General features: G+C 43.1%; 7 protein-coding genes and 2 long non-coding RNA genes across 21 annotated transcripts in view; 7 read left to right on the top strand and 2 right to left on the bottom strand.

Annotated features, from left to right (window-relative positions):
• Positions 1-21206, top strand: part of maml3 (mastermind-like transcriptional coactivator 3) — a 114664-nt gene extending 93458 nt beyond the window's left edge. Inside the window, exons 3-5 of the mRNA XM_042085987.1 lie at positions 12009-12308; positions 15920-16004; positions 17369-21206. Of these exons, the coding sequence (XP_041941921.1) occupies positions 12009-12308; positions 15920-16004; positions 17369-18366 (1383 nt within the window). The 3' untranslated portion in view covers positions 18367-21206. The remainder of the gene's footprint in view (positions 1-12008; positions 12309-15919; positions 16005-17368) is intronic.
• A 4659-nt stretch (positions 21207-25865) lies between these two features.
• naa15b (N-alpha-acetyltransferase 15, NatA auxiliary subunit b) lies at positions 25866-45542 on the top strand. Of its 2 annotated transcripts, none has more exons than XM_042085998.1 (20): positions 25866-26225; positions 29188-29272; positions 30293-30397; positions 32191-32348; positions 33092-33226; positions 33958-34111; positions 34611-34730; positions 34839-34934; positions 35198-35304; positions 35521-35593; positions 36125-36294; positions 36596-36748; positions 37396-37524; positions 37929-38142; positions 38661-38854; positions 39000-39108; positions 39274-39372; positions 43270-43413; positions 43620-43717; positions 44228-45542. In XM_042085998.1, exons 1-20 carry the CDS (start codon positions 26172-26174, stop codon positions 44429-44431), a joined length of 2601 nt encoding a protein of 866 aa, XP_041941932.1. In that variant the 5' UTR covers positions 25866-26171; the 3' UTR covers positions 44432-45542. The 2 variants fall into 2 exon arrangements, with proteins under 2 accessions (XP_041941932.1, XP_041941941.1); XM_042086007.1 differs by lacking the exon at positions 25866-26225 and adding an exon at positions 28836-28881.
• Positions 45543-46513: 971 nt separating this feature from the next.
• Positions 46514-49140, top strand: LOC121711735 (ras-related protein Rab-33B-like). The gene is made up of 2 exons (XM_042095568.1): positions 46514-46948; positions 47971-49140. The coding sequence occupies exons 1-2, from the start codon at positions 46733-46735 to the stop codon at positions 48436-48438; spliced, it is 684 nt and encodes a 227-aa protein (XP_041951502.1). The 5' UTR covers positions 46514-46732; the 3' UTR covers positions 48439-49140.
• A 5295-nt stretch (positions 49141-54435) lies between these two features.
• Positions 54436-61157, top strand: LOC121720778 (fibrous sheath CABYR-binding protein-like). 4 transcript variants are annotated; one of them, XM_042107222.1, is made up of 6 exons: positions 54439-54637; positions 57203-57303; positions 57406-57478; positions 58073-58084; positions 59333-59706; positions 59743-61157. In XM_042107222.1, exons 1-6 carry the CDS (start codon positions 54562-54564, stop codon positions 59869-59871), a joined length of 765 nt encoding a protein of 254 aa, XP_041963156.1. In that variant the 5' UTR covers positions 54439-54561; the 3' UTR covers positions 59872-61157. The 4 variants fall into 4 exon arrangements, with proteins under 4 accessions (XP_041963148.1, XP_041963156.1, XP_041963163.1 ...); XM_042107229.1 differs by having other exon boundaries at positions 54440-54637; positions 59333-59440; positions 59483-61157; XM_042107206.1 differs by having other exon boundaries at positions 54440-54637; positions 59333-61157.
• A 4427-nt stretch (positions 61158-65584) lies between these two features.
• elf2b (E74-like factor 2b (ets domain transcription factor)) lies at positions 65585-91351 on the top strand. Of its 7 annotated transcripts, XM_042087993.1 has the most exons (10): positions 70228-70726; positions 71049-71124; positions 72484-72648; positions 73383-73611; positions 81352-81456; positions 82333-82518; positions 83219-83305; positions 84841-85033; positions 89062-89481; positions 89772-91351. In XM_042087993.1, the coding sequence occupies exons 3-10, from the start codon at positions 72574-72576 to the stop codon at positions 90568-90570; spliced, it is 2094 nt and encodes a 697-aa protein (XP_041943927.1). In that variant the 5' UTR covers positions 70228-70726; positions 71049-71124; positions 72484-72573; the 3' UTR covers positions 90571-91351. The 7 variants fall into 7 exon arrangements, with proteins under 7 accessions (XP_041943938.1, XP_041943921.1, XP_041943927.1 ...); XM_042088004.1 differs by lacking the exons at positions 70228-70726; positions 71049-71124 and adding an exon at positions 65585-65982 and having other exon boundaries at positions 73389-73611; XM_042087987.1 differs by lacking the exons at positions 70228-70726; positions 71049-71124 and adding an exon at positions 65585-65982.
• Positions 71140-91899, bottom strand: LOC121706386. The gene is made up of 4 exons (XR_006031037.1): positions 91737-91899; positions 74287-74300; positions 72758-72761; positions 71140-71150 (listed from the first exon to the last, which is right to left on the bottom strand). It is a non-coding gene; the product is annotated as an uncharacterized LOC121706386 (long non-coding RNA).
• A 235-nt stretch (positions 91900-92134) lies between these two features.
• noctb (nocturnin b) lies at positions 92135-103796 on the bottom strand. 3 transcript variants are annotated; one of them, XM_042088029.1, is made up of 4 exons: positions 103598-103796; positions 101698-101791; positions 99631-99906; positions 92135-94281 (listed from the first exon to the last, which is right to left on the bottom strand). In XM_042088029.1, exons 2-4 carry the CDS (start codon positions 101708-101710, stop codon positions 93416-93418), a joined length of 1155 nt encoding a protein of 384 aa, XP_041943963.1. In that variant the 5' UTR covers positions 101711-101791; positions 103598-103796; the 3' UTR covers positions 92135-93415. The 3 variants fall into 3 exon arrangements, with proteins under 3 accessions (XP_041943963.1, XP_041943983.1, XP_041943973.1); XM_042088049.1 differs by lacking the exon at positions 103598-103796 and adding an exon at positions 101034-101340 and having other exon boundaries at positions 101698-101789; XM_042088039.1 differs by lacking the exon at positions 101698-101791.
• Positions 96846-97546, top strand: LOC121706382. Its single transcript, XR_006031036.1, has 3 exons — positions 96846-97134; positions 97236-97298; positions 97418-97546. It is a non-coding gene; the product is annotated as an uncharacterized LOC121706382 (long non-coding RNA).
• Positions 103797-124136: 20340 nt separating the features above from the next.
• LOC121682416 (zinc finger protein 554-like) lies at positions 124137-137824 on the top strand. The gene is made up of 7 exons (XM_042062588.1): positions 124137-124550; positions 127434-127712; positions 127842-127953; positions 129175-129264; positions 129451-129511; positions 133949-134192; positions 135776-137824. Exons 1-7 carry the CDS (start codon positions 124170-124172, stop codon positions 137315-137317), a joined length of 2709 nt encoding a protein of 902 aa, XP_041918522.1. The 5' UTR covers positions 124137-124169; the 3' UTR covers positions 137318-137824.
• The last annotated feature ends 4566 nt before the right edge of the window (positions 137825-142390 follow it).

The following is a 142390-nucleotide window of genomic DNA, read 5'->3' as shown; positions in this document are numbered from 1 at the left end:
TTAGCAAGACAGAGACAGAGAGAGAGAGATGGAATAAAAGAAAGAAAGAGAGAGAGAAGAGAGTTAAACACATGGAAATGGTGGAATATAGAAAGAGAGAGATGGACAAACACAGAGAGATGGAAGAAACAAGAAAATAGAGATAAAGAGAGAGATGGTAGAAGAAAAAAGGAAAGAGAGAGAGAAAGAGAGAGAGAGACAGATGGTCATGAACATACACACACTTGTGCTGTTGTGCTTAACCCACCTCGGTGAATTGATTGAAACCCCACTCGGAGTTGAAGACATTTTCTTGAAAGAATCCTTTCAGGGAGTGTTTCATCTGTGTGTGTGCGTGTATGTGTGTGTGTGTGTGTGTTGGTGCAGGGTTAGTGCGGGTGGGTGCTGCTTAGTTTATTGCTATTTAGTGTGTGTGTGTGTGTGTGTGTGTGTGTGTGTGTGTGTGTGTGTGTGTGTGTTCAGCTCAGGCAAGACCCTTGTGAATATAAACAACCCAGCCCACCTCTCCCTCCCTCGCCGTCTCTCATCTTCCCTCCCTCCATCCCTCACTTTCTTCTTCTCTTTCTCTCTCTCTCTCCTACTCCTCTTGCCCCCTCCCTCTCTCTCTCCTTCCCTCTCTCTTTCTCTCCCTCTCTCTCTTTTTTCTTTCTCTCTCTCCCTGTTTGTCTCTAGACATCAAGGCTCAATTGTACATGCTAAAGCACTGCTTAGGATTTGTGTGTGTGTGTTTGTGTGTGTGTATGTGTGTGTGTGTGTGTGCGTGTGCGTGTTAGCGTGTGTGTGTGTGTGCGTGTGTTTGTGTGTGTGTGTGTTTGTGTGTGTGTGTGTTTGTGTGTGTGTGCGCGCGCGCGCCTCTGGGGTGGCAGCATTGGTTGGCTGATGCACAGGGCTGCACCTTTCAGTGAAAAAAAGCAACGCAAAGGAGAGAGGGAAGGAGAGGGAGGGAGGGAGGGAGAGAGAGAGGGAGGGAGGAAGGGAGAGAGGGAGAGGGAGGGAGAGAGAGAGGGAGGGAGGAAGGGAGGGAGAGAGAGAGGGAGAGGGTTCTTCTGACTGGACACATAAATCAAGTGCTCTGTAATTGCTGCTCAGGAGAAAAGGTGCCATCGAGAGAGGAGCAGAGGCACCGTGCACCACACACACACACACACACACACACACACTCGGACATAAAGATACAACAACACACTGCACACATTCAGACATACACACACACACACACACACATAAACACAGATTGTTAAACACACACTCAGGGACACGCACAAGGAGGGACAAAATAACACACACAGGCCATAAAACTGACAGGAAGAGAAGCCTCACCTTGTGTGTGGGTGTGTGTGTGTGTGTGTGTGTGTGTGTGTGTGTGTGTGTGTGTGTGTGTGTGTGTGTGTGTGTGTGTAAGAATGGGGATGATTAGTCGTTATGTGTCCGATCCCTTGACACTCTTGTGATTGGCTCACCGGCTCTGTGTGTGTGTACCCACAAACACACCCACAGGCGTCCATACACTCACTCATACTTGCGCTTCCACACATGCGCGCGCCCGCACACACACACACACACACACACACACACACACACACACACACACACACACACACACACTGGTTTGGCTATCAGTGGGATGAATTGGTTTAAACTGACTCCCTCTAGTCTCATTGGCTGAAATGAAAGTGGCAGAGGAGAGTGAAGTGGTCCCTGCCCATTATCACAGCAGCCCTACACACACACACACACACACACACACACACACACAAACAGACACCTTACCCTCTCCATCAAATATATATATATAACGATTAAAGACACCCACAAACCCTTGATACAGCTCTTTATTTCCTGAGTGTAGGTACTCCTGATGATCAGATCATCACATCTGCTGGATGTTTACAATGGTGCAACTATTCATTCAAATATATTTACAAATATGTTTCTCAGATTTGTCATCGGAGAGCAAAGAGGTCGAAGATCTTTGCGAGGAATTTTAAACCGCATGGATTATTTACCATGTGGGGCCAGCTTTGACAGTGAAAGTGTTCCAGGCTTTCAGTGTTAAATCATTGAGGAGATTGCCCATGAATTAGCACACAAGGACAACACAAGGTGCTTATATGGTATTTCTTCCCAATCAGTGTTTAACAGTAATTATAATTTCTAGAAAATAAATCACAAATACAAACCTGAAACATATTGCTTGTGTAAGTATTCCACTCTAAACACTAATATATCTATATACACGAATATTTTGTAGTGAATTTGTTGGCATCAAAATTGTCGAAATTGAAACAGATCTTCAGAGTGGGTGGAATGTTACTTCTGGATCTAATAATTCCTCAGTGATTTAAATGTTTATGATATTTAGCAATATTTTTATGATATTTAGCCATATTTATTTCCAAATCAGGGCTTTGACTGGGTAATTCTATAACTTGACTGTTTGTGATTCAACTCTCGTGAAGGTCCATCTACTTTCCCCTCACAACTCTAAAATGTTCCCTCGTCTGCAGATGAGAAGCATTCCCACAGCATGCTGTTAACGCCACCATGTTTGATGATAGGGATGATGTTTGTGGAAGCACAGATGGTGTTAATAGGACTCCACACTTACCACTTTGAGGAGTGGTCCACTAGCCCTATTTTGGCCTCACATCTATGAAATACTCCTCCCACATCTTCAGCAATCGGGAACTTTATTGATTTTAGACTTCGGAAATACGCTACTGTATGTAATAATAAAAAAAATGTATTAACTTCTGTAATCGCAAAAGTAGTGATGACTTTAAAGGAGAATTCCGGTGTGATATTGACCTAAAGTGTATTGAAACATGATACCGAGTGGGAACGTATGTCTCATAGCCCATCTCGGCTTGTCCCCTGCACTCCAAAATCTGGCGCTAGTTAGCCGATGCTACCAACAGCTTTTTCAATAGTGGTGCTTCGGCATCGGGCTAGCCATGCAAATAAATCACTGTGTTACACCCATTTACGAGGCTCAATGTATTTCCACACTTCATTGGTAGACTTCCGAGGGCCCTGACATTTAAAACGAGACATTGAGAACTTTGAAAAAGCACTGGTAGTTTACTTACAAGACGATTTATACAGACAGTATCTTCACGAAGTTTAGCGTTTGCAGCCATCTTGAATTTAGTCACGATAAGTCGAGCGACGAGTAAGAATGAACAGTTATGATAAGGGATCAGATTCCTAAGTAGCAGCAACTGGAATCCATGCATTTCCACTGAATTATTTTTTAAATCTGATCCCTTATCATACCTGTTCATTCTTACTCGTCCCTCGACTTATCGTGACTAAATTCAAGATGGCTGCAAACGTTAAACTTCGTGAAGATACTGTCTGTATAAATCATCTTGTAAGTAAACTACCAGTGCTTTTTCAAAGTTCTCAATGTCTCGTTTTAAATGTCAGGGCCCTCGGAAGTCTACCAATGAAGTGTGGAGATACATTGAGCCTCGTAAATGGGTGTAAAACAGTGATTTATTTGCATGGCTAGCCCGATGCTGAAGCACCACTATTGAAAAAGCTGTTGGTAGCATCGGCTAACTAGCGCCAGATTTTGGAGTGCAGGGGACAAGACGAGATGGGCTATGAGACATACGTTCACACTCGGTATCATGTTTCAATACACTTTAGGTCAATATCACACCGGAATTCTCCTTTAAGGGAAGTTGCTTGCTGATATACCTGACTAATGTATCCTGAATCTAAGCTGAAGAAAGTCTCCTTTCCTGTCTCCTCTTAGCTTTGTTTGTGTCTCGCTTAATGTTCCTCCTTTCTCCCAAAAGCACACCGCTCTTCAGAGCTTTCAGGTAACAATTGTGATCATCATCAAGAAGACACAGCTGTACCAGAAACAAAGGCAGACAAGAGAAGAAGAGAATAGGAGGGGCACGTCTCTCTCCCTCTCCCTCTTTCTCCCACTCTCCATCTCTCTCTCTTCATTTCTCTCTCTCTCCCTCTTTCCCTTCACTCCCTGTTTTCCTCCATTTCCCTCAAGTGTTCTGTGGCAAGTGAAGCGTGTGCATATGCTCAGGTGTTGGTCTGAGACAGATAGATTCCTTCATTGTCATTGCACAGAGTGCAACATAGCCATCCCTAGTTGAGTAACACAACGATAGAAAATAGTTCAAAGTGTGAAAAAGGAGCTCAAATATTTAAAGTGCTAAAACATAACATACATACATACATATGCAATAACCTGTAAAGAATTAAGAAATAAAACAATGAAATATGATTATTAGCAGCGGAGATATTGTGCATTGCATTGCAATGCAGTGACCCAAAGTAATAGAAGTTCAAGTAGGAATATGCACATACGAAGCTGCAGTAAGAATTTAAACATCTGTGCAGTATTTGATAAATGTAGCTCAAAGAACTGATAGTCACACAGGTCCCAGTTGGTCAGCGGCAGTGTTCAGCTTGTGTATGTCCTTGGAGTAGAGGCCGATCTTAAGACAGTGTTCAGCTTGTGTGGTAAAGGCCGATCTTAAGACAGTGTTTAGCTTGTGTAGTAGAGGCCGATCTTAAGACAGTGTTTAGCTTGTGTAGTAGAGGCCGATCTTAAGACAGTGTTCAGCTTGTGTATGTCCCTGGAGTAGAGGCCGATCTTAAGACTGTTTGTCCGTGATATGATGAGGCCTGACCCATCTACCAGAGGGCAGCTGCTCCAGCAGATAATGTCCAGGGTGAGATTGGGTCTTTCAAGATGTCTGCTGCCCTACTGAGGCAGTGAGAAAGCTGAGTAAGTTGTCCAAAGAGGGCAGCGAGCAGCCAGTGGTCTTCTGGGCGGTATGGGTGGGTGGGAGTCATCTTAGCTGGCAGGCTACAGCAGGTACGTTACTGAAGCGTTCTGTTCGCTAAGCGTCTGCTGCAACAATTAGCTTCCACTATAATCAATGGAATTGGCTACACCAGACGAAATAGCGGCGCGTACATTGGAAAATAAATAGACCAGTTTTCTCAAACAATTTTTTCGTTTGTTTTTACGAACGGAGCGTTTCAGTTACGGACCAGGTGTAGCTAGGCTGTGAGTCCACCAGATGAGCTGTGTGTGGTGTGTTAGCGGACCCTTTTGGTAGGGTCTGGCCAGCAGAGAGATGATGTAGGAAGCATGCAGGTGTGGGCCGTCAGGGACGCCAGGGCATCCTCTCCTTCTTTAAACACAATCTCCATCACATGAAAAAGGTCACTAAGAATCGGTCTCAAACTCATGATACCTGGAATTAGGTGTGTGTATGTGTGTGTGTGTGTTCGTGTGTTTGTGTGCTGTTTGTGTGTTTCATCTCCCTGCTCTAATATTTAATAACGTCACGAGGCAGCACTCTGTCTTCTTTGATTGCTCCGACTGTGTCTTTGAGGCGGGCAGGGCTGGCCAGCTATGTGAGCGCAGTAGTCGGTGAGGGACTCATGCCCAGCGGCGTCCCTACCTGTGCCTGGGCCAGGCTCTTTGTCCTCTCCGCTGCAGCAGAGGAGGGCAGAGAGTGGACAGACAGGGTCATTTACAGCACACATCCACACTCCTTCATGGCAGAGAGAAGCGAACCTCTGGATCGGAGCATGAAGGGCCTGTTGGACTGTCTGTAGCTCAACATAACTAGCTAGTTTCAGACCATTTGGATGTAGTGGTGGGGAGGGTGCTGTGCTCCACTCTAAAAGGGGGAGATAGAGATATCTTTCCTTTTATATCGGCTCTAAAATTAGACCTGAAAGTAGACCAGTCCCTCACCAAATTCACTTTAATTCAAGGATTTCCTGCAATTGCAGATTGCAATTTTCTCTTGCTGTAGTATTTTGAGATAATCATAGTTATTGACTTTATTTAAAATTTTAAAGAATTTCTGCAGTACCATCAAGCCCTCGCAAGATCCTGGAGGGACTGGTATTAGTGCCGTGACCATGGGATCTCTAGGTTGGGTTTATTATACTCTGTTATACAAAATGTGATACTATAGCTGTCTCCATTCATGGATATTGTTTTGAAGGATGTATTTCTTTAAGTGGGTTCACTCCTCTGAGCATTGTTCTCTCATTGGTAATTGACATGCGTAGTGATACTTTTGGTTGCTTCTGAAGTAAACTGAGTGGTGTTAATGTGATGGGAGTAGTTAACCTTGCCTCCGAGTAGGACTGTTTAATTCACTAATACGTAGTTGCAAAGACACAACAAATATGTGTCTCATTGTGTATCACTGTCTACCTGTCTCCTTTGAGTAAAAACAGGAAATAGTTTGAAACAATTTGAAATCATTTGAGTGACGGTGGTTTGAATGTTCCTGTCTGTATGGTCCCATTGTGCGTGGGCTTTGTTTGCGCGAGTGTAGGCGAGTGTTTGCATGTGTCTACGCGTGTATACAGATTTGACCCTAATGCATGTACCTCCAACACGAATGCACATTTTGTTAAATGGCATCTCCATTTTCTATGGCTAAGAGTTCCATTAGCTGGGAAGACACTGCACAGGCTCATAGCATGCTCTAACACTGCTGAGATAGCAGCACATAATTACTCTCTCTCTCTCTCTCTCTCGCTCTCTCTCTCTCTCTCTCTCTCTCTCTCTCTCTCTCTCTCTCTCTCTCTCTCTCTCTCTTTCTCTCCTTTCCTCTCTTCCCCTGTCCTCTCTCTCCCTCTATCACATTCTCTCAACTACGTTTTCCATTCATTTGGATGCTTTTACAGCAGTCTCCCCAGTATTTCATCATGTTGTTTAAGAGTTTCTACCTGAAGCCCTTTGTGTTGACCTGTGTGTGTGTGTGTGTGTGTGTGTGTGTGTGTGTGTGTGTGTGTGTTTGTGTGTGTGTGTGAGTTTGTGGTGCTTGACAAGAGATTGTTTGGAGGGAGAACCATTCCTCCTCTTTGTGAACCGTGGCTGAACCTGTGTGTGTGTGTGTGTGTGTGTGTGTGTGTGTGTGTGTGTGTGTGTGTGTGTGTGCACGCGCAGGCGGGCGTGCTTGTGCGTCTAATTGAGCTGTGGACAGAAATATGGCTCAATGGCAGCCTGTAATGGCCTGAGAGAGGGAGAGAAAAAGAGAGGGGGAGGAGGAGGAGGAGAGAGATAAATAGGGAAAAAAGCAGATGAATAGAGAGAAGCAATAGGAGCCGCAGAGATACAAAGACAGGGGCTTGGGGGGGGTAGGAAGAAGAAGTGGAGGCGATAGCAGAGGCAGAGAGACTGAGAACTGGACAAAAAGACAGACAATAACTATGGACACCAGTATGTCGAAGAGAGAGGGGGGAGAGAGAGAGAGAGGGAGCAGAGAGAAGGAGGAGAAAAGACGCAGGTGGAGATGAGAGGAGAGCTGCCACTCCCATCCTGTAACGGACACAAAGGAGAGTCGAAATAGAAATGATCTCCTGAGTGAATTATTGAAAAAGAAAGAGAGGGTGAGGAAGAGATGAGGGAGGCGAAGATTATGAGAGGCATAAAGGACGCGATTTAGAGAGAGAGAGGGAAGAAGATGGAGAACGAGGAACAGGAGAGAGCTGGGGTAATCAGAGAGGGAGGAGACTAATCAAGCATATGACATGTTGGAAATCTAATAGCTGCATTAAATACTCAACTCTCTCCCTCTCTCCCCCTGTACTACGCAACACATGCAGATACACGCAGATGCACACTGGCACGAATGCATAAATAACCGTGTGTGTGTGTGTGTGTGTGTGTGTGTGTGTATGTGTGTGTGATTGATGCACTGCTGCGTAATCTGATCAGGGTGGCAGAGCTCGGGAGCTCTGACAGACAGCCCGGGGCCCAGACAGGTGGATACAAACACACACACACACACACACACGAACACACTTCCTCACTCGTTATCTAACTCTTTTCTGTAGAGCTGTCAGAAAGCCAGACTCTTTCTGCGGCTTCGAGCATGCTCTCATTCTCTGCTCATAAACTTAGCAGGTAGTTTACTGTAGACCTGAGTGTGTCTCTCCTGTGCCACTTCACAACACACTAAACTCATCTGCATGCGTAGACCTGTGTGTGTGTGCGTGCGTGCATGCGCGCGTGTGTGTGTGTGTGTGTGTGTGTGTGTGTGTGTGTGTGTGTGTGTGTGCCAAAGACCACTACAGTAAGCATATAGTTACTCTGAGGGAATGCGGTGTGTTGTACCCTGTGTGTTTGTACCTTTGCCACTCACTTGCAGTAGCCTCTCACCTGGAAATCTCTCCCATGTAATGGCCCTGAAGTGAGCTCAAGAGAAGGCGCAGCGCTAACAGTATGCTAGCAGTCATGTGGAGTGCTCCAGGAGTGTGGTGGTGGGTGGGCCAATGGGCTGGTGTGAGTCACGCCATTACACTGTAGCCCACAGAACTCGGCATCAGTGACACATGCTTCTGCGTGGAAAGATATCACCTGACCTCATCCCTGTTCCCATATCAACCCTTCCAGTATGTTTTTTATTAATTTAATCTTCATTGGAGTTCTTCAGGTTTGGCGTGCTCATCATGCATTAGTTACCTGCAATATTTGTGTGTTTAAAGCCCTAACCATGCAGCGTAGGCAACTGCATAGTGTGATTGTGTGTGTGTGTGTGTGTGTGTGTGTGTGTGTGTGTGTGTGTGAATGCACAAGTGTGTCAGAAGTGTGTCGGCACGTGGTCCCTTATTAGGGGAGATGTTCAGAGCAAGCCTCCTAGATTAGCATAGCGATCAGAGCCAGGGCTAAGATACTGCTAATCAATGCAATTGTGTGTGTGTGTGTGTGGGAGAGAGAGAAACAGTGAGCTAGAGATAGATAAAGGGAGTGTGTGAGAGAGGGGGTAATGCTAATCAATGTTGCAGTATCCATGTGTGAGTTGAGAGAGAGTGCGGTTTGCGGGTGTGAAACTGTTGATCAATGAAAGCGATCAGCCCAGCTAGCACAGCACGGCCTGAATTACTGCATATGCAGCGACGCCTCTGATGTCTCTTTGTTTCTTTCCCTCACTCACCTCTTTCTACTCCTCTCGCTCTCCCTCTCTCTCTCTCTCTCTCTCCCTCTCTCTCTTCCTCTGCTTATCACTATTATATCATTGTCTTTCCTCATTTCGGTCTTTGTCTCCACATATGCGTTCTCTAGTGTGCCGTCCTTCCCCTTGTTCTTGTATTGTTTTCTTTTATTCCTAGTAGTGACACTTGAGCCAGTCGAGTCAGCCTCAAGAAAAAAGTGCAGACTCACATCATTCTTTCACAGCCTTGTGCATACAGGTCTGTTTAAATGGCCTCTTAATATGGATGGCTTAATATTGATGGCTTAGTGTACAGTATGGCTCTGATGAAGGGGCATTGTGGTTGAAGTGTTCTGACCTTGTGTACACCAAGGTGTCTGTATATCTCATGTATTCTATAATAGGTAGGCACTAAGCACAAGTTATTCTCTCTACTCTCCTTCTCTCTCTCTCTTTGTGAAAGACTTTGGTGTGTAGTGGCATTCTCTGTGCTGCACAAATGTACAGTAATGAAATGGTGCAATACAATACCCATGGTCAGTAATGAACTGGGCGCATAATCACAAGTATTTATATTCATTAGAGTAATGGCATAATTACAGCTATTTGCAAGTATCCACTGGTGAAAACATTAAAGGGTTTTGTAAAAGAAAGTTGCTGTCTCTTTAGTAAACCAGGATTCCTGCAGGAACAGGAACACAGTTTTATGATTCTTTCTGTCTGGGATGTCGTATTATTATTATTGGGATGCAGCACCTCTCACACTTTGCACCATCTACTGGGGTTATGAAGTTTTCCCTGTATGGTGAACTCAAAAAAGGGGGGTTGTTTGTTTGTGGTGTCCAATGAGTTTGACAAATGGAACTGTGGTGCAAGTGAAGACACTGGGATGTGTTCAGCGCTGGGAGGGATGGCATGGGAGACTATGTGGAGACCATGGAGGGATGGCATGGGAGACTATGTGGAGACCATGGAGGGATGGCATGGGAGACCATGTGGAGACCATGGAGGGATGGGAGTGGAGACGATGTGGAGACCATGGAGGGATGGGAGTGGAGGATGGATGACAGGCGAGTCAAGTGAGGAGGAATGTGGAGCCGAGTGAAGAGGAGAGGAGGAAGAGGGCGGGAGGAAAGAAAAGGGGGCTTCTTTGATTCCCCAGGGGCAGGCTGGGTAATCTCGGGCAGCGGCTTGGCACAGTCCATCAGACTTCCTCAGAGCGCCATCTGCTCCGCACCAAAGGCCCAGTTGTTTGGCTACCTGCTCCATTCCCCTCCCTTTTTTCATCCTTTCTAGAATGTCTTTCCTTCATCGTGTATAAGCCCTTCTTTGCTTTTTGCTTTCCTTCCTCTACCTTCTGTTCCCTTGCAGTCAGGAAGCCTCTTTGACTTACTCTCTCCATCTACTGCTCTCCGACTGCCTTTATTTCTCTTCCATCATCTCCCCCACTTTTTCCTTATTCTGTTCATTGCTTCACCTCTCACTCTCTCTCTCTCTCCCCGGGTTCTGTCTCCAGTTCTCTTTCAATCTCCCTCTCCATCTCTGTCCCTTTTCTCCCCTGTGCATCTATTTTTCTCCGCCATCTCTTTCCTCCCTCTCTCTCTTCCTCCCTCTTCCTCCCTCTCTCCCTGGTCACACTCCAGTGCGGAGTTTCTGGACTCAGACACATTATCCGGCAGGAGGAGGGAGTCGTATATTACCAGTCATGATTAAGCCATCTGCTGGGAACAGGCCAGAGAGGAGCGGAGAAGGGGGGGGGGGGGAGATGGGGTGGTGGTGGGGGGTTACTGAGGTAAAGAAGGAAAAGAAAGATTTCAAGATGTATAAAGAGTGTATGTGAGAGAGAGAAAGAGAGAGAGCAATATGGAGGGTGGGGGAAGTCAGATGAAAGGGAGAGAGATATATTGCAATAGAGGGAGGGAGGAGGGTGAAACTGCAGAAAGAGAGAGAGAGAGAGCAAACAGAGGGACAGAGGGCTAGAAAAGAGAGAGGGAGAGAGAGAGTTAGAGATGGAGAGAGGAGAAAAGAGAGCGAAGGTGAGGGGGAAAAGGAGAGAGAAAGGGTGAGATTAGATGAGGGAACAACACAGAGCAATGCTGCCCCCTATGGGCAGAAGGCTGCCACCATCTCTCTCCTCGCCTCCTGCCGTCCTCTCTGGCCTCGCTTCGTCAGCCTGGCGTGGCTTGCCAGCGGCACCCAGAGAGATCTGCTGCTTATCGACCTGTCGGGTCTGGTCTGTCTGTGCTGTCTGATGCAGAGGCAAACGTGTGTTCAGCCAGTTCAAGTTATTTTATTGATATCACCATTGCTCTGTTGAGACACCATCCCTGGTGCGAGTGCAGTCTGGATTGTTAACGGCCTAAATCACCAAACAACATCATCTGCCAACTGGAGAGGACAGGAACGTATTCACAAAGATGAACTAGACAGCATGCAGTCATCCTATTTAATTCCAAAAGTATTATGCACAGCTGGCTTATGGCAATTATTTACATGCAGAATTTGCACTTTGATAAATTTGTCATTGGAGCTTTTTGTTTAATTCAGCACGCTCCTGGCTCTCTAAATGGGAAGATAATGTGCAGCGTCATTCTGAGCCATAGAGATAAACCATAAACTGCATCTTTAATTGATGCAAGAGATATCACTCAATCGGTGATCTATAGAATTATATAAAAAGAGTTATGGTTCTTTCAAATGTGTCAGGGGCATGGTTGTGAAATGAATCAGTCGCTAGTATCAGCTGCACCAATGTAAATCTTGTCACATTTTGGACGCATTTGAGGTAATTTAAGACTCATCATGCTCTCATTGACAGCTGCAGTCATGGTCATCTTCATGACCACTACTTGAGTACCACAAGATAACTCTGGGAAACATTTTTTTAGGTTCCACCACAAAATGTAGATTTTTAGAATCTTATTTGTATTATTTGTTTTGTCTATGCAATTTGGCAACATTTTTGGCCATGATCTAGCCAAAAATGATTTTGGCTGATTACGAAAACTACTCATGACCACTGCTGACCATGCTGGACATCTCTTGTCCTCTGTGCCCTTGCAGGACCCAGGCATGGTGGCCATGTCGCGGCAGCCAGGCGGAGTCCAGCCCGCTCATGGGGCGCCTGGAGGAGTAGCCCCAGGAGGGCCCAGCGCGGTGGGACCCGGGCCAGGACCGGGGCCAGGCGGTTACCTGGGCAACCCTCAGCAGCAACAGCAGCAGCAGCAGCAGCAGGCGGCCATGATGAAGCAGATGATGGCCATGGAGCAGGAGAAGAGGGTGCAGCTGCACCTGATGGAGCAGCAGAAACAGCAGCTGCTCCGCGAGAGGCAGCAGCAGCAGCAGCACATCATGGCAGAGCAGGTAGACGCTCATGCAAGCACGCACGCGCACACACACAGGTTGAACTTTGGCACTCACACACATAAAGTAGCAGACAGATAGACACACAGGAAGGCACTCAGCAGTGGCGGAACAAGTCAGAGCCGGGCCGGGGGCGGGGCACATGACCGGGCCCTTTATTAAACTCATCATAACATAATTTTACAACATAGGCTACACATGCCCGCAACAGCAGGTCTTACAAGCGTCAGCGCCACGGAGAGCAACTATGTAATTTAGAAGTCCATCGAACGTACATGAAGTGTAACCAAGAGAACAACAAAAACATTAGGCTACATGACCCCTAATAATAAAACAATAATAATACGCAGCACTATTTGAAGGGCATACGACGAGCCTTGCGCTCCGCGAACTCGTCCACGATGCTCTGTGTAGGCCTATGTCCATTTTCTTTGCTCTCTCATTCTCTATGGACAACATGGCACGTCCACTCAGTCTCTCCTGTCCCACTGTGCTCCTCAAGTGGTTTTTAATGGTCTTTAACTTGGAGAATGAGCGCTCAGAGGTTGCAACGGTGACGGGAAGAGTCAAAAATAAAATTAGGGCGGTGCAAATCTCACTGAATGCAGAAGTTACTGCTGGGTGGTTGCATTGGCGGAGCGAGGGGTGGCTTCGGGGGCTCAAGCCCCGAATCTCTTTTTAAGAGCCCCGAATCTTTTTTTGTAGGTATGTTTTCAATTTCCAACGATTTCTAATTTAACTTCCCCTCGGTTTCTCTATAAATGTTACAAAATGTAGGCCTAGCCTAGGCCTACTATTACTGAGCAAATATCCCTTACTTTCAAAGCCCAATATTGACAGATAATCTGATTTCCCACACGATGAGTTTAGGCAATGCCAGAGCCGAGATGTAGCGGTTTAAGTCATAAACCTGGCAGGAAAGTTCAGAGCGGCGCAGTCAGTTTAAACAGCAAGCCGGTAAGAAAAACTGTTGTCAGGACATTAGGCAATTAGGCTACTGTACCCCAGAATACAAAAATAAACTTCAGAAAGACAGAAAGTTTGTTGTACTGTATTCTGTAGTCTGTATTCTGTAGTCTCAATGACCGAATCAGTAGATATACCTGTTGTCAGTTGAGTTCGTTCAATTGATTTGTTGTAGGCTAGTAGCCTAGGCAAATATAAAACGGAGATGTAACATACCGGCGGGATTTTGAACTTGCATGTTTCATGCATTTTAGGGCAAAAAATACCATGGGATTGATGTGTTCTCCATTTGAGGAACGTAATCAATTGCGGATGTGCTCAGACACAGAGCGCATAGGCCTAGGCCTAGGTTAGGCTACTTTCACTTTCTAGAGCGCATTCATTAGGCTACGTAAAAGATGCTTCATACCAAAACAACGATCAAACATTATCAAATGTATCATGACGTGTTGTCACAAAGACTTACTCCAATTAGAAAATTGAAAACCAAAATCATGTAAGTGTAAGTGTTCTCTCATTGACGCCTGTAGGAGACAATATCGTTGATCCAATTTTGTAAATTTGCCCGTCGTAGAGTTCAATATGAGAGTTCAAATAAAGCCAGTCATACAGCAGAACATTTTATTCAATATTTTACACCTACTAAATCATCAAAGTAAATTTCAAAACTTTTCAGCAACCGTGAGTCATAACTCGTCCTGACTGGGGCAACTTATAAGCCTAATACGTCCCACTCTGATGAAAATGATTGAAAAGAAACCGTTTGCATGATCTTAGCTCCTCCGGCTTTGTGCCGTGGGAGAGGCCCGTCCCACCTTACCCGGAGGTGGGGGAGGGGCGCCCTCGCACCGGGCCCCTACGGGTCCCAGGCCGCACCTCCCGCACCCTCTCAAGCTCCGCCCCTGGCACTCAGATACACAGAGTAGCAGAAGTAAGCAGTTTTATCAGCGGCAGCACATCACAGCAGACCACAAAGACACACACACACATAAAGACACTCAAGCATGCATGGTTAAACTGTGGCACAGCAGTTGGTCAGTCACACAAACAGAGGTTTGGATCTATACTCAGGGTCATTTGGTAGTGCAGGTCAGCAGTTGCCATGGAATACAGAACAGAGTTGTTACACCAGAAAAAACACAAGGAGACCTAATAGCACCAGTCATGAATACTATTTGAGCCACCTATATATTTACCAGCACATACTATAAGCATACTATATACTGCATGTGGAGCAAGCCTAGCAAGGATGGTCTGATCCCCACCATTGTGACTGTTTCACAGCTAAGCACAGAATCGTATTTGTGATGTAACACAAGCCCACTTAGCACCTCAGCTAAACCTAGATGTTGCTAATGGTGACACTTGTCAATGAAGTGTTAGCATAACAGACCCAGCAGACTAGGTGCAAGACACTCTAATACTAGCAAACACACCTGCAACAGGACTCTACACACACGCACACACACACACACACATATATCCATTCTACACTCTCTCTCTCTCACTCCCTCCCCCTTTTCTCTCTCTCTCATTCTCTATTACTCACTCCCTCTCTCTCACTCACATTCTCCGATTCTCTCTCTCACTCACACTCTCCCATTCTCTCTCTTTCTCTCACTCTCCCATTCTCTCTTTCTCTCACTCTCCCATTCTCTCTCTTTCTCTCACTCTCCCATCTCTGTCCCTCACTGCCGTGCTCTGCCTCTCCTCACTCCCTGGAAGTCTGTCTGTAGGCTTCCACTACTGTCATGTTGGCATATGCTTGGTCTCGTACTCATAATTACCTTCTGCAGTTGCTTTCCACAAATGCTTTGTACTTCAGGAACTTGCTCTTCTACGTTTGTGTGTGTGTGTGTGTGTGTGTGTGTGTGTGTGTGTGTGTGTGTGTAAAAGAGGGAGAGAGAGAGAGAGCACCACCTGCTGCGATAATTTTGTTGTTTCCCTTTCATTTTTCACTTCTGGGAATAAGGTGCAAAAGAGAGTTTGAACTTGAATTAGGAAAGGACCCCCCCCTCTCTCTCTCACTCTCACTCTCACTCACACACGCTCTCTCTCCCTCTCTCTCTCTCTCTCTCTCTCTCTCTCTCTCTCTCTCTCTCATACACACACACACACAAACTCATGCGTGCATACACACCCACACAGACAACTTAAATGGGTGAATATTTGAGTGGTCTTGAGTAGAAAAACAATAACATTCATAATAATTGTGTATTATCCAAGCAAATGTATTTGCATAATTGCATCTTTACATTCATTACAATTTTACTACAGACTTCTAAATCCATCCCCGTTTCTTTGAATTAATAATGGAACAGGTAGGCTACAGACAGTGTAGTGTATTTCTTGAAGTGATTTTTTTTTTCAATGTGCACTCTCTATAGGCCTATATTATATTATATTATATTATATTATATTATATTATATTATATTATATTATATTATATTACCAGTATATTATATTATATTATATTATATTGTATTTAAATCCTTCTTATGTGTCTTGCACCATTTCACCAAGTCAAATTCCTTGTCTTTTCTTTTTTGTGTGGAAAAGAAAAAAACTTGGCAATAAAATGATTCTGATTCTGATCATTTATATTACTCTCTCTCCCTTTCTCTCTCTCTCTCGCTCTGTTCAGTTACAGCAGCAGCAGCACCTCCCACGGCAAATGGGGCAGCCACAGAGAAACCCATACCCTGTCCAGCAGGTTAACCAGTTCCAAGGTAAGCAGCCGTTAGACCAGATTTCCACCAGCGGAGTGGACTTTGTTTGAGTTGGTGTGTGTGTGTGTGGGTGGGTGGATGAGTGTCGATGCCGGGGGTTGATGGCCGTGGTAAACAAGCTGCAGTAATGGAGCATTACTTCCCCTTTCACTTGCAGCGAATTAAGTTCCTTATCATCTATCTTTCTCCTTTCATAGCAAATCATCGCCCTGGTGACACCCCAAATTATGGGTTAGCCACCAGGGGCACCCGCCAGCTCTCAAACTAATGACACCCACCCTGCGAGTGTGCTCACACACACACACACGCACACACACACTCACTAGCAAGAAGAAGGGGAGTGTTGTGTCTGTTTATTGATTCTTTTGTCAGGTTGCCATGGAGACTATATTAGATTTAATTCCCTGGGGCAACTTGCTTTTTTAGACTGAGCCATTGATGCTTAAATCACTCCGGATCTCTTGCAGAAGAGGACACACACACACACACACACACACAGACACCCATGATGCAACAAAATGTCATTCAACTGCCATCATTAGCTTATCTCCCACCTCAACCACCCCCTACATGTACATCCACATAGACACACAACTCTAAAACACACACAAAAAACATCTGCCTTCACTTTGGCAGTTTTTTTTCCTGGATTTCTTCCCTGTCACATAGATATGTATTTAATGGGGGGGGGGGGGGGGGGGGATCTGCCTGTTGCCATGGCAACTTTCTCAAGATTGGCATGTGTGATGTGTTTGACTTGATTGAGACAAACCCAGCTTCTCCTCCCATATGGATTTGGCACAGCCAAGAACTCATGCATCTGGTCTGAACATTCTTAGTAATATCTTATAATAAGATGTGTTAATAAACCATTTACAAAGGTATTAACAAATGGCTAATTTATATTTACAAACCTTAATTTTTCAAGAGCGTTTGATGGCTGTAAGAGCACAATCATTGGTGTAGCAGGAGCACCTCCTCAGAGACATACACCCCACTGCTGTGTTAATCTCTAAGGGCAGCAGGGGAGACTCTCTCTGCCAAGCTAGAGTAACTCGAAAGCAGACTCTCTCTCTCTCTCCTCTCTCTCTCTCTCTCTTGTCCTCTCTGATGATTCCCTCCAGTGGAGGGCATTAACAAAGACCTGTGCAGGAGGAAGTTTGCGCTGGATAAAACACACTCACATGCACATACATGCACACGCGCTCAGTGGTCTAATGCATGTCAAGCAATAGCAGCACCCTTTGAACAATTATGATGAAATGACTAATGGTCACACTCTCTGTTTGTGTGTGTGTGTGTGTGTGTGTGTATGCGTGTGTGTGTGTGTGTGTGTGTATGTGTGTGTGTGTGTGTGTATGCAGGGTCATCTCAAGAGATGGCGGTGAGGAACCTGCAGAGCATGCGCAATGCGAGACTTCTCCAGCAGCAGCAGATGCAGCAGATGCAGGGTGGCGCCATGCAGGGCGGGATGCCCTCGCAGCCCGACATGGGCATGCCCTACGGGGGCCAGCCAGGCACCGGAGCCAGCCAAGCGGGCCTGTACGCAGCGGGCATGGGCCAGATGCAGCAGCAGCAGCAGCAGCAGCAGCATCCTAACCAAAGCAGCATGGCCATGGGCCACGCGGGTCCCGCGCCTGGGCACCGGCCGCCAGGAGGGGGACCCGCTGGCATGATGCCCGGCGCCGGGGGAGCGGGGGGAGGAGGCTACAGCCAGGGCATGCTCCTCAACTCTGCCCTGAAAGGAGGTGGCCAGCCAATGAGCAAGGCCCAAGCCCAGAGACTGCAAAGCATGATGGGAGCTGGAGGTGCAGGCTGGCAGCAGCAGCAGCAGCAGCAGCAGAGCATGCAGCCAATGGGCGGCAGGACTACAAACGAAATGGTGGGCTTCGGGGGTATGCCAGCCGGGTATGGAATGCCACCGGGTCAGGGCCCGCCACGCATGCCCAAGCAGCACTACGGCCAGGGGGGTATGGTGGACCCACGTGCCATGAACCCCGCGGGCATAGGCCCTGGTGGTGCCCAAATGATGCCTCCGCACATGGCAGCCCAGGGCAGGACCAACCAGCCCCGTGGCATGATGATGCCCGGCATGAACCAGGGCGTGCCCGCCAGCATGGCATCGGCGTTTGGACAGGCTGGGGGACAGCCAGGGGGGATGGGAGGACCGGGCGCTGGAGGGGGTGGGGGGTATCCAGGTGGGGCCCAGCCGCAAGGCTACCAGCGGACATCCAGTCAGGACCTAGCGTACGGCTATGCCAGTCAGTCAGCAGGGGGCAGTGGAGGTCAGTTTGGCCTATCGGACGGAACAGACTTGGACTCAACAGACGGTTGGATGGAGGAGTTTTTTCCCAGCCAATAGCAAACGTAGAAGAGCAGAGTGTTTTTTTTAATGGGTTGGGCTGAGGGGAACAGAGAGGAGTGAAGAGATTTTTAATCAAAAGATACATTTTAAAGGACAAGTGTGATTTTGTTCACCTTTCATGAAAGTGAAAGAGAATTGCCATGTCACGTACTGAGTGTAAATGTGTATGTGTACTGTCTAAATACTCCACGGGTGAGGTGGAAGTTCTTATTTGAGGAAGTAGTCTGTTTTCCATGCTGTTTAATGGGATTTGTTTTACAACTTTGTGTTTCAGTGGTCTGTCAAATCCCAAACTTCAGAATAGTTTCCTAAGGGTATGTAGTAGGGAAAGTAGAAAATAACTATTTTTGTTACTACTATCATTATTAACTGCCTCCCTCTTCTATCTTATATGTTACATGAGTCTGTGTGTGTGTGTGTGTGTGTGTGTGTTCACGGGCCATCTGTTTTCATAACATGTGGTTTATCTTTTCCTTTGCAATAGCCTCACTCCATCTATTTAAAAACTTGCATATGTTAACACCCCTCATTTTCTGGCTTCCCCAGAATGCCCATTTGGTCCTCTATATTTCACCAGAGTGAGTGTGTACATGCCTCTGCAAGCTTGTGTGTGTGTGTGTGTGTACTGTGTGTGTGTGTGTGTGTGTGTGTGTGTGTGTGTGTGTACTGTATGTGTGTGTGTGTATGTTTATGTGAACAGAGCAACCAAAACAAACTGCATTTCTCTTTGTTTAGTTTTGAGCGCATGCGTGATGAGTGCTCTTGCTGTCGCTAGGCAACTGCTCCGCCAACAAGAGGATTGGGGAGAGAGAGAGAATATGTGTGTGTGTCTGTGTGTGTTAGAGGTGCATTCTGTATTGAGAGACCTGGCAGCTAGAGACCCTACAGTCTCCAAGAAATAAAATAAAACAAAATAAAATAAAATAATAATAAAAATAGCTTAATGACAAAATGAGAGGTAAAGCATGCCAAAAATCATCCATGTATAGATGTCAGAAAGGCAGCTATGACAAAGACGGGCCAGCCATCTAATGTTAACTATGGTATTAATAATGGGATGTGTGTGGAACAGGATGGAACAACAGCAATGGAAAAGAAACAAAATGACAAATTGTACCTGTGCTGAATGTACGTCAGCACAAATGGCCTTGTCTAACACAATGACCTGTCTTAAAGACTGGTCATAAGCATTTGGGAAGACACTGGGCTTGAGGTTGAGCCTTCAGTTTGGATCATTTGTGTCTGTGCTTGTATGTGTGTGAGTGTGTGCATCATCACTGATGGAAATACTTGCAGGTCATTGATCTCACCACTGCTCGGAATATCGCTGTTTGTTTCTCGTTCCGATTCTCACACTCTTCTAATCTGTTTGTCTTTAAATGCATGTTTACATGTATAACTATTGGCCAACTTTTGAACAGACTGTGAAATGACAAGGGGCTGTGCAGAGCTTCAGTTGCAATTGGTCTCATCAACCTGTTTGGCCCATCAATGTGATTTCTGTTCCTAGTGTCTCAGTGAGGAGGAAAGAGGCTAGTAAAGAGTAGCTGTCTAGAGTTCTTCCAGATGGGCCTGGAGTGAACACTTCCCTGGTCACCTCAGGAAATCTCTCGAAAATGACGAGGATTTAGGCCCCTGCTTCCCAAGACACCATCAGAGTGCCCCACAATCAGACATCGTTGCCTCCTTCTTCGCCTCTTTAGATTACTTTACTCATTCCCATTTGCTTTAGGTCACTGGTGACCAGAAGACATTTTGAGAGTAAGATTTAAAAAGACATTTTTATGACATCAGGCAGTTCAGAGATTATATCCCGTGTGATCGCTTCCCCCTCAGAGACACCCATGTTTGTTGTCATTATATCATTCATGGAGTATGTTATACTTTGAGTTCAGTCGAAAGCTGTCAAGGAAACAGATGGAGATGTATGCTTCATAATATACTTTGTAACTACAGAACTAGTTAGCACCCCCACCCTCCCACAAAAATACACAAGAATGCCTTTGATCACCTCTTCATCTTCAACAACCCATGCAAAGTAATCTCTCCTTTTGGCCATTGTTCTAATGATCTTAATATGTACAGGTGTTCTCAGTCTTGGTTTCTCAATTGCCTCACATCCTATCTGAATCTTAATTGAGTACTGTTCATGTTCTCAGCAGAAAATGGCTGTCTGGTTATGGTGTTTAGTTGTGTTTGAATGTTTTTTGTTTTAATGAAAGGGATAGGCACTCCCGTGTCTCATATACAGTGTTTGAAATGGCCAGCTGACAGTGTTGTCCTTTAACAGCGGCAGATGGGAGACCTTTTTTTTTCTAAGCTTCCTCCAAATATCATGAATCCTGGGACCAAGTCAAATGTAGAACTTTTCTCTGCTTTTTTGTACTTGCTATTTTTTTGTCATCATTGTCACTGTTTTTTCCCCTGTTCACTTTCTGTACTGGTGCTGACATGTATGTGATCAAAAAAGATATATAAAAGAAAATTGATATTTGTAAATATGTTTTTACAAGTTTAAATACAACAGATAAAACTGTCTCTACTCTCTGTAAAGAAATTACTTGTTTGTTTAAAAATAGAGAAGTATTTTAATTTCATTTTTCCACTCATCTTGGCTATGCCATTGCACTTCAGACAATGTCTTACTACTAATTTGTATTGTAAACCCCCTCTAATGTTTATTTTGAGCATTTTTCTAGTTTGAAGGTTTTGCTCTGTACCTGAAGCAGTGCTTTTTTTTTTATCCTGTACAGATTATAAAATGTTGATGCAAGGCAGATGAGCAGAAAAAAACTTTTTGATTTCAGAAAAACAATTACAATAAAGAGAGAATGTTCTCACCGATCTTATTAAATGACTCCGAGAACGCTTTGTGTGGGTGGAGAGAAATAACTACCAGGTGCCATCATGTATCTTTCAAAACCGTGAAAAGTTCACATCTGTGGAAGATTACTCAATCTTAAGTATTTTATTTAGTCTTTTATGAATAACACTATATATAAGTAAGTAAGTATATATACTCTTTTGATCCCGTGAGGGAAATTTGGTCTCTGCATTTATCCCAATCCGTGAATTAGTGAAACACACTCAGCACACAGTGAAGTGAAGCACACACTAATCCCGCCATTTTTTTTTATTATTATTTAATAATTTAATCCACAGTTTGGACATGCGGACAGAATATGGGAGGATTTGGAGGCATGTACATCATGGAGCAGTGGGGCCAAGGAGAAAAGCAAAGGGCCTTCCCACTTCCTTAAGAGCAGGGCTGCTCGTCGCCTCATCTTTAAGGCTGACAAGAATGGGATAAATTGGAGGGGGAAAGCGGTGACACGCAAAACTGTAGAAGTGGATTTAGGGAGATTGTTTTATATGTTATCTTCTTTTTTCTCTCAAAACATTTAGACACGTTTAGACAAATCAGCCTTCCCCCTAAAATGCCTTTAATTACCGTGCCATCACTTTCATATTCCCTCTCACTTTCACAGATCCAGACACTGTAGTATGGTGGCCCTAATCATTATGCATGATTAAGGTTATTGGCACAGGACTTTAACTCAGCTATAGCACTTAGGATGATGTGCTTTGTGGCTGACAGTCTTTTCAATGATTTCCATTTATGTAAATGTTGAGAAAATTAAGCTATTTTTCTTTACTATAGTCTTTCTCATGTTTCATCTTGCCTTTTACCCATTTCATCCAGTTACCAATTCTTCAAACAAAAATGGCTAGAAAAAAGTCAGCAGTTCAGAAAAACAGAACAAATGGGTTTTCAGAATGGGACACTAACTTATATATATATATATATATATATATATATATATATATATATATATATATATATATATATATATAATATATGTTGGTACATACTGTATCTTATTCTGTTCAATTCACATCAAGTCTTCTCTGTCAAAGCTAAACACTCTTCCCTTTTTTATTAGTTTTCTTGTTTTTCCAACTCACCAACTCACCATAACACCACTTTTTAAGCTTCAGATTTGTTATTTAGCTTCTTGTCTAACAGTTATTAATTATTAAAATGATATTATCTGTTTGATCAACAGCATTACAATACTCAGTGATGGGGCCATGGAAATGGCACTGGAAGTCTGCATCAAGCCAGAAAGACAAATAAACAGCTGTAGAGTCGAGCAGAGTTTGTGTTTCAGATGTCTTAGCAACATCTCGTGCCAGAGCCCTGAAATGCCTTGAAGGGGTCATACAAGAGTTGACTGCACTAGTAGTAGCTGCCTAGTCATTGGTTAGTAAATAGTAATCAATATAGTAGTGATCAAACTTGAGAATTGAGAATCCTATCCCTGGCCATGAAGCTACAACACTGTGACGTTCAGACGTTGTTGCCTGGCAGCCATATACTGTAGTAGTGATGGAAAGGGACTCAAAACAGTGCTGATGGTTTGAAAATGTCAGTAAAATTCAACTAGAACATATATGCCATCCATCATAAAAGGCAATGGCGATGACAAAAACCGAATGACACTTAATAACAGAAGCATTACAAACGTTTATGACTTGTTTATTACACGTTCATGACAGTGTCATGTCACTCTTATATCGATACTGTCAAGTAAAGTGTAACCAAACACCAAAAAAAAAAAAATCCAAAAAATGCAAATCCAAATCAATAACTAAACTTCAAAGAGCAACACAATCAAACTGCTCAATTCTGGAACTGCAACACTTTTTTTGTGTGTGTGCAAAAGTCTAACACAGTGTACACTCAATGTCTGGTTTAAGCCCATGTGCGGATAGGCTACTCTGTACTGGTAACAGACTCTGGTTACTTGACCTACTGTTCAGAAAGACAAAAGTTCATACAAAATGACAAAGGGGGTTTCTGTCATCTAGGAAAAATATACTGAAAAGCAAAGCTTTTTATCCTGAAAAGTAGAAGTAAAAATAAGAGTACAGTTATTACTTGGCCCTCAACCTGAGATTAGACTAATTTTTGTTAACCCCAACCCTAGAATCATTCATAATAAAAAGGGAGATTCTGTTGCCTGGCAACTGAGGAGAGCTGTAATTATGTATGTTTTAAGGCATTACTTCCCACGGAGGTTGGGGTGGCATGTCACTGTCACGGGTGCCCTTTACTGTATATTCGACACGAACTGTTTAATAGGGCCTTCACCGTTGGTCTTCCATCATGGCTCCCCTTTTACATTCAAAAGGAAAAAAGGTGGGTTGTCCGCACACTTGCTCCCATCAGGAATTTTTATTGTAACAATCCGGACAATCCACCTTTTTTCCTTTTGATAGTCACCACTTTGCAGATAGCATTATAGACATTGCCTAAATAGCTACACAATTCTGGTGCTAATGTCTTAAGAAGGTGTGTTTCTTCCTTATGGGCTGCATTAATCATTAGCTTATAATGAGAATGCACTGTGTGCTTGTGTGAAGTTGAGGATGTATGAGGAATTGACTTGGGAGTTCTCTCTCTCTGTGTGTGTGTGTGTGTGTGTGTGTGTGGCTTAGTATCCATGTGAGCCAAAGTTGATTAATGCCTGAGAGCGCCAGTGCTGCAGGGGCAGGGGAAGACAGCCGATAAAGTGGCATCAGAAGGGAGCTGTGCCCCTCCCTGCCACATGCTCGTTAAATAACTTCACACTAACGTGCCCGTTAAGTAACTCACACACACACGCACACGCACACGCACACGCACACGCACACGCACACGCACACACGCACACGCACACACATATGGTGGGCAGCCGTGGCTTAATGGTTAGCGCTTCGGACATGTAACCGGAGGGTTGCCGGTTCGAGCCCCGACCAGTAGGCACGGCTGAAGTGCCCTTGAGCAAGGCACCTAACCCCTCACTGCTCCCCGAGCGCCGCTGTTGTTGCAGGCAGCTCACTGCGCCGGGATTAGTGTGTGCTTCACTTCACTGTGTGCTGAGTGTGTTTCACCAATTCACGGATTGGGATAAATGCAGAGACCAAATTTCCCTCACGGGATCAAAAGAGTATATATACTTATACTTATACTTATATACATACACACTCTTGAGAGAAAGAGAAGAGAGCAAGAGAACGTGTTCATTAAACCTTCTGCCTCAACAGATTTTCTTCAGTCACTGTCTTTTAAATATCTCTTTCAAACAAACATTGTAAAGTAGAATGCAAACAGGCAATACTCTTACATGGACACAAACTGTGCATGGGTGAATAGACTAATCCAGCTAAGGAAGAAACAATACCTCCCACATTTAACTTACTTTCTTTTCATTTTGTGATTGTGTTTATATTTCAGTTAGGCTGCAACTTGGTACTGTATGTTGTATGACCTTGCCTGACGTATGACCTTGCCTGACATTCCTCTTTGACACCCTTACTACTGTGGCCTGGAGGATCCTCTCTTAGAACATTCCTGTTCTAATATAAAGAGCAATGGCCATGCTCCACTAAACTATTCTCTCTCTCTCTCTCTCTCTCTCTCTCTCCTATTGTAGTGAGCTATTGTCTGTAATCCTAGTGTTTCAAAAAATGTGAGATAAATATCGGTGGACATTTGCCATATTTGTTTTTTTTAAAGGCCAGTTTAGTGTAGGCCTACTCACCAAATAGCTACAAGTCCAAATGCACCTCAGAGGAGCGTTCTTTTTCACTGACCTTTTTTCTTTGGGAAGAAGGCATTAGCATACCTCCTCTATTCAAGAACAGCCTACTGAACAAGTTTTTATTACCCTTCTCAAAAATATACAGTTGGAACCTATCATATATATTGCGTTTTCTGACAATAAGTTTACCGTTCCCTTGGAGCCGGCAAAGGGACATGGTGGGATTTTTTTCTTACTCAGGTGGGACTTTTTTTTTTTTAGCTAAACTATTGCGAGGGTACTCAAAATTATTCTTAGGGAATGCAATACATATTGTGAAGGAATGCAAAAGGAAAAAAAAAACATTTCTACCTCTAAAAAATAATTCCCACCATAGCCCTTTGCAGGCTCCATATAGTTTGTAGCGTATGGTTATTATATGGTTATTATTCTATTAATTTATCTAGTCTGTTAATATTTTTTATTATTATTTAAGCCATATGACTTTACTATAAACTGTTCATTTTAATGTTAATGTAATGTTTATAGATTGGTTGATCGCTTTGGATAAATGTTTCTGGTAAGAACCATAGGGCCTATCAGCTCTCTGAATCATATGTTACTAGTTCGCCCTCTCCTGGTCAGTAGTCAACATTACATAGACGTCCCTTGTAAGAGATTTTCATGTTGGGCTTATACAATTCTTTTTTCTTTATTTCCTTCTGTTTTTCTTTCTTTCAACCCTCTAAAATGTCGGTCCCAGGTTAGTAGCCTATACCCTCGCCCTTTTAGTTTGATTATGATCAGTCAACTGTATTCAGAGACAAAACATGCACGTATGAACATTGCATAAATATTGGTATTATAACTACTATTACATTTTGCCCAGGTCAGGTAGCCTACTTTTGCCAGTTTACTCAGGCTCCGTTCCCAGTCACTGTGCGTGCAACAACCTTTGCTGTCTATGGCAACAACCAGAGTGCTGGTGCAACGCAGGGCCGCGGGTACGCAGACTCAGCGCAGCTTGACCCGGAGGAGAAGCTAATCGGCCATTTTGGGCTAAAGGGAGCTTTTCTGGCACCACGTGAGAGTGGAGAGCCCGAAAAGGGAGCAATCGAGAGTGAGTGAAGAGTCGGAGAACAAGGGGGCGAATCGGGAGACGCATTTAATCTCTCACATTCATTCACATGCGCTGAGTCTTAGGAAAATAGCGTTATTAGCTAGCGACCTTGCACGATGCCGACAGTTACTCTACCACCGAAAGAAAACGCTCTCTTCAAAAGGATTTTGGTAAGTTCGCGGTCGCTGCCATGCATTTTTGAGAGGATTGATTCACCGGTACTCTGTTCACTGCCTGCTTTACCCCTAACTGTTACAAGCATCAACACAATTGGCTGAAGTGTCGTCGGCCTCGCCTTGCTAGGCTGCTAGCTAGCTAATATTACCTTAGTGCTAGCTAGCTAACAATTGCTGACAGTAAGATAACTTGAAAAGAACTAAGCACTGTCAAATGTTTGCTTGCTAGCACACTGTCAGATACATTGACTAATAACAGGACCCACTTTCCCGATAGGAGAGGTGATTCTTTATAACGTTACCATTATGCTCCGCACAGTATATTACAATACTGGTGATTTAATGTTATGTGCCAGTTGCAAGCATGCATGCTAGCCTGTCAAGTAAGGAAGCCACAACCCCGTAACATCAGTTAGCTAGATGACACTTTTGAATGCTAGTTTAAGCTAATCACACCACTGGTGAATGGAGCCCCTCTAAAGGCCCATTTTTATTTAATATATTGTAATTGGGCAAAAAATTGTGAATGAAACGTTAGCCCAAGAAGATTGTAAGCTAACTTTAAACGTAAGCTAGTGCTACGCTAGCTAGACTTATTATATACTTACTAGCCGAGAACGGTTTTGGTGTGAAATGGGGAACATTAACATTAGCTAGCAGCTATCCTAACCGTTGACATTACTCAGCTATCTAATGTTAGCTATACCATCACGTTACATGCCGTTTTTTCTGTTATTCGTTGATCTGTTTACGTTGCGTTTTCGCTGTGAGACATGGCTTGCGAAGTTAACATTGCTCAGACTTCTTTTGGCCTTTACCTACTTCATGTGATAACGTTACATATTCATGTAATTCCTGTTTAGCTATGGCATTTGGTACAGTGTGGTTAGGTTTGCTGGCTAACCTACAAACGTAGAGAAGCAGACCAGTTTAACAGCTAACGTTAGCTGTTATAAGTCATACAGTTTGTTGGTCAACAGTGTGTAGAAATCCATAATAATATTGGGGTAGCTTCTAGCTAACTTACCCTGGCACTGGAGTCATGGTTTGCCTACTTTTACCAGCTGAGATGGAATCATAAAATAACCAAGTAATTTGAAATAACATTGCTAGTTACTTGGGCACTAGCGTTTGCTAGCTTCCCAGCGTTAGCTAAACGATTGGGTTTTGGCCGGTCAGCTTTTTGCTAACCTAATACTGGAGGTTCAATAATTGCAGCAAGCAGGAAAAGTAGCATGACTGTGTCGTGTTTTTGGTGATTGTGCTTGAAACGTGAAGTAAAGGTAGTGATGCCATGCAATGATGCATGATGCATGTTTTTAACGGTAACTTAGTATTGCGAAGCCACTGAAGTCGCGAAGAAGTGTTAAGTTGGCTAAACCTACTTAATTCTAGCCTGTCTTAAGTCCTCTGCAAGCGAGAGGTCCACTGCCATAGTTTCCTCTTAAAAAGGGTACAAATTGTTCCTCAACCACTGTTTTCAAGCTGATCTCAGCTTTGTAGGGGTGTCTGAAGAAGTCGTGTTTGAATAATCTACCTGTGGGTGACATTTGATGCAGTCGCCCTAATTTGTGTGTTAGCCTTAACGTCAATGGTCGGTGTTTCGGTCTTCACAGTCAGTGGTGTTCTTGTATGAATAGGAATGCACAGAGGAATAGATTGATATATTTCTACCCTGCATCCTGCACAATGGTGTTCGATATAATTGCATTTGGCACAACAGTGTTAATCTAGGAACTTTGGGTTCAGAAAGTCATGGTGCTTCTTAGTTCATTTGACATTTTCTGGTTCTTGTCAGTGGATAACTAGTTGAGTGATTTGTTTATTATATCTGGTGAGACCAAGAGGAGCGTTGGTTGTAAGCCAGTGTGCACACAACTTTTTTTACTTGACTTGGCGTAAACATTTCCCAAACTGGCAACCATTGTAACGGGTATTATCATTTGAGTAATGCATAGTTTGTTGACTTGGATTTTGAGCAGTATGAAGCTACTGATTTTACAGTATACTGAGGTTGCAACCATTCAGCAGATGTAGTAGATCCAGTGGATGCTGCCATGATGAGTTTCAGCTGTCAGCCCCTAGGCTATGGAAAAAGGGAGGGAAGGAGACAGTATGTTATCCATTAGGCATATGCCTTAAAAGCTGGTCGTTGTGAGATGCCAATTGCAATTTGTTGCCATTTTTCCTCTTAACCATAAGACCAAAGGCCACTCTGACTATCGAGCTGTTTTTTAAATGTAAAATAGTACTGAGGTGAAAGCATCACCTAGCGTTGATCGCCCTCATGCTTTTACAGCGGTTTTGTTGTCCCCATCTTGATTGTGTGCACGGTTTCATATATATTTTCAGCTTCAGATCAATGCTAGCTTGATCCAAAATGACCCAGAAGCATTGCAGGAGGGTTTAGAGTTGGGAGTCCCATGTGCATCTTTACCCACATTCATTCATTCATTCATTCACTCAAACAATCAAAAGTATTTAAGTTCCTGTGAAGAGCTCCCTGTTCTAGGGTCAGTGGGCACTGACAGGGTGCTGATTTGGAAATTGCTTTTATTAAAGACACCTCTGTCTTCATGCTGTAGTGGTGGTGCTCACAGATGTGCCATCTGCTTGAACCTCAGCGCCCAGTTGTCTTACAGCAGACAGCGTAAGTGACTAGAGCTCTTGTGCAACACTGCTCCAAATATAACCACAGAGAGAAAATGATGGTAATTTAGAGCTGTTTGTAGCGACAGGCATACACAGACACACACACACACACACACACACACACACACACTGGCAGACACACACTCACTTACGAGGCCTCTCACTTAGTTAAGCCTGCTCAGCTCTTTAAACCCAGCAAGATTGGGGTGACGGGGTTGTGCGCCTGCACAGTATAAGCCAGCGTGTGTGCTGTGTGCCATTGACCTGTAGTTCACACCTTGCATGTTTTCCCTCAACCCCACAGAGATGCTACGAGCACAAGCAGTACAGAAATGGGCTGAAATTCTGCAAACAGATCCTGTCCAATCCCAAGTTTGCAGAGCATGGAGGTAAGAAATGCTGACGTGCTGCGAGTCAGGAGTAGGGCTGTCACTTTACGTTTGAAAATCGATTGCACAATCGATTGGACCAAACAACACAAGTTTCGAAAACTAATATAGGGAATCGATTTTAACCAAATATGTACACTATTAATTTTAAACGAATAAAAAAGATAGATGTAACAAAATTCACAAACAAGAATATAAGAATATAAAAGAATTCCGAAGTGCAGTAAGCATTGCAAAAGCTAAAAAGAAAATTCTCACCAATTTTACGCACCGGAAACAGCTGTTTCAATCAGCTGCCATGCTGCTCGTGTTTTGCCAAAAAATGGAGGACAACGCGATCAACCTGTGCGACATGTAGAGAGACGAGTGATAGGCCCTAATAACTTGAGGAGTTCGATGTGGAAGTACTTCGGATTTTTGGTATATCAAACTATGGAGAAGAACAAAGCGGTAGACTATGCAAACTGTGCAATCGAGTTCTACGTAGGCGAAATTTGTTTGACATTTCTAATCGTAAACACAGACACAGCTACGTTGAAGCCTGCAGTCATGTTTGTCACTGATGTAATGGCAGTCCACTCGGCTTATTGTTTTTCGAGAATGTTGCACTCCTGTTTGTCATTGTGCACGAAACTTTACGCCAATAAATCATCAGAAATATTGCAGGCTTGCGTCTACAAGTGCCCTATTTACGTTCGTCCTAATGCCTGTTAGTTGTTTGTGGATTGGCCTATATTTGGCGTTGAAAATGGAAACGTCTTTAGACATAATAAAAATCGATTTCACAATCGATTCAATGAACACTTATGTCTCAAAAATCTAACAGGATTTTTTCACAAAAGTGACAGCCCTAGTCAGGAGGTACATTCTTCATTTCTTGAATTTCCCCTGGGGATCAATAAAGTATCTATCTATCTATCTATCTATCTATCTATCTATCTACATTGGTGGTATAAACATGAAGGAGAAGGAGTCACAACCTGCTTAACTTTTTTTTCTTTCCTTGTTTTCCTCTTGCAGAGACATTGGCAATGAAGGGGCTCACCCTCAACTGCCTGGGCAAGAAGGAAGAGGCATACGAGTTAGTCAGAAGAGGCCTACGCAATGATCTGAAGAGCCACGTCTGTATCCTTTCTCGCATATGTGCCCCCCCACCACCGCCCTCTGAGTTTAAACTGTGTGAACACAAGCAGACTCTGAGCAAGGCAGTGCTTGTCCTATTTTCTTAGTGTACAATCACTGTGTTGATGCGTCTGTGTTTTGTCTGCATTGTGAATCTGTGTGTGTGTGTGTGTGAATGTGCAGTATGTTGGTGTTTGTCTGTTAGAGTAGGTGTGTTTACTTGTCAGGGTGTATGAACCCATTGCTCCCTTCAGCACTGCCACTCCCTTTTGCACTGCTCTCTGCTGTCTGTGTCTGTACACACACACACACTTTTCAGCTCCCAGACGCCACAGCTAACACGGCCAGCCCTGGCAGTGGCAGGAGCAGTGGTGGCGGTAGTGTGCAGCGGTGGTGGCAGCGACAGTGTAGAGACAGTCGCTGTGGCAGTGATGGAGGCGGGCCAGGTCTGCCGCTCCGCTCGCTCTGCGCTTGAGTGTGATTGGTGCTGACGTCTGCAGCCCGTAAGCCCATGATCGTGTAGCCGTGGTACAGCACTAGCCTCCAGCAGCCCCGGCCTGACCCCCCACACCACCCCCCCAGCCCAGCCCACCCCACCCTGCACCCCTGCTGCTGCACCACCGCCCCTACCACCATAGGGAGCTGTGCTCTGCAGATTTGGGTCATTCCGTGTCAAATCAGATAAGGTTGTTGCTGCACCGTCTCTGATTTTGTACAGACCTTGTCTATATCATGCATTGGCCCCCCAAAACTAATGCCTGTAAAATTGCTCTTGAAACAATATTGTGTTAATAGCCTGTAATTGTGTTAAAAGCCTGTAAAATCTTACAGCTCTTGATACAATATTGTGTTAATGTTGTGCGCTTATTTGAGATCTCCACAAATAATGGGCATTAATGTATTAAGGATAAAAAAGGGGAGATTGCATTTTTCAGTCTTTTTCAAAGGATGCTAGTAAGAGCATGAACATCTGTGTGGAAGTAGTTTATTGTATGGCCATTTAGTGACAAAGTGCCAATGTTGTACCATAGATAAATATTATGCACTGATATAACAATGTAATTATAACTGTTTTTATCTGTAAAAGTACAACATTAGCACTTTGTACACTAAATGATCATACATTCAGCTATAGATTTTCATGTTCCTACCCCATATATTTTTTTTAGCACTTTATTCTGAATCTAAGGCCTTATAATAAATCAAGGGGTAAGCAGTACAGACTTTTAATAATCAAGTCATACTAAGGACCTGTGCGTATTCCATCCTAAAAAGTTTGTTCAGGCTTGGAATACTAGCTTTAAAGAGGTATTTTTGAGATTGTAATAACTAAAAAAAATATGAAAGCATTGTAATTGAACAAAAATATTTTCAGGTATTAGTTTTGGAATCTGAACATTATAGACAAACTCTGAGGAAAGTGTGAGATGCTGTAACCATTTTTCTGGATTCTGTGTGATTTGACATAGAATGACCCGTTTATAGCCATAAGCGTGCCCCACACGGCAGGTGTATGCCAACTTGCTGTGGCAGTGCGACTGAAACTCCTGTTGATGTGAATGTAGGGTGGCAGCAGTTTGGGTTTGTTGTTGGGCCATGCCTGAGTTGAGGCAGAGTTAAACGCATCGCTCTGTTTGTGCAGTGTGTTGATGTGAGAGTGGAAAGGAGTTGTTCATTTTAAGATGATGGCGGTCTGTTTTAACCCATCATGCGTGTGTATCATTGTTCTTTGTGGCAGCCATAGAGAAAGCAGAAGGAAGAGGCGTCGGTCCTTTCCTTAACCGTCTGATTCACAGGCTGGCACGTGTACGGCTTGCTGCAGCGCTCTGACAAGAAATATGACGAGGCAATCAAATGTTACAGGAATGCACTGAAATGGGACAAGGACAACCTGCAGATCTTAAGAGACCTCTCCCTGCTACAGATCCAAATGAGGGACCTGGAGGGTTACAGGGTAAGTGTGTTTGTGTGTGTGAGAGAGAGACACAGCCAGCTCTGGCTTATCAGCCTTAGTGTCATGAATCAGCAGTAATAACCTCTCTTTTCCTTTGCCAATAACACAACAATCCAACTTGCACCCCACCCCCACTTTTTCTTTCTCTCTTACACACACACTTACACACACACACACTTTGTGTCCCCCTGCCCTGTTTTATGTGCTGCATGGTGTAAAGGGGGTCTCAGACCTCCTGTTCACTGCTCCCATAACCTGTTCCTGCTGCTGTGCTTGTTTCCCAGAAGCCCTGGGCTGGCACGGCCTGTCCTGCCTTATTCCCTGGCTTCATTAAGTAGTCAGTATCACTATCTTCCTGGTCTAACGCTGCTCCTCATTAACCCCTGATAGCCAACTTTTTGGGCTAATCTAATGAGAAATGTTGGTCCGTTTAACCCCCACAAATTGAGATGCGCTCAACTAAATGAAACCGCAAGGGTGACGTACCAATGGGGAAAGGAGAGTAGTTCTGGACCAGACTCGACCCACGCCATTACACCCCCCCCCATGGGAAACTAGACCCATACATGTTTAGCGTGTTCTGTATTGTTGATGGAGTGACATAATTTAATACATTTCAAAAAAGTCATGTTTATATACATTTTTGCAGTTGTGTTGTTGTTTACTGGCCCAACTATGTTTGCTTTCTGCAGTGGAGATGCAGCATTTGATTGATTCTTCTTCCCCAATCTTCTGACATCCAGGAGACCCGGTACCAGCTTCTGCAGCTGCGACCAGCTCAGAGGGCTTCGTGGATCGGTTACGCCATTGCATATCACCTCCTCGAGGACTACGAGATGGCCGCCAAAATTATTGAAGAGTTCAGAAAAACACAACAGGTAAACCCTTAACCATCAGGCTACATAGAATACTTTATTCTCCAGGTCTGCAGTGTTGCCCCTTTGCCACACCTTATTCAATACCTTTTTAATTACCAACATGGAGTCTTAACTCTACAACTTTGCAGGTCTAGTGCCATGCATATTGATTTATGTAGAGGTAATGGAGCACATGTTCAGAGCGAGCTGTGTGTGGGTGTCCTGTTGAACAAGGTTAAGAATGGTGTTGCCATGACTACTCACCTCTGAGGACTTGTAACCCGTCGTGCCACTGTGGCAGGTTGCTTTGCAGCACAATAACGCTCACTGCCGTACGCGATAACGACCAACCCGCTTCCTGCCTTTGTCCCATCATACACTCTTTCACCTGATGCATGACAGGAAGGCGACAGGTTGGCACCCGTTTAAGCGAGACGTCACCCTCAGCCCTTGTTATAGACCTCGCATAGGGCTTACAAACTCATATGTTTGTTGGAGTTGGGGGATAATATAACCAACTAATTCCTTGCTGTTGTGGTTGTTACTCCGCCACTGATTGCTCCATCTGCAATCCCACATAATTTTCTTGTCAACAGCTTTATTTATATAGCCCCCTTTTAAGATGGCATCAAAACAGCCTCACAAGCAAAAACAGAGCATGTATATCTAAAGAGAAATAAAAGAAAAGTCATGCAGCCTTCTGTAGATGTGTCACAGTGTGTGTGTGTCTGTGTGTGTGTTTGTGTTTTCAGACTTCTCCAGACAAAGTGGACTACGAGTACAGTGAGCTGCTGCTATACCAGAACCAGGTCCTGAGAGAGGCAGGCCTCTTCAAAGAAGCACTGGAGCACCTCCTCACCTACGAGAAACAGATCTGTGACAAACTGGCTGTGGAGGAGACCCGAGGTGTGCGCCTACTGCAGCCTTCTCCGTTCTGTCTGGCTGTGTCTTTCTTTTCTTTTCTTTCTTTCTTTCTTTCTTTCTTTCTTTCTGAGCTGTTGTCTGTATATCCCTTATGCTGCTTGCTTACTTTCCTATTCACTTATTTGAGGTTAATTAGGGCTGGAACTAATTATTATTTCCATAATTGATTATTCATTCAGTTGTTTCTCAATTGATTGATCTGATAAAATCAGAAAATGCTAAAAAAAAAAAAAAAAAAATCGCACATCAAAGATTTCACTTTCAATTTACTGTGGTAGACAATGAAATATTCAAGTTTAAAAAGCTGGGATCATATAACTTTAATTGATTTGATAAATTGTAAGGAAAAAACTCTTTATGAATTACTAGAATAGATTGCGATTAAATTAATAGTTGACAAGTAATCAAATACATTTTTGCATTGCTACTTGTTGTCTGATGTTCTTGTCAGGCCCTCTAACTCACCTTGTGTGTCGTGCAGGTGAGCTGCTCCTGAAACTAGAGCGGTACGAGGAGGCCTTGGAGGTTTACCACCGTCTTCAGGAGCGCAACCCCGAGAACTGGTCTTACTACCACGGCCTCGAAAACGCACTCAAGCCAGGTAGGACTGGAGCCCTACAGCCACAGCTTCATCTCAGAGCCTCACGTCAGTCTGGTTGACGTCTGACCCTGGGCAGCAGCTGACCCTGCGTGTTCTTTTGTGTTCCAGCAAGCGTGGAGGAGAAGCTGAAGATCTATGAGGAGGCATGGGTCAAGTACCCCAAGGGACTGGTGCCAAGGAGGCTGCCCCTTAACTTCTTATCTGGTGAGAGAGTGGGGAGTCAGTAGGCAGCAGTGTTTCTCTGTCATCCAGACTAGATTATTACCTTTGCTCTGGATAGGGGGCCTTGGGTATTAGTGTAATCGGGTCTGTCTGTCTGCTGACATGGGGGTGATGGTAGCCCGACTTCTCTTGTTTGGATTGTTTTTTTACAGGAACCTGTGTGTGTGTGTGTGTGTGTGTGTGTGTGTGTGAAGAGACTGTTTGCAAACAGATAAGTAGCATTTGACTGTTTCTTTGTTCTTCAGGGGAGAAGTTCCGTGAGTGTCTGGATAAATATTTAAGAATGAACTTCAGCAAAGGCTGCCCTCCTGTCTTCACCACCCTCAGGTCCCTATACCATGATAAAGAAAAGGTAAAGGCTTATACTATGCTGCCACATACATCACCTTTGTGTTGATCATACCATAAATAGCAGTCAACCAGCATTATAAGCGTGAAGTTCTTAGTACCATTTTCCAATTCCAGATTGAACACTATTAATTTCCTTTGTACATTTATTAACAAAACTGCTTGAAAGGGTAGAAGCCTAGTCCATCCTGGTCAAACTGAATATTTTTCTTCCTTGCAGGTGTCAATAATCGAAGAATTAGTAGTTGGTTTTGAAACCTGTTTAAATAGCTGCCGAATGTTCAATCAAAATGGTAAGTGAGGTTTAAATATAAGTTAAGATGGACATTACATAGGGATAATGTATTGTCCACCATTCATTTTCAGAAAATAAATCTCGACAGGGCAAACAGGTATTGCTTTGTCCTAAAGGGACTTATTTTCCAATAATGACTGGCGGACAATACATTGCTTATTGTACGGCTATTTGCCAAAACGACAAAACAATATTCATACAATGTCTTTCAATTTGTGTTACAGTTTTGTGGCTCCCATCAAACAAACAAACAAACAAATAGTTTGACACACAAATGGTGTGTCTATTGCGGTCATTGATTTTTGGCAGTGGTCATTATACAGAATTACGGGACTTTTGAACGTTGAGAAGGACCGTTCATGTTAATGGAACTTTCTGCAGCATTCTGACGAGCCGTATAATAATGCCATTTAGCTGCCTTTAGTGTTGCCTTTATGCTTTATCATACACCCGGGCTAGTAAGAGATGCACTGCTCTGACTGGTCGTGATGGAGTCTGCTCTGTGCTAACTGCTGCCTTTGATTCTCAGATGATGGTAAAGAGGAGCCCCCCACCACGTTACTGTGGGTCCAGTACTTCCTGGCCCAGCATTACGACCAGATTGGTCAGCAGAGCCTGGCCTTGGAGTACATCAATGCTGCCATCGAGAGCACACCCACACTGATCGAGCTGTTCCTCGTTAAGGCCAAGATATACAAGGTAACACTCATGCAGGAAGATCCGCACACTCATTTAACTCCTCTGAAGCATTCACACTGGATGATCACACCATTTGAATGTCTTATTCTTAACACTGCACTGCGCTGCCAATTTGCCATTGAACAACTGACATCACAACCTTTGTTATGAAATCTGTGTGAAAGTTGTTAACTCACTTCGTCACACATGGATGGCATTGTGACTTTTTTTACTGGCTGTAGTCCAGTAATTATCCATAACCTTGTTGGGAAGACGTTCCTCACTTTAGGCTGACTGTTGGGTATTGTGTTTTCTCCTACAGCATGCTGGGAACATCCGGGAGGCGGCCCGCTGGATGGATGAGGCTCAGGCTCTGGACACAGCCGATCGCTTCATCAACTCCAAATGCGCCAAATACTTACTCAAGGCTGGCCTCGTCAAAGAGGCCGAGGATATGTGCTCCAAATTCACACGGGTGTGTGTGTGTGAGCGAGAGATGCTCTAAGCTCTCAGTTTTACTATGCTTACAGGGAGATCAAAAATATTCTGCACCTATTGTAGCTATCTCTAGAGAATATAACACTTTATTGTACTGTTATTGTGTACTATTCAACCAAATGGTGCATGGTGGCTCTCTTAGAAAAGCAGGAATTTGAAAAGAAATTTGAAACTACAAAGTGTAGATAACAGAAGTGCACTGATAGGGTGAAATATTTCCAAACTGCGTGAAGCTGTGAAATGCCTCCAAACTGCTGACACTTTGTTTTTTTAGCTCCCTCCCCCATTGTCGCTGATAACCTCCGGCCCCATTATCACGATACCCAATCCTGCTATTTGAGCTCGTTTTTGAATGATATCCAATGCCAGTATCCGATCGATGTATCCTCTAGTGCATTAGTAAACGTATGTAGTATGAGGCTGGATGAAGATTTGGGTGAATGCTAACTAATAGCTTGTACAGGCTACAAGACTTCAGTTGTTGTAGGATCGCTTTACTGTTCAAATGACACGACTTGCTGTCTAATGATCATGAGTCTGCAGGACTTGCTGTCTAATGATCATGAGTCTGAACCCTGTTGTGTGCTCAGATTAAGCGTGCTGATCCTTGTTCTCTGATCACAGGAGGGGGCCTCTGCCGTGGAGAACCTGAACGAGATGCAGTGCATGTGGTTCCAAACAGAGTGCGCTCTGGCCTATAAGTTCATGAAGAAATATGGCGACGCTCTGAAAAAGTGCCACGAGATCGAGAGGGTGAGTGCCAACCTCGTTCACCCAAGTTCTTCTTTAGACAGTGCTTTGTGTTTTTCTCACATCACAGTATTCGCTGAGGGTAGGTAGAAGAGGGTAGGGATAGGGATTCAGTAATTGCTTTGACTGTCACAGGAAGTTCATGACAACAACAGATTCCACAGATGGTGAGCACATGTAGTGACACAGTGATTGATGAGCATTCATCACCCCCACATGTGGCCGAAGCTTTTCCACAAAGAGCTGCAGAATCGAATATCTAAAAATACTGTTCCCCCCTCAGTTGAGAAAATATACAGAACTAAGACCACAAGGTCATAAGTTTTCCTTCTATTGTGTCCGTCCAAGATTGAGTTCAGTGTTGTGATTTAAGTATGTATCCGTGCTCTGATCTCCTCCTGGTACAGCACTTTGTGGAAATCACGGACGACCAATTTGACTTCCACACGTACTGCATGCGAAAGATGACTCTGCGCTCGTACGTGGAGCTGCTCAAGCTGGAGGACGTGCTCCGCATGCACCCGTTCTATTTCAAGGCCGCCCGCACCGCCATCCACATCTACCTCGGTCTCCACGACAACCCGCTCGCCGACGACAACAAGGAACTACAGGCTGATACAGGTAAATGGCAGTGAAACTGTCGTCAAACACACACTGACGTGGATGCATCACCGTTGCCCACTTGGCTATGGAGGGTGAACATTTTGGTTTTGAAAAAATTTACTGATAAAATAAAGTTTTTGGAAGTTTGTCAACTTGTATAAAGGCAGATGTATATGTCAGACAACAGGAATGATATAGTATATATACTCTTTTGATCCCATGAGGGAAATTTGGTCTCTGCATTTATCCCAATCCGTGAATTAGTGAAACCCACTCAGCACACAGTGAACACACAGTGAGGTGTAGCACACACTAATCACGGCGCAGTGAGCTGCCTGCTACAACAGTGGCGCTCGGGGAGCAGTGAGGGGTTAGGTGCCTTGTCCAAGTGTGTTGAGCATTGGGCAAGCACACCTCTCCACAGAGCACTCCTAGTGGCTGTCCAAGTGTGTTGAGCATTGGGCAAGCACACCTCTCCACAGAGCACTCCTAGTGGCTATTGAATGCTGAATGTTTTGTTTTTGCTGCTTGTGTAGCCAACCTGTCGGACAAAGAGCTGAAGAAGCTGCGGAACAAGCAGAGGCGAGCCCAGAAGAAGGCCCAGCTGGAGGAGGAGAAGAAGAACGCAGAGAAGGAGAAGCAGCTCAAGAACCAGAAGAAGAAGAAGGAAGATGATGATGAAGAGATCGGAGGGCCCAAGGAGGAGCTTATACCAGAGAAACTGGCTAAGGTGTGTGTGTGTGTGTGTGTGTGTGTGTGTGTGTGGCAAACCATAACAGACAAATTTAGTAGATCAGAAATGAACAGAAAGTGGTCTGCAGTTTGTGTCACTTCATTCATGCCATCTTCCTCTATCTCTCTCTGGCATTGTGCAGGTGGAAAACCCCCTAGACGAGGCTGTGAAGTTCCTGACACCATTAAAACATCTGGTGAAAAATAAGATAGACACTCACTTGTTGGCATTTGAGATCTACTTTAGAAAAGGTAAGGGACGCTTTATAAAGTACCATGTGACATTTAAGTTTTTACTTTTATGTTAAGTGTATCAGTTACAAATAAAATGAAACGTGTACGCTAAAATGAAACATTGACTAAGACTTGACACAACAGTGCTTGAGTTTCCTGAAAATTATTCTTTTGTCTTTCCAGAGAAGTTCTTGTTAATGTTGCAGTCGGTAAAGAGGGCCTATGCCATAGACCCAGATCACCCCTGGCTCCACCAGTGTTTAGTGCGCTTCTTTAAAGCAGGTGAGTTAACCACTGATGGGCTATACGCTACAGAGAGCATGCTAACTTCTCCTCTGTCCACTCCTGGGGCTCGTTTCCCAAAACCATAGTTGCTAACTAAGTTAACAAACTGCAATTTCCCATTGCCAACCAAGTTGCTAACAGGTTAGCAAATTGCCAACAGGTTAGCAACTATGGTTTTGGGAAACGCACCCCTGGGCGGTATAGTATGAAGCAAGATAAGTGGTTTGTGGAGCCCGAAGCCTAAAAGTGTGTTCACATTTGACATCTCTGTTTGCTGAATGGGAATGGCTCTAGGCTCAGCATGCACTGATTTCTGAATGGCTCTAGGCTCAGCATGCACTGACTTCTGAATGGCTCGAGGCTCAGCATACACTGATTTTATTTTATAGTATACCACCCTGGTAGCTGGGAAGGAATATGTGAAAAATCATAAAGATTGGGCACTTCTGGATAAGTTTTTGATTTTTGGCAGGGTGTTAGGTATAGGCCTTAGGATTACAAGGCTACAGGATACAAGTTGGGGTGGCCCCCCTAGTGGCAGTTATCCATAAAATCCAAAATGGCCCCCGCCGAAAAGAAAAAAGGTTATATCTCAGCTTCCTTTAGTCTTAAATTGTTGTATAATGTATTTTCTCTACTTTGTTTGATGCAAGGAATCCAATTTTGACATATTCTTCTTATTTTAAGTCCATTTCCATGTTAAATCTAGTATTATAGTCATATTTAGCTCATAAACTGTCAATATCTCTGAAAAAGTCACATTGAAATATTACTCGGGTCCCTAGACTCATATTTTACCTCCAAGGTATGCTTTTTCTTTGTTGATTGGACAGGTCACTATCACTATAGTGTAAAAAATCACATGTGACCAAAAGGACCATTGTTGAGGCCTTAAATAAACACAAATTCAGAATTATGCCACAGTGAAAAGTTACAGTACATTTTTTTTCATCATGTTAAGGATCAATATTACATTTTAGTCAAATAACACAAAATAAAAATCATACTTAAACCAGAGACTTTCTAATGAGGAGACACAGTACTCAAAAAATCCTCAATAGAAATGCATGAGCTTAGTTTGTAACGGCAATATGGCAGTTGTCTACGCAAATCACACCCCTTCCGCGGCAAAATGTTGACATGTGAATCCATTGAGCCAATCGTGCTGTGTTGTGAATACATTGAGCCAATAATGTAGTGTGTTGTGAAGACATCGTGCCAATCATGTGTTGTGAGCTCACTGCTGGAGCAAGATTGGTGTCGTGAAGCCTTGCGCACGTAGCCTGGCGGGCCATCCTATATCATTGAAATGTATAGTCTGGAATCGAACCATTCACCTCGCTTAATCCAAGGGGCGGGCAGAGAATTGTCTTTCAAACTGCCTAGGCATGCAATAGGCCAGCGCTACGACCATATCCGTATCCGGTCGGCAAAACGGCAAATACATCCTTCTTCGAAAGGAATGACTTAAGTGCATTGTGTTGCTCAACTTTCAAAGAAAAGCTCAAGTCCAACTCCTCCAAAGTTGACGCCAACGCCGATTCAAACAACCGCTCTTCGTTCGCCATAGCCACCTTCCTTGTTGTTCACCGTCGCAGGACTGTCGTTATCCTGTTAAGCCCGCCTTAAGACTCTCTAACAAAACAGAGCGCTGTGATTGGATGAAGTCCACGGCGTCAGCCAATAGAAATCCCTATGGTTTGATACTAGACGTACAGGCTGAGCAAATTAATTTGCCGCCGCTAGGGTGCGTCTAGATTTCTAGGCTATTGCGCACGCGCATTTCTTTCTAAATGGATGTCTGATGAGTGCCCAAAAAGCGTTGCAATATGGCCACCGAGTGGAGGGACTTGCCTAAAAGGACTTTGCAAAAAAAAGCATGGAATGCGTGGGCAGCTTACCCAGAAGTCACCGGCACCCTCATTCTGATCACCCAAGACCCAACCAGCCTCACACTGGAATCAGTGCACATGCAAGTTCTCAAACGCTGGACTGTACTCATGTATAGTAAGAACTGCGGTGTCGAGTGAGTCAATGAAACCCGGAAGCTTCTTTTCACTCATGGCCTCAAATCCCTGGATTCAATCCCCCCCGACCCATCATGCCTTATTACAGCATGGAAAGCGTGCCCTGCACACTGCAGCTTTTGTCTGGAAGCAGTCCCTCTCCAAAACTCCAGAGATTCCAGACCCCAGCGAGTGGGGTTGGGAATGAAATGACAGAACCAAAGTCTGGGTGCCATATTGGACAGATCTGGAAGATGCCAGCAAGTGATGCTCACTCCTCCTCAACTGTGGCTGTGTGGTTGCCTGTATGGGCAACTGTAAGTGCCACCGAGCTGGACTTTGCTGTACCACATTGTGCAAGTGTGAGGGAGGCTGTACTAATAGTGAGTGAAAGCAAAAATCTTTGAATAAATACATGATCAGTGTTTCCCACAGAATTGGATTCAATTTGTGGCGGTAGCTGACTTTGACGGGGGTGGGGGGGGGGCTTGTAGCACAGTCTGCTGATGTGTGGATGCAATTCATAACGTTTTCTACATAGTTAAAATAAAGGTTCGTACTTCTCCTTGGGACAAGCACTTTTGAATTTTGGAAATCTCACTTCCATTTACATCGGGATTTTGCAAACATTCAGTGTCAGAGTCAATAAAATGAGCCCTTCAACGAAATTGACAAGCAGCTTAGAAGTAGGCTAAGCATACTAAATTCGACATCCAAACAGTATTCTAACTTTAGCTTTGAGATACTGCTTGATTTCATAACTTAACTTAGTTTAGTCTCTTCAATGTAGCCTACTATGCCGTGATAAGACCTTAGCAGAGTTCACTTCAATGCAGCAGTTTTGAACAAATTTGCGCAGCATGGTCACGATCCTAAGCGGATTTAATAGCAATTTAGCCAGACGTCTTCTATGCAATGCTTCTATGTGGCAACAACAATCCTTCAACAATCGTGAATATTTTGTTAAATGCACATGCAGAGGAGTGGGGCAGCGGGCTATGAGAGAGAGCGGGGCGGGGCAAGGAAAGGCTGCTTGCGTAAAAAGCGCAGCTCAATGGCAATGCAAGGATTTGACCTTATATTTAATTTAAATTAAACATAGAAAATTCATCTGTGGCAGCCGATTTTTATTTTGTGGCGCCCCGCCACAGATTAGTCAATGTATGGGAAACACTGATGATGTTTGAGTATGAATTGTTTTTTTGTGTTTGACTAAAATGTAATATTGATCCTTAACATGGTGAAAAGCCTAATAACTTTTCACTGTGGCATAGTTCTGAAGTTGTGTTTATTTAAGGCCTCAACAATGGTCCTTTTGGTCACAACATGTGATTTGACACTATAGTGATAGTGACCTGTCCAATCAACAAAGAAAATCATACCTTGGAGGTAAAAATATGGGTCTAGGGACCTGAGTATTTCAATGTGACTTTTTCAGAGATATTGACATTTTATGAGCTAAATATGACTATGATACTACATGGAAATGGACTTAAAATAAGAAGAACATATCAAAATTGGATTCCTTCTATCAAACAAAGTAGAGAAAATACATTATACAACAATTTAAGACTAAAGGAAGCTGAGATATAACCTTTTCTCTTTTCGGCGGGGGCCATTTTGGATTTTATGGATAACTGCCACTAGGGGGGCCACCCCAACTTGTATCCATGGAGTTTTGAAAACCTTAGGCCTGTACCTAACACCCTGCCAAAAATCAAAAACCTATCCAGAAGTGCCCAATTTTCATGAATTGCATCCTAGCTATGGTCAATGTTCTGGATTTTACCGTATGTATTTGTGGGTCCGTATGGGCCTGAGTGGCTCTGATTGAGAGGTTGATCGTATGGTGCATGATCACACGTTCGTCGTGGGTTTGCTTCTGTAGTGTCGGAAAGCAAGGACCTACCGGATGCCGTGCACACCGTGCTGAAGCAGGAGATCTCCCGGCTCTTTGGAGACAGCAACGCAAAGAGCTACAACCAGACCTTCCTCACAAAGCACTCCGACTCCATCCCTCACAGATTAGCGGGTATGCTTAACCAAATACACACACACACACACACACACACACACACACACACACACACTTCCCGCACTCCCTCAGTCTGATACACATGCAAAATGTTCTGCTATCCAGAGGCAGCATCCATCACAGAACTTTATTATCACTTGTCACTGTTGAATTTCTCTCCCTCATTGTTTCTTTCTCTTCCTCTCTCTGGCTTTTGGCTTCAGCTGCCAAAATGATGGCCTACTTGGACTCGTCCACTGAGAGGAAAGCCTTGGAGCTGGCCACAGCACTGGATGAGTCGCTCACCAACAGAAGCATTCAGGTAATAATAATCATCATAATAATAATAATAATAATACATTTACTTTTTATAACGCTTTTCAGACACTTGGACGCTTTCACACACCAGCACTGTTTCCTTGCCACAAACGCCCTTTCATCTGCAAGTGGTACTAATAAAACGTGTGGTTCTATATTTGAATGTAGGGATTGACATCGCATCTGTCACTTCTGGTGTTCGACACGTTTGATATTTGATTTGATACTAGGTAGGGTAGTAGTATGACCCCTAGCATCACCTGGACCTGGTTGGATTATCTAATTAAAGTCTTTGTGTGTGTGTGTGTGTGTGTGTACGTGTGGATGCACAGTATGAATGACTTGACCTGATTAAAATAGGGGAGATACAGTTTCCTTTTCTTCACACACATACAGTCTTGAAATCAGTTCCACAAAACGGTATCCAGACATTCCTTTAAGTGCGCGGCCGAGCAGGCTCCTCTGTTGGGGTTAAGGATAAGGGGTTGACATTCTTGCTTCTCTGTGTCCTCAGATCTGCACAGATGTCCTGGAATGCCTGCAGGATGGTAGCTTCGGCGATGCTAAAGAAACGGCAGCAGAGAGTTACCGGGCGGAATGCCACAAGCTGTTCCCTTACACACTGGCCTTCATGCCACCTGGCTACGAGGAGAACACAAAGATTGCAATCAACGGCGACGTCTCCACGGAAACCGAGGAGCTGGCCAACGATATGTGAGGAGGAGGGAGGGGGGCAGCCGAGGTAGGAGAGGGAGTGTTCTGTTCAAGAGCATGGAGGGAACTGATTGCTGTGGACAAGCGATCGCTTCTCGTCCACATCTCTCTCTCTCTCTCCCTCTCCCCCCTTTTCCTCGTCACCTCTGTCTCCAGTCTTAGGGGACACTCACAGCGGGACTGAGATGATTATTGATTTACTTTTTTTTTTTTCCTGGAGAGGAGGGAGGGGTAAAGCGGGGGAGAAAAAAAAGAGAAGAGAAATGGCCATTTTACCTTTTTTTAAAGTCAAAAGCAACCTTGCTGATAACTACTCTAACTGAAAAAAAACGGACAGAAAAGACCATGTCAAACTTAACCACCACAGCACATAGCTGAATGGAGACCATGACCTGCGGACTACTACACAGAGGAGCAAATTGAAGCCAACCCCAGCCCCCACCCCCCCACCCCCCCTCCACCGGCGCCACAACATCTACACTTCCAACGTCTTTCTTTTTTTTTCTTTTTTTTTAAGTAATTTATATGGGGAAATGTGTAATGGAATTGTCCCCTGTGGACACACTGCCCAGGCGTAGTCTGTGACTTTTTAAAAGCACTGAGCTGAATTTCAAAAAGGTTTCTGTGAATGGGTGGACGGGAGGCAAGGGGGATAGAGGTGGGAGGGAGGGAGGGAGGAAGAGGCGGACGTAGAGAGCTCGGAGTTGGTCCTCTTTGTCAAGCACTTGCCCACTCTTCTGAGGCTCAAGTCGTCGAGGTGACGGGCTCCATGGATGGCGGTTAATCGTGTAGAGACAGGAGGTCAGAGGCGTACTGGGGTGATTGTCTGAATGGCAAAATGCCATAAATGGTTTGCATTTTTTTCCCCTTTTGTTTCAATTGGGTTACAGTGTGCGGATTTGAGTTTGTTGTAGATATCTGGATTTTGTACTGCTCTTAAAGACTCTATGACATCAACACTCTTTTGGTAGCCAAGCATCGTGGTTCACTTGCCTTTTGTTTGTCATCAAACTTGGACTGGACAAGATGTGGATCCCCTTGGTGATGTTTGAAATGGACATATACAAACCTCTACAATTGGATGTATTTTGATCAATAAATCAGGCATTTGTCAATCATGCTTTATTTTGACACTTAGACCTTTCACACAAACACCCATTCAGCAGATATCACTGGTACCAGTGTGGACAAGATGGAGGAGCTGTTGTGCTCTGTTATGTCATTGTTAACCGGTGGGAGAGTAGCATTAACAGTTCCAGTGGGAGTGCTGATTAACCGATACTTTGACAACTTGTGACGTTAACCACATCCTCCTGAGCAATTTTTACTGTTCCTTTTTAAAAGAAATGTTTCAATTTCTTTACTTTGTAGAGAAATGGACAAAATCGTAATGTACATTTCACATTCAGCAGTTGGAACATGCCCCTGACTCTGTACAGTTTGAAAGGAAAGATGGTCAGGGGCCACCCAGGTAACTGTTATCCTCTCTTTCCTTCCCAGTGCAACCTCTTCCTTTTTCAGTTGTAAAGTTCTACCCTTGTCAAACACATAAGAGGTACCAAATATACAATGCAATAAAATTATTTTAAAAAAAAGTTCAGTACGCGTTTTTTTCTGGATCCTTTTCACAGGTTTGCTAACGGTAAGTTGGCAGCTGCGGTTGGCACTGTCTAGATTTCCCCACAGGGTGGTGGTGTAGGGGATTTTCGCTTGTGTAGGGCTTTCTTTGAAATCATGCAGGATCCCGCATTAATATTTTAATAAATGGACCTTAATTCGCAAATAAAATATACTTATTTTCTTCTATACTCTGTCAACTGTCTGTTATCCCCAAGTATTAATTGAAGCCCCGATGTGGGTATCATGCAGGTCTTGGTTAATTCTTTGAGAATGGGTTATTTTAATTCTTAGTAAAACGTTAAAATCTGGTTCTTGTTTTCCCCCCCTCTTTTTGGTGTGAGGTTTTTCCACTCTGTATAGCACCTAGAGTTACCCATGTTGGATGTGCGTGCCTCTGTTGATTTTCACTTCTGATTGCTCATATAGTCATATTTAAGGAAACGTGGGCGTGTCCCTTGGACAAAATAGAGAACATGCTGTGAGAGACAAAAAAAAGTGTCATTCGCATACGTCTCACAATGCCATCCACAGGGCACTGCCAGTGGTGAACAGATAACACATCAGCTTTGTGGAGGAAGGTCACCGTGATTTGCCAGAAAAAAAGTGAGGCTCGCAGACTGCGCGGTATTCTCCACTGCTTACAGACTCTCTGGCACTCTTAATCGTGAAACATTACAGCTTCAGGATGGAATCATCAACTGAGTTCTCCACATCACTTGCAGGAAGTTCCCAAGCGACGCGTTACAGAATTTTTAAAATTGTTGTAATTGGGGATTCAGGAGTTGGTAAGACTTGCCTTGCTTACCGATTTTGTGCTGGGAAGTTTCCGGACAAAACTGAGGCTACCATTGGTGTCGACTTTCGGGAGAGAATTCTTGATATTGAAGGAGAAAAAATAAAGGTAAGTCCCAATTACTTTTAAGTGGGCTAAATTAATTGTAGTGGTCGTATGTGTCCTATTGCGCATAAGCGATATTTCCATAAAGTCTACTTGGAGAATGTTGAAAAGCCGAGGCTGCTCAGTGATCAAACAGATGGCCTAATTGAATCCCTAAATCAGGCTAGTTTTCGATTAAAGTAGCCTGAACACTTTTAAAACTAATTTGGAAACAATCAACCCTTATTGTGGGCTATGGAAGCATGGTCAGAAAGCGGAAGATGACATTTCCTCTATTTTGGCAGAATTGAGCAAAGGAGAAACTGGAGAATTGTTGACATCACTTTACCTGGTTATTAGGTTAATCTACACTCCTACAACTTTAAATTTACTTTATTAGCATACCGGTTTTCGGGAAACGCGCGCTAAAGTCTGGATCATCGTTTGATTCCCAGATTGCATCAGAAATGTCAGCCTGTTTTACAATTCCACACCAAGCCATAGACATGATAATATTTGTTTTATTAACTGCTTTGGCTGTGGAATCAGGCCAAGGAAACAATGACTCTTTATACACGATGCTTGACTGGTCATGCCGTTTAAAGTTACCCCGCGGTAGCATGTAGGAGGATACCACGGAACACTTGTGATCAGCTGGGATCACGCGAGCAGTCAGTGGATGTTGTATCAGTGTTTGGGTTGTCTAACAGCTTTCCTAAACAGGGAACAAAACACTAATGGGCTACCCGATGACTACTCCATCCATACATTTTTCAGCAAATTCCAGCATTTAAGACACAATGTGATCACTGATCCAATCTAGGGTTGTTTTTTTCATTATTTGTGATAGTCAACCATTTCCCATATTTTTCTCCTTACTTCCAAGCTATGAGTCAGTGCAGTAATGGGAAGTTGCACAATTGTGTCAGTGTGCAGCCAGGTCTCATGCATAGGCTACATGCTTTTCCCACTGATGAACTTCTGCTTTGTGCTCTCTCTCTCTCTCTTTTTTTTTTTCTCTCTCTCTCTCTCTCATTCACACACAGGTCCAGCTCTGGGACACGGCAGGCCAGGAACGGTTCCGAAAGAGCATGGTCCAGCAGTACTACCGCAGTGTGCACGCCGTCGTGCTGGTCTTCGACGTGTCCAACCCTGCCAGCTTCCGCAGCCTGCCCCTGTGGCTGGAGGAGTGCCGGCGGAACGCGCTGGGCCAGCAGGTGCCCCGCATCCTCGTGGGCAACAAGTGCGACCTGGTGCAAGGCTGCAGTGTCTGGGGAGGCGTGACCAGCGAACAGGTGCGCAGGTTCGCCGAGGCCAACGGCATGCCCTTCTACCAGACCTCGGCCAAAGGTCCCGAAGGCCAAGGCGACCATGTGAGTGCCATCTTTGTGTCGCTGGCACACAGCCTGAGGAGGCAGCGGACTTGTCCCTCACCCCAGACTGAGGCACTTGGGAGTTTCAAGCTGCCATCCAAAAAGCATGCAGAGAAGGAGAAATGGGCCTGCAGCTGCTAAGAGTGAAATAAACGGACCCTCACCTACTAGGACATGTGTGTTTGGAGCTTTTACATACAGAGCGAAAAAAATAAACTGGAAGAACAGAGGCTCGTCATGATTTTCTGTTTCCCCCAAAAATGTTTTAAAGCATAGTGCTGAACTGGATAGGTGTAAATGATGAATCATATTGAGTCCATGCCTGTCTGCTCTCAGTTGCCTCAATACAGACCTCAAAGTGGTGTTTAAGCTGAGGCATTGTCTGCAATGAACATGACAGAGACAGGGCCCTACATATTCTTGTTTAAGAGGTCCTTTCTGAGTGGATTAGGTTTTGCTGTCTGCTTCGCCGATATAGAGCAGTACAAGTCTTTGAGACAATAGTAATGATGTGGAGATTGCACAACAGATTGCACAAGAAAAACCAACAGCAACAATCTGGCTTCCATCTAGGTTAGTGATGTGGTGTCATTTGTAGACCATATGTCTCTGGATTGTGGGAGGAAGTGGATGAGAATATGTGTCATATCCATCGAGACTTGTCCCCTGCCTGTTTTCAAACCAAAGACGAAAATGAATATTCTGATTAAATGTGATCTAGAGTAGTTTTTTTCCCATTAGCAGTTGGAATGATGTGCCTTTGGAATATCACTGTTTTCAGTATTTTTGTATATATTTATATAATTGATAGTACTATTCAATAAAGAAACCAATCATCTCTAACATTTTTATTTTTGCATCCAGTCAGAGTGCACTATGTGTTGATTAGTGTTGTAGAGGGTTGCAAATGAAATCAAGATTAAAGGTTGAGAACACAATCGTCACTCAGGTAATTGGGGAAATTGTTTGTTTTTCGTCTTGGTTGTCAAAGGTCATAATTCAGAATAGCACTGCTGCTGAAAATGTTAAAGGGTGTTATCTCCTTATTGGATAGCAGCATGTGTTTAACATGATGTTCGTGGCCTGGCTTTCTGTCATAACATGATCATTTGTACATAAATACATGGAGTACAGTTTAAAAAAAAAAAATTCTGTTAGAGTTCAGCAGTTTGGAATCTTGTGAGCGGTGACTGCATAGTGTACACATACCAGGATTTCAACGTTTGTGTTTAATGGGATGATTTCCACAAAATGCCAGTGGACATTAACTCAGAAAAGAGAATGCTTCCAGTCCCACGAGTGCCCTGGGAACATTTTAATCCTGCCTATGGGAAATGGAGCGGCTTGTGTCAGTGCAGAGGTCTTAAGGGCACAACTTAGTGTTAGTGTTTGGTATGTATTTTTTTTCTATCTAGTCCAGGCAGACAGGCAGACAGCCAGCCTATTTCCTATTGCTATTCACAACTATCAATGCACCCTGTTGATGACATCACCAAAGTCTTACCTTAAGTCTCATTAAGATCCCCTTTTTTTCTCTGGGATAAAACATCTCAACTATATCATAGATGAAAGATAATGACTTTGAGTACATCTTTAAAGACTTTTGTGGAAAGGAACTCATTTCACAACATTTAGTGCATGGGTGTTTTTTTTCCTATAGCAAATGATCAAAAGTAAAACAGTTGGCCTTTTGAGTGTATCCCGCATTCAAACAACAGCCCAGACCATTGAAAAATGTTTCAGCCCAAAAAAAAATGGTTGAAGACCCAAAAGACAGAGCAGCCCTCAACATCACCAACTACACCAAGGACTTGATACATTCAACACCTCTGTGTAAGAGTAGACACTACTGAGTTTTCCATATAGTCTAGGTCCTGGGTAAGATTTGTATGCACTTCATTTAGCGGAGAATATCTCAACTGTTATAGACTAATATGACCCCATTGAACAACGTTGGATGTGTGCCATAATCTCTACCCTGGACGAAAGTTCTGAAAATGACCACAATAGTGACGCTATTATCACACTACAGGTGAATGGGACTTTTTTCACTTTATAGGTATCCTCATATATTTCTACCAGTTTAGTCTTTATATTAAGATAAATACTTTTTGTATTACACTTTGTCTTAAAAATAAAATAAAATATGCATAAAATAAAATCTGCAAATTAGGCAATATCTCATTAAATATGCATACACCTCTTGAAGCTACACATTTTCTGAGGGGATCAAAATGTTTACAATGACCATGTAGTAAGTGCAAGAATTTTGATTTGATATTTTTGATTGTGCTAGTTGTTCAGTGTGGATGTTGTGTGTGTGTGTCGGGGGGGGGGGGGGGGGGGGGTGTATTGAATGGAAAATTATAAATAAAATTGTATACAAACAAGGGACTTTTTTAAAAAGAAAATAAAAAAGCATTTGATTAATATACAGACATTTTATATCAAACCTTGCTATTATCATTGGAATGTTACCTTAAAGTGAAAAATAGAGACAGGTTTATTCCATGTGTTGCAAGGTAAAACTTTCACATATAGTTGTGTTTTCTTGCATTAGTTGATGTGCAAGCAGCCCTCTCAAAGTCCCTCTTAAGGGACTCTAAAGAACGCAGCAATGCGCAGGTCGTCAAATGTCTCCATGTATGTTGATGGTTTGAGACATTTGACCAAGAATGTTTCCGCCATTTGAATTGCACTCTCTGTTAGCTGTGGACAGCTGAAATTGAGAATCAGTGAAGAGTTGTCTGGTTTGTGGACAGTGTTCAGAGCTGCAAGTTTGGTTGATATTTTGCTGGTTGTATGTATCGCACCCAGTCAGCGCATGTAGTGCTGGGAGACACTGTGTGAGCTTGTCTCCCAGCACTACGCAGATATCATGAAGTGGTAATATTGATCTTTTCACTCCTGAGTTGCGGATGAGCCACAGCAATTGTTATGTGGTATATAGGCACACAAAAACATCTGTGTCACCAGCATATTGGGTATTGAAATATTCACAGGAATCCCTAGAAATTGAACATTCGGGTTGTTTTATCCAATATTAGTTGTGCATAAGTGTTACCTTTAATTTGAGACCATAAAGTGTTACCTTTAATTTGAGACCAGGATTATGCTTCTACAAGAGGTTGCCACACAGTAAGCCTTTTATTGTCAGTATGCATTTTGGGTAACCAAAAGTCCTATATGGGGAGTTTCGCATTTTAGAAAACACATGAGCATACGAAGAGTTCAGATGCAAAACCCTCTAAATCCGTCTGACCACTTTTCTTTTAAATGAGCATTTAAATTCAGGCTCCTATAGGTTTTTACCTATAAATCGATATTTCAGACCAGGAAGAGAGTGGTATTTAGTGTGTTTAGAAGTTAAATTATTTGATTAGCGTATACTATGTGTGGAGAGCATCCCCTCACCATCTTTATCTCATTTTTGACATAGGTGGCATTTAGAGGCTTTTGCATCTGAACCCTTCACTTGGCAAATAATGGTCTAAAGTACTCATATTTCATTCTATATTGATATACTTTGAGATACAGATTCACAAGCCCTGGTAGTGGGCCTCAGTTGTGTTTCCAAGACAAAATAAATGACCAAGAGAGCAGAATGTGGTCATTTCCAGAGATGTACAAAACCGATTCTACCTTTAGGCACTCTCAGTTCATCACACAGTCAATTTATTGGTACCAAAATAATCTACAAGGACTCTGCTTTCAAAAGAGGTCAAGCACTTGAATATGAGTCAAAGTATGTGGAAACAGGGCCATTGTTAGTAGGCGGTGTGCAATTTCGAGAAAACTCAAAATAGGGGAGTAAGTGTAAAGATTTAACGATATATTGCCTCATTTGCATGTTTTGTTTTATTTTTTCAGGCAAAGTGTAATACAAAAAGTATTTATCTTAATATGAAGATGAAACTGGTAGAAATGTATGAGGATATCTATAAAGGGGAAAAAAAAGTCCCATTCACCTGTAGTGTGATAATGTCACCCTGTGGTCATTTTCAGGACATTCGTCCTGGTAGAGATTTTGGCACACATCCCACGTTGTTCAATGGGGTCATATTAGTCTATAACAGTTGAGATATTCTCATGAAGTGCATACAAATCTTACCCAGGACCTCTACTAATATGTTCACTGCATTTTTTTACATTAGGTTACAAACCATGAAGTAACTAAATATCACTAAAACTATATCACAAACTATCACTTATCACATTTGACAATATGATAGGTCTACAACACACCAGAAGGAGGCATCTACTGCCATATTAATTTCGAATTGAAAACTCACCCAAGGCTAAATGATAATGCAGGCCACCCCTCTCATTATGACCGCCGCGCAGCGAAGAGAATTATTTTTTTTTATTTTTTTACTGTACGGGACACTGTAAGACCGGGGTACACGAAACTTGGTGGGCATGTAACCCCACATGGATAGCATGGAACCTCCTTTTTTCGTTTTGATCTGTAGCCCCCCCCCCCCCGCTGGACTGGACCCCCCTGAAAGGAGGGTAGGGCAGACACAGTTTTCTGTGAATATCTTGAGAACCGTAGGGCCTAGGATGACCAATTTTTTGCGTATGTTTGCCTCCAGGGGTCATGTAAACCCATTCCATATGCACACATGTGCATAAACAGATACACACGCACACACATACATTCACAGTAATCCTACGTATGACACATACTCACACAGTAGACATATATACGCATGCATGCACATGCACACACACAGGCACATAAACAGGCAAACACACAAGCACATGCACATGCACGCACACACACCCACCCACACACCCACACACACATAAACATAAACATGTACACGCACACATGCACACAATTCAGATAGATAGATAGATACTTTATTGATCCCCGAGGGGAAATTCAGGAATATTCAAGAATTTCCTTAGAATTATGAACAGGCAAGATGGGGGTGGGGTTGTATAAAATGTATATTACATGTAAAATCTATGAACTAATCATGTTTTGGTACTTGTTGTCTAGCAGATACCAGTGAGAATTGAGTGTGCATAATGCAATTCAGTGAGACAGAATCATATATGCCTTTCAGCGTGACTTATTTTTGTGGAAAACATGTGCTGGACTGGGCGGCGGTCACATCTAGTTCATACAAATATTTGTTTGAAAATCCGGCTCTGTCCTACCTTATCAACCAGACCGAATACAAAACGAAACACATGATGGCGCTAATGCAATAAAACAGGATCTATTTCCATCCAGATACGCTCGAAATCTAAACAATATTTTATTGTCTGGCCGTTCCTTTCAGCCAGTCATCGAATTATCACTAGGTTTACAACTTTTATAAGAATAGGTTACCTTTAAAAATGTCAAATAATTTGGCGTTGACCATAGGAGGCTAAGAAACTTCAGCAGTCAATTGGCAGTGTGTGTATGTTATGAGCTGAAAACTGAGCGAGGGTTTATCTGCATATAATTTTATGTGAGATTTTGTTACATCTTGCGTCCCATTCCCAGCCGCCTCTAAAACATGATTCACAGACAGCCTTATCATTCACATTCACTGTCTGGTCTGTGAGTTGGATTAAAATATTCTGCACATTTCTAACTGAATACACTGCAGTGGCAGGTAAAGTCTCTTCCAATCCCCTTCATGAGGCAGGCTTCAATCACGGAGGCCCTATGGTACGACTTATGTAATTAACGTCCATCCACTTTAGACGACCTTCCCAGTCTTGATGGCCTAATCCATTTAAACGTCACGGGGGTATCTTTCTATTTGAGTAAACATAGCATTGTTGTAAAGCTCACAAAATTTACTGAATATCATAACCAAATATTCTGATTTATCTTACAAACAACCTGGCACAGGTCTATGAAAATGAACTCTTTTCTCTTGAATTTCCCCTGGGGATCAATAAAGTATCTATCTATCTATCTAGCCTGCAGATGCGAACGCAAAATGTGCTGTTCACGATCAGCAGACACTATGCATGTTCAAAACTGAAACAACCGTAATCAAATACACGCAGGCGAGCAAGTTGAAACCTAATTGCATTTTTGTAGCTTTTCTGTAGGCCTATGTTGCCTTCTTTGGTTTAGACCACGTGTTATCGTGACCTTTCCCCTGTGTTGCTTGTGACGCTTAAAAAGAGGGAGGCGAGGCAGCAGAGAGAATTCGCAGTCAAGGGAGACGCCAGTTATCCTTTTAGCAGTCATTCATTGAGCCTCCCCTCTCAAGCACCGAGCGCACAGATAGGCAACCGGACTGAGCAACAATGTTGTTCTGCAGAGCAGCGTGGCAGAGACTCGGGCCCCTTGCGCGAAAGACTATCCCACCACTATCCAGAAATGGTAAGATGCGCACATTTTTTAGTCGCCCAGATCCTGGTGCATTGATTTAAGTCATAGTGAAATTGAGATTGTTTTCGTTTGACTCGTGTCACACAGGTCGCCTAGATGGGCTAGGCTAGTTTTTGGGGATTTGCCATGATGCGCTTTTTAATTATTTTAAATGTAGGTTCTGCTCGCTTTGAATAATCAGTGTAACGTACTGACATTGTGCAGAATTAATTTGGTTTTGGCTTGCTCTGTTTCTAGTGGAATTATGTAACGCATCCATCCCGTCGTTAAATCCCTTCTGTCATAGGCTAGGCCACAGTTAAATAGTAGACCAACATTTAAACCATTTAATGTTAAAATAATTTGGAATAAAACTCCCCGACAAGCTATATAGGCTAGTTGTGAAGCAGTCTGCCATTGTGTACTGAACTTGGGGGTGTGTCCGCTTGCTCCTCAACTCCCAGAACATTGAGTTCTTCACTCGGTGTTATAAAACGAGGGGGTATTCACATAATACAAATGCGTCGGAAAAAGTCCCGAATGCCTTACACATCGACAGAACGTTGCGCACATATAAAATAAGACACTTCGACAGAGTGTTTTTATAAAGTGTAACACAAGGCAAATCCCGCACGTGTTGGAGAACGTGTCGTCTTCAGTCACGCAGAAAAATGGTTATTTCTCCCTCTTTGTTGGTGTCTTTCACTCAGAAAGAAAATGGACATGGTGTTCCATGTCATTAAGTGTAGTTCCTATTCCAACATTCATCCGACAACGGTGTATAGATAATTGCAATCGGTAGGCCCAGAGGATGCTCTCCAGCGGTCAAAACCCTTGCCTACGTGACTTACATAATGCCTGTGGATTTTAATCGGGATTTCAGTTTGTTTTTAGAAACCAAAATTTCCAATACAAACAGCTGGCCCATGCTCCCTCTTAATTTGTCCCCCCGAGCTTCGTCCTTGTTTGGGATCAATTTCCTGTGTTTGAAAAAGATAGGGTTGACTGAACAGGGGGAAATCTACATTTCCCGTCATGAAACTGGTAGTGGTTCTCTTCTTTTTATCTTAAAAGGCCATGCCTAACTGGTCGCACAGACACCACTTGGAGATGTCTCACTACAAAATGGCTGACTCGGCATTATCACCATCAGACATGTTGGTAAAATGATCGTGTAATTACAAACAGTGGTTATTATACACAGCCTTAGGTTTTAGAGACTAGCTTTCCTTAATTCTAAGTGAACGGGTCATCCTCTGTTTTGCTGTCAGAATGGGATGCCCTGCAGGTATTGCATAAGATGAGCTGAGCAGGACACGCTCACGTAGGCTGTGCGCTTTTGCATGCTATCTGTGGTCATTACCATGTGTTCACTCCGCCATGGCTCTCCCTAGTCATGCAAGGTAGACGGGCGGACTTTTAAGTGGCTGACGTTAAGCACATGCATGTTCACCCTGACTTCTCTGACCTGTGCTGAAGATGCCTAATTCAGATTACAAACATGACAAAGATAGTCTACCTGTGCCCTCACTGTGGTGTCTTTGTTTGGTACAATAGTTATAATGTTTTCATGGGCCCAAATCAAGCCCAATTAGATTTCCCACTTGTATACAATATTAAATTCAAATGTTCATGCATACTCCTTTTTAAAAGGCTTTTTGTGTCTGATGCTCTTCCTGTATAAATATACTTAGGATAAGTTTAGGTTGGAGCATGCTTTTATGCTCTGGCCTGTAGGTTGCAAAAGAAAGGACATGCATGTTCTTAGCATGGCAACAGGATGAAATGTGAACCTGTGTAACTGGGTTGTGGGAGGAGGGTAGGAGAGGGAGCCTGCACATAGGCCAGAGGGAGGGGTAACTGGAGTGGAGCAACACTGTTGAACATTGTGTTCTTTTTGCCATGCAGTCAATGCAGTAGCCAACGCTGCACCTCCTGTCATGTGAAGGTGTCATGTCAAAGTCATACATGTTTGCACTGTTCAAAATGTCCGGCTGTGACCTTCCTCTTGACCTGTGAAATGAGTGCCATTATTTAACATGCTCTAAAAGCACTCTGCCTTGGATGCTGTATGAAGGGCAAAGGGCACCAGTGAGAAGCAGAGAAAACCGGAGATTATGGCATGAGAAGGCACCAGTCTGTCTCTTATTTTTGGGTGTCTAAAAGAGACACTTAAATCCTATAAACGGAAAGCTTATCAACCAGACTTCCAGTGCCTGACAACGCTGTTGCCCAATATGGGCTCTCTGTCTACTAATCTGGTGTTCTGACTGTCATTTCATGCACTTTTCATGCCGTCATGGCAAGGACTGCCCTTTTTATAATCAACATATCAGCCTTTCAGACCCATGGTGACCTAAGATGCAACTACACCTGAATCACACCTTACATTGGATTTTCCAACATTCTTGACAAACTTGTATTTGAACCCAAAAGCTCAAAGTTTTAAACTTTTATTTACATTACTCTGCTTACCTGTTATTTTCCCCTTCAGGCATTCATTGAATTGATGTGTAAAGTTCTTATTGATATGTAAAGTATTAATCGTGATGGTGCTCCATGTTTTTTACCTTACAGCAGTCCCTGCACGGACAATGTCTGCAGCTTCGGGAGGCTCGGGCATGAACAAAGCTTTGGTCGTCGTGGGGGGAGGCTCTCTTACAGCTGCTATTATTTATGTAAGTGTAACATTGCCTGTTTGCCTGACACTTTCAGTCAGGAACAGTTGCAATAAATATACCTTTCTGTTTCATGTTTGTTTGTGTGCATTCTCTTCCTAGGCTTACAAGACGGTAAACTCAGACAGTGCAAGATACTCTGACAGAATCGCAGAGATTGAAGCCAGGCCAAAGAGTAAGTCCCCTGCAGTGCCTTGTAGGCCTTGCCTCAGTTATTAAAGGTCATTACTTACACATTGTTCCTAATTAAGGAGGTGATGACTAGAGCTGCCCTGAGGTCACAGTTGTAGGCTTATTGCATGTTCAGTGGAATCTGTTGAGTCCCCACGAACATAAAGAGCATGCACTCTATGCGCAGGCAGTTCTGTTGTTGAAATTGGGCAAAGGGAGCTAGTGATTGTGGGTGTTTTGGCTTTGCCCTTAGGAAGCTACCAAGGTGGAATAATCAGAGTGAATGCGATTAATCTGGCCTGTCAGGAGTAATTTTGATCTTTGGCTAACTGATCTGACAAGGGCTCCCTAAACCCATGGCGGAATGCCCAGGGTTTGGGTGACCGGGAGGCTTGCCTATGCTTTACCAATGGACTGCTGTAGAGCTTTCAGTCCGATTCTAAAGAGCCAACAAGCAGAGATACCGGTTTAGTCACACTGAACGTGATCAAACGCATCCGTGTTTAAGACTGTGTTGTCTACATGTTTGTGGTTGTTTGATAAAGACTGGATATAAATATTTTTTAACATGACCATGTTTTTGTATCTCTTTTCTCAGCTGAGGAAGTTGGTGAGTATCTTAAGCTTATGTCAGCATGTCTGTCTTCTCCTATTTCTGTCTCCTAATTAATTGTTAGCATTAAGCTTCTAAACTGTAATGCTGTTTACATCTGGCATGACTTGTTTCCTAACTGGTTACAAATATTGTATGAATAATTACAAACTCACTTGCTGTGCTGAGAATATGTGTGGTTTATCACTAACAGCTAGTGCTTTCCTATTACTGTTAACCCACAAATAGTTTAACCTGATGCAAGCATGTTTTTGCAGACAGAATGTGGGATGTGGTGGGGTGTGTGTGGGGGGGGGGGGGGGGGGGGTTGGGGGTGCAGTTCATTCTCTTCAAACCGTTGACTTTGGAACTTTCTGATTAAGTGTTCCCTGTCTACAGTTTTATCTTGCTGAACCAACTTAACTTTTGTCACTGGTTGGTTCCATAGTACAATTTTGTTATATACCTGTAAAGAATAAATCTCCTAAACTAACTAAATTGAAACTAATTTGCGATAAATAAGGGGAAATTTCTTCATTTTGAAGAGGTTAAGACTTTAATTTCGACCTGTTAGCAAAGCATTCAGCCACTTTGGCTCAAGACTTTGTAGATCGTTCAAAGCACATATTTCCCTCAGGCTTTATTTGTCTAAATCAGACTTGTGAGCTATATTGAGCAATAGCTCTGTAGGCACAGCTTTCCCAGAACTAGTAACCTGTATCTTTCTTCTCGGCATGCATCTCCCTTCCGAGAGCAATCCGAGACCTGTCCTTTTCCCCCACGTGAACTTGCATGTGGCTATGTTTGCACTCTGTGTTGTCTTTATCGTCTGCCATTTTGGGATTGGGATAATCCAGGTTTACAACAAGCAGCCTTGGCTGATGGTAATTGGAATACTGCCAATATTTATATCTTGACTGACTGAAATGGTGTACTTGAAGGGGTTTCTTTTCTTTCTATATGCCAAATTCATTGTGAATGTTGTAATTCATTTATAAGCACTTTCAACTGTGTGCCTGAAGTCCAATAACTGTTGTTTAAAGATGGCATGTGGCTGGCAGTCATCTCCTGCCATGTCAGAACTAATCTATCCAAGCTGTGCGGCGTAAGGATGAGCTTTAGCAAGCCGCCACCACTCGTACCTTTCAATTTCTGCTGTCAGTCATCCTCTTCTTTTTCTTTGCTCTGTTCAGTTTCTTTAGAACCGTTAACACTTTTAATCTTCTCTATCACTGTCCTTTACCCCTCTTGTCTCGCCCCATGTAGGAGTGGTAGCCGCTGCTGAAGAGGCAGCCCCAGTAGAAGCAGCCGCTCCAGTCGTAGAGGAGGTAGCAGCCCCTGCTGCTCCAGAAGAAAGTGCACCTATGGAAGAGGCACCAGCCGCTGCCGAACCCGCGGCGGAGGAGCCGGCAGCCACAGAGCCTGCCGCTGAAGCCGCACCCGAAGAAGCGCCTGCGGCTGAGGCAGAAGTGGCACCGGAGCCTGCCGCTGAAGCGGCACCTGCCGAGGATGCCCCAGCCGCCGAGGCTCCCGCGGCAGCAGAAGAGGTGGCCGTGGCTGAAGCTGCACCTGAGGAGGCACCAGCAGCCGAGGCCGCAGCGGAAGCAGTCGTGGAGGCAGTGGCCGAGGTCTCTGCCGAGGCCACAGTGGAAGCAGTCGTGGAGGCAGTGGCCGAGGTCGCCGCCGAGGCTCCGGTAGAAGCGGCTCCAGAGGCTGCCGCAGAGCCTGCAGAAGAAGCCCCCACAGAGAGCTCTGGTGAGGCGCCAGTGGCCGAGGCCCCCGCAGCAGAGGCTGTCGCTGCCTGAGCTGGTCTGCACTCCGACAGGGAGGGTGGTTAGAGCCATGGTCCTTTCCCCACTCCCTACACCGCCCCCAGCCCCCTCTACATTTTACAATAAGCTGCAGTTGTGGACTTTTGCTTCATTTGAATTTCACATTTGAATGGCAATTTCAGGGCACCTCGTTTCCTTTATATTTCCCATACAAGAGAAATTGGGATGCTCGCTCTTGTCTCAAAATATTCTTTCTATACACCGGTATTTATCTTTGGGTGGGAGAGGCGAAGAGGAGTTTTAGGGAGAAAGGGATGTTTTTATCAGAACAGTACACAGTTAAACAATATCTAGGCAGTTTTGTTTCTCCACTGAAGACTAATTTCTGACTGTGTCAGAATGAATATAATGAATAACTAATGGCTTCTTTGGAGAATCCAAACGGGCTTATTAGGATTGGGATGTGGTACAGCCTAAATGCTAGTCTATATCTATGCACTTCCACTTTCACAGGATTCTCTGCCCTGAACATGCATCTGAAGTAAAGTTTGGGTGTGTAAACATCCTAGACAAGTACTTGATATCAGATGATGAATGTGAAGAATTGATTGTGTGGCTGCACAATCCTCTGCTGCATCTTACTGTAAAAATGTGACCAAATGCTGTTTTCCCTGTTCTGGCTTCCCTGCTCCCTCCTGTCTCCTCTCCTGTTTCCTTGTAGAGTGCTAATTTCCACAATACCTCAAGTCCTTTCTTCACATCTGGACACACAAGCCAATATTACTGTACACCAGACTGATAGTAGTGAACTTTCTTTTGTAAAATCAACTTTCCGCTAGCCTTACCTCTCAGGAGCCAAAATGGTCGCTCTAAGGAGCCAAAATGGCCGCTCCTTACTTCCCACTCCCAGGTGTCCACTACCAGTCAAACGGCACCGCGCCTGCCTAAAGTGGGCTAAACAAACCTTGTCAGGCCTTTGTTTCCAAAGGACAACCTTTTTTTTTCGTTTTCAGTTTTTGAACCGGTGTCCCATGTGTCCTCCACTACAACCTTGAGGGCTGGAGCCATATTTTTCTTGGCGGGTGTGGAACTGTTGGTGTCAGCAATGTCTTTCTTTGTAAATGTGAAGTCTGATGAGATGTCCAACCACACGCCACTTCACATTGCTCAGCATAGGAGATTTTTGTACTGTGCCGTCTTTGGTCCTCACCTCGGCCGACTAACTCTAGATTATGATGGCCTGTTTGAAAGGCCAATGTTAAATCTTTGAGTGATAAGGGAAATTCCATTGATTGTTCAATAAAGTTGTTAATGTCAAATTGTTTTTTGACTATCATTTTTGTTTTAGTCTTTCTACATTCAGTAATATTGACTTTTTTTAAAAACAAATTTAATGGATTTCCACATTTTAAAAGTGTACACTTTTTACCCACTCCTTCCCTCACCTCCTAGGTCCTTAGTAGGATGTAATGCTGTGGTGTGTTAGTAGATTTACCTGCAGCTTTAATCCACTGCTCTGCTTTGCCACATCCTCAGTAGATTTGAGCTACAAAGATAAATGTACTCCATATGAGATGTGATTTAGGGATACACTGTTTTCCTAGTCATGTATCAACTGTGTAGCTTTAAACTAGGGCTGTCAAAATAACTGATTAATTAATTTGAGAAAAAAAAATAACTTATTTTTTTTTAATAACGCAGATTAATCTATTCTGTATGACCTTTGACCCCAAGCCATTCTAGTCAGTAACCATTAGACTGTAAAATGAAGGAGAGAGAAGAAAATGTGCTGCCTAGATCATTGATTGGAACATTTACTTTTAAAAAAACAGCCTGATGTTGATATAAAGTGCTCTGCAATGTCACCAGAGTTTGTCAACTCTAAAGTCGGACATCAATGCAAAGAAATAGTGTTGCTATTCAGGGGAGTGTTAATTTATTTTCATTGTGTCCCCTAGGTTATATCTGGCCTGAAATGCCTTGTATGTGAAAAAAATGTCTTCCCGAAGCACTTTTGAATTGATTTCCTCAGCATATTAGGTCATATTATAGATTATTATGGCCATTATTTGAACGGCGAAAATAATAATAGAAGATTTTTTTTAACTTTAATGTCACTAATGCTGATTATTTAATGATTCATTTGAATTTAAATATTTAATATACTTTCACAGCAAAAATGATCTATGTGATTTAGATTAATTAATCACAGAGTATGTAATTAATTCGATTAATTTTTTGATTGACAGCCCTACTTTAAACGTGATCCTAAAATTTAATACAGTTTTAGACGACAAATATTCAGTCTTCCTCATATACTTTTAGTAGTTTAATATAAAACCGTAAACAAAATGTTAGGCATGTATTGGGAACATTTTAATATTTATAACGACAGTTTTGTTGATACTGATGGTGCCTCCCATATGGGGTTGTTTGCCATCTATTCCTAGGGAATCATATAGATCTATTGAAGTTGTATAATGGCTGATCTCAATCCCCAGAGTTCTTCTAGGAAGCTATTGGGTATATTGGGTGGGATTTAATCCTTTGCACAGTGTAACTGTATTTTACCCTGAACTGCACACAAGTGAACTGCCTATAGATCCAGTTTACAACTTGAGGGAGTCTTTCCTGCTTCTTTAAGCAGATGCTTAAGCAGATGTCTGTATCGTGTAGGTTGACCAATGAGAGGCGTGGTAGAAATTCCTCAGTGATTTGATAGCAGGATGAGCATTTGAGGGGCGATGGGTTGACTAGGTGTGTCTAGGTAGGTTGAGTGAGTGGAAGGTGAGTTCAAGTAAAATAAAGTAATTTATTTTCCAATTTAAATATGAAGTGATAGTCACCTCCCTTAGGTGGTAATTCCACAGTTTTGTTAACTATTTAACCAAGAATCAACCATGTTTTGGAACATCAAAATCTACCTAGATCCACAAAACAAATATAAAACATATGTCCTTTTTATACAAGCTTTAGTGAAATTACCCAAACTGAGCTATTTTTAAAGTTTCCTTCTGCTAAATGTATGTAAGTTCACATATGTCTTGGTGAATCTGGGTCTTCAGGGGTATTTTGGGAAATTGATATCAGTGTACATGATGCCGTGATTTCAGGACTGGTAAAAATTGAAGCTCTGCGACCGTGCTAGTGTTAAACAATAAATACTACACTGTCACCTATTGAAAGATTATATTACAAAAATACACTTTTTAAGTTGCAGTCTTCATTCTCACAGTACGGTGCTTCTGCTGTATATTGATCAGCAAAGCAAATCAGAATATTCTTCAGTACAAGGTTATGGGTACAAATAGTACATTTATTTCTGGGGAGAAATACAATTTTACAAAACATTACAGTATAGTAAAAGTCTGCTATAGTATGGTAGTATTTGTTAGTTATTGATGGGGGGAGGAGCATGATTGACACTTGGTTGAACCAATGTCCTTGCAGGGCTCGAAATGTCTGACCTTCTGAGTGCCGTGAAACTCATGGCTGGCTCTACAGCGGAGATCGCGGCGGCCTCTGTAGGAGACGTGCGGATGGTGGATGCCGTTCATATCCTGGAGGAGGAAGCCGCACACAGGGAGGAGGAGGCCGCTGAGGCCAAGGATGGACCCGTCGAGGCTGAAGAAGAGGACAAAGCTGAGGAGCAGATGGAGGAGGAGGCACCTGCTGCCGAGGAGGCTGAAGCAGACCCTAGCAGCCCAGAGGAGGAGGCGGCAGAGCAGGTACAGGAGGCGCCTGCCGAGGCCGAAGAGAACACGGCAGAGGCTGAGGAGGCCCCGGTAGGCATGCAACACCTGGCAGCCGCCTCTGCCACGGATGAAGACAAGGAGGAGGAGAATGCGAGCGAGTCCTGCCATTCCTGCCATGGCCACTCAGAGCAGGTGACGGCCAGTGGTGAGGCAGATGGAGATGCCCATTCGGAAGCAGCAGCAGAGGAGCCTGAGGCCACAGAAGAGGGCACGCCAGCTGATGAAAACGCTGAAAGTCCAGCAGAGGGCACAGGAGAGTCTGAATGATGGGCCTGCATTCATTTTTGAAACACAGAGCCTTCATCAACTTATTATTTAACTGAACTACCAGTGACTGACAGAGATAATCTGTGAACAACTGGCACAGAGCCACCTAATGTAGCAGATACAGTATATGAGACAATCATAGAAGTAATGGAGAAAATTGTATCCAAACAAGCTAAGATGGTTTATCGTGCAGCGCAATAACATCTGTTTTTCCAAATATAACCTACTGGTAAGAGTTCAAAAATGGCTGCTGTGTGATGTACATATCCTGGTAAATATGGCATAAGATGTTGACAGCCACATAAGGGGAAATTAGCATATCCTTGATTCTGTTGCATGACATGACCGCCCTCTCTGTTGAACTCTCATGCTTCTTCCTGGCTTTCATTGTATGACTTTTTCTTCAGTGTTATGAAGCAAGATATGAAAGGATAGTTCTGAAATGGTGTCTGTACAACTGTGAGGGAGATGTGCCTTTTGGAGAATCCTTGCCATACACTGAAATCAGTAAGGATGCCCCCCGAAGCACAGTTTGGACCCTTATGTCATTGCCCAAGTTAATGTTTTAGGGCCTATCTTCTCAGGTGATTGTCAATAATCTGTGTGGAAATTATCAGCTACACAAGTCTACTAACTAGTATGATGGTTTTCTGCTTTTATGTATAATCCTTAAAAGGTGGTTTATTATACGTAGGTGTAAAGAGTAACTTACTTACTTAAAAGTGTGATGTTGCAAACATTCAGTATCAGGATTTATGCCAACATATTCCTCAGTCTATGTGATTTGCACATGATTAATTTGCACAGACTGCAAACTGTCTCTAGAGACTGAATTAGCCCTCCTGGTCAAATTTTCATCATTCAGACCTAAGTCCTCAAGTGGACACAGTATTGTTTAAAGGTGTTGTTCACAAGGTTAAAATACATGTTAAAGGACATGTTCAGTATTATTGGTCCTATGTTGAATTTCTCTGATTCAAAGCGAGACGAAGTAAGATTAGGATGAGATAATCAAATAATACATAACCTAGTCTACTACCAGGCCCAAGATAATATACACTAAATTAGCAAGTAGTGGTATGAACACAATTATGTGCAAGCAGGTCTAGTTTTCTTTGGAGCAAGATGTAACATCATGAAATGTGCGTCTTTTCATGTTTTGGTATTTTTTTTGAGATTTTCGATCACTTCAGGAAAAGGGTTTTTGGGTGATAACAGACTCTAGGATAACTTTTTTTTTTCTTTAAATAAACGAGACTGAATTGTGGTTTGACGTTGGTCTGTGTTTCTGGATAAAACTGTTCGCAAAGGGTCTCAAAGTAAATGCACTGGTAAGCCTGTAGATGTACAGTAGATGGCGCAAAATAATCATAGCAGGCTCAACAAAAAGTGATTATCATACTCATTATTCAGCAAAGCGTTAGAAAGTCAAAATACCGTCTGTACATCAGAAAGATTATATCACTATCATAATAGGCCTAATAATTAGAGTAGCCTAAGCCTAGGCCTAACCTTAACATTACCAACATGTGCATTTCACTCGATTCTCTATAGTCAGACTGGTATGAAACTGAAGTTATATCCTAAATGCGTATGTTTGGTAGTTGCAATAGAATAGTTAAAGTTAGATAGGGCCTACTACAATTATTCATTTTGTCTAGTATAGTAACGGTGTGTGGTGGTGGGGGTGCTATTTGATGTGACGTCACAGTTTGTGTCACTCTTCGCCTAGCAGTGGGATTTTGACCTGAATGTGAAGCTCAAACTGATAAAACACGTTTCACGTCCCCTCGATATCACGAACGTTACCATTTGTAAAAACTCACTACTATGCTTGAAAGTATAAATTTAGTGTGGTTAAGCTACTACGCCGTGACCGCCAATTTACTAGAACGCTGTCATCTAACGGTAACGTCAGTATTTCCAACGCTAGCCAGCTAGGCTAGCATAAACAGCTAACGCCAGCTAGGATAGTCACTTGTTCCCGTTCAGGAGGTTAGACTAGCGCTAAGGGTTGTCACAAGTAGACGGTTTCAGCCAAGGAATTGCATATCAGCAGACACAACGGGCATTAACTAGGCATTGATACGATCTATTAACTGCTCAAACACAACTGTAAAAGGTAAGCCTCTGCTGATTTCGGATGTTTTATGTGAGTTGTTTACCCGAACGGGTAAATATCTAACGTTAGCGACAAGCTGATAGCTAACCAAACACCTCTAGCATAGTTAGCTTGCTAACTAACATTACCTTGTCAGCTAACGTAATATTAACATATCAGATAGGCTGTGAGCTTGGTAAAGTAATATTAACTCAACCTAGACTTGAACTAGTTCCATAAAACTTTGCTTTAAACGTAGGATAGTGTTAGCATGTGTTAACTGACGCGTAACAGTGGGTCTCGATTGTTGCGGGGCTAAATCAAAGGTCCACTGCGTCTGCGATATGTAATTAACATTTTGGCTAGCAAGCCATCATATGAACGTCTTCATGCATTGTTAGCTTGATAGCATAGCGTTGATAGCTATATAAATGAGTCTAACATTTTGTCAACTTGTTCGAGCTGGCTAACACATGTCTCTTTTAATTTGCATTCACGCAGTGTTAGTATTCTCTGAGATCGCTAACCGTCCTGTAGGTTAACATGCTGTTGATGGATGACTTGTGGGGTTCTGCAGTTAACAGTTGAAGTTAGGCACCCAACATTCACTTTAATGTTAGATGATTAGTGTTGTTAGCAAGGTTTTCCACATCAGCATGGAATTAAGCACTATTCACCGTTACCGAAGGGAGCAAGCTGAATTTTGAGTGTATTGCTTTTAGCAAAGTGCTTATATGCATTGCCCTAAAGTCTGTGTGTAGCTAGTTAATCAGTAATAGTTTCTCTGAAGTAATTATATGTACGTCATTTAAGACAGCCTACATAACTCCACTGACTTTACTTTGATAAGTAGGATAGTTAACCAGGTTTGACAAGCATGAGCTTTGGTCTCAAAAGCTGTCACAAACGTACACTTTAAGCGACCAGTTTTGGTTATAAAGTTAGCCCAGTTCGTGTTTGTGGTGCTTTCCTCGGGGCATTCAAGTTACATTTCATTGGTGTATGACACGAAATGATCAACGGTCAGCTGTTCCTTGATGTTGTGTGGATACACTGGCCGTGGTGGATTTTAACCACGTCATCTCAGTATTATTTACTCATGTTTGATGAAGCTAGCACAGCAGCTTGTCCTCATCACTCATCCTCGGTGTGGGCTATTGCAGATGTTGCCAAAACACTGCTCAAGGGGTCAAACCAAGTATTGTGACTTTCGTTCCTGGCGAACTGTTATGTTTGCTTATCAGGATCTTTCATGTTCTTGTTTCAACCCCCCCCCCCCCATTTAATTCCATAACATTTTTCAGTTGTCCTCTGCCTAAACCCTTCAGTCATCCACTAATGAGATTCTTGATCATTGTTTGCTTTGCTGTGGAAAACTTACTGCACCACCCTTGTGGTGATGCTGTGTAGGTGACCTGATTGTATTGTTGCAGCTCTGTGCAGTTGAGGGGAAGTGCCATCCGTCTTAACCCCATAAACCAGATTGCACTGGTTGTCCAGGTGATTGGGTAGGGAGGAGGAGCAGAGGTAGGCCATGTGAGAAGAAGGGGAGAATGTAAGCACTGCCCAACCTCAGAGGGCTAGCCAGCCTGGTTGGTTGCAAATACATTATTGGAGTAGAGTAGTGATTTTAACCTTCTGAAACAGCATTCTGTGTACGAAATGTCCTCTTATAAAATCCTAGTTTCGCATGTTTAGACTTACTTTATCGTGGTAAATCTTAGTCCATCTTCACACTACATATGGCTGTTTAAAGGGACACTTCACCCATTTGCATTAAGTTTAAGCTTTGTATCATTAGAAACCCAGTCATGTTTTTGAATTGTCGTGCATCATTCCCTCATTTTTCCCTCAGATGGGAGAAATACGTATTTCAGTGTTGCAGTTCCTGCTTATGGCGCGTTCCAGTGCCCATACAAACTAGTGGGACATGGGACTTATCCTGCCTCCAACTAAGAAAAGTGCACAGGAATGCCTGTTGAAGTGGAACCTTCTACCGGCGAACTCGGGGGAGCTCGACCTACCCCGACTTCACCAAAATAAGTCAGAGGATAATTGCGGCGCCCGTGGAGTCACACGTTGTGAGAAGTAAAACTTCAAGGAATAGGCTATAAACTTTACTTTTCTGCGTGTAGGGTTGTTTTAGACACTGCAATTTTAACACAACTTGTTTTTCATATTATGCCGTTAAATTATGTCGTTATTATCTGTTAGCATGAAGATCTATATAGGTCTACATGGTAAAAGTATAACCAGCTATCTTATAGCGAAATGCAGCACTTTACATATGCGGCTCCAGAACAGACAAAAACAAAGCGAGTATCAGCTTATCAGCGGCGGTCGTCCATGTTTTCTATTTACATTCCACTTCAATTGCCTGAGCCGCTTTGAAGTAGGAGCTAGTACACTTCAGGTAGGATAAGTCCCACGTCCCATTGCTTTGGATTGGCACTGGAAGGCCGCATTACAATGATGTAAAAATCATCATTTTGCGTCATTTTAAGCAGGAAGTCCCATATCTTTGTCGTGGGGGTGAGACTACAATCACTCCTTCCTCATTTCTCAAGGTGGTGGGACCCACTCAGGCTACAGATCTATTACAGATCAGTGGGTGGGACTTCACTTGCAGAGACTTTCTAATGAGGAGAAACAGCACTCAAAAAATCCTCCATACAAATGCATGGGGTTAGTTTGTAACACAGTTGTCTATATCCCACCCCTTCTGCGGCAAAACATCGACATGTGAATACATTAAGCCAATCATGTGGTGTGTTGTGAAGACATTGTGCCCATCATGTGTTGGGCTCTTGCCCCTCAAGCAAGATTGGTGTCGTGAAGCCTTGTGCAAGGGCATTTCTGATGAAATAGATGCCCGATAAGTGCCCAAAAAGCATTGCAATATGGCCACCAAGTGGAGGGACTTGCCTAAAAGGACTTTGCTAAAAGTAATATCCGCCATCTGTTTTTAAGCTAAGCTAGCAGACTTGCTTCACAGCTGATAAGTAACAACGATGGTGGATGGTAAAGTAATATGGCTAATGGGGATTCTGAAGATCTGGTGTGCGAATCTGATGCTCGTGATGAGACGCTGAACAGTTGAGGCACTGGTGCTGGGGATCTGTCTCCCTGGCTGGAGCTTAATGTTGGATATGCTAGCTAGCCTATATTGTCAATTCGCGGGACATCTGACATGGAAATATGCTTTAGGACATGTATCAGTTGCTTTTTGGTGTCAAGACTTCTCATTTTGATGACACTGGCAGTTTCATTGACATGAATACTTTCTTTTGAGGAATGGACTATCCATTTTGAGCAAGTGACGTGCTTTTGCTGGTTATCCACTAGGTTTTGCAGTTTGCACTAATTGTTTTGAGAAATGCACTAACTGCTGTGCAAATGTTAATAGTGGTGTGAGAAAAGCACCAAAGCGACTGAGAAAAACTGTAATGCCAAAATGTTACATTAATGAGTCCCTCTGTGCTTGTGGTTCAGTTAGGCTTCCTGGTGGAGTGGCTTGGTAGGGCAGTGGAGAGCAGTGAAAGGCAGGGAATTATGGGAGTTTGGCTTTCATCCACATGAGCAAAAAAACACATTTTCATTCTCAGTCAAGAAGGCACTGACTTATGATGATGCCACATTTCTACTACATAAATGACCCAATTTTAATACAGATTCATCTTCCCAGTGGTGAAATGCTCCTTTAAAGTTAAAGTTTGACCTTTTATATTAACACAGTGTTATACTAGCATCGGTCAGAAATTATTATCCTATGTTGGATTGTGAGTTAACCTATGATCATTTCTTACCTGTCACAGTCTGAATAACAGGATATAAGGCTATATCTAGGTCTTGGGACATTTGAGTGAGAAACTGAACTTGAGTTTCAAGTCAAGTAGTGTAGGTTATCTGAACAGTGTTTGTGTAAGGTTTAGATTTCCTTATGCTTCCTTGGATTTCACCAACTCCTATTCAAAGGAGAAGGAAGACCTATTTTGTGTCAGGGTATGGGAATGGTCTTCTGCAATGTGTCTCGATTAATATCCCCACTGTCTTTCACATGCCAATTTCACTATGTCCTTTCCAAAGTTAACATTAATCTAATGCAGTGTGTGTACATGTACCAAGGTTATGGTTGTATGCATTTTGAGGGATAGTCTAGCCTTGAACCAGTAGAGCCCATTACAGACACAAAAGCTCCGTTGTTGCAAGAGCATGTGACACATGTCCTCCTCCCTGACCATGTGACCAAAATGCTGAGTCGCCGTCAGAAAAGCCACCTCACCCACGGTGTGCTTGTCCAAGACCGGGAGGACCGAGTGAGCAACAGACAGAGGCAGTGAAAGGAGGAGGTAGCATGATGAGGATCGTTAGGCTTGCAGATGGACGGAGCAAGACGGTGAAGAGAGAGACAGAAAGAGTGGGAGATAGAGAAAATTACTGCACGACAGGGAGGAAACAAATAAGAGAATGGAATGGGGTGGATGAAAGGCAGGCTCTCTCTCTCGCTCTCTCTCTCTCTCGCGCTCTCTCTCTCTCTCTCTCTCATATTACTTTTAAAGGTGGGTCAGCATTAGCCTAAACCATAAATTTACTTGGATTTTCTTTTTTTGCTGGAGAGATCCTTTAACAGAGTGGATTAATCAGAATGTTACCCAGCAGAATAAATGACCTCATGGAGAAACAGTGCCTCTTTGGAACCTTGCTTTGGTTAGCCATGGTAGTGGCTTCTGTTGCCTCTCGCCATCAGCTTGTGTTTAACATGGTGGTAAGTGTGGAGGTGATACGGGTGATATAATCGTGTCTTTTATTAATAATGGAAACAATCCAGCTCATGTTGGTCTGTATGAAATATTGATACAATGCAGAGAACAGTACACTCTGTGGCACAAACATAAAAGTATGTTCTCCAGATGAACATGGAGAAGTGTTTTTTTTTATGCTTGTTTCAATAGCATAAGGTCATTTGTTAGTGTCTGTGTGAGTGTGTGTAAGGGAGAAATTTGGAGGGAAACGTGCATTTGTAGTTCTGGCATATGCTTTTCATGCTGAGTCACATGGACGTGCCACTCCTCTTTGCTCAAACTCAGAACTTGTGACTTCAACCTCTGATCGGTCTCTGACAACTGAGCTTCTCTGAAAAATGGAAGGAACCTGAATTTGATGGTATGGACAGAATTGAATTACCAGTGCTATGCTGTGACAGATGTTATAATTCAGTGAAACATTAATCTATAAGCCAAGTTTGTTATGATGACCCTTGGAATGACACCCAAGTCGCTTCAGCTAATTTGCATTGGAATTTGTCAACTGAACTGTGCAAGTCAACTCATGTTGCTGACCTTTTAACGATTATCAGTGAAACAACCAACGGCCAGTAGACCTGTCACTGTCTTCCCTTATTGTTGAAAAAAGTGAAATTACACAAATAGCAATATGTCATGAAATCTGTAGTAATCGTACTGCTTATCTAGTTATGACCAAGTGGGATAGGCTTACAGGAAATCAGACGTAGCTTACTGACTGTACCTCCAAGTGATGTAATATTCAGATTATAGGTGTTATAGAGAATTATAGATGATCTTGTAGTGATATTTTGGTTGGCACTTATTATGTGGTGTATCTGAGTAAAGGTCAGATTCCTCATGTGAACTCGTCAGAGTTCCTGATATGTTAGCTAAGAGCTCGGATGCAGCCGATCTGATTGTTCAAAGCAGCCTAAAGTGCAGGCAGTGAATAATTCAGGAGAGCACCAGCCGTTGTGTTCATCCCCTCTCCCGTCTCACATGAGACATAGCAGAGCTGTTGCGTCTAGCAGCCTGCCATGGGGTCCTTTGCAACTCCTCTTCATAAATAGGAATTTGCTGTTGCCAATATAAGGCTTACCATTTGTCTGTGGTCATTAACATGCCTGGTTTGTGTGAAAAGGGAGCGAAGGGGTCTTAAGTTGTTGGGGTTTCTGTTTTCCGAGAATATGGTTTAGGTGGGATAGGCATCCTTCTCAACTCTATCAAGAGTCAGACACTATGGAGACTAGCATTGGAAACCAAACTCCTGTGACCTTGGAGCTGCATTTCTATGGAAACATTCCCTTACAAGAGGGTGTGTGTGTTTTTGTTTGTGTGCGTGTGAGTTTGTGTGTGTGTTTAATTGAACCTGTTCCTGATTTGGTTCTGAGTTCCTCTTTAGCCTGCTAGAGAGTATTTCCTGTAGACATGGGAGGTAGACGGAAAGGGGAGGACCGATCAGTACATTTGACAAGTTTTGAGACTGTATCAGTTTTGAAGTATATTCCTGCTAGTTCTTGCCCTCCACTGAACAACAGAATGTTTCTATTCAATGCTTAGTCTAAGTTTTCTTTCTTTTTTTGTTTTAAGAGAGACGGTCCATGTCTTTCGGCTTTTGGTCGTCTTATCTAATCTTCTCTAATCTTATTACAGTATCACAATGCATTAAGCAAAACCCCTGTATTGTGACATTGTGTTACTATTTGCTTGGCAGTGATGTTTTTTTTTACATCTTTAGGGGTGCTGGAGGGTGCCGTGCGGAGCTGCCAGAGTGCGGACTGGCCGACGCTGTGAGGGCACGTGCACATCGCTCCCCGGGGCATGAGCCATGACGTCAGTGGTGCTGGTGGACAGCGGAGGATCGGTGGTGGAGTATGTCACGGTGGTGGACGACTCGCAACAGGTGAGTCAGGGTCTCATCAACGAGTAGTTTGTTGTTGATGAATAAGCAGGCCAATCACATAGGTTGGTTGTTCTGCTGTATCATCGTTCATTTTCGTAATACACTATACTTCACTCTTTATTTGCTTGAATTGTTTCCTTTAAACAGAGAAAAGTTGGTGTGTAGTACTTGTTGAATATTTTGAATGTATGTACAATTTATTGGAGAACATTTTGAGGATTACTTCAACTTGTATGAATCAATAGCTAGCATTGTCTTTGCAATTTTATACTGGATTTTGGTTTAGATATCGCATAACATTTCCTTATCTAAGAGCATGGTTGAACCATGAAATACAAAAATGTCTATCAGCAGCTCTCCTTGGTTTATCTGATGTTAGTTGTCAAAGTTTAGCTTGAGATAAATTATGATGCCAACAGAACCTCTCAGTTTAAACTTTGTACCTAAAACCAACACCAAGGCAAAGCTGCATAACTCTGTCTATAATGAACGTTTTGATGTAGATCTGGTGTGCCATCTGCAGCATTGTACACATTTTGCGGTGAGCCTACTTCTTTGTAACTTGTGTCGCATCATATGTACCTATTTTTTTCCCCCCAGTGTGTTTAGGAGTGTCACAACCTTAATGACGTAATCAATCAAATGTAAAATTTGAAACACTGCACAGTGTGTTCAGGAGTGTGACAGAAACGTAATGGCTTAATCAAATCCCTCTCTGGTCTCCATCTGTGCTGCTGAAGGAGGCCCTTTGTGAGGCCGAGGCGGAGTTGGAGACGGAGGGAGATGGGGAAGTAGAGGAGGAGGTGGAGACGGAGTACCCGGCCGTGATCGTGGAGCCTGTACCCAGCGCAGGACGCCTGGAGCAGTGCTTCGCCGCCCAGGTGCTCGTCTACGATGACCAGACTTACCTCATGCAGGGGGTCGCCCAGGAGCAGGAGGTGGAGACGGAGATGGTGGAGACCGGTAAGGGTTTTTCTCCCCTGCTCATTGCACTGGTTTCTCTTAGGTGGGGATCATACTGACCAGTGGCAATTGGCAGATTGTCTGGTTCAACTTTCAGAACGTAATGTAAGGGTCATCAATGACTACGTTTCCATGCACACCATACTCCGCTTTTATTCGGAATAATGACAATATTCCAATTGTGCGTTATGTAAACACCTTATTCCAGCTGCCATAACTCGATTAAGCTCATATTCCAAATACTAAAAACTGGAATAACACACCTAGCATATGCCTCTTTTGACCGGACTATTCTGGCATATAAACACATTAGTCGGGAAATGCCCCCTTTCGAAATATTACATTCCGCCTGTGTATGTTCGTGCAAGGAATTTTGGTAGCTTGGTTTAATGCCCTGACACGACGCTATAGGCCTACTTCTACTGCATGTTGCTGATTTATTCAGCGATATTCAGCTGATTAACATGGAAACATAAACAGGAATAATACGTTTCTGCTTCACATGGAATAGCACGTCCATAGTTGGATATTTGCACGCACAGCACTATTAAAGCGCATTCAAGACCCAAAATGTTAGTAGAGGCGGAGCTCCACCTGTAAGATATATGACAGAATCCTACACGTGAGAGAACTTCGTTTTTAAGACAATTGTTGTCAGTGTGCGGTAGATTACACGATTTGAGCTATAACTTAGCACATAACCTCCTCCCGACCAGGTTTGGTTGACAGCATAAGATACCATGGTGATATAGCGACACTAAAACAGATTCACTTTCGTGTCAAAGCATAGCCTGGATTTGAGCGCAACATACCTCGCTAACCCACTAATCAAGATTCGTAGTACACCCCAACTGTCTTCTGGGAACTCCATATGTGGTTGGAGTAACTCACATGTTAGGTTACTTACTTAATCTATTTTGTCAAGAACAAACATAGACTAAGCGAAGGTTTATGTCCATAGTTATAGGTTCTATAGATGTCTACTAATATATCATTGTGCACAGTATACATTGTGTAGATTTTAATTTACTGTCCGTCACACTTGATGCCAAGACTCCAAGTCTCCAATGGAAAAAATAAATAGTATACATGACTTAAAGACACTCTTGAGAATTAGACCTACCAACTAGTTGACATGGATCCCAGCCTTTCAAGATGCACCAGTCCCTTGCTTCTAAAGGGTCAGCAAAATGCCTTGAACATGCCTTGTTATGCCTGTTGTGATGGTGACCTTCCTGTGCCTTAAATCTGTCTATGGTCCCATCACTCCTTTGACTCTCCTGTTTCATGTGCCCTCTGGTGGATAATTTGTGTAGTCTATTTCACAATGCATACAGGGTCCAACCTGGCTTGCCTAAGAGGCAAGGCAAGACACATTTATATACAGTATATAGAGTATTTCATACACAGAGGCAATTCAATGGGCTTTACATAAGCAAAAGCATAGAATAACAACTAATTGCACAGGGGTGGGCAAACTTTTTGGCTCAAGGGCCACATTGGGTTTTGAAAATTGGCTGCCGGACATATTAATTGCTTACAAAATACTGCTAATTTGATGCTGTTAAACTAATTTATAAATGGTGTACTGTCACTTTAAGAGCAATTCAAGTTTCATTCTCAATGATCTTTTGCCAGCTCCACTCAAATATAGCCTATGGCTAGTGCTGTGCCTATGGCTGTGCCCTCTCACAGTTTATAAATGGTCAGAAGGAGAGATCAAAGTCAAAGTCAAAGTCAGCTTTATTGTCAATTTCTTCACATGTTCCAGACATACAAAGAGATCGAAATTACGTTTCTCACTATCCCACGGTGAAGACAAGACATATTTTACCAATTTAAGTCCACAGACAAACATAACATTCAAGTAAACAAAAAAGTAAGTAAATAAGAGGGCACATATAATAATGAAAAAAATAAGAGCAGCAAAATTTGGTTGAAATTGTGCATAGACAGTCAATAAAATACTAGTGCAAAGTCAGGCCAATAAAAGGCTTGTGTAGTTCTGTTTGACCTAAGTAAGAAAGAAAGTGACATAGTGGTGCAAGTTATGTAAGAGCAGCAGATGTGTTGTGTTTTCAGGACAACAACAAGTTGTAAAGTGTACAAGTGTGCAAGTGTGCAAGTGGAGTAGTGCACGCGGCCATTGTGGGTCCAATGTCCAGGATGTTATGTAGCTGAGGGTGGAGGGGGGAGAGGAGGGAGAGAGTTCAGCATCCTTACAGCTTGGTGTATGAAGCTGTTGGTGAGTCTGGTAGTGCGGGAGCGCAGGCTTCTGTACCTCTTCCCAGAGGGCAGTAGATCGAACAGATTGTGAGCGGGGTGACTTGCATCACTCACAATTTTGGTCGCCTTGCGGGTGAGGTGGGTGGTGTAAATGTCCTTCAGGGAGGGGAGTGAAGCACCAATAATCCTTCCAGCTGTGTTCACTATGCGCTGCAGGGCTTTCCTGTTGTATTCAGTGCAGCTTCCGCCCCACACAGCGATACAGCTGGAGAGGATGCTCTCAATGGTGCCTCGGTAGAATGTGGTCATGATGGCTGGTGGAGCACTTGCTCGCCTGAGTTTCCGCAGGAAGTACAGGCGGCGCTGAGCTCTCTTCGCCAGTGATGCAGTGTTGGTGGTCCAGGAGAGGTCTTCGCTGATGTGCACCCCCAGGAATTTGGTGCTGCTCGCTCTCTCCACCACAGCACCGTCGATGGTCAGTGGCAGGTGTTGGGTGTGACCTCTCCGGAAGTCAACAACAATCTCTTTGGTCTTGCTGACGTTCAGCAGGAGGTTGTTGTCCCTGCACCACGTGGTCAGATGGTCGACCTCCAACCTGTATTGGGTCTCGTCGCCCTTGGTGATGAGACCCACCAGAGTTGTGTCGTCAGCAAATTTCACTATGTGATTGTTGCTGTAGGTTGCAGTGCAGACAATTATCAACAAGAGATCAATTATCAACAATGACAAGCCAGCTGAAACCTGCCGTTTTCTCTCTCTTGTGCTCAGATGCGGAGTAGCATAACATACTCTGCTGATCTGCTGCAATGGAGATTACAAAAAGTATCATCTTTATGTAACATGATGTTTTCACATTGACATTGTAAACGTTCTCTAAAAAGAGTATAATGCAGTTTGCAGTAAAGCTAACCACAATGTTATCTATCGCTGGAAAAAAATAGCGAGCAGCCTGATAACCTTGCTTATGCTTGGCGGGCCGTAATTTGCCCACCCCTGTAATAGCAGGTAAAAGTATAAAACAATAGTTTTTAAAAACACATGTTTAAAGTAAATAATTGTATTTGATCCGTTAGCAAAAAACATCTGAGAACAGTTTTGTCTTAAGTCAAGATATGAAACGGGCAACAGTTTTTTGATATTATCTGGAAATTGGATAATTGAATAGTAGCCTACTGGAAATTGAATAGTTCTGACAGCGGGTTTTACCAACAAATATTTCTCCTATGATTTGTGTATTGCTGAAATATGTCTGATAGGTAATTTGGCCCCATCCCATTTAGTTACTTGTAAACAAGAAGTAGTGCTTTAAAGTAATTTCTGTAACTCGCTGGAAGCCAGTGCAGGAACTTAAGTATTGGAGAAATGTGGTCAGTTCTTTTCGCGTCATAAGAACTCCACCTGTTGCATTTTGTATCACTTGAATCACTTGGTCTTTTTTAGGAAGGCCTGTGAAAAGATCTTTACCGTAATCAACCCTACTGGAGATAAAGGCATGAATGAGTTTTTCTAAATCATATTGTGACAAGTCATCTTTGGCAATATTTTTGTGGTGGTAAAAAGCTGATTTAGTTATTGGTTTCATGGAGGTGTTGAAATTTAGATCACTGCTAATCACACATTTGTCTTTGTCTTGAGTGTTTTTGGACTGTGGCACTGCTACGATAGTTTTGCCCATACTAACATACACAAAGAAGTTGCAACTTAAAGGATAAAGTCTGGATTTTTTTTTAAAAATTAGAAAAGGATGATCACCCTGACCCCTTTTAGCCAGACTTCTACAGAGTATTACACCTGAACAGATATATGATGTGCTTGTGAATGCCTTTGTTTCTCAGGCATAAGGCATGATCTACTAAGCTAGATGGGAAAACAAGAGTCCTCCAATTGTATATTGTGATGAATTGTGTATAATTAAGTAAGTAAGCTTTATTTATGTAGCACTTTGCAGAAAAGAGTCACAAAGTGGCTTACAGGAGAATAATGTTTGATACATGTATTTTACAGTTAAGACTTTTCCAAATTAGGGCCCACAGTCTTAAAACATATTAGTAAATGCTTGTATAACCATTTGAAAACTTAAAAGTTGTACATTAGGTTTTATATGATTTGAAACAGCTATGTTTTTTACACATAGTTCTTTAGTAGTAAATCTCTAGACGATGACAAACCAGAAATCACCCCATTTTATTCCTATCAGCAGTACAAAATCATACCTTGAAATAGCAGTAACAAGTGATATAAACAGTCTATAACAGGCTACTGCGAATAATTTCAATACATTTAATTTATTTGGAACTAGACAGTAATACCAAAGAAGACTTAGGGCCTACTCACTAGACAATGTTTTGTTCTTCAAATAAGAGTGATACAGAAAGCAAAAAAACAGAATGTTTGCCTTTATTCCGTCTATTTGTGTCGATATGTCTGGTGTGGATATTACTACAGAACATTTCAGACATTGTTTTAAAGACAGACATAATCAAGAGAAAACTTAAGTGAGGAATCGTTAAATCTCAACTCGCACCTTCTCGAATCTCTTCCCTCTGACGTATATCCGACGTAATCGTGTGAGTGCGGAGGATTTCCTGTATCTAGCGCGGAAGGATCTCGCGCAGCCTGAAGGCGTGTTGTGTGTTTGGCTGAAATTGAGGAGATTTCCTGTCGCAGCGGAGGGATCTCAAATTTGTGGGTCTGAGCAATTCTATGTAAGTCAATGTGAATCTGCACCTCTGGACGAACATGGCGACTTCACTGCATGAGGGAACCGCTAACCAGCTTGATCTGCTCATTCGGGCAGGTAATGTACAGAGACTAATTCAACTGCGTCCATTCGCCCCTGCATATAGCCCTGTCTGTGACGGGAGTCAGTTGCTGTGCTAAGATCGTTGGAGTTGTTGGGTAAAGTAATGGAGGGCAAATCAGGAAGTGATCACCTTGGTTGGCAACCTGCATGGCGTTGCTTGTTTTCTTCCTGCATCTTAAACAGTTAAAAATCGGGTCTTGCTTTGCATGTTTGCAATATGCCAATGAGGTGTGCACATAGATGTGCTTGCATAGACTTTCAACATCGTTGCATGTGCAGTTTTTAATAACGGGTTATGTTCAGAGGGAGTGCGCCGCTGTGGAAAACCAGGAAGTGTGCGAGATGTTGTCTCTCCTACGTTTTGCCACGCTGTCTGACTCGGAAGGGCACCGTTTTATTTTTAGCTTGTTTCTTTCGTTCGTTTGACACCCGGATTTCGTAATATATCTGATTTTTTTGGTGTTTAAATTATGACCGTATTTTTTGTTACATTCTAAGTTCTTGAGCTATAACGTTAATTCCCCCCTTTTTAGAAGTAACGTAAAACGCTGAATAGCGGACTGCATTGTAAAATGTGAAATGACATCCTTTACACTTCGATGCCATTTATGTGTAGTTTGCACCGTATTGTATTGTTGATCTACTTTGTTACTTTTCCCCCCATCAAATCTGCTTTGTCGCTGAAGACTGGACTTCTCCCGTTATCTAAGCGTGGTCACTCGGCTTTGAATCCATAACCACGACGAGAGCCACACTTCACGGCCCACACAGTCACAGATTGATAATATTTTTTTTAAAAAATTACCAGTGTGTCTCGATTTTCCATTTATTATTATATACGTATGTAGATACACATAGGGTTGGGAAATGTTTAACTGCGCTATTACATGAAAACGTTATATTTCTTGTTGTCTCGATGGCGGAAGCGTTGTTATTCAACCAGGCGTGTTTTGGTTTGATCGAAGGCTCAATTTGTCCAATTGAATTCGCCGTTTGTTGGAAATCTCCCTTTCACCCAATGTGACAACATGCTGTGGGAGGAGGCTTTTGCCGAATTGTCCACTCCTGTTCGGGGCGGGGATTGAGTGGCGGAACGCTGCCAGATCGTCTTCGGGAAGAACTGGAGGGAAAGACGTCTGAGTGTAAACACGGAAGTTAAGGGGGGGCAGCACTACTTTTTGTGCGAATACCATTTGTCTCTCCGTGAAGTAGTGCCTTGGTGTGTGCTGTATTATTAGCACTTGTTGCTTTTTAGAGAGGAATTGCCTGTTAATTGGCAATACGATTTACAATTAAAAGACGTACCTTAGACTTAACATTAAAGCAATACATAGACATGCCTCAATTGTAATGTCAGCTTTGTTTTAATCTTTAGGGATACTATTGTTTCTTTTGGACGATGCATCAGTTAGTACACTTGGGAAATTGTCTTCATCCTGGAACACATTTATAGTTTTTACTAGAACAAGGGCCTGTGGATCTTGAGCTTCATTTTGGCCCTTCTTGATGAGATTGAAGGTTTTATACTTTTCTTTACTGCTCAGCCTCAAGGGTAATTTGGCTATGTGGATTTGAGCTGTTGCATCTGTTTGCTGCTTTGGGTCACAGTGTCCCACTTGTGCATTTCTGTGTGTAGGTGTGTGAATGAACAGAGTGTCTAAAGATAGCCAGCAAAAGCTCCAGATAGCCTAACATGGGCAAGTCAGGGGAGTAATACGAACCATTGGCGTTGGGATTGATGGGGGCAGGTGGCTTAGCAGCGGGGCTCTCAGACCTGACTGAGACAAGGAGTCCAGAGGGGGGTTCAACAGGCTACTGCTGCGGGCTCTACTGGAGCAGTGGAGGCTAGGACGCTTGACCAGCAGATATCTGCTCAGAGTGTACACTAACATAAATCTGTGTCTGTGAACACACTCTTAACAACAATAATAAACATTTATCAGGCAGTAAGCAGTATGCACATGATTGTACACGGAAACACATGTTGTCACTCTGAGACAATCTCATGGGCCAGAAGTGTGTGCATGTGTGTGCGCTTTCTCTACGGCCTGAGTTGAACATGAGAATGTGTTAGAGTGGACAATGTATAGTATGCAAGTTTAAGTGTTGTCCTTGACTCATTTTGAGCCTCTGGTCATCTAATGGTTTCAGTTAATGAGACTCTGCAAATAGTGTTGTCCTAATTGTGCAAGAAAAAAACCCTGTCCCAACCACTGATTTTTAAATATATTATAGCATTTATAAAAAAAGGTTGCCAATATGTTAATGTTTGCTTTTACATTTGACAGAAAATTGAATTAGTTACTTGAACGGATCAGTGTTGTGCCACATACATTTAAATAGCATTTTACTCACGTTGATATTTAGTGTGGACTGTTCATGAGAAGTTATTTTAATGTTGTGCCATATTTTGCATAGGGTTCTGCATTTGTTTGTGTGAAAAACAGTAATTTCTTCTGGTTGCTGAGGAAATTACTGTATGGCAAAAATGTACTACTGAAATACGTAGCTTTTTCTGACTTTGCCATCCAATCTGTGGTTTGGAGGTACAATACAGCTTGTTATGATGTCCCTATAATAAAATGGATGAGTTCATTTGTAATAGAAATGTACTGTACTGTACTGTACGGCCGTTTCCATAGGTGCCTGTGAAGACATCTGTTGAATCCGTATCATAAAACTGTTGTGCTTCTTCCTTCTCTACTTTATAGTGGAAGCATCGGTCCATGGCTCCAGCGTTGACAAGACGATTGAGGCGGCGGAAGCACTTCTTCACATGGACTCTCCCTCCAGTCTCCGAGGAGACCGCAGTCCAGGTACAGTCCTCAGACAACCCCCCCCCCCCCCCACACACACACACACACACACACACACACACACACACACACACACACCTCGACGCTCACCCCCTGAACCCAGACCGGCTCCGGTCAGCCTCCGGAGTCCTGAAACAGCTGAAGACGCCCCAGCACAGCGAAACGAATCAGCTCGGGATTACTGCTTCACTGATATTCATGGCTCAGAGTGGAATTTATGAGTCTCTCAGAAATCCTTCTTCAGGGACTCGGCAGAATAGGCTTTAAGGAGGAGATAGACAGACAGCAGAGGGGTCCCTGAATTCATGCAGAAACACTAAGACTGATGCAGAGTGACTGAAAGTCCTTTAGTCACTTGTGAATATTGGTGAAATTAGACAAAGCCTCGTTTTTTTTAGCGGTACTGGAAAAAGTGGATTTTAATAAACGTGTATGCTTTCACAGGGTACTTTACCTCCAATATACCTGAATCTCATTTGTTACTGTCCAAAAGCACAGCCCAAATTCTTTACATAGTTTCAACTCCAAATACATTGTATGCTCTGATATTTATGGACCTGGAAAGGCCTTGCTTCCGCATTGGGCTGTTGCCGAGGTCACCGCGGTAGCCAGCATTCCACTCTCCTATGTCATTGACATCTGTGGAGTATTTTGGGATGGATCCATCTTGGACAATCTGAACTCGTGTTGAGTTACACAGTGAGAGATGGGAGAGAGCCCCTGCTTCAGAATTTTGATGAGCTTTTATCACCTCTATGTGTTATCAGTTAGTCAGGCACATCACTGTAATTGTTGAGTTAAAAATTGTTTGCACAGTTTAATACAAAACAATTGTGTTATAGCACGCATTCTGTTTTTCAATGATCCCTCGTACAGAAGTGTTTGTGCCCCCCTGTGCCAATTCGCCAGAGATGATGCACGCAGCAATGCGGCCTGACATGCCAACAGAGGTCGTGGTGGAGGTCAGCACAGAGGAGTCCGAACCCATGGACATGGGGGTCACGATGGAGGAGACTGAGTTGGAGACCGAGCCAGAGACAGAGCCGGTCAGGAAGAAGAAGGGTGAGAACGCTACTAAAATGTGTGATGTGCAATGGATGATTTGTCAATGTAGCACGGCGAAGGTACTTTATCGATGGATTGGGGACGAGTCAACGTAATTTCCCCCTTAAAAGCAACACAGAGTTTTTTTGTACCTCAAAATAATGTTTTCAAAATCGTTTTAGTGGTTCATCAACTCGTAACAGGGTGAACGGCACTTCTGCATTCGCTTCGCGGCCCTCTATCGGCTATAACTGCACTATGTAAGTTTGCCAGATCGGGTAGCGGATCTGTAGTTAGATGGAATGAGACATAAGAAACAACAAATTTGACTTGCATCTGATGTCGCAATACATCATACTTTCATAAAATCATGCCACATACTCTACCTTGTCTGTGGACATCATTATTTGCATAGCTGGTGCTGGATAAACAAATAGCGTGCGTGCGACAGAGGAAAAGTGCTTTGCTGTTGCTTTCAAAATCACTTCAGAAGAGGAATCACAGCAGCAACCCGCCTTTCTGTTTGATGCACTTGCATCAGTAATATTGCAAATAAAATTCAACTCAGGTTTTCAGAGGAAATATTAATTTTAAGTATTATGTTTTGTTCTTTGTGCAGATGCACTCCCTGTCCAAGTAATCTAAATTGATTTGTATGTCTGAATAGACCTATTGAAATTGTTTGAATAAATGTTTATTTATGTTCAATGTTTTTCAGCTGGTCGGAAGCCAAAGACGCACAACACATCCGTGTCAAATGGCTCTCCAGACCTCAGCATAAAGAAAAAGCCCAGAGAGGGAAAGGGTAAGTGTTTACAAATGGGACCCCACAGTACACCAGGGTAATCTAAAGGACAGCCTTATATGCGCCACATACTCGACGCACCCGACCTGTAGCGCGACAATGTGACGTCACAGAAGCGCCGTAACCATTTATACTCGCGCGTGGTGGTTGCAACACTAGTTGCAATATTCTCCTGAACAGAGGTGTCGCTGTTGTGAAAAGATTAACGCTAACTACGTTACACAGCAGAAGAAGCTGCAGTAAGAAACACTAGTACCTAGCTTCTGTGATGATGGTGCTTCAGACTTTGGTTGCTACTATTCACAACTACCACCATCATTATCATCTAGTTTCCAAGGTGTGCACAGATAGATAGATAGATACTTTTGTCATCCCGAGGGAAATTTTAATAATTGAAACGGTTTAGTTAGCTGGCTAGCTAGCTAGCAGCTGGCTGAGTTTGTGTAATTTCCTGAAGTGGAAAGAGATTTTGTTCAGGCCTTAATAGATATCCTTTGTTTCAAAATAAATCGTTTCTATTCTTTCCTCTTAATTCCATGTGTTGCAACTCTCGCTGGTAACTTTGTTAACTTATTCAGCAAACTATTAAAAATTCACGATTGTAACAAAACACTGCAACTCTCGCTTGCCCTCGAACTAGTCCATCTTCCTGTTTCCGCTTTGTCGCGCTCGTCTGAAAAAAAAATGAGTGGTGCGCTACCTCGCGCTACCGGTCCGGTGCGTTGAGTATGTAGAACGTCTTACTTTTTTTATTTGTGTAGGCTTTTCTTTAGTTGTTACAGTCTCTAAGCATTTGCACTTGTGTAGATACCAGTGATGGAATATGCTGTGATTGAACACCAACATAAGGGTTTTCCTCTGTTTATGTAACCTTGTCCATGCACCTTGTCTGTTTGTTCTGTACCTATGCAAACACTGTAAAGCAGTGGTGGTCAAACTACGGCCCGCGGGCCGAATCCGGCCCGCCACAAACTTTAATCCAGCCTGCAGAGCATTTATCATAGACTGCTTGCTATTTTTTTCCAGCGAAAGACGACGTTGTGGCTAACTTTACTGAAAACTGCTTTACGCTCTTCTTAGAGAATGTTTACAATGTCTATCAACAGCTTGTTACATCGAGATACATAGTATCTCCATTGCAGCAGATCTAATTTACGTTATGCTACTCCATTTAACTGGGAACGCATTTGAGCGTGCACAAGATGGAGAGAGTGCGACAGTTTCCAGCTGGCTTGGCATTGTTGATAATTGATATCTCCTTTTTATAAGAAACTTTTTTAAAAGGAAATCGCGATGGCAGCAGTAGTTCCCACTACTGACCATTTATAAACTGTGAGAGAGCACAGCCATAGGCTATATTTGAGTGGAGCTGGCAAAAGAGTCTTAAAGTGCACCATTTATAAATTAATTAAACGGCATCAAATTAACAGTATTTCTTAAGAAATTAATTTTCTACAACAAAATTACTTTGTCATTATTATCAATGTTTTGTATGTATTTATTTTTTTTGTATTTGCTGTCTGGTGTTTTTTTAGGCAGCACCACGTACCTGTGGGAGTTTCTGTTGGACCTGCTCCAGGACAAGAACACGTGCCCCAGGTACATCAAGTGGACCCAGCGGGAGAAGGGCATCTTCAAGCTGGTGGACTCCAAGGCTGTGTCCAAACTCTGGGGCAAACACAAGAACAAGCCCGACATGAACTATGAGACCATGGGACGAGCTCTGAGGTAAAGCACGCGTGTGTGTTGTGTGGATGTCTGAACTAACATAGCATGTTGATTATATAATTGATCACTTGGTATAGCGATTCATTTGAGTGTAACAGCCTCCAACAATAAGAATATGTGCAGTGAGTTGGGAGAGAGAAAGCAAGAACACATAGGCTACTACTGGCCAAATCCTCTCCAATTGTTAGAATTGGACTCTGGGCGTTTGGGAACAGCTGAGGGAGGAGGCTACTTGAAACTGTGAGTTTCGGTCGGTGTGAGCGAGCGGACTTTCAGTTGACAGTAATTAACACCCTTTTGAACAATCTAAGCTGTGCGAACGTCAGAGGGCGGGATCAGACGGGACTAGCTCCTTATAATATCGGAGCACCTCTCAGGTAATCAGACAACAACTGCAGTGAGTTGGGAGAGAGAAAGCAAGAACACATAGGCTACTACTGGCCAAATCCTCTCCAATTGTTAGAATTGGACTCTGGGCGTTTGGGAACAGCTGAGGGAGGAGGCTACTTGAAACTGTGAGTTTCGGTCGGTGTGAGCGAGCGGACTTTCAGTTGACAGTAATTAACACCCTTTTGAACAATCTAAGCTGTGCGAACGTCAGAGGGCGGTCTACGCTGATGCATCATTAGCGAGACAGGAGGACAGCTGCATGCAATTCCTAGCAGAATAAAAATAGTGGCGTCTGCTGAAGCGGCAGCATAAGCGGCAGCCCTCGGTTTAGCCAGCCTCGGTTAAGACGGACACGGTCAAGACAAGCAAGTTTACCTGTGCAAGTTCACCGAGCACAGGCACCGACACAGGCAAAAATGTGCCGTTCCACCATATCTGTTATCACCGGCCATCGCAGAAAACGGCATCATGCCAAAAGGGGCAGAAATCGCCTTACCCTCCAGGAACTTAAACGGTCCTCACCTACAGAAACCTCCTTCTCCATGGGCTTGTGGAACTGTCAATCTGCAGTCAACAAAACCGACTTCATAGCTGGCTATGCCAACCACCTGTCATTGGAACTCCTTGCTCTCACTGAGACTTGGATCAAACCAGAGAACACTGCCACCCCGGCTGCACTCTCCACTAACCTTACACTATCCCACACCCCTCGCCTATCTGGACGAGGGGGCGGGACGGGCCTGCTGATCTCCAACAAATGGAAATTCACCCCGCTACTGCCTTCAAACAAATATGTCTCATTCGAATTCCATGCCATCACAGTGATCGCCCCAGCAAAACTCTACGTGCTGGTCATCTACCGCCCTCCAGGCCAACTACGCGACTTTATTGACGAACTTGACACTCTGCTATCCTCCATCCCTGAGCATGACTGTCCGCTTCTTGTTCTCGGTGATATGAACATCCACTTAGATGCCCCAGGCTCAGCGGACTTTTTGGCCCTGGTCCACTCCTTTGACCTCGAACTGGTTCAAAGCCCACCGACTCACAAAGCTGGCAAAGAGCTTGACTTGATCTTCACTCGGAACTGCAGCACAGACACCCTCATGGTGACGCCTCTCCATCTTTCTGACCACTTCTTCATCCAGTTCAACGTCAGCCTGTCAGAACAGCCTCCGGCTCCTCAGCCGATGGTCACGTTCCGCCGCAACATCCGGAACCTGTCTCCAACGCACTTCTCCTCTGTGGTTGCCTCCGGTCTACCTCCACTCAACACCTTCTCCTCTCTGGAGGTTAACGAAGCCACTGACTCGCTCTGCTCCACACTGACCTCGTGTCTAGACGAGCTGTGCCCTCTTACCACAAGGCCAGCTCGATCTAAACATTCTCATCCATGGCTAAATGATACCCTCCGATCGCAGCGCACCAAACTCAGAGCCGCGGAGAGGAAATGGCACAAATCCAAACTAGCTGACGACCTCAAAAACTACCAGACACTCCTGACCTCCTTCTCAGCCAGCATCACTGCTGCTAAGACTGCTTTCTACAATGACAAAATCAACAGCGCTACAGACACTCGAAAACTTTTCTCAACCTTCAAATCGCTACTCAACCCTCAGCTGCCTCCTCCTCCATCCAGCCTTACTGCAGATACCCTCGCCTCATTTTTTACAAACAAAGTGGCGGCAATCAGCAGTCAATTCTCTACATGCCCACTCAACGCATCTGACTCAGATACCGCACTCCTACAACCTCTAGGGACTGCTGGAACATCTTTTTCAGCATTCATGCCTCTCTCCGAGAGTGAAGTGTCCAGACTCCTGACATGCAGCCGTCCTACCACATGCTCGCTGGACCCTATACCTACGAGCCTACTTCAGTCCATCAGCCCGACCATCGCTCCAGCTATCACACATGTGATCAATGCCTCGCTAACCTCCGGCACATTTCCAACAGCGTTCAAAATGGCCCGGGTAACACCGTTACTTAAGAAAGCCTCGCTCAACCCTGCTCAAGTCGAGAACTACCGCCCTGTCTCACTACTGCCTTTCCTATCCAAAGGCATTGAACGAGCAGTCTCCAAACAGGTCTCTGACTTCCTTTCACAGAACAACCTTCTGGATCCAAATCAGTCTGGGTTCAAAAGCGGCCACTCTACCGAAACGGCTCTGCTGTCTGTAACAGAAGCCTTAAAAGAAGCCAGGGCGACCGCTCGGTCATCAGTACTCATTCTGCTTGACTTATCGGCTGCCTTTGACACGGTTAATCACCGTATCCTTCTCTCTATACTCGCTGACATGGGAATCTCCGGTTCTGCTCTCTCCTGGTTTGAATCCTACCTCACAGGACGCTCGTTTAACGTATCATGGCTTGGTCAGCTATCCGCACCTCACCATCTCACCACAGGGGTCCCCCAGGGCTCAGTGCTGGGCCCCCTCCTCTTTGCTATCTACACCACCTCCTTGGGACAGATTATCCGTTCGCACGGCTTCTCATACCACTGCTATGCAGACGACACACAGCTCTATCTGTCCTTTCCACCTGACGACCCCCTGGTTTCAGCACGGATCTCGGATTGCCTTTCAGACATAGCTACATGGATGAAGGCACACCACCTCCAGCTGAACCTCTCAAAGACTGAACTGCTGGTCATCCCAGCTAAACCTACCATACACCACGACATCAACATCAAATTTGACTCCCTGTCTGTTTCACCGACCAGGACTGCAAGAAATCTAGGAGTTGTTCTTGACAACCAACTAAACTTCTCGGATCATGTTGCCTCAGTCGCCCGGTCATGCCGTTTTGCACTCTACAACATACGGAAAATCAGGACTTACTTGACTCAAGATGCTACCCAACTTCTGGTTCAGGCAATAGTCATCTCACGACTCGACTACTGCAATGCCCTCCTGACAGGTCTCCCAGCCTGCGCAGTGAAACCACTTCAGATGATCCAGAACGCGGCGGCACGCCTGGTCTACAACCAACCCAAAAGGGCACATGTTACCCCGCTGCTCATCCAGCTACACTGGCTACCTATGGCGGCCCGCATCAAATTCAAGTCTCTAACGCTTGCCTACAAAGTAGTCTCCGGTTCTGCTCCCACCTACTTGAATGCCCTCATACAGACTTACACTACCTCCAGACCGCTGCGACGAACGACGTCTAGCTCTACCACCGGTACGCTCAAGCCAATCCAAACTTTTCTCATCTGTTGTTCCTCGTTGGTGGAACACACTGCCAGTTCCTACAAGGGCAGGGACATCCTTTTCCACTTTCAAAAAACTCCTGAAGACCCAGCTCTTTAGAGAACATCTACTCTCATAGCAACACTTACAACAAGTCTTACTGATCCTAGCACTCACCAGCCGTTTTAAACTGACAAGTAACTGTTAAAAACAGCACTCACCGACGCACTTATTCTTACTGTACTCTAATGTTTTTTTTAAACTGTCCTAAAATTGTGAGAATTGTTCTAAAAACTTACTGTTTACCATGTTGTTAGTCGCTTTGGTTAAAAAGCGTCAGCCAAATGTAATGTAATGTAATGTAATGTATAGTTTATGAGGTTAGAGTCTGCTGGGAAGTTTCTGTACCCCTGAGGTCAATGCCTACTCCTCCTTTCTCCCCGGCAGGTACTACTATCAGCGTGGTATTCTGTCCAAAGTGGAGGGTCAGCGTCTGGTCTACCAATTCAAGGAGATGCCCAAGAACATTGTTGTCATTGACGATGACCAGTCGGACCCAGGCGGGGGCGATGAATCGGCAGCAGCAGCGGCGGGCCTGGAGAAGTCGTACGAGCGTGTGTCCCTGGCTGGCGGTGAGGCCCTGTTGACCTCTGACCTTTCAAAGGCACCTGGGATTCTCAGGGGCACCGGGGGTCGCACGCTGATCCACACAGCCTCCGGCCCGGCCAAGGGCAAAGCTGCCGTCACCGCCGCTACGCTCACGGCCACGCCCATCCAACACATAGTCACCGTCTCCACGGCACAAGACGCCTCGCAGACGCAGCTCACGTCCCATGCCACAATCATTCCCACCGCCTCGGGGCCCAGGTGTGTGTTTGTGTGTGTGTGTGTGTGTGTGTGTGTGTGTGTGTGAGAGAAAGAGAGAGAGAGAGAACTATTTGACATTACAGCTGCATTTGTAGTCTAACTTTGTTTTCGTTTTACAACCCAACTTGTATTTGTGTTGCACATAGATGCTTGAACAGTGCACAAATCTTAATGAAGATCTAAGCTCTGATAAAGCCTGTGATTTGTAGCTGCTTGTAATCATAGTTTATGGACTAGTACATAGTCTAGTGATGGCTGCCAGTAATTTCTCATTTCTGCTCATCTTATAGGACGGTACGTGTGGCCATGCAGGTGCCTGTTGTCATGACCACAGCCCTCGGTCAGAAGATCTCCACGGTAGCAATGCCATCCCACAACCCCTCTCTGTTCACCTCAGCCCCCACCTCCATCGCCACGATGACGGGCACCAACGCGCCCAAAGTGCTCATCCAGACGGTGCCCACCATGATGCCCGCCACGGCGGAGAACGGCGACAAGATCACTGTGCAGCTCGCCAAGATAATCACCATCCCCGCCTCCCAGCTGGCACAGTGCCAGCTGCAGGCCGCCCCCGGCAAACCCGGCTCGCCCACGGGCATCAACCTGATGGGCACTCCGCTGGCCATGCGGGCGCTCTCCCCGGTGTCGGTGGCACCGGGCACCCAGGTGGTGCGTCTGGCGATGCCCGCTCAGCAGGCCAGCGTGCCCGTCCAGCAGCCGCGGCTCCCACTCAGCCTGGCGCCCACGCAGACCATCTTCACCACCAGCAGTGCCAGCAGCAGCCCCAGGGTGTTCCAGACCCAGCCGGCAGTGTCCGCAGCAGCCAGGGTAGTGGGCACCGTCGTGGCCACCGCCTCCGTCGCCCCAGCCGTCAGGCCCGCCATCGTCTCCGCCGGCCAGACGCAGGCACCACAGTCGGTAACCATTTCCACGGCGAGCATCCCCACAACGACGACGACGGCGGCGACGGCAGCAGCCGCGCTGATGGTGTTGCAGGACACGTGCACGGAGCAGCGAGTGGCTGTCCAGGGGCAGGAGCAACAGGCCTCAGAGGCGTCCCCTGTCCAGAGTCAGGAGGCAGAGTGCTGAGGGACAGGGGAGGCTCGGCACACAACGTGTGTGTGGATGGCTAACAGACTCATGTGAAAAGGATTGTATCCAGACACACACACACAGACACACATATCCGGACTGGACTTTGTTCGCCTTGTACAGTTTGAGACTCTTAAAACAAAACAAAAAAGCTTAATTTCTGTGAAATATGTGACTATACAAATTCAACAGTAATTTGCCAGCCAAACCCCTGTAAAACATCATATTCATAACGATCTGTCGTCAGAGACCTGACACTAGAACCACATTTTTTAAAATCCCATTTTTGTAAACACACAAACTCTCAGCGAGGAATAGGAACTTAGCTGAAATCTCAGCAATTTACAAAAAAAGGGACCAATACATTAGACTTTTTTTTTTATCCGTTGACACTAACGGTATCAAGCCGGAAAACTATGACATAAACAAAACACTAACAAATAATCATACCAAATGTGAACTTCAAAAGGGAGGAATGGACTGAAAAAGGAATTTGCAACACTTTTTGTACAAAGTTTCTTTTTTTCCCCTTCTATATTGCATATGATGCAAAAACCAGCAAAACTGTTTCAACCATCACTGTGCTCACAAAGCATCAATGGTCTTGATGCCACGTGACCTACACAGGACAGAACTGACAAGTCTGTTCCCGGCCAGCCCCACCAAGGGAAGCTTAAAGGGACTTTGTATATACTTGCTTACGTTTTATGGTAATCGCAAAGTGAAGCAGCCTTAGATTGTTTGTTTTTTTTTTTTTTTGTTTTTGTTTTTTTTTAATGAAACAAATAAGCTTATCTGGCTTTTTTGTGTTCTTTTGTTTTGATACCTTGTACCAAGCACAGTATTACTACAGGACGCAAGATTTGTAAAACAGTTTTGAGTTGAAGACGATGGTGGGGTAGGCGCTTGAGGCTGTCTGGTCTCATAGGACGTGACTGCCACTGTTTATCAAACCTCGGTCTGTTTCAAAAAGCTAGAGGACGTTAGCAGCCAGGTTGCCTCTTGTCTTTGCCTCCTCCATGTTGGTCTGAGAGGTCGTGCTTGGTGGCATGAGCCGCAATGGCCACTGATATTCTGCTATCTTTTTTTTTTTTTGCATTCAAGTTTATTTCCCCTTAGTTTCCAGAGAAGGGGAGAGGAATATGTTTGCATTCAGAATGAACTAGTTTGTATATTCAACATTTGAAGTATATTCTATTTTGTTGTACTCTTGTTTCAAAGTGTATTCAAGTAGATTTTACTTAATTATAAAAAAAAGATATTCTAAGTACTTTTTTTTGTGGTTTGGTTTTTGAAACAAATGTAACATCCATGTTTGCACCTCAACATGCAATGAGTTAAACTCTACAATTTCCAGCTTTACTGATTACACTTCCACTTGCAGCCTTTCACCACAAGGTGACAGGCTTGTACAGCACGCTCCACTACACACCAGTCTGCCACATTCATAATGTGGTGTCTCCTTTGCAGTGAAATGTGCTGAACAAGACATGCAGAAGAATCTGTTGCAGTGTTTTCTTTAAAACCCCCACCCCACACACATACGCATGCACACAACAAGGATGTTTTTGCAGTTTAATAGAGTAATATACAGTATTTGTAGCCATTTCTACGAGAGTAAGTGCAGCCCATATTTAAACCACTCATATTTACACAGTGCTCTCACAGGTGATGCATCTATGTTACCCCAGTGTGTTGGTTGGAAGTTTAAAATATGAACATCACTCTTGCACTCCTTCACAAAGGGAGAAAAAGCCATTTTATTTACTGTGCACATAATTGCATCAGTACTCCCATTCCTCCCTGTACAAAGGCCTTTAGGGCAAGGCCACTACTTGGCCTGCCCTGTCCCCTTGAAACTGTTATTGCACCATCCAACTACGCTGCTCAAAACTGTATTGAGGTCACCACACAAACATGGACCTTTGATGCCTCTAGAAACGGCTTCACTGGATTCTCTTAGTTCACACACAACATGGACCCATAGGGGATAATGGTGTCCCAGAGTAAAACAGCCTGATGTCAGGGCGTGTGTATGCATTGGTTGGGGCTCTGAAATTAAAAGGAAGACACTCCATTGCACCTCCCATATGTTCAAGTCAACAGTCTACTCTTTTACTGATCATTGTCTTATACAGTAACCAATAATGCATCGAGAATGAGGCACTGTTCTCAGAATTTGGAAAGGACATAGGCAGAAAATTACCAATTATTAGCTTGCCTATTGCGATGCATAGAATGTGATGTTAAACATCCTGATGTTTGCAGATTTTGTTCAGAATACTCTGGGTCGTATCCTTTTCATAAAATAATAGTATAACATTTGTATTTCACTGTGATCTGTAAATGATCAACAAAAAGACCAGAAATTTACTTAAATACAAATAGTCAGTTTAACCAGTGGCCACTGTCTGCACATAGCACAAAGCCACTACTAGTGTGTGACCTAGCAGCATTGTTGAGGTCGCAAGTCCAGCTTGGTTGCCCTTTAATGGTAAACTGGACCTCCCTGTTAATGGAGGAAGAATGAGTAGGACCACAGAACATACATTATCATATCCATTTAGATCTAAATGCCTCAAGTTAGAGCACCCAATGCCAATCCATCTCTTCCTGTTAACCTTAAAATGCACTTGGATTGGTTATCTACACAGGATGAGCTAGTTTGTTAGCAGTAGCTCATCCCAGGTGTTATGTCAGAACAGTAGAAGGATCTCCTAAGTTTAGGAATTCTACTACAGGTGCCACGTTTTGACTATAGACCTTGGGTCCCTGACCCCACCTCTGGTCAGTCTGTCATATCCAGTCATATCCGGGTCACTCTTCCTGTTTTTAGCATTGTTCACTCAGGTGAGTGGGAGAAGCTGAAGTCGCAGACCAGCGAGAGGTGGTCGGACGGGTAGTTGTAGGACGGCAGCCGGTCGGGGCCGATCTGCTCGGCTGTGGGGAAGTCCAGCACCGTGTCCACGGTGAGGTGCTGGCGCGAGTACCAGATGTAGTCCAGCGTGTGGCAACTTTCGCCACTGGGCCGGATCTTCCAGGTGGTGTAGGGCGGCTCGGTCTGGCCGTCTGAGCTCAGCTGCTTGTAGGCGCTGTCCAGGCCCAGGCTGGAGGTGGCGAAGCACCGGTACACCTCTTCCGACGGCTCGGCGTTGAAGTCTCCACACACCAGCAGCGGCACACCTCCGCCCACGCCTACGCTCCCGTCCTCTGCCACCAGGGCGGCCTCCTGGGTGATGTTCTGCAGGTTGCGGAGCAGGTCGTGGCCCTGGGCACTGCGCAGCCGTTCCCAGCCGCTCCGAGCCTTCAGGTGCGTCACCGCCACACACAGGGTGCGCCCGGTCGCCCGGCAGCACAGCGTGCTGACCACCGCCACCTGGTTGGTTTTGAGCTTCATGGCGGCAAGCTGCAGGTGCACCGTTCCCAGCAGCTGGAAGCGGTCGCCGCGGAAGAAGAGTGCGCAGCCGTCGGGGCCGTTGTTGTTGACCACGTCCAGGCACGGGGACCAGGGCTTGGGGCAGAAGCTGCTCTGGTAGCCCAGACGCGCCAGCACGGGCCGGAAGGTGTCGAAGTAGTGGTCCACCTCCTGCAGGCACAGCACGTCCGGCTGGTAGTTGAGGATCTCCTCCAGGATCAGGTACTTCCGCTCGTTCCACTTCAGAGCCTCCAGGGGGCACCTGACGAAGTTGTCCATGCCTTCCCCTAGAGCTGCAGCAGAGACGAGACGAGATGAGATCAGACCAGACGAGGGCAGAAGCTCATTACAAAGGCTCACCACACGCTTTCAGCTGTTACATCATCAGAATACACATCTGCAAATGTGGGGTGTTCTTTCTACTTTAAGCATGTTAGGCTTAGAAAACACAAATAATGCCTAATAGCTGAAATGATAAGGGCTGGCCAGCAAAAATATAGTAAAAATATATAGAAAATATAGTGACGGACAAGGTCTCTTAGTTCTGAGTTCTGATGTACTGAACTATTTAATGAACTGAAACTTTAGCTATACTGATATTAGTTGTTCAGTTTTAAAAAATCAAACTATCATGCCTGGGTGCCTGGGTCAACTAACCTGACTCTCGCCAGATGAATTTCGTTCCGCCTAGCTCCACTCACATCCATCTGAGATCGCTTCCGTTTAGAGTGATTTCGGCACCAGATTTTATGGTAGAGCCAATCAGGACGCAGGGCGGGAGTTTCATAGATGTGACTTAGCGTTGAAGCGACTGTGAGATTGCTTTCAGTGTCACGGGTTGGCTTAGATGTGAGTGGTTGAAGTAGCACGTCAATAGATGATGGACAAGTGGCTTATCCAATCATATGCAAGGATTTTTGATAAGGCCCAGCCTTCTGAAACCAGATGGATGAGTGGAGCTAGGCGGAACGAAAATCATCTGGCGAGAGTCAGGTTATGGGTCACCCTGACTTATGCTGGAATTTTCCAGCTCTATGGTTTATTTGTTAGATCATAGTTTCAGTATGTATTCATTACAGTCTTAAATTGTGATTACTGAACAGCCCTGATCTAATTATGGTGACGACATCATCCAAATCAAAAGTCTAATAGTGAGTCGAGTGTGACGAAAAATAAGACATGAAGAACTATCCAGAAAGAACTATCCAGAAAGGGAAAAACAAGACATTAAGAACAACCCAGAAACGGGAAAACAGAAACATGATCTTAAAGACCAGTTGCATAGGGACATATGTTCAGTCATGAATATGGTTTGATTTACACCAGAAGAACCATATATGGTAAACTTGTGTTTATTTAGAATCTTACCATTCCTTATTGGACATTATATTCCAGAAGGGGAGATACACTGATTTATCTCAAGTGCAGAGAAATCGGTGATATAATCCTCTCTCCCTGCATCAGAAAGAGCATCATTCCGGTCCTCAGCTTCCAAATTGGTGGATTTCTATCCTCTTTCCAGGCTGTTCCCAGATACTTTCACACCTAAACTGCACTATCTCCTTCACTACCCTCGTCTGATGTTTGAGTTTGGCCCACTGAAACATCTGTGGTGCATGCGCTTTGAGGGTAAACACCAGTACTTTAAGAGACTGTCCCACAACACTAGTAACTTCAAAAATCTTTGTTACACCCTTTCCAAAAGACACCAGTTGCGGCAGTGTTGGGAGCTAACATCCCTAGACATCCTCCGCCAGCGCTCATATACAGAAGGTGAACGTCAAGTCCCGTTTCGCTCTTTCCCCCCTAACATTCAGGAAGGCATTGCGTTAAAGAGTGGGGTTGAAGATATACCAAAGGAGGAGAAACTAGGAGTAGTCAGCTCTCTACTAATTAATAATATCCGATACAAAGTAGACAATGTCATCATAATTGATGTGGTAGAGGAGGACATTCCCATCTTTATGAAAATAGTTAAAATTATCCAGTTCAGGGCTCTCTGGATAATCTTCGGAAAACTACTGACACCCAAGGCGTTCAATAGTCACTATCATGCCTTTAGTTTGGAAGACCAGAAAAAATGGATTGTTATTCAACCAGGGGATGAGAGAGACTACCATGCTTTGGACAGTTACGTTCATGATGATCATATGTTCCTTACACTTTATTATAGCGTCCAGAGGTACAGTAAAACCTTGATGTATTACTGCAATGGTCTTAATGAAAATAATAGTTTCTTGTCCTGTAATTATATGTATGTAACTATCCTCATATCCACAAGCAGGACCAATATCTTGTGATGCAGCATTACCTGCAGAGTCAAATATTCAGTAAGTGTACAATAGTCTGGTGTCGCATCATTTACAGTAAGCGTTTAATGCTACAACCCTGTTAATAATCCATATACTCTATATGGATGGTATTCACATATTATTTATCAGGGTTTCCAAGAGACAAATGAGAAGGGAGCAATTCTGTTGAAAGTTTCCCTCCTCCTTTCTTTAGTCAAGAAGCCCAGGAGTCATGGCCAGCATTATATAGCCTACCTCTTCTGCCGCCAGAGCTACAGGAAGCTCTGCAAAGAAAGGATCCATCTTTCAAAAAAAAGGACAAGTCCCATTTAAGAGCACTATTGATTCAAGTGTTGTTCGACAACATAACAAAGTATACATGGTACTTAGTGTTATCCCCTTGATTTATGCTTTAATAGTGTCAGGAACATGCATCTAGATTGCTAGCATATCATGTTTACTATTGCTTATTTTAATTATCTGAAAGCTTTCAGTCTGAAGATGATCTTTGATTGGTGATCTTTCAGGTATCCAAACCATAAAAGATACACCGATGTCCTGGGATGTCTGATCACTAGGTTTCCATTTTTGAAAGACCACAGCTCCTCTGGCTATGTATGTATCATTCCTTAGTTGTATTTTGATATTAACAACTTTTTTACGCAACATATATACTGAGTGAGCTTCATAACTTTGTCTATACCTACAGGAAACCTTACTGGAGTGCCTAACAAACAAGTTCAAAAAAGAGAGGTCTCCTTTGCTGAACTTAACAATTGTCCAGGAGATGAAAAAGAAGTTTGGGACCAAAAGACAAGTGGAAACGATGTGCCTTTGGAGGAACCTCAACATCAGGTGTCTGTTTTAAAACACTCTTGCTAGCATTTTCCCCATCTGTGTGCCTGTTTGCCAGTATGGGCATCCTAATTGTATGAATTTCTTATGGCTAATTTCAGAGAGCAAAGAGGCGAAGAACGGATATGGAGATATCCTCTGGGAATTTGGATCCAACACAAGAGGTTTCCGATTTTTTTGGTGGTCTTAAATAACGACATATTTTTGACTCTAGAACATTTACAGCATCATTACACACATACTGAATACCAGTTCTTTCTGCTTTGTTAATATTTCTTCTCAGATTTTGTTGGACTTAACCTTCAGAGAGCACATGAGTGCAATCATTGGTGAGCTGCGCCGACGACAGCCAGACCTCCCCAACATAATGGACCGAATGAAGCACACACTACACAAGAGGGTTGAGAACATGAGCAAACCAGCTGAGGAGGTGATGGAGATGTTCCCCTTTCTGCAAGTGCCAAAGCTTGTAAGTAGCCAGTAGTAATATTACATTGATGTGATTTCAGTATGGTTGGGGGCCAGGCATTTTAATTTGCAAGTCATTTGGAAACCATAATGTAACCTTTCATTTACAACACACTCTGACTACTACCTATAATGTCTGCTCTCTCATCCTCTAGTATTGGCTGATGTAATAGTAATTACTAGCTGAGGTGTCATCTGCACTGTAGTTTGAATGTTATTTCTTGTTCTGAAAGTCACTTTAGATCAAATTAATAAATGTTAGTGTAAATTTATGTTTGTATCTTTTTTTTATGTTTGTTGTAGATGCATCATGAAATGAGGTTGCGTTTTGGTCAGGACTTGGAGCTAACCCTTCAAGATGCCCTTAGTGTGATGACACCCAACATCATAAGGGTCGCTCAAAGAGGGAGTCAGAGGGGGCTGCTCTGTATTATCAATTAATTAAAGCATAAACTCTATTAGAAGGTCCCTTAAACATGTCTCTTTTCCATAGGAACCACCAAGCTCATTTCCAACCATAATATTTCATGATGCCGTGACTCCCCTCCTTGCTGTGAAAGCATCTATAAAGATGGATGGATTCACCATCACAAGTGGCGAGATGGATGTGCCACATGCTCTACAGTGTCTGTTTGAGGTCTACTTCCTGTTTGCCGTAGAGTACCCCAGGCAGTTAAAACACACACTCACTTTTATAGAACACTATTTCTTTAAAATTTCAAATGGACAGAAAAGGTTGTCAATTCCAGTACAGAAAATGTACAACCAACTTTTCTAAGGAATTATGGTGTTGTTAGGTCTGAATGATAAATATGTTCAACAGTCAATGTTAAAAAAAAAAAAATAATAAAATAAATAAATAAATAAATATATGTTTACTCTACTTAACAAACACATTTACCCAGTAATGTTTTTTTTATTGAATTGCTAACTGAAATTGTAATTGTATGATTATTTTTATGTAAATCTAATATATTTCATTCATATTTCTTATTTGTTTATACATGGCATGTTTTGTTGACTGATGTTTTACATTTTTGTGATTTATCTTTACATGTAACTACTCTTTAAATGAATACTCTTCAAAATACAGTCCATTAAAAACCACCGCTACTCTCTTTCATTTCATTCTGCATGTTAACATTATTAAAATAATAGCTGTAAATTTATGAAATTATTGATAGTTAATTATTGAAGTGTTGGTAATTATCATTAAGTATTATTAAAAATGTAGTCAACGAGTTTGGGATATATATGGCACCCTCAAAAGGTACTATTTAGAACCCTTTTATAAAAATAAAAGAACCCTGAAGGGTTCTTTATATTGAACCCTCTGGAATGGTTCTATATGGAACCTTTTGAGGGTGCCATATATGTACCAAGTTATAGAACCCTTTAAGGTTCCATTTAGAACCTTTTGTTTTAAGAGTGTAGACTGTTCCATATATACAGTCTATGAGAAGAACAGCATTGTTATACTGGTTCTCCAACATTATTGCAGAGGTTTGACGTTGAGGATTGCTCAGGTTCTTTGTTTCGAAGATTATGGTACATCAATAATTATCTAAGGTGGACCTTAAAGGAACCGTATGTAAGAAATGTATTTTAATTAATCATAAAATGGCCCTGATATGTCACTAGACATAAAGAAATCATGTTCATTTCAAATACTTATATTACTGACAACAGTAGTCCGGCCAGGATATTGTCATTTAAAAAGTTAAGTTGCAGCCCTCAACTGATGTTGATGATGTCATGTTGTGCTTTGGCCTGATGCGCCACACTCCACCTATCTACTAATCACAAAAGTCAGTAGTGTTTCGGCATCCAGGTTGCCAGCTCTGCCAGTAAGGGGGGAGGGGATACACCGCTCTACAGTTATTTGAAAGTGATTGCAGTACCAGTTTTGGCCACAATCTTATATAAATTCATCATATATAGTTCCTTTAACTAGCATACAAAAACAAGTATATTAAGAGCTACGATACTAGACTACTCTTACGTAGCTAAAAACCTGCTCTATCTTACCTTGGGCGAGGATATTCCACTGCATGACCCGTATTGGCTGCTGGCGACGGTCTCTCCCATCGGTACTCTGGCAGATGAAGGCTCTGAGCAGCCGGGCCGGTCGGGTCCGCAAAGCCTCCTCACACTCCCTGAGCAGCACCACCGGGTCCACGGGCTCCAGGTCTTGGTCTGGGTCCTGGTCCAGCTCGGCTGGGGGGGGCTGAGACAGAGGGCCACTGCTCAGGGTGTGGGTCAGGGCACTGTACAGGCGGTTAGGGCTGTTGCCCATGGGACATGCTGGAGAGACAGAGAGAGAGAGAGAGAGAGAGAGAGAGAGAGAAAGACACTTGTGGTAAGAGGTGAACGCCTCAGACAGAGTTTAGGGGGCAGAGAAGGGTTCCAGTGATGGACACAGGCGCAGACAGAATTGAAGGGGGATGCGGCACTTCTCCCTCCCTCTTGTTTTAAACATTGGCGGCTCCAAGTGGAGCCTGATGATGAATGATAAATCGTCAGCCATCACTGACTCAAATCTGAGCGACAGAACTGGAAAACAAACACAGGGAGGCATGTACATCAAATCCATCTTATTTGGAGACAGATTTGTCATGCCATCTTCACCACTGCCTAACGTCATGACTAATGCATGGGACACACTTATACCACTTAAGCTGCCGCTTAATAAAACATGTAATAACACATTGTTCATTTAACACTATATTAACAGTGTAATAACTCACCATATTCAGTTACACAGTAAACACAATATCTGGAGTCTGATTTATATGACACTTATTCAGTCGTTTAACGAAGTTACACATATCCAATCAAATGTGGAGGTCATTAAGTCAAACTTGACTCCAATATAATGATATTTGTTTGTTTCAGAACAATGATAATCACATGAGCCAGAGCTAGAGAGCAGAGAAGGGCAATCCGTATACGTATCTCTCATTTGTTTCAGAGTTCAAATCTTGAGCCTTGAACCTTAGTAAATGTTACTAGTCCATTTGTTCATTATGTAATCTTCAATTAAGAGGGCACAGTGTCATAGACATTTACTCTGACTGACTAATGTTAGGTGGCAAACGTTGGCCAAAATCACTGTTAGTCCACCCTAAGCCACAGTTGAGCCGCTGCCCAAAACGTTTCACACTTTCTCGTGGCTCTCCTGAACTGAGCTCAGGATTATGCTGAGCTAAAACTCTGGGGGTCAAAGGTTGAAGAGTGATTTTGGTCAGCTGTTGGTCACAGGTCAATCACCACAGACATTGGCTGACAGATGGACACACGTTAAAGAAAAGGCACAATCTTTAACAACAAGAATAGCACATAACAGAACTGGTCTGAGATCAGATCATCAGATAACAGACAACACAAGCTTATGACTTAGTCCTGATAGACCACTGGAAGAGACTAATCACCATGTGTGATGACACTGGCAAGCAAGAAGTGGCTTTGGTAGGAATGAGTCAGGCAGAAGATTTGATTGCAACCATCAAACTGCAAAAATGAATGAATTCACAAACTTCCTTTTGAATTCTCATTCTCATGAATTTCATCAGACTGGAAAAACTGAGTAATGTGAAATGACTTGACCTGACTGTTGCACTGTGGCAAGGCCCTTGATAGCCTGAAGCATGTTTTTCAGAGGCACATGTCAAACTTCCTCCGCACACAGAGATGTGCTCAGTCATGATTAAAAGCTTTAGACAGAAGCCTCCAACACCTCTGAAAGTATTCAGATGGCAGCCAACATTGTGAATCATATAATAGCAAACCAAATAAAAAACATGCCCCTAAAATGTATGCAAATAGTTACACACACACAAACACCCACAGTATAATAGCTATTGGACACTGTCAACATCATAGCCTTTCTCTGATGGTAGCTGATCCATTCTCATTCTTCCCTTAAGCTAAAATGCATTTCCCTGTGTTCCTCCGGTTGGAGTCTGCACCTCTAACCTCAGCACTCCTGCCAGATTGACATGAATGTTTCTGAAGAACAGTGGCCACTGGCGATAGAAGCTACAGCATTTCAACACCTCTTCAGCACCATAAAGTAACACAAAGAGCCTCACTTACCAAGAACTTCCATTGTGTCGTTTTAGTTTCCTTTTTAGGTTAGAGCATGCAAGGCTTGTGAGTTTGTGAGTGTAACAGATGGCTGAAGCAGTGACTGTGGAGAGAGAGAAAGAGAGAGAGAGGGAAGGGGGATAAGGAAGAGAGAGGGAGAGAAGGAGAGGGAGAGAGAGGTAAGTAATGAGTTAACTCATTGCTGTCTCATCTCTAAGCTGGGTGACAGCTGAGAGAGATTACAGATGATTTAGACATCAGGAGGAGCATATGGATGCCTGACCATGGCAACAGGTCAGGAGGAAGTGACAGACAACCCAAGCACACAGCCACCTACAGATACACAGATATTAGACCAGCTCAGCACAGACACAACAATATTAACACACGTTCACAGTTTTGTTATACCATGAACAATTATTTAATATAGGCGTTCCCTTTATAATTAAAACATATTTTCAAAACCATTTTGTCAACAACTGTCTGCAATTGAGTTTTTTATTATCTTTCTATTAGTATAATTCTTCTAATCAAAGATCATATATCCCTTGCTGTTTGGTGTTCTTTATAAGGCATAGAGCAGCACAGGCTTTAATACTTTACTACATGTCTGACTGTGACAAACCTCTGTTCCCATAATATTATGTCAATGTTAATCTCATTTGGTAAGTATGCTCCTTGTTCAGTCAAATTCAATCATGTGCATTCTCTTTTTAGTTAACAAAACTCTAATCTTATTTCTTGGGCTAGAATAGGTCATTTGTTTTTACATCACTGAACTCACAGGAAAATGTATATTTTAATCCTTTCGACATTTCATTCATGACTGTTGTGTTATTTTTAAAGAACAGCGTAAAGTGTATGCAGTCTGAAAATACATTGCTGTATGACGGTCCCATGAGGGCTGGGGTGGGTAGGGAGAGGGGGGCAGTCTGTGGTGGTGATATTTTTATCCTTTGACCCACTGCGGTCAAAATGTCAATATTACAAGCAACATCAGGGTCATCCTGCCACACTGTTTACCAGTCATTTTCCAGTTCTGCAATTTGGCTTGTGACCTAATTCATCCTGAAAGACAGCAAATATGTATCCTTGATCATGTGAGATTTGGTGTGTGTCTACAAAATTCTTCATTCCATCCATTGTTCCCCGTCTCCTGGGGGTTTGGTGTGATTCCAGTTTCTTATCTCGCGGTCAGAGAGGAACCAGTGGACTGTTTCGACATTGCTGGCCTTGCTCTATATATCCATGCTGCTGATTTTCAACACAACAGCACAAATGCTACTTAAAATCGATCGATCATTCACTGATAGACACAAAAGTCGGCAACACTGCTTGCTTTATCGCCTCACAAGTTTGGACAGGTTGGACGCTGCCACCGTCGACTTAAAGGCACCCATGCCTAACCCTAGCACCTTCCAGGCAGCGCTGCCTTGAAGACAACCTGGGGCTTAAAACACCAAGAAACGTCCAGGACCAACTGCAGTCATCATATGATGTTATGATAACCATAACAAGGGTTGGATCCTGTTATAATGATGGTGAAACACTGCTGCAGCTAATCATAATGGAAGCTGTGTTCAGACAAGCCTTTGTGATTTTGTGAGCAGCAGAAAGAAATGTTTCTCAGTCCACAGTTCAATAAACAAGGCTCACCACTGATCACAGGACAGCATGCGGCATCAACCAAATACACAAAAGCAAGCTCTAAGCCCTACAAGTAACTCGGACTCAGAGTTCAAACATGGTGTTATGTGTAACGCTTTACATTTCGCATAGGTCCTCTAGAAGTTGTTTCATAACCTAAGAACATAACACCAGTGTTTCAGTAGGGTGTGCCAGTGATTTACTGCCTAAAACATTGTTTTGTTGACTTCATCCAGAGAGGAGCAAAGTGCAATTTCCTTACCCGTACAAAGTTGTTCTTTTCCAAGCACTTTTTCTTTGTCCTTGTCAGCCCGTTTGGTCACAAGTGTGTGTGTGTGTGTGTGGGGGGGCGAGTGCAGCTGTGCCCTTGTTGACTGTAAGCAGCTTAGGTTCTCTCTGTACTTCACACTCAGTTCGACGGCAAAGTTTCCACAGACCACAGGTTTGTATTGGTAGAGGTCTGCCAGTCACGGCAGAGATTCACAACACTGCCACCTAATGGAAATAAACGCAGCTCCAAGATTAGAAGAGTAATGAGCAGTGTGCCTGTGTGTGACGTGTGTGTGTGTGTCATAGTGTGTGTGTGTGTGACATTGTGTGGGTGTGTGTGACATTGTGTGGGTGTGTGTGAAGTATGGCCATAGCCGGAAAGGCGGGTTTATGGTTATTTTCCATTCTAAGTTAATGTCAATATCTTATTTGGTTAATGATCTGAGTCCATGTTCTATGAATAATGATCCTTCTGTGATTTTCCTTGTGTTTGTTACAGCACAACTTGTGTTGATATCAGAAGTTGGATCCAGGATGTGAGAAGATGGCTGGAGGACTTGGGGGCAGGAGCCATTGCTAAAAAGCACTGACATAAGATAAAAAAAACCAACAACCCTACTCTAAACTGACTGAAGACCAGCACCTGAAAGCAACCCTGTAAGAGGAGAACGAAGCGCCTGCACTGGGAACTAGAGACACGGGCCAGACCACCAGGCCAGGTGGCAATGAAGATACGCAGAGCCAGCATGACCGTAGGGAAAACAAAGCCAAAATGTAATGCTTGTCAAGGGAATAGGGGTTTAACACCCAGCAGTGAGCCAGACCAAGGAGAACAGCAACCGTCATCACGGACCAAGGAAAGCTACCTGGGTCTGTCCAAAGAATCCATGCCCTAGCGAGCCCTACCAAAGCCATCTCACGCACACTGATGTCTCCCCAGAAAGCAGCCACCACAGCAGGGGAATGAGCATCTGCCAGAGACTAATACTCAGAGGACCACCAACACCTGCGACATTTTAGCGCAGCGCGTCAGTTGCGTCAAAAACAATAGAATGCTGGCGACAAACAGATTAACTTAATTAGCAAACATTACATCAATAAACATTACAAAGGCAGTGAAAGGAAATAAACTTACATTTCACAGACGCACATGCAATAACAAAAGTATTCCTCAGGAATCCAGGATTTGCTCATTTCTCCAACAAAAGATTGCCGCCATAGCCATTCAAAACAAACCCGCACCTGCGCAAGAGGTGCCATTTAAATAGAAGGCCGAGAGCGCAGGCGGGGATTGCGGAGGCGGAGACGCTCGTTTGAGCAAGGGATTTTTTACAGGGTCAAAAGAGTATACTTATACTTACTTATCTGAAAAAGAGCCAACCATGTTTGACAGACTGGGTTATGGGGCCATATTGTGGGCACAGCGGCTGTATCTGCCCCAGACCTGTGTCTGAGTACAGTGTCTGTGATGGCATTTGGGATTTCTAAGGGGACACCATTTTTTTTATTGATAGAATAAGCCCATGCCCTTTACAGACACAATATTATTGTCAGAAGAAAGAGAACTGGAAAGTGTAATGTGGGTGTGAGGGGCCAGTCCAACAACATAACATTTGCCATAAACAAGTTTTATTGCCCTTGGGGACAAGTTAATTATTCAGATGATAGACATCTATATGCAGGATATGCAGAAAATGTGGGTGGAACAGTGGACATCAATGGAATTCAAATACCTGAAACGGAGCTAAACAGGTTTACAGTTTATGCTCATTGTTTACACACTAAAAGACCAAAACTTAAAACCTAAACAAACCAAACTTGAGGCGTGACATTGCTAACCCTCTAACAGAGATAAGCATTGTCACCTGCCCTGGTTCGACATTTACCTGCTCTCCACCTCAGCTGTTACTTACAGCTGGCTCTGCTACAGTAGGCTAGCATGTTAGCTACAGTCAGAATTAGTTAATGGAGAGCGTAGGCTAGAGCAGTGTTTCCCAATCCTTTTTCCATGAAGGCCCCTTTGCCTGTGTCTAAGACAAGCTAGGGCCCCCTACACCCCAACTCCTACCCGCATACATACACAAAAAGAATAAAGTGATTAATTATTAAAAACGTATAAGTTCAGAGGTCAGAGGTAATACACAGTTACATGAACTGAAATGTGGAACAAAAATATGTTTTAATTTGGATTATACAGAATTTTGATTATCTAATTGGGTGTTATTGGGATTTTATACATTTAATGTGCGCAAATATAATTTTGGTAACCTTACAACCTCAACCTCAGGCAACATTGTGCGGACCCCCTGCAATCTCTGGCGACCCCTAGAGGACGATTGTAGCTAACATGCTGTTCAGCTTCCCCACGTGTGTTTTTAAAAGTTTTCCTTTGTATCTTTATGGACCAAAAGTGGGGGTGAAATCAGTTCCTGCCTATATGTTTATGTTTCTTTTTAACAATAATGTCTAAAAAAAACTTTAGGGTTTAGCAAATTACAACCATAATATGGACATAAATGCATTAGTATAGAAAAATAATTCTAGATATAGTGGCCAAAGTAACAAATGTTCAAAAACTTGGTTGTGCAACATCTGCATGTGCTTTCTGGGTATTCCTTTGTGTGGCTATATTACCACGGTTCCATTTGATCATGTAATGCATTCAGAGTAGCCTAAAGAGAGAAGGGGGGGGGGGGGGGCATGATTATTATTATGTTTCAATCAGCTGCTGTGCTGCTCTTTGCCAAAAAATGGAGGACAACGCGATTAACCTGTGCAACATGAGAGAGACGAGTGATAAGCCCCAATAACTTGAGGAGTTCGATGTGGAAGTAGCCTACTTAGGATTTTTGGTATATCAAACTGTGGAGAAGAACAAAGCGGTAGGCTATGCAAACTCTTGTAGCAGGATTAAGGGGTGGAGCGCCCCATAATCACTCCCTAATTGGTTAGCCAATAAGTTTACCTGGCTACCATATAAAATGGTAGGTAGCGTTTGCCCAGGTGGACACCTGGAAACCTGCCTCTGTCACTTCCCAACGCATGCCTTCCTGCAGGCCGTTAGTATGAGAGCTCTCTGTTTTTCTCCCTCTTGCGCTATCGTAGTTTCTTGTTTCGGGAGGTTAATATCTGCAATCCTGGTTTTATAGGACCATCCATGCTTGCCTCACTGGCCTCCATGCTGTCTTGGTGCATGGCTTGTTCCACCACGGTGCACTCTCAGGAACATACACCCTGCCTCAAGTGATGAGCCGCTGCTACACCGGTATGTATCCTATTGAGGTATTTAACTTGTTTCTCATGTTTGTCCGGTTTTAATCTTATTTTTGTCGTGTATTGTAGGTGTTGTGGGCCTAAGTCCTCTGGACGTGCATGGTGCTCACTACTGCTTTGCTGAGTTTTGGTCCGTGTATTATCCGTTGTCAAGACATTGTTTCCTGCTTCACCGTTCGCGTGCTGTGGCACTGAAGCTAGCGGCAGTGGCGGGCGCAGACACCTGCTTTTAGTGTTGGTCTGGCGTGATCGTGAATGAATGTAATCGTGTATTAATGTGCATGACCGTAACCATGTGTTAATGTGTATGTTCATTGTTTGTTATTTGTGTCTTGTGGTGGTTGCTGTTGGTTTATGATTTTGGCACTGGTAGGAGGCTACCTCTGTTGCTGCAGATCACCTGAGATTGTGGTACCCTACCACTGTTATGTGTGTGTGTGTGTTTACCATTTATTATTTTGTTTCCAGGAGCTGAGAGCCCAAGGGGAGGGTAGAAGTACCCCTGAGGTGGTGTGTGTGTGTCCTATGGTGAGCTGCCTCCCCCAGTAAGCCTCAGCCCTGGTATCCTTCTATCTGTTAGTCGTTTTGTAGTAACTATTTGTTAATAAATATACTTTTATGGATGGAACCACGTCTCTTGCATTCTGAGTAGACGAACTTGTGTGCCATTACTTAATCTTGTTACAATTGAATCAATACTTCTCTGGGTGAAATTCCCAGAGTGGCGTAGTCGGGCTATCTAAAATGCTGCTCTTGCCACACTCTGCTATCGAGTTCTACGTAGGCGAAATTTGTTTGACATTTCTAATCGTAAACAGACACAGCTACGTTAAAGCCTGCAGTCATGTTTGTCACTGATGTAATGGCAGTCCACTCAGCTTAATGTTTTTTGAGAATGTTGCACTCCTGTTTGTCATTGTGCACGAAACTTCACGCCAATAAATCATCAGAAATATTGCAGGCTTGCGTCTACAAGCGCCCTCTTTACGTTCGTCCTAATGCCTGTTAGTTGTTTGTGGATTGGCCTATGTTTGGTGTTGAAAATGGAAACGTCTTTAGACATAAAAAATCGACTTTACAATCGATTCAATGAACACTTACAGTATGTCTCAAAAATTGAACAGGATTTTTTCACAAAAGTGACAGCCCTAAAAATAACGAACTCAGGACTCTGACGTTATCAACTGGCTTGATCTCAGTTTCGTACATAAATGTGTAGGCCTACTAAATGCACCAGCGTCATACAGGAAACTCATTCATAACAATGGTGTTGGCTGTAATCGAAAAAATCAAAGCAACATTGAATCATCAATTCTTGCTTCCAGCTCCTGTCTTGCAGCATGCAGCATTAAAAAGACGATTAAAAACTCCTTCGCCCTCTGGCTACTCCGACATGGTGCTAATTACAGTGGGCTAACAGTTAACAGGCGTTCCGGATAGTCAAACTTAGCGTTTAAATGTTAAAAGGGCTTGCCATACTGTATGTCCTGTTGGTGACCTCAGTGAGAAGTACTGTTAAGATGTTCTTAGCCAGTAACGAGAACTCTGGAGCACTGGTAGATCTGAGTGTTTTCGCAACGCTCTTAAAGGAGAATTCCGGTGTGATATTGACCTAAAGTGTGTTGAAACATGATACCGAGTGTGAACGTATGTCTCATAGCCCACCTCGGCTTGTCCCCTGCACTCAAATCTGGCGCTAGTTAGCCGATGCTACCAACCGCTTTTTCATTGGTGGTGCTTCGGCATCGGGCTAGCAATGCAAATAAATCACTGTTTTACACCATTTACGAGACTCCATGTATCTCCACACTTCATTGGTAGACTTCCGAGGGCCCTGACATTTAAAACGAGACATTGAGAACTTTGAAAAAGCACTGGTAGTTTACTTACAAGACGATTTATGCAGACAGTATCTTCACGAAGTTTAGCGTTTGCAGCCATCTTGAATTTAGTCACGATAAGTCGAGCGACAAGTAAGAATGAACTGGTATGATAAGGGATCAGATTCCAAAAATAATTCGGTGGAAATGCATGGATTAGTTTCTTCCAGTAGCAGCAACTGGAATCCATGCATTTCCACTGAATTATTTTTGGAATCTGCTCCTCCTTCCCCTGGACAATTCCAACGCTGGACTATTTGAACTTTCTGACACTAAATTAGGATTAATGCATTATCATACCGGATATGTAATCATCCCACCTCTTGTAACTTTCACCTCAGGTGGATTTAAACACCATGTCCTATTCTCTACACCTGACTATGCATTTGTCAAATATACAGACCTTACTGTCCTGTATTTGACCTTAGGCAGATGGGTCAGGCCCTTGAGTTGTGGATCTGCTCAAGGTGTCTTCCTACATGTATCTCCAATTCTAGGGAGTTTTTCCTTGCCCCTGTTACCCATGGGTCTTTTCTTTTCTTTCCTTTTCTTTCTCTGATTGTCTACACTCTGTAAAGCGCCATGATACATGTGTAATGTTTTGGTGCTCTATAAGCACAATTAAATTGAAATTTTCATACAAATTTCCTGTGTAAAAGATGTTTCATCGAATATGTAAACACAACACAATGAAATTTTGAACCTAGCTTCATCCAATGTTCAGATTTTTTGTTCATGCAAATCAGCACATTTAATTAGATTATGGCTAATTTGCATATTTAGATTAAATTTCAGATAACTTGTAATACATTTTTTCCATATTAATGTAAGTAATCAACTGGGGAAGTTCCATAGTGATATCTGCTAGTTAATTTGTTTACCCTATTCACCTGTTGTCTCACCTTGTATTCAATATATTGAACAAGAAAGGGTTAATATACAAAATTGTCTAAGGGATATCACTGGGCACCCTGACCCTGGTCAATCTTAGAGATACCCCTAGTCTACAAGATTCTGCAACAAAAAAAAAACAACTTTAACTGACAAAACCAGGTCTGACACCATGGCTGCCAGAGTAAGTCTGTCTCACGTGCACGCGCAAAACTAATAGGCTAGTGACAAATGGTCAGAAAGGGCTTTAGTTTTTGAGATACCCCTACCGGAGGTAGAACTAAACCCAACAATGTTTTTCCTCATCTCTAAGGTCTCCCATATATGAAATGGATTCTTGGCTAAAAATATTTTACTGCTAAGATTGTTAAATTAACAGATATTGTTATACACCCCAAAACCAAAAAAAGGACTAAAATATAGCCTGTCCGTATTGGAGTTAAGGCATATAAATTAGTGCAGATCAATTACACAAGCTCTGAGACCTTTGAAACTTGGCATGTTTATAGTCAGGAAGTTAGTTACCTACTAGAAAAGACTGGATGTGAATATCTTGATGTATGGAATGAGTAGAGACATGTAAACATTCACCTAAAATAAGCGGACATGCAAAAAATGAATATCTATGCAGAATGTTTTCATTTACTTTGTGGCTGCTTTCCAGGGATTATCATAGAAACACATATGATGGCTTGTTGGAAAGGTGGGGTTGTACTGAATCCAACAATACCAAATATGTAAATATAGTATGACAAATTAGGGTGTTCTGTCACTCAATGTATGAGGTGTCCAAAATGAAAGAAAACGGAACACTGGCAAAATACAGTCTCAAGTCCAAATCACATTATCAGTGGTGAGAAGAATGTTGACAAATTCATTGTTACTGCAAGGTAAGTGCTGATCTATATCTACATTTAATAATGATACATTTCATATGAAACACAGATCCAATTGAATCAGGTTAACATTGGAATGAAACACCTTTATTAAAATATTTACATTCACTTGAATTTTGTTTTGGTCAAGTCATTACTGAATAATTGAAAATAATATTGTTAGCTTTTGTCTGTCCAGACCAGCAGTGGACAGTAGAGCCTACACTGCTTACTTCACCCCTAAGTAGCTAAACAGTTAGAGGCCGTTTACACGACACCGCCGGGTGGATTTTCTCTTACCGCTTTCACACCTTTAACGACTCCGGCAAGTAAAAACCTCGCGTGTACACACAGAGGTGTAGCCGGCTAAATGTGCTGTAGTGCATATGCCAGACCAGTCGATGCCCAGATAGCAATTTCCTTTGGGCCGGATCCGCATAAAAGCCATTAGATCCGCCTGTAGCGGACATGCGGTATCTGACTGTGGGCCAGGTCTGCTCCTGATACAGGTTTCAGCTCTGCTAGCAATGCTGTTTTATCACCGGTTTACAGATTTGTCCCAGGTCCAATTTCCGCAACTCAACTGGAAGTCAGGAGATGCGTTTAAAATACAAAACACCGATTTGGCCCAAACCTGTGATACGGATATGAGCCGAAGGACCATTTTTTCACAGCAGACCCAGGTGGTAATGATATTAATTAAGGTGCTGATTCTGCTAAATTGACCTTTCCCTACTTCATTGTCAACTGGCTGCTAAAGAAAAAAAAAGGTATTTTGGAATGGCACAAATTTAGAAACCATGGGGGTGCACTATGTTCCCATGGCCACTTCATTTCTACAGTAAGGCTGGAAAAGAAGATATAGTTGGCTCAATATTGATCATATGCTCGTTTCATTATTTTTATTATTACCTAGCAGTGGTAAAAGTAGTCAATTGTTGTTTGTGTCAGATCAAACAGTGCTATGAGACAACCCCATATTCTTGCCACGCATGCAGAAGTCCAAGCAGTAACGTTAATCAAGGATCTTTGGTTTGCTCACTATCAATCTTTTGACATGATTTGCCAGCCTGGACTAGGACAGCCCAACTTTTCAAGGTAGGCTCTGCTTTTCTGCTTTTTATCTCTGTTGGTTTATTCAGAGACAACAATAAGCAAACGAGCGATTGATAACTTTACTGTAAGGTTATACTATTATTTTCCAGCAATATAGGCTAGGCTACTAGCTTAGCTTGAGCAAAACAGCCATCACAATAACTAGCCTATTTTGGTAACAGCTAACGCCAACAGGATCACTGATGATAAAAAAACGAGTGTAATTGTGACTTAACCTATTTTCAAAAAGGAATAAATGGCTCATATTTATTTTTTGTTGTTTCAGATTGACCATGGAGATGACTGAGGAAGACCGCCTGAATATCGATGGGAACAGTGGAATTAACACGACTTAAACTTTGTCTGGGATTGCACTTCTACAGCCAGGTTGTTGAATAAAAAAAATAATAAGACACTTATGTGTAAAGTTTTTTTTACCCCCCTTGTGTTTGTAGCCTAGCTTATGTTTATCAGTTGAGCTGTTGGGAAAACGTTACGAACTTTAGCCTGGGTGAACCTATAACGAACCTGTTAGCAAATGTGTAGCAAACAGATTTTTCAGGATAATTAGCCCTAATTACCAATCACATTTCACATGTCAAATAAAGCAGGCTGATGTCTGATAAACGGGTCCGTACCACACACAATAAGCGGACCCGTATTGCATATGATAAACAGATCTGGAACACGTCAGTAACACAGACTACCATACGGAACTGGGCCAGTCTTAGCCCTTATTGGTACCAGATCCGTCAAACGGATCCAGACCAATTTTGGACCGATGTGCGTTTGGACGCCGGATCAGGTCCATTATGCAGATCCGTGCCGGACGTTGTGGTAGGTGTGGCCCAGTTCCGTCCCAGTGTATGTTTGCTATCTGGGTGGCGCCGCTGTGCAGAAGCTTCACGACAATTTCGCGTGAATCGCGTAGAAGAAAACATTGTTGAAACAGTTTGTTATGCCAGAGAATGTCTAATAAGTGCTCTGGTTAAGCCGTTGCATGAAATAAGGAGACTACAGACAATTCGGTTTTCAATTCAACTGTTAAACTAATAAAGTTCATTTTCAAGGTATGTGACTGCTATGTGAAATTTCAAATACTTAGCCTACGCATTGCATTAGGTCTGAGCACCACTGGAGAAAACACTAACATGCAGTCAGCTAATGTTTAACTAAGTTAAGCTAACGTGTGCTTCTAACTTAGCCACTAAAGGCTGATAGGCTACATTGTGCACATAAATCATGACAGGGGAAAGAAAAACATTTTAATATGATAAATAAATGGTTTGTTTTGTTTTGACAAGCAACATGTCAGGTCGAGTGCCATGGCTGATTTGAGAGGTGGGGCTATGTTGTCATAAAGTTGCCGGCTTCGCACCTACAGGCGTCTACACGGCGAAAGTTAGCCGGCGGTTTCAAAAGTTCCCACTTCGGAAGCCGGTTTCAAAAGCTATCGGTTTCAGTCTCCTAAACTGCCGGTGTCGTGTACATGCAAGGCGTAACCGTTAACAAAACCTCACCGGTTTCACAAAAACCGGCGTCGTGTGCACGGCCCCTTAGTTGTAGAAACTACTTTCCCTAGCTAAGAAAGTACTTAGCCCTCTGACTAATGTTGCATGTGTAATTCAACTTGATTTGCATTTCAATGAAATATCTGAAATGTAAATCATTTTTCCTTTTCACTAGTCTCTTGAATTATGGAGAACATTGGATCCAAAACTTGAAAAGGGCAAGAAAAAAGATCCCTATGTCCAAAACCCCACAGTAGAAGGCCTCCAACGCATACTTACCCTTGCTCAGCAGAGAGAGAGATGGTGATGTCCATAAAACTCTGGCTCCATATACAGATGATAAAGTTTCATATCATGTATCATGTAGAGCGAACTACTGCAGTAAGACAAAAATCAGTGAGCAGCAGCAAGTTGCAAATGTTGAGAGTGAGAGCACATCTGCACCAAGAAGGCTGAGTAGGGTTGATACAACATCATTTCAAATACTGAGAGATTGTTTCATTTGTGGGAAGGCCAGCTCTAAACCAGAACCTCTGACAGCAATTTCAACCGGAACAGGCGCAAGTACCAGAGACAAGGTCCTTCGGGCAGCTTCTGAAAGGCTTGATGAAGATAAAAAGGGAGATCCAAAGTCTAACAAGAGCCAAGGAGCAGGACCGGAGCACTCAATGCTTAAAGTGATTTTTATTAGTGCAAACTGACTAACGTTTCGACACCCATGCGTCTTCTTCAGAGTCAAAACCAAAGATGATGAAGATGTACAACTTTGAATTCTTTCATGCCCAAATCTCTTTGCATACGATACAAAATACCATAAAATGCCTTGCACACTACATATCTAAATGAAATAGGGCAGAACCCATAGAAAAGAATAAAAAAAGCAGACCAATGTCTATAACAAAGCCTTTATTAAGCTCACTGAAGACATTGATAAAACAGTATTGTCCAAAGGTATGAAAGTGAGGACTCTCAACTCGTTCACTGATACAGTAGCTATGAGAACATACTAAAGACCATTGCTGAGCAAGAAGGTGTGTCAACACAAGAAATATAGATCAAGGACAGTGGTGTCTACATCCCAACTGTTCTCACTTGAGACACTGAACATGGAATTGTTGATGCAGCCATCAACAACTTTTACCAAAATGAAGACACCCTGGATGGGAAGCATACAAGTCATGTTATGGCATCGTTGTGTCCGAAGAGGCCAAGTCTCCACAGCAGATAAATGCCTATAGCACAGGTTCCACAGAGGTCCCTCACCACCTTAAACATGTTTGATATGAATGGAGATAAACTTTACAGGTACATTTTGTCCATTCTTTTGTCCATTCTTCACATTCAGGGTGTCTTCATTTTGGTCAAAGTTGCTGATGGCTGCATCAAAAATTCCATGTTCAGCAACTTCAGTGAGGCCAGTTGGGATGTAGACACCACTCTCTGTCCTTGATATCTGGTCTGCTGCAACAGATGTGAGTGCCTGACTTCTGTATAGGAAATGTCCGTCATCTATTGACGTGCTACTTCAACCACTCACATCGAAGCCAACCCGTGACGATGAGAACAGTCTCACAGTCGCTTCTACGCTAGGGCACATCTATGAAACTCCCGCCCTGCGTCCTGATTGGCTGTACCATACAATCTCGTGCTGAAATCACTCTCAACGGAACCGATCCCAGATGGATGTGAGTGGAGCTAGGCGGAACGAAATTCATCGGGCGAGAGTCAGGTTAGGTCATCATCACATGTTTGGTAATCTCTGTGGGCATGTTAATCAACACACCAGTTCACAAAGTCATACAGGATGTTGGGTACATATTTGCTGCATTGGAAACATAATAGACAGTCACTGCTGACATATTACTCACTGTCATACTCTACCTGATCCATGCTCTTCCTCAATATGTCTGCAGCCCTGTGTAATATTTGGATTTTATGTCTGTGAGTTTAAAAGCTTCCCTCAGTGCACAATATGGTCATACTATCTGAGCAGATCAGATCTGACTGTCTTGGATGTGGAACAAATGCAAGCCTGTCTTTGTGCTGTATCAGTTTTTCCTTTAGTTTCCAGGATCTATATTTCTTGTGTTGAACTATGGACACACCTTCTTGCTCAGCAATGGTCTTTAGTATGTTGTCATAGCTATCAGTTGAAGAATTGAGTCCTCACTTTCATATCTTTGGACAATACTGTTTTATCAATGTCTTCAGTGAGCTTAATAAAGGCTTTGTTATAGACATTGGTCTGCTTTTTTTATTCTTTTCTATGGCTGCTGTTATATTTCGTTTAGATATGTAGTGTGCAAGGCACCTTTTATGGTATTTGGAATCATATGCATAGAGATCTGGGCATGAAAGAATTTGAAGATGTACATCTTCATCAAGCCTTTCAGAAGCTGCCCGAAGGACCTCGTCTCTGGTACTGGGGACAACCATGGCCTACTGGTTAGGGGTTCGGGCATGTAACCGAAGAGTTACCGGTTCGGTCCCCGACCCAAAAGGAAAAAAAGGTGGGGGAAGTGATTGAGCACTGCTCTCCCATGCCCACATCCACGGCGTCCTTGAGCACGGCACCTAACCCCTCACTGCTCCCCGAGCGCTGCTGTAGTAAAGCAGCTCACTGCTTTGGGTTAGTGTGTGCTTTACCTCATTGTGTTCACTGTGTGCTCTGTGTGTTCACTAATTCACGGATGGGATAAATGCAGAGACCAAATTCCTTGTATACGCAAGTATACTTGGCCTATAATTTACATTGCGCCTGTACCAGTCGAAATGGCTGTCAGAGGTTCTGATCTAGAGCTGGCCTTCCCACAAATGAAACAATCTCTCCGTATTTGAAATTATGTTGTATCAACCCTACTCAGCCTTCTTGGTGCAGATGTGCTCTCACTCTCAACATTTGCAACTTGCTGCTGCTCACTGATATTTGTCTTACTGCAGTAGTTCACTCTACATGATATGAAACTTTGATTTTGGAGGAAATATCATCTGTATATGGAGCCAGAGTTTTATGGACATCACCATCTCACTCTCTGCTGAGCAAGGGTAAGTATGCGTTGGAGGCCTTCTACTGTGGGGTTTTGGACATAGGGATCTTTTTTCTTAAGCAGTGTTAGGCTCTACTGTCCACTGCTGGTCTGGACAGACAAAAGCTAACAATATTATTTTCCATTATTCAGTAATGACATGACCAAAACAAAATTCAAGTGAATATAAATATTTTAATAAAGGTGTTCCATCCCAATGTTAACCTGATTCAATTGGATCTGTGTTTCATATGAATTGTTTAATACTGGGACATATGAAATGTATCATTATTAAATGTAAATATAGAGCAGCACTTACCTTATGTAACTTACCTTGCAGTAACAATGAATTTGTCAACATTCTTCTCACCACTGATAATGTGATTTGGACTTGAGACTGTATTTTGCCAGTGTTCCGTTTTCTTTCATTTTGGACACCTCATACATTGACTGACAGAACACCCTAATTCGTCATACTATATTTACATATTTGGTATTGTTGGATTCAGTACAACCCCACCTTTTCAACAAGCCATCATATGTGTTTCTATGATAATCCCTGGCAAAGCAGCCACAAAGTAAATGAAAACATTCTGCATAGATATTTTTTGCATGTCTGCTTATTTTAGGTGTATATTTACATGTCTCTACTCATTCCATACATCAAGATATTCACATCCAGTCTTTTCTAGTAGGTAAAATCACTTCCTGACTATAAACATGCCAAGTTTCAAAGGTCTCAGAGCTTGTGTGATTGATCTGCACTAATTTATATGCCTTAACTCCAATTCACCCCTTGCAAGTGACGTCACGTTTTGTTCGCGCCACAGCAAAATAGCCTAGTGGACGGCAAGAACACGAATCAAATCAATGGGTTGTAATGGGACATATCGCACAGCTAGGAGATTATAGTGAGATTTAACCGTAGTAATGCCCTTCCACGACTGTTGGCTTATTGTTTGGAATACAACAACATCCCATGTTCTTGCATAGATATATTTTGGTTTGTTTTCTTTGTGTTTCGGGAGTATTTCAACCACAATTGCATGCTTATCTCCTCAGTGTATGAAGCACAGCAGCGGTTGCTATAGCAACCATAGACTGAACAGGACGGCAGATAGCACTTAGGCAAAGTCTTTGGCAAGATCTGAATGTAAACGGATAATACCATTCAAGTTTTTTTTTAATTTCCTGTTTCTTTCAATTCTTTAACTTAAGACATGTAAGAAGTAAGTTTATTCGCTGGGCAACGTACAAACTGACGAGTTACATTAGCCCTAGCAATATGAGCTACGATAAACGTTAGCTAGAATAGCTAGCTTATAAGTGTGGCAGCTAGTTATTATTTCATGTTCTGATATGACATTCTTAACGTTTTGACTATGTTACAACTGATAAAAGCAAGACAAATAAAGTAACCAAATCGCTTTGCAATATTTTAGTCCAGAAATACTTATGGGTGTTCATTTACCATAATGTTAATTACAGTAGCCTAACGTAACGTTATCTCCCCTTGCTGTTACCACCAGTTTTAATAACTTTACATTTGCGATCATGACCCATTTCATCTAACAACACCACTGGCATCTTCTTTGACTATCAGACCCCAAACAGCAATACATTGAACTACAAAGATGTTATAGTAATGGTGTTCAGTTCATCATAATCTTTATGACATAATGTAATTTGCCGTCCTTCTCCCATCTTTTTGCCGTCCAGCAGGGAGCCGTCACGTGACTTAAGTCACGTGTCTGCAAGGGGTGAATATACGGACAGGCTATTAGGGGTGTCACTCCCCGATGTGAGTTGCTACCCGATGTGAGTCACGCATGCTCAGATTGATAGGTTTTACGGCATAACGCCAAGGGATCCGACTGAAATCCATAAAATAATTAGGCGAGTTCGACTTGCGGCAGATCTGTGCAGATCTGACTTGATGTGATGCAAGTCCACACATTGAACACAATGCATACTCGGATGGACGCAATACTTGCTGGTTAGAAATTCTGTCCGACTTCTGTCAGCCGGGGAGGGACTTACCACCGTGACACCATGTCACATGGCCTTAAAATATCGCGGGAGTCTTAGCCTGCAGACAGATCTTGCAGTTGCCTTCCACGAGCTGCACGAGCTGAAACACGCCCTCATGACGTCAGTTCAAAGACGTGATAGGGCCATTTGGGAGGAATGTCCTCATGACGATTATGACGGGAGGCTCATGCTGCTTCCTTATGTTGGAATATGCGAAAATAAACAGAAATCGAAGGGATACCTTCTTATATGTGATTTCTGCAACAATGGTAGGCTAGCCTACTGAAAACGTTTGGATATTCTGTTATTTTCTGCTGTTGGCTAAATAGATAGACACACATATAGGGGAAACACTTGATATTGAATTTATGTGCTACAATGCAGGCCTGTTAACTGTATGACAACAGTGGTTTATCTAAACTACATCATAAGAATTTATTTCGTCAGTCATCATGCTCATTTTAATGAGTAGGAATGAAAGTTCTGCTGTGTTTATTGCAAACAAAATTCCGCGATATCTCCCGCGAGTCACGTTAGGCAGACTGTAGCCTGCCTGTCCGGGATGAGCTGCCCTCTGTTGTAGCTCCTCCCGGCTAGCCTCTGAAGATCACGTTTACGTAGAAAGCCAGACCAAGTCAGACTCAGCCGAAGTCGAACAAGCCTATTAACTTTTCTGTTTCAAAAACGTTTTAGCTATCTAAGATTGTTTGATTGCTAACGTTAGCAAACGCCATTCAAGTGACAGCCTTTGTTGTGCTTGATTGCTTACTTACTTGCCAGCAGTGAACAAACTTCGTTATAGGTCAATTTTTATTGATATTACAGAAGTCTCTCGCTAGCAGGCTACTTCAGCCTCTAATCTAGAACTGACATTAGAGATCATGCCGTGAAAATGTGATGCCTTACGCTAAATAATACATTACTGCTGTGTAGGCTAATGTCATTATTCTGTGGCTAACAGCACTGGTAGTCGCAAAGTAGCAAAGTGACGCATGTGCGACTCACATCGGGGACAGTACTCGGGGAGTGACCGTCTATGGGAGTGACAGGGGTATCTAAAAAAATTGGGGCCATTGTCACTAGCCTATAAGGGGAAGGGGGAAGGGGTAAAATAGAGAATTGAGATTGGCCCTTACCAGGGGGTCAAGAGCGTGCAGATTAGCTTCGGCATGTTAGCATACGCCATTTTCAAATAAAGGTATTTGAGTCGTGACTCACTCGGATCTTTCACCCGTGTCTTTAAATTAACCCATGAGTCGCGAGTCTCTAGTATCATTAACTCGGATCAGTTGAGTCCTACTACAATTCAATCTAAAACGATAAACAGCGCCACACACAAACCTCTTGCAACATTAGCTAGCCTCCTAGCCCTAGCCATCGTAGCTGCCAAAAATGTGACAATTTCGTAGGCAACCACAACTCCACAAATCAACTCAAGCGACTGAGTGAGCAGGCAGTCCGAGATAACTGGTTAACTTCCCGCAGAGCCGGAAACATTGCAGACTCGCAGACCATGGGACTCAGATTGGAGCGGCTGAGTAGCAATCCGGGTTAGTCGGATCGGCCGGCCGGTTAGGCTACGTTGAGTACGAGTCAGTTGAATCAGCCGGCTACGTTGTCATGAGTGGATCTGCGAGAGCGAGTAGCTCCTCCTCGAGGTGAAAAGCAATTCCACAACAAAAGCCATTCTTTCACTTCTGAAATAACATTCAATGTTCTGCATGTAGCCTAGACATAATTTGATTTGGTGTATAGATGTAGCATATTAAAATGCAATTAGGTCGTGCAGACAGTCTGAACTGCACGCTCATGGAGCTGCTTGAGTATCTACCCGGGTCGGTCGAATCAGCTGGGCGGGCCGGTTACGTTGTTATGAGTGCGAGTCAGCCGAATCAGCCGGCTACTTGTCATGAGTGGATCTTTAGAGCAGCGAGTAACTCCTCGTCAAGGTGAAAAACAAATCCACAACAAAAGCCATGCTTTCACTTCTGAAATAACATATGTTCTGCACGCATAGCCTACTATAAAATGCAATTAGGTCGCAAAGACGGTCCGAAACATTGCAAGCTCTGTATGGAGTTGCTTGAGTAGGCTAGCCTACCGGAGTCAGTTGGATCAGCCGGGCGGGCCGGTTACGTTATGTTGTTATGAGTGCGAGTCAGCCGAATCAGCCGGCTACGTTGTCATGAGTGGATCTTTAGAGGAGCGAGTAACTCCTCGTCAAGGTGAAAAGCAAATCCACAACAAAAGCCATGCTTTCACTTCTGAAATAACATATGTTCTGCACGCATAGCCTACTTTAAAATACAATTAGGTCGCGAAGACAGTCCGAAACACTGCAAGCTCTGTATGAAGAGTAGGCTAGCCTACCTGGGTCAGTCTGATCAGCCAGGCGGGCCGGTTACGTTGTTATGAGTGCTAGTCAGCCGAATCAGCCGGCTATGTTGTCATGAGTGGATCTTTAGAGGAGTGAGTAACTCCTCGTCAAGGTTAAAAGAAAATCCACAACAAAAGGCATGCTTTCACTTCTGAAATAACATATATTCTGCACGCATAGCCTACTTTAAAATGCAATTAGGCCGCGAAGACAGTCCGAAACATTGCAAGCTCTGTATGGAGTTGCTTGAGTAGGCTAGCCTACCTGGGTCATTTGGATCAGCTGGGCGGACCGGTTACGTTATGTTGTTATGAGTGCGAGTCAGTCGAATCAGCCGGCTACATTGTCATGAGTGGATCTGTAGACGAGCGAGTAGCCTAGTTTCTACTCGTGTCATAATAATAGGCCTAATGAGAATAGTAGTAGTAGTAGTAGTAGTAGTAGTAATAATAATAATAATAATAATAATAACAATAATAATAATTTATTCACTGCAGGGCATTTCTACGTTTCTATGTCTACATTGAAAGTCAATTGCTTAGGCTAGGTTAAGACAATAAATAAACAGTCTGGCTCAAACTGCTTTCTTTCCCGTGAGTGGGTGGAGGTTTTGATGCTATTATATTAGGCTATTTTATATTATATTATATTAGGCTACCTAACAGTATAGCTATGATTAATAATAATATTAGTTGCCTAGTATTAGCAGCCTATAATACTTATTAGAATAGATTCCTAGTAGCCTACTATTAGTATATAGTAGTGGTAATAAACATTGTAGCAGAGTAGCATTAGACCTAGGCAAACTTTTCTATTGTTAACAAAACAACAACAAATAATTAATTATTATAATATAGGCTACCCTCTGTGTCAATAAGATCAAAGTTTCTGAACATGAGCACCAAAAAGATGAACAATGTGTGGATGCATTTTGACCAGGAGAGCAAAACTCTAAAGGCTAAATGCAAGTACTGCAAAAACCTGGTTTCAAATCATGGAGGATCCACATCCAACATGAGAAGGCACTTAACGAAATGAAGCACCCCACTGCACTGCTTGAACGTAGGACTGAATTTCTTTGCGATTTAGCAATACTGACTCAAGTGACTCAAGTGACTCGTTCAACCCGGATCAGTTTAGTGAGTGACTCAGAATAACCCGGATCCTTAAAAGGAATCGAGTTTGACAGGCCTATTTTCAAATATGTCGCTGCATGGAGCATGTGGAACCATAGACATAATATACATAGACGCCGCATCGACCGCTGCTCCCTACTAGCGCTGACGAGATTTGGAGCCGCCATCTTGGACCGGTCATCCACTCCACTCAGTGTAATCTGTTTGGCCGGTGCAATGAGCTGTCAGCACACTTAATTAATCATATCTCACTGAATACCGAACAGATTTTCACGCGGTTTTTTTTTGCTGCAAAGGTCATACATGTAGCTATGATACAGGCCACATTGTTCGAAAATACAAAATACAACCAATAGTACGGTAATGTTAAATCTTACTTGTGAAAAGTAAATCCCCCCGAGTATGGTCCGCCGATTTGAGCAGGAATATGCTGCACAGTGCTGTCATCTTGTGTTTTCTGCTGCAACGCAATGAGGAGTATGACAGGTCCAAGATGGCGGCCGCATTTCTTGTTTCCAGCAGCCAATGCGGCGTCTATGTATATTATGTCTATGTGTGGAACCAGCTCCATGCACGAAAATCCGTGTTGGGCACGAGCTCTCATGCGCGTACATGTTGGTGGGCGGGTACCTATCCGGCGGCTACAGCCAAACGTTATTCAGTGCGTATTTCTTGAGGATCCTATGAGAAGACGTGCATATTATGGTTGTTTATCCATCATATGACAAATAAACAAATAAAGAAAATTGTATTGATCTTGTTTCGTTGTTGTTTGTCCCGAACAAACATAGCCTAAACATGATTAAAAACAATAAATTACACAACAGCAGCATAAAGACCTTGTCTCGTTACACCATGGGTCTCCAACACGTTGCTCTGAACCTACTGTATAGCCGCCCCCTTTGGAGCTTGCCAGAGGCTGAAGCACTAGGCTACTATATTTAAACACAATTATTGCCGCGAGGCATTCCAGCCTACGAATTTAATAAAAAGTGAACCATGCATAATTAAAAAAAACTCAATTTAGGCTACTTAGCTATGCAATAAGGTTTCCATTAGAGCACAGCGCACATTCAATGAATGAAGGAAAGGCCTTGTCTCGCAATAAACAGCTGGAAATCCCAACACTTTTTCAACTACACGAAACTTTACAGTAATCATCAAATACCCTCTAGATTTAAATGCCCATCAGTCACAACATTTAACTATATAATAGAAGTCAAAAAGTAAATTAAATCCCATACCAAAACCAAAAATCGTCTGCGTTTGATAGCCTGGTATGCCGCTCCAAACAAAACGCATGTCTCACAATAACATACAATGTAAGAAATAAAGGTCTGCCTCGAATAAGCCTACCTCAAATAAATACCTGTGCTTTGCAGCCTAAGCAGACCCTGGACATAATTTAGGATTTACGGAAAGTATGCAATCATACGATGTTGGACGCCAGGCGATGCTCTGGCCGTCTACTGTGCCTCTGACACCGCTGCCTCATTTGGATGGTAACTCCACAGGTGAGCGCGAAGATTGGATGTCGTGGATGCGTAAGTAAACTGTTTTTTGCTGTCCGCAGACAACATTCTCTTTAACCGTTACTTTACCATCTGCGGTGTACAACTCAAAGTAAAGACACCACATTTTAGACGAGTTGGGGACGTAATTGTCCGCTCAGGCTGACCGTTCTGTGCGTTATCTTCAATACTATCTTCAATAATATTGAATATCTTCAATAATATATTCAAAACAGGGTGGCTATTGAGGGCTCTGGCTCCAGTCATTATTGTAGCTACTGGCTACTATTATTGGCTTGATTTGGTCATGGGCCAACGCTAGAATATGTTTAGAGCACCCGCTATGAGATGGCAAACAATAAAATAAAAAACAAACTAATCATAGGCTGTAAAAATGCGCTACATTTGGCACTAAAAACCGAATAGTTTATTTATAGTTCGACTACGGATATTTCACGTAATGTTCGAATGCATATTTACAGCAGGACAGCAGGCAGACCGCTCTTAGTTAGAGCCGCTGTGTTATCCAATGAAATTAAGTTGCGCTTCAGGGCGACTCCACTTGGACTCCATGCGCGTTCCAACTTTTTCCAGCAACTTTTTCTTCTTCTTGTTGTGAGGCAAGGACTTTATGTGCATTATCGCCACCCTCTTACTGGAGGACGACTCTTACAGAATATCCAATAAAAATCGACGTTGGTCCATGCGTCATTTCCAGCTTTGTAACTTGGCGCATGGTCAGAGCCGACTGGCGCTGGATCCGAACCCCAGTGTTCAAGATGGCGTTGACTATGAATTGGCCGGATTTACTAGCCTAGCCTCCACCATTTATTTGTATGGAGGGCGGGATTTAGTCACTCTCTCCAGTTATATATAATACCTCCATGGCCCTTACAGTTAATAATAATATCCCACTGAGATAACACCTCGGTCCAGCAGATGGTGCTGTGTCCTCCGTATGCAAATTGCCAGAAAAACTCACAGAAGAAGATCTCAGAGTCAGACTAGTGTTGCAGCTCAGTTAACTTCTACAAGAAAGTTTGGACGTTTCTCAGGGAAATTTAAAATGAGCCACGGTCGTAGGTGCTGTGTTCCAGGCTGCGCAGTGAATGCTGACATTCTCCATAGTCTTCCCAGGGAACCAAACACTCGACGAGCATGGTTGATGTTTGCATATAAGAAGATCCCTGTGAGGTTCGACAATCAATTGTACATTTGCTCGAGACATTTTACCCCACAGAGTTTTGAAAACCTTGGACAATTTCAAGCAGGATATGCTAAGTTGCTGCTTCTGAAGAGAGGGGCTGTTCCGACCATATTGCCATCACAACCGCAAGCTGTGAGTATGATTTCGTCACTAACACTTATATAAGGGATAATGTATAGAACGCTGGTCAGTCCCGACAGGGCGAACCGAACCCCGGTGTAGAGGGGTCTTGCTTCGTAGCCTGGGCGCCAGCCGAACTTAGTCCCACCCACAACATTTGAGGTCGGGAAGTTCGGTCTGTCATTGCTCCGTTGTGGAGCAACCAAAGATTGTTAAGGCGGAGCAAGATACTTCGTCGTAGTTCATGTCTATGGGCGCGAAATGGGGATCGAATCCTGTCTGCATAAAGAGGCGTGTCGATGACGTATTGACGAGCGTAAGTTGCAACCGGCCAACAGCAGCGGCATAAATAACCGGCGCACACCTGATATAAGGTTGATTTTCTCCAGACTGGATTGCTCAAAAATGCTAAAAATGTACCTGAAATGTTCAGAAGGGTTTGAGGATCACGAAAATGTGCCCGAAATTCACATTCCTAACTCTATAGAACCAAGACCTATATCTGGTGAAATTCTGAGCTATGCCCATAGACTTCAATGGAGCAGTCGCTGCCTCTGCTCTGCATAAAGGGGGATTTTGACCCCCCCTCGTGCGATCCGGGTTCCCGGAAGTGGCTCCTGATGAAATATCTTGTTCCGCCTTAACAATCTTTGGAGCAACTATGCACGCCCAAAATCTGGCGGACCAATCAAATCGGGCTTTACGATGATGGACAGGTGAGTAACAGCGCCTCGTCCATCACGTCATCTGAGCACGCTTAGGTTGAATAGACGTGTTTGTCTTCATGCAGATCTGACTTGATGTGATGCATGCTGGGTTGAACACAATGGAGCTCTAACACGCCTATTATGTTTGCAACAAAAAACGCTGTGGCTAGGAGACAGATGGCTTCTAAGACCCCATATGGAAAATGCATATATTTCAATGAGGTTTTATCGTTGAAAACGATTATTTCTAAAAACTTTGGCCAAAGTTGAGATGTGGGAAAACTCATGGTTTCACTTTCATCAAGGGAAAACATTGTGACATTGTGACATGTTGTTCCCTCGTTCGTTTGAAATCTCTGATTGACCACCTGTTCGAGGGATTTGCGACAGACTTTCCCAGCTGTTTATAAAATGCTTGTAGCATATCAGTGTTCAACAGAATTATTTTTAAAAACGGAGGGGATATAGGCTATCAGTTTTTTCCTAATAGCCTACCCTACTTCTATCTTTTAGAATTTGCTAATGAGTGTTGCAGGAGATATTGACGGCACAATAACTTTTACAAAAGACCAGAAAACAATGTTAAGGCATTTGTGGAGAAGAAGGATGGTTTGTTTGTTCTTCCTACATCTCGCGGTAAGTTATTTCGTTGCTCTGATTGGTTAGGTCTCCAATTGGGTGCGGAGGCATTCCCCCTCTGTATCGGTTGAAACACGCCCCATAATTACGTCCCAACGGAGCAGTATCAGACTCATATTCTGACTAGAATTGAGTATGGCTACGTCAGGCTACTTGCTTCGCCCTGAAGGGACTTATTTTCCCAATGATGACCAGCGTTCTATACATTATCCCGCTTATTATGCAGCTATTATATTAACTTTGGGATATCCCATTCAAGTCAATGGAGCGATCTACCGGTACTTGCATTGTGATTAAAGGAGAATTCCGGTGTGATAATGACCTAAAGTGTGTTGAAACATGATACCGAGTGTGAACGTATGTCGCATAGCTCACCTCGGCTTGTCCCCTGCACTCAGAAATCTGGCGCTAGTTAGCCGATGCTACCAACAGTTTTTCGATGGGGGTGCCGATGTCCATGAGCCATGAGCTATGAGACATACGTAAACTCGGTGGAGCCGACTTTTACAATCCCAACTGAGGCCATAATAATCCAGCATAATTGTCAGCAGTCCTTTTGGACTTGTCATCTTCTGCCTTAAAGATCCCATGCCACTAAAATCCAATTTTTCCCGTTGTTTTTTAAATAACACAGGAATAACATAGGTCAAAATTAGTTTGTGACCTGAAGTAAGTTTGAAAGCCATGCAGTTTGTCTGCAGTATGCAATAGCCAATGAAAGGAAAAGACAGAAAAGTTGAGCCAATCTGGATACGGGTCATTGCTACGTAGAACTGCCTAATTATTATTCATGGTCCAGCCCACTTGGTTGGTTCCTAACCACCCACAGAAATTCTGACAGAATCTAGATTGAGCTAGTGCTAATATACAGTTGCTGCTTAGTTACAGAATTTTGAATGCAATGGCAGAACGACAGCGAACCTGTGTGGTATGTCTAAACAAAGCATCTACATTGCATCTCCTGCCAAAGAAGGAGGAGTTGAGGGGAAAATGGCTACAATTTATTTTTGGAGAAATACCGGAACAGTACTTTGGTACCAAAATAGTGTTGTGTTAGGCGCATTTCGAAGACAATGACTTCGTCAACTTTGGGGAGTACAGCAGGGGGTTTGCATCAAGGTTGGTATTGAAACCTGGAGTTGTGTCATTACGGAGGTTGCCCACCTCTCCACCAGCCGTAAGAAAAAATTATGTAACTACATGGTAGACACTATACCATAATTTTGTATGCGTTCAATTAACATTTTTGCCTGTCCGGTTCCTAAGAAAAAATCCCTATGCGAATGAATGGGGTTCAGTGTTGCCAACATAGCAACTTTGTCGCCATATTTAGTGAGATTTCAGACATTACATACGGGCCATGAATGCATTATTTCTTGCTCTTTTTCTACTTTTTCTACTGTTTATTTCCCTTTGCACAGGGGGGAGTTGCTGTCACGGTCCCTCATTTCACTGCTTTTTGTTTCTGTTTGTGCAAGTGACAAATACAGTATATCTCTTAAATCTTGAATGACCCTTGTGTAAAATGTGCGGTGCCTTCATCTTACAGGATACAGACTCCAAGGTGTCAGAAATATGTATCATCCAAGGTTGCAACAGAACTGAAGAACTCCTGAGTTTCCCTAAAGACCCATCAACTCTGCAGCAGTGGATGGTTCTCCTTGACGGCAGACTGAAGCATCCAGTGAATTCTTCGAGCACAGTGTGCTGCGTCCACTTCACTCCTGACTGCTTCACGAACTGGCAGCAGAAACAGTCCGGTGTGGCTGCCAGCTTAACGCTTAAGGCTGATGCTCTGCCATCACTCTTTATGGATGATAGGAGCAAGGTATGGGAATGGGTAGGGGACAAGACTCTGTCAGCGAATGGTTTATGTGCAATGCTTTCATACAAACTCTAGCAATGGCAAGAGTCTTGTCTTACATGAAGTCTCATGAAGTCTTGTTTCCAACACTAGGTGCAGGGGTATTCACCACGGACACGGAATGTGGACTGCCAGTGTGATATTAAACAGAGATCAGTTGGAACTCAGTTGTCCAAAGGCACTCTTCTCCATGTACGCAGCAAAGGTATGGGGTCACCAAGACAATAAGGAATGACTTGATACTCCAGTGTGTTTCTCTGGTGGAAGCACTACACATTCAATAGAGTAGAATGCATTTTTGAAGTACAAAACAGGAAAAGTACATGCTTGAAGTGCAGCCTGTCTTAATGTCTGTTTGCTCATCTCAGACATCTCAGTATGTTAAAGAAGCCCTATGCAGGTCTGGTTATTCCTTCGCTGTTTCTGGGTTTTCGTCTGATTTGGACTCACATTTTTCACGACATAGCTCCCCCTGCAGCTTCGGTAGCAAGTGACTGCTACGCTAAACCCCCACTAGCTAGCGAGCTAGCCATCAAGAAACCAAGCTAAACACATACAGGGCTCACAATAAAACGGTCGATCAAACATTGTTCAAGAGACTATCAAACCACATTACAAAAACGAAGTTCACCCAAGGGTAGGCTACTTACAATTTCAACAGCAACAAAGCCAAGTTGGAGTCCGTTTTGCAGTCTTCTTAGAAACTACAATCTGACTACATTTTCTAGACGCGATTGGATACTTCTGCTGAGTCACATCCGGATTTGTTCGGGACGGGACCAAAATTGTTGCATAGGGCTTCTTTAACCTTTTTTGCACGTAGCACCGGTGCTACAAAGTGAATTGATGTGTAGCACCAGCCGCAAAGCCTGTAGCATCAGTATAAAACCTCTAAAAACAATCACAAGTAGGGCACTTCATCACAGTTCATCAATTGTGGTTGGGAATTAGGCCTACTGCAACTGGATTGATAAAAGATCATGTAGTTGCAAACATCTCATCTTTAAGCTACTACAACAACAACATTCCCAACATTCCCATCAGCTATCAGGAAGAGAGGTCATGACATGGTGTTTTTGTGATTTTTTTCTTCTACAAACACATGGGATGGGAAGTCAGTTAATTTATTTATATAGAATATATGATGAAGATGCTGAAGATTTTATTCATGTTTTGTTCATATATGAGGTTCGTCGACTTTATTGTCATTGCACGAGTGAAATACTGTACCTGTAGCCTCGGATATAATTTGGCTTTAGGTAAAACCTTTATTTGCTCGATTCAGGAGGATAATTCGCAAGGTGTTGTGGTATTTGGATGATTTGGACTACATTTGACTGGGTGAAGCTTCATTCATAGCAGAGTAACTGGTAGCTTAGCTCTCTACATTTTCCAGGTAGTTTTCCCAACACTGTTTCTGTTCCAGCCACTCAGACTCCTGCAGTCACACACATCTCCCTTGGCGACGATATGGACTTCCTGTTGCACCCTCCAAAAACTTTGAAAGAATCAGGAGGTAAGGCAAAATATTTTTTATAGTTTGTGTCTCCAACAGATTTATAATCCTGAGATAAAGCTTGTCTTGCTAAATTTCTTTCAACATGGTTCACATATAACATTATACCAGTGGAAATATATTAGTTGATAAGAAGTTATAAGTACACATTATTCTAAAGTTGCAGTATTATTTCTGACCCTGCAGATCCAAAAAGAAGCTCTTCCTACGTCCTAGGGATGCAAAAGTACACTGTGACCACGGTTCGGTATGTATCACATTTTTTCGGCCACAGTAACAGTACAGTTTCAGTATTTTAATATAGAAAGTCAAGTTTAAACTGATACTGCTGTATATATTTTGCCCATAGACTAAAAATGTCAGTATGACTGACTAGGCTTGGTTTGTTTCTATTACTGCAATAGGGTACATTTAATCGCTTCAGTGGAAAGAGATGGGGAGTCAGTCAATTTATTTTGAATTTCAAGGTCAAGGTGAACTTTATTATCCCACAAGTGGAAATTCATGTGGTCATTGCACTTCTTTTCACAACATAATCTCTGAAAACATAGACAGAAACATAGCACAGACAAACCAGTAAACACAGAAACAAAAGAAAGATAATGATAATACAACTATTATCATTGACATCGACATTACATGAAAGTGACTATGATTGTCAAATAGTTAAAAGGTTTTAAAAGAAACATTAAAGAAGAAGCTAGGAATGATTAACATGGAATTGAGGCCTTTCATCCAGTTCAAGTCCCAGTGTTGAATTAAAGTACCATTGTGGAATTAAAGTGCTTGTGATGTGCTCTTGTGATCGTTATACCGTTATACCGTTATACCGTTATACCGTTATACCGTTATACCGATCGCTGTGGGCACAAATGATGTATTGTACCTTGCTGTCCTAATTCTTTATTGTAAAATTCATCAGTTAACCTATTGCTTCTCATAAATTTATGATGGAGAGGGTGAGTGGGGCCATGTACAAGAAATTATGTTCAAGCACTTGTTTTGGCCTCACACAAACAAGCATACATTTGTAAGTGTCTGAAGCTCAAGCAACAGATGTAGATCAAATAGAAGTGGTCAGACAGTACTGACAGGACCAGCAATAGCAAAATAAACTACAAAATCACTAAGCCCAGAAGATGGTTGAGTATAAATTAAAGTCAGAGTCCAAAAGCAAAGGAAACCTCAGAGGTTGGCAAAAGTACCTTTCTTCGAAAAAAACAAAACGCCATGCCTGATATAAAGCTGAAAATCACCACCTCAGAATGAGATAATATGGGTAAATTACATTTTCTGAGTCCTTAGAGTCATGCCAGCACTGCAGTGTTTGCATTTTGTATCTCTGATGCTCCCTGATGCCACAGGATTAAAAGAAAAAAGATAATTTAGGCAGAAATGTGTGTTTGAGAATGAGAAATTTGTGTGATTAAACGTTTGAAGAGCTCCAGGGTCGGCTGTATTTGTCCAAAGTGTTCACAAGGACTTGAATGAAAGCCCAGATTGTCCTCTTTAAAAATTATACCAAACATAATAAAATTCTTAGACTCAAATGTGCAAATATGTCTTTAACAAAGCCCAATAGCAAGATAGGCACCTGCGTCAAAAAATTGTTTTTTCAATGGAGGAGGGTAACTTACTGATAACACTAATTTAGCTGTGACTCCAGAAGGGTTATCATACAAAAATGTTAATTACAGACATGTATCTTTTCAAAAAGTATAAGCAATCTTTGCCACCTTGAGTGGTACCGACATCTCATCTGGCCCATGGACTGAATAGCCTTAGTTGCTGAAATGGCCTTAAATTAAACAAACAAACAACAACAGTTTATACTGAAATCCAAATGTTCCCTCACAATGGATATGAAAGACGCCAGTGCCTGATTTTGTTTCTCTGTCTCGCTAGTTGCTATAGCTTTCCATACCTGTTGGAGCAGTCAACTGTCCTGAGATTGATTTTTTTTCTTGAACTCATTTGCATCAACCTATCAGTGCCTCCCTACATCAGCAGGGAAGTGCGGATAGGTTGCAGAGGTGATGGGGCCCATGCACTGGTTCTCTGGAGGTAGGCCTACCGACGTATTGTCATTCACGTCTGCGTATTGAACAGTTCGATAACGACGTGCTAGCTGGGTTAGTGGATTTCTTCTGTGAATACCACATGCATTGAGAACCACTGCATTAAATTAAAGTATTGATTTCTAAACTGTGTGCAGAAGTCTTCAGAGTGTCTGGATTGTATATCTGATTGAAAAGTTAATGTATTGCGATAGAGAATTTGTTGTCGAAAAACTGTTCTTTTTAATCTAAGGTGGACATTTTTTGTGTGTGCAATACCTGCATACTTAGGGACCGTTCGGTATTTATGGAATGGACCACCGTAGGAAAATAGGGGAGGGTCATGTCTTTTTATTCTTTTTTGAGGGGAGGGTCACCCAACTTTTTTTAGTCTAGGAGGGAGGGTCACCCAACTTTTGTATTCATGAAAACAGCCCTTGCACCTGGCCAAAGATGACATAAGCGTTTATTCTTCATTAACGCCTATTAGCCTAAAGCAGTGGTCCCCAAACTACGGCCCGCCACCTCATTTTGGGTGGCCCCCCAAAACATGTCCGTAGTATATATCATCCGGCCCGCACGGGAGTACAACATTGTCAAACTAAAACCTCCGCAATTTCCCCCATTCATTCTCTATGGTGAGTCTTAACAGTACACATGTAATACTCTTTTTGTCCACTGGTGGTTGTTTTGGCGCTGTTTTGCGTTTGCCATCGAAAACGGAATGAAATGTAGGCCTACCTGCAAACAATGTAAGAGGCCTATGCTGACTGCATCAGTGTTCAAAGTATTTTTTAAAATTATCAATTAATTGTTAATAACTAACTAACTTCTATTCAAGTCATATTTCTGGGACTTTCTGTGATAATTATTTCTATTTTTTATTCACTCGTTCAAATGTTACAAAGAGTTCACAAAGTTCTCATCAGGTGACTGAAAGTTAGAATGGTGGTCATTTCAGACAACTTCAGCATTTCATAAAATTCTCATAGTTTGAGAACTTTAAATTATTTGTAGAATATTCACAACTTGAGCTGTGTATGCAAAGACACAGAATTCAGAGTTCATACATTTTTTAATAAAACTTAAAACTACTTTTGGGAATGCAAACGTTTTTTTATCAGTATTATTTAATTTTACACTAATATGGCATGATGACAATATAAACACAGCTAACAATGGTATTAAATTGCAATAGCCTATGACTAAATGTAATAGAATATTCAACTAAGGTTGACTGCTGTTCACAGCACTAAGCTATTTATGGTTACTGATATAGAACTACTCCGAGTCTCTGGCCCTCTCTTGGAGCCAGGCATAGTGAGCTGGCCCTCGGAAGAAAAAGTTTGGGGACCACTGGCCTAAAGCTTACGAGGCTTAACATCCCAAAACAATGATCATCAAATTTCTCTCTCATATTGCTCCTCATAACCACCCGGCACGTCCGAATCCCAGGACATAACAGACTGGACCTCATAATAGGCTCGAGATAATTCCAAAGCGGACAGATAGGCTACTGCATTTAACACTTAAAAAGATTGAACAAACCTTCCCGATCTTTGACATTGTGATCAGTGACTGGCATCGGGTGAACGAAGCTTTTCGAAGTTGAATAGGCTATTAAAAACTATTTGCGCACCTCCATGTCACAGGAGAGACTAGTGGGCTCGCTAACCTGCAAGCTGCCTATGATTTTATTGCTGAGTTTGCGGCAAGGTAAACAAGATTTTTTTTTTTCTGAGTCAGGATATGGCGAGTCAATGTCATTTATTTGTCCAATGTTAGCCTACAGACCATAGTGCACATCTTATCAATAGTTTGAATGTAGTGTGTGTTTCTGCTCATTGACAAATAGCGTTCAGCACAGTGTTCGCCTTTGTTACACTATTTGGTTTGATGATGTAGCCTACCCTATGTTAAACGGCTTATGGCCAAATATGTGACTCAGCTAATGTTATAGGCTATACAATTTCCCCTCTTAAAGACAAGCTGGTGTAGCCTATTAGCCTACTATTAAAATGCACCGACAGTAGGCTACGTGTAAAGTAGGCTATGATTTTATGCACGTAAGTGAAAAGGGCCTCGCACCAGGCAAGTTCGCACAGGGCCTTGCACCCCCTTGCGACGGCCCTGCAGCTCCTCGACCGCGGGGAAAAAAGTTACAATATGTGATAAACCCGGAAAAAGTTGACAGGTAGGCTATCCCAGTGATTATTTGTGAAATTGTGCAAACGACAGCCTTTTCAAGGCATTTCAAGGAAGGAGTGGTAGCATGCAAGCTCCCAAATTAACCCAGTACAGAAGGCATCAATAAATTGTTTGGGGGGGGGGGGCTCATACGTTTTTTCTCAATCACTTTGGAGGGTCATAGAAAAAATCTTGCTGGTGAGGGAGGGTCACGTCTTTTTTGACTAACGCTCCCAAAATTCCTCCGGTAGCCCCTTAAATAAATAACAGTCCCTTACTAATTAAAACTTGATTCCGATATTTGTTGTGTTTGTCTCAATGGGCTATCTGTAGATGGGTATCAGCTCTCAGCCATTCATACTAGTGTGTAGAACCAGCAATTCATACTAGTGTGCAGAACCAGCAATTTCATCACTCACTCACTGCTTTTCTTGTTGAAGGAAGGGCCTGATGGCAGATGTCGTCGTGAACGTTACTAGCCTACTACAGCTGTTCCAGAAGTGCCTCAAATGCTGCAGTGATGCCTGCAGCGTTGCTATGGAACGCACGGGACTCCTCTTCCACGTGGTACAGCAGTGCTGGGGCTGTGGCAACACCAGGAACTGGGCGAGCCATCCTCCAGACCAGCCAGCCCCAGACCACACACCCCCTGACCAGCAGCTCACAGACCCTGACATTTTAGAGGTAAGTCCAGTCCAGACTTTCTGGTCAACATCATCAACCAATCTTTCAAGCTTTGAGTGGTTCTACTTTCTCATCCAGTGGCACTTCTGCTAAGAAAGTATTTTGATGAGACCTAGAATGTCACTGAGACTCGGAAATTATTCTCCACTTTTCAGACTCTACCCAACCCTCCACCCCCTTCTCCAGTTACCAACCTCAGAGCTAATGGGTGGTTGACATTTTAGGCGGAAAAAAGTTTTTGAAAAGAAAATTCTGATATTAGGCATGTAAATCACTTAGTCCTGTTGTACTGACTTCCCCATTCCCAAAAATATGTATGGTCTTTTAGATTTAGTATTGGAATTTAAATGTATTCATTCATTTATTGTGTTAGTGACTAAAATTGTCATATGGTGTGACATGAAAGTCATTGTGTGTCAAATTATATTTGTGTATATTTTCATTTGAGTCAATGTATCATAATCTTCTATCATTACTTCATTCATTCATTCATTACTTGTGCAGATTTATTACATTACATTTTTAAGTATTTTTCTTAGGTACACAGAGTAAGGCATTTCACCTCAATTTTGACATCTGTATGATTTAGACACAAAAAGCCTTTTTATTTTCATTCTTTCTTGATGTCACACCAAATAATATGGTGTCACGCCATATGATAAATCACACCACATAACAATCTATTCATGCAAAAAAGTATACTGTTTACTTTTGCACTGCCTTCTACAACTACCTACTTAAAGATTTGTCTTTGGTGGGAAGCTTTAGAAGCCTTCTCTAACTCTCCATTTCACTTTGATTCATCCTTAAAGGACCAGTATGTAGGAAATAATGGAAAATAAACTGTAACCATTCCAAAAATGATCACCATATGTTGTCAGAGAGTAAGGAAACACGATGAATTGAAGTAATGCCTTATTTGACAACATTACTCTAACCTGTAAAACCCCGTAAAACCAATGAAAAAAAATGAGTTACGGGGCGGAATCTCTTGGAATTCTCGTTTATGTTTTGAACGATTCATTCTAGAATAGCGTATTAATAATGGGCTAGCGCGTCCTCCTATTTGGGTTGCCAAATTAGCAAAGGCCAACTGTCAACAGCTGTCAGTTGTAGCCATGAACGCCTACAAGAGGCAGGCAAATTTACAAAATTAAAACAAGAAACAAATTAAGTGGACATCGGAAGAGCTTCCTGAGATGGTGACGTCTTCGTGAAACGAAGAATATCAAGTCTGACGCAGAGCTGGCCATATTTCTCCACAACAGGTAGCCTATGTTTAACTTCATTTGCATCGCTAACTTCAGCTAAATATGTTACGTTGGTTAGAGAGGTATTTTTTGTTTCCACTGTTTCCGTAATGTGTAGCTGGGTCATGGTTGGAGAAACGTTAAAGCAGCTGCAGGTCAACTAACGTTATCTAAGTCTTCATTACATCTGGCAACCCAGAAGAGGCTCGCGTCTGGTAGTCTTGAGAACGTTCACCAGTGTTTTGATTTTGGCCTACAGAACGTTCGGTAACAATCCTACAAATCGCACCTTTAACGAAAGTCAATGAATTTCAAATGCTTTGTCTCCTGTAGATGGCAGAGGAGCCAGTGGGGAGGGCGTTCAAGGACACATGCATGGAGGAGGAGATTACCTTGGAGGAGGTGGCGGAGGACGAAGAGGAGGAGGAGGAGGATGAAGAGGAGGAAGAGGAAGAAAAACAACAAAAAAGAAAGAGGAAAAGAAGGGACAGTGATGAAGAGTGGACTCCGAATTTGAGAGAGGTCTTAGAGGCCTCAGATGAGGATTCTGAAGGTGTTGATGAAGGGGAGGAGCATATTCTCCAGGTTGCGTGGTGCTGTGACTGTGGAGAGGAGGCCAGTGCCCGCTGCTTCAAGCAGAAACACCTGCAGCTCTACTGCTGCGTTAAGTGCGGCTACAGGGGCGGTGACCAGGAGCTGGACTGCACAGACGGCCAACAAACCCAACGCACCATCAGCCCAGAGGCCCCTACTGCTGCAGACCAAGAGAGCTCTTGTGATGTTAGCCAAGCAGCTGAACACGCATGCAGCCCAGACGCCAACCGCAGTAACAAACAAACTGCTTCCAGTGATCGTCTTGAAGATTCCAATAGCATTAGTAGTGAAGAGGTCATCTCTTCTGCCAGCCAGCATGCCATCACCAGTGGCATCCAGGAGGCAACCAGCAATGGAGTTAATGAGTTAGGCAGCAGCTGTAGCATTAGAGAACAGGGTTCTGTGGGCAGCAGCTGTAGCATTAGAGAACAGGGTTCTGTGGGCAGCAGTGACCACGGAGGCACCAGAAATGAAAGCCCAGAAGACACCAGCAGTAGAAATCAGGACATTAACACTGCGTCTCAAGTCGAGTCGTCTAACAGCTGCCACCAGGAAACTAGTGCAGCAAATGAGGAGAGACGTAACCCTCCAAAATATGCCGTCTACTTCAATGATCCGTACAGCCTACAGACCCATATGGAACAGTTACATGGTGGTAAACGTGAGCTTTGTCCAGACTGTGGCAAATTCCTCATCAGGCGGGATGGCCAGACTGCGCACGTCTGTGATCACAAAGTGAAGCCGTTCTCGTGTCTGACTTGTGGAAAGCGCTGCATCAATGAGGCAGGCCTCCGTCTGCACAGTCAGCTGCACACTGAAGACTATGTGCTTCCCTGTCAATACTGCTACGAGAAGTTCAGGTTCCAGAAAGACAAGCGGGAGCACGAGGAGACCCACAAGGGGGAGAGCCTGAAGTACCGCTGCTCCGAGTGCCCCAAACGGTTTGCAGATCGCTCCAGTCGTAGTGCTCATAGGAAGACTCACTGGAAACATGGCAGGTTCTTCTGCAAAGTTTGTAACAAAGGCTTCCCTGAGCTCTTTAAACTTCAAAGGCACGAGGTGGTACATACAGGACTGAAGCCCTTCAGCTGTGAGCTCTGTGATATGTCCTTCAACCAACGAGGACACCTTAAGTCCCACATGCGCCTCCACACAGGGGAGAAACCCTTCAAGTGCCATGACTGTGGGCAGTGCTTCAACCACAATGTCAGCCTCAAGAACCACATCCAGCGCAAACATGGATCAGGAGCTGAGGGGGGAGAGGGAGAAGATTGGGGATGACTGGACCAGGGGAACTGGGTGTGATGACCAAAAAGAATAGGTGCCCTAAGGCAACAGGGAAAAGCAAATTGTAAGAATTTGGTCGTTATGTCTTTATAATTGTGCCTTGTGGGCACCTTCATTTCCGTAAAATTGTAATACATGTTTTTTTTTTTTTTTTCTTCATCTTGGTTGGGTTCGGATAACTAGGTGAAAGTAGAACCTTTGTGAGTGTTTGAACAGTACTTGATGTATATTATTTTATTGTCCCCGTTGGGACATTTGTTCTTAGTTCAGTCCTGCAATTCCACAAAACATGCATAAAACATACATAAAGACAGAAACCTCTCGCCTACAGCACACCCACAGTTAAGTATACAGATATCACTAATGGCACATATACACACACTATTACTGATAATGTTGACCCTTTGCACAGTCCCACATGGCTAACATAAACATTATTACTGTTAAAAACGTAACGCCCTCATATGCAGCAATCAATTAAAAAAATATGTTTTGCTTATAGCCTACCATGCAGTGTATCCTTATTGTGCTATGTAAAATTTACATAAACAGGAACAGAAAGCCCAATCGCGTTTGTGGTTCCTTCAGGTGTACGGACATACGCCCTGTAGCCTATAAGGAGCGAGAGAATTCCCCTGTGTGTCACTCCAAGTTGGAAAATCATAATTTCCAGACTCTTCCCTGCACTGTAGCCTATATGAACTGCATGACATTAGGCCGTGTCTGTAAAACAAATTTGTTTGCTTAATTTTATGCAGTACAACTACACACAAGTAGGCATGCAGGAGATAATGTTTGCGCAGGAGAGAGAATGAGTGCACACGACACAACAGTTGTCGTCAACCAGCTTACAAGGATTAGTTAGCTAAATCACTAAGACTTCAAGGCCATGGACATACATTTTTATTTTGAAAATAGAGATGATTAAAGCAGCGAGGTAGGCAAGAGAGATACATTGCTGGTCAAAATGTTAGCATAAGAACTGGATTATCATGCTGAATAAAGCACAGAGCTTTACTGAACATACACACTCTCACAGACACAACAAACTACGGTATCTTTTATGTGCATACCAATGCGCAAACCTACCTACGATGGCTGTGCGTAGTCTGTATACCATCACATTTATTCGTGCAGGCACCATTTTCCCATGACATCCCTTATAAAATGCTCACAGCCTTCAGCTAAAAGTTTAACGTGGGCAACACAGCATGTGTGGGGTCATAAAATACCTGTAGGCTAGGTGGTAAAGTACTATTTTACTGAGAGACTTGTCATTAGGTCTTGTGCCTAGTCTAAAAAAGCTGTTCCAGGCCAGTGCATACTATAAAGCGGTATTGCTTGTTTGAGGTCTGGGAATTGGACTTATTACTTGACAAGGAGGGCTTAAAATTTTGGTCTTCAAAATCTTATAAAGCAAAAAGTTTTGCTTTCAAAGTTGAATGAGACGTAATGGGCGGGATCTACACAGAGTGGGTTTCTATTAGTGGTTTTGCATTGGATGGACTGCATTTTCTTTTTATTGATAAATTCAACATACAAAGAGTAAGGATATAACAAAACTAAGTACGCAAGACACTAGAATGGGATTGCAAGGAAAAGACAGATACAAAAATAGTTTGAGGAGCAATTGTTGTGTGTGTTTTCAGTTTTTGCTACCATGACGCACTGCACAGTTCAGAGAGCCAACTAGGGAGATCTTTGCATGGCATCTGTAAAGTTATGTGGGGCAGGAAACGCTTGACTGTGGGCCAATTGAGAAGTGATACGGCCGCCCCAGTATCCAATAGCAGCGGTACACAGACTCCACCCAACTCCACAGTGTACGTCTTGAACGGTACACGGGCAGAGCTGACCGAATGTATGGGAGTGGGGCTTGTAGTGGTATCTTTCCCGTGTTGTGGACCAGCCCGCGGTCCCACTGTGGCTGGTGCAGAGCGGCAAACCCTGGCAAAATGGTTGCTTCTCCCACAGCGTTGACACACCTGTCCTCTGGCGGGGCACTCGTGGGCTTTGGTGGAGTGTGAGGAAGAGCCACAATCGCCAAAGCCGCGGCGCTGCTGGCCACGTGTGCGGGCTGCGCGGGAAGATAGTTTTGCGGATAGCTCAGTCAAATATCTTGCTCCGCCAAAGATTGTTAAGGCGGAGCAAGATGTTTCATCAGGAGCCACTTCCGGGAACCCGGATCGCACGAGGGGGGGTCAAAATCCCCCTTTATGCAGAGCAGAGGCAGCGACTGCTCCATTGAAGTCTATGGGCATAGCTCAGAATTTCAACACATATGCTAAGGTCTTGGTTCTATAGAGTTAGGAATGTGAATTTCGGCCACGTTTTCATGATCCTCAAACCCTTCTGAACATTTCAGGTACATTTTTAGCATTTTTGAGCATTCCAGTCTGGAGAAAATCAACCTTATATCAGGTGTGCACCGGTTATTTATGCAGCTGCTGTTGGCTGGTTGCAACTTACGCTCGTCAATACGTCATCGACACGCCTCTTTATGCAGACAGGATTCGATCCCCATTTCGCGCCCATAGACATGAACTACGACGAAGTATCTTGCTCCGCCTTAACAATCTTTGGCTCCGCCTTAACAATCTTTGGAGCAGTGTTTATCAACTCTCTGCTAACCCCATAGAACGCCCATTCATTTAGGATTTTTTTGAAATCCCATAACTTCATATAACATATATCCTGTGGCGACATTGTAGCTTCTGTATTATCTACATAAACAATAGAAGGCAAAACAGGCTCAACTACCTCGTATGTAACGTTGAGGTTCCCGTAAGAAGTATAGTTAGCGAGTCCGGTTGTAGGGAAGCTATGTTTGACGTAATATGACGCTATTATGCCTGTCGCACAGTAGGGAGATAACCGTATTGTTTGGATACGAAGCTAAGTCCTGCCAGCACGGAAACTCATGAACAAAGCTATGTAGCCTACAATACCATTGTATGTTAAGGTAAAGCATTACATAGAGGCAAGTAAACCTAATAAAAAACCGGCACTAACGTTAATCATTTCAGAGGTTTTCGATGGATTGACTGTAGGCAGACATGGGCATTATTTTAATTATATATATTTTAAATACATATTTAATTACTTTAGCGTATTTTGTAATTTGTATTTTGCAGGATTGGAAAAAATCAGATGTAGTTTGTAACAAAATACGTTGAAGGGTTGTATTTACAGTATTTCAAATACTTAAATACTTGTGAAAAATCTGTGATTTTATTCTCAAATAGGCTAAGCCAAAATGTCATAATTCAGTTAAATATACTACCTATAACCATGCCAATAAGCAATACGTTTTTTTTCTTTGCTGTTTCTTGTTGCGTTGGGGGTTACTCAATAAGAATAGGGAAGGTGCCCGGTGATATCCATTAGACAATTCCCAATATTCAGCTCTAATTGAAATTCTCCTAAACGTGCATCTCGCCCGTTATTGGCTGGAACACTGTTTGTTATGTTTTGTGGTGCAGGCTGCACCAGTTTGTTTTTGTTGCCGTTTGTGGAGCCTGGGCTGTTTACAGAGACCGCGTTTTTTCACAATGTGTTCAGGGGACAGGCAGCTAACGGATAGTGAGGAGATGTTTGCTGTATGTGTATGTGTTTTTTGCACCTGTAAATAATTCTGTATATTGGGACAACTTACAGGATGTCATTCTGTTTGTCCCCTATGTTGTCATGTACAGTACAGTGTATGTAGGCAATAGGCATGCATTTCTAGCACAAAAAGGGAAATGCAGTTCAGTTAACTGTTTGCGATCAGAGAAACATTGTGTCTGTCCATCAGCTATTTATTCTTCATAACTCAGCTTTTACTAACCTCACTTTGTCCATCAGCTATTTATTTGACAAAACTCAGGGTTTTTACTAACCAGCAGTCTGTCAACTCTTTATTTTGCTTATATCTCAGGTTTTTATGTTTGTTTTGCTGATAGCTGTTTGCCAGCTGAAGAATATGGTAGTTGCGGACAGTTATTGGGGTTGTGACCATAACTTCATGGGTATATTTGGTTAACAAGAAAATTAAGCAAAGTAAGAGGCCTGATTGATTTGCCAAGACATCAGCTGCTCCAGCCTCAAATTTTTACGCAGATCTTAAATTGGGTTAAATATTCTGCAGAATATACATTCACTCTACTGCTCAGTGTTGCATTGCTGATTTATGCACATGTGTAGCAATACAGCATAGTTAGCATAACTGCTAAAAATGATTAGCTAGGTTAGCTAAGTCACATGGTTAGCATAGTTAGCATGCTAGTTAGCATAACTATTAAAATGATTAACTAGGTTAGCTAAGTCACATAATTAGCATAGTTAGCATGTTAACATTGTTAACATGCTAGTTAGCATAGTTAGCATAACTACTAAAAATGATAAGCTAGGTTAGCTAAGTCACATGGTTAACATAGTTAGCATGTTAGCATTGCTAGCATAGTTAGCATGTTTAGCAAAACTGCTAGAAAACGTTAGTTAAGTTAGCTAAGTAGCATGGTTAGCATGTTAGCATTGCTAGCACTGCTATAAATCATTAGCTAAGTAGCATGGTTAGCATAGTTAAAAATCTTAGCATAACTGCTAGCAAACATTAGAGCCATTCCAACTTTCAGTTATCATCAAATATCTACCTATACACAGCCATTAAACTATTTGAATATCAACATTCATTAAACTTCCAGTCTGTCAACAACTTTTAAACTATTTACCTTCAACTTTTAAACGGTCTACTTTTAAACTATCATTAAACTATCTATTAAACTAGCTGTCTATCAACAACTTTTAAACTATCTACTGTCTATCAACAACTTTTAAACTATCTACATTCAGCTTTTAAACAGTCTACTTTTAAACTATCAACTTTTATTAAGCTATGCAACCACCATGTCTATACTAGCATCACCGTAGTAACCATCTCTGTATTATCTGTTTTAACTATACATGATATTTTACATCACAACTTAAGCATTTTCATGCACTGGTAATTCCTTGGAATTGCATTTCTAGTTACAGTGCATGAAAATGCACTGTACTGTTCTTCCTAGGCTTCTTCTTATTATTATT

The sequence above is a fragment of the Alosa sapidissima genome, chromosome 1 (assembly GCF_018492685.1).
Source record: "Alosa sapidissima isolate fAloSap1 chromosome 1, fAloSap1.pri, whole genome shotgun sequence".
Lineage (NCBI taxonomy): Eukaryota > Metazoa > Chordata > Actinopteri > Clupeiformes > Clupeidae > Alosa > Alosa sapidissima.
This window is presented reverse-complemented; position numbering and strand designations above follow the sequence as displayed.

What these genes read in the sequence shown, in the direction of transcription:
- naa15b (XM_042085998.1), top strand. Translation starts at nt 26,172, where the DNA reads ATGCCGACAGTTACTCTACCACCGAAAGAAAACGCTCTCTTCAAAAGG. An exon ending in AGTGCGCTTCTTTAAAGCAG is followed by an intron (nt 39,373 to 43,269) that starts GTGAGTTAACCA and finishes TTGCTTCTGTAG; the next exon opens with TGTCGGAAAGCAAGGACCTA. An exon ending in CATCCCTCACAGATTAGCGG is followed by an intron (nt 43,414 to 43,619) that starts GTATGCTTAACC and finishes TTTTGGCTTCAG; the next exon opens with CTGCCAAAATGATGGCCTAC.
- elf2b (XM_042087987.1), top strand. Translation starts at nt 72,574, where the DNA reads ATGACGTCAGTGGTGCTGGTGGACAGCGGAGGATCGGTGGTGGAGTAT. An exon ending in CCGAGGAGACCGCAGTCCAG is followed by an intron (nt 81,457 to 82,332) that starts GTACAGTCCTCA and finishes TCCCTCGTACAG; the next exon opens with AAGTGTTTGTGCCCCCCTGT. An exon ending in ACCATGGGACGAGCTCTGAG is followed by an intron (nt 85,034 to 89,061) that starts GTAAAGCACGCG and finishes TCTCCCCGGCAG; the next exon opens with GTACTACTATCAGCGTGGTA.
- LOC121720778 (XM_042107206.1), top strand. Translation starts at nt 54,562, where the DNA reads ATGTTGTTCTGCAGAGCAGCGTGGCAGAGACTCGGGCCCCTTGCGCGA. An exon ending in CCCACCACTATCCAGAAATG is followed by an intron (nt 54,638 to 57,202) that starts GTAAGATGCGCA and finishes TTTACCTTACAG; the next exon opens with CAGTCCCTGCACGGACAATG. An exon ending in TTACAGCTGCTATTATTTAT is followed by an intron (nt 57,304 to 57,405) that starts GTAAGTGTAACA and finishes TTCTCTTCCTAG; the next exon opens with GCTTACAAGACGGTAAACTC.
- noctb (XM_042088029.1), bottom strand. An exon ending in GTGGAATATCCTCGCCCAAG is followed by an intron (nt 94,282 to 99,630) that starts GTAAGATAGAGC and finishes TCTCTGCTGCAG; the next exon opens with CTCTAGGGGAAGGCATGGAC.
- LOC121682416 (XM_042062588.1), top strand. Translation starts at nt 124,170, where the DNA reads ATGCAAATTGCCAGAAAAACTCACAGAAGAAGATCTCAGAGTCAGACT. An exon ending in TACACTGTGACCACGGTTCG is followed by an intron (nt 129,512 to 133,948) that starts GTATGTATCACA and finishes TTCTTGTTGAAG; the next exon opens with GAAGGGCCTGATGGCAGATG. An exon ending in CAGACCCTGACATTTTAGAG is followed by an intron (nt 134,193 to 135,775) that starts GTAAGTCCAGTC and finishes TGTCTCCTGTAG; the next exon opens with ATGGCAGAGGAGCCAGTGGG.
- LOC121711735 (XM_042095568.1), top strand. Translation starts at nt 46,733, where the DNA reads ATGGAATCATCAACTGAGTTCTCCACATCACTTGCAGGAAGTTCCCAA. An exon ending in TTGAAGGAGAAAAAATAAAG is followed by an intron (nt 46,949 to 47,970) that starts GTAAGTCCCAAT and finishes ATTCACACACAG; the next exon opens with GTCCAGCTCTGGGACACGGC.